Source organism: Meles meles, chromosome 6, assembly GCF_922984935.1.
Source record: "Meles meles chromosome 6, mMelMel3.1 paternal haplotype, whole genome shotgun sequence".
NCBI classification, from domain to species: domain Eukaryota; kingdom Metazoa; phylum Chordata; class Mammalia; order Carnivora; family Mustelidae; genus Meles; species Meles meles.
In genome coordinates this window covers 147,198,984-147,330,471 of record NC_060071.1, presented here as the reverse complement: position 1 = coordinate 147,330,471, position 131,488 = coordinate 147,198,984, and the positions used below count along the sequence as shown (strand labels likewise).

General features: G+C 55.3%; 1 protein-coding gene and 1 long non-coding RNA gene across 7 annotated transcripts; one reads left to right on the top strand and one right to left on the bottom strand.

Annotated features, from left to right (window-relative positions):
* Nucleotides 1-11,417: 11,417 nt before the first annotated feature.
* Nucleotides 11,418-15,414, top strand: RTL1 (retrotransposon Gag like 1). Its single transcript, XM_046007901.1, is given in 2 exon segments — nucleotides 11,418-15,149; nucleotides 15,151-15,414. Coding segments are annotated over 2 exon segments (3,996 nt in total).
* A 16,400-nt stretch (nucleotides 15,415-31,814) lies between these two features.
* On the bottom strand, nucleotides 31,815-65,367 carry LOC123943751. Of its 6 annotated transcripts, none has more exons than XR_006818661.1 (8): nucleotides 65,262-65,367; nucleotides 62,612-62,688; nucleotides 61,604-62,367; nucleotides 59,700-59,813; nucleotides 55,817-55,998; nucleotides 55,483-55,634; nucleotides 46,402-46,478; nucleotides 35,650-46,024 (listed from the first exon to the last, which is right to left on the bottom strand). It is a non-coding gene; the product is annotated as an uncharacterized LOC123943751 (long non-coding RNA). The 6 variants fall into 6 exon arrangements; XR_006818663.1 differs by lacking the exon at nucleotides 55,817-55,998 and having other exon boundaries at nucleotides 61,604-61,645; nucleotides 61,793-62,367; XR_006818664.1 differs by lacking the exons at nucleotides 35,650-46,024; nucleotides 55,817-55,998 and adding an exon at nucleotides 31,815-32,162.
* Nucleotides 65,368-131,488: the final 66,121 nt, after the last annotated feature.

The following is a 131,488-nucleotide window of genomic DNA, read 5'->3' as shown; positions in this document are numbered from 1 at the left end:
CCTCCCCACAGCCCAGACAGGGACCTTCTAGAACTTTCCTCCCCTCTGCCAGGCAGGACTCTATTTTTGACCGTGACTTGGTGCGGAAGAAATGCGAGCGCAGGTTCGCCAGGCCTGCGCAGCACCAGCAGCTCCTAATCGCCTTTCCCCGCGCACGAGGCTCTGCTGTTTGTGACCCAGAATTTTCTTTTGGCCTGGGTTTGGTCCTCGTGAATACTTTAAGGTATTTGTCATGGTTTTTCAGATATGAAATATGGTGGGATAAAGACAAACAAAATACAGTTCCCGGGCTGCCGCAACCTGCCTCCACCTCGGGGGGCCAGGGTAATTCAACATGGAGAGGTTCGCTGCTCGGGAAGGCCTCGTAAATCCAGGCGCCGCCCGTCCGAGCCATACAGCTGACTCAAAACAAGGCTCTCCAGATCCCAACGCTGACCCCCGACTGTCCCTGCTCCCCTCGCCTTCCCTCTGGGTCCCATAAACACGAGAAGGGCTTTCCAACAGGGAGGGGACAGATCCGCCTCAAAAAGTTATTTTTAGCTGTGTTGAATACCTATTGTGTGCCGGACATGTTCCATTTTATTTAAGGCATCAATGTCTAAAGATGACGGTCCCCATCCTCCAGAAGGGGAGGGGGACTCACCGTCATGTGACCAAGGTCACCCAGGGGAGTTTGGGCTCTCTGACACCCCCCCCAGGAGTCCCCTTGGGCCCCCCTTGGAGCCCCCACCAAAGAGGTCTCCCTCTGTACGTGGTCAGAGATTTTAACTCCTCCCGTGATGACATATAACGGAGCGACAGCATTATTCTGGATTTTTAATTATAGTATCATATTAACACGGTGTCAGGTGTCTACCTACCCAAACCTATGTGGTGTAAAGACAAGGCGTACATACCTGGTCCGCTGTGAGGTCAGCCTAGGAGGCCCACGTCCACCCCGCTCTGAGCAGGGCTGCCATCCCGGGGGGCGGCCACGGCCTGGCCTCTGGAAGCCACAGCTCACTGCCCATCCAGGGGGCAGCGAGCCTCCCCTGCAAATTACAGAGGTCAGGTTAGCTCCATCCCGAGCGGGCTACACATTTACAAACGATCCAAACTTACAACTCAGAAAAAATGAATTCCTGTTGCAGACCTTTCTCTTTGATCCTGGCCCAGGCATCTGCTCCCCTCCTGGGGGGGGGGGGGGTGGCGGGGTGGCGGGGAGCGCAGTCTCACCTCCTGCTGCCTGGAAAGGGAGAAAGGAAACCACTCAGAGTTCTACCCACCTCTCAGGTCTCACCTACTGTCTGCAGCCCTACTGTGTGCCAGCAGCAGGCGGGATGAAGGAGTAACACGTGCACCCAGACACCAGGGTTAGGACAGAACAGCACGGGGTCCCCCTGGACAGGCTCCCCCTGGACACGGCCCCGGGTGAGGGAAGATGCTACTTAGAACCAGCCATGAACTTGAAGCTCAGGGAGCTAAGAGATGTACTTGGGGCCACACAAGGGGCCCAGATCCCAGACTCACATAAACTCTGGCCCTTGCTGAGAACAAAATGGGGGCCGGCAAGAACTGGGGTCTTGCTGAGAGCTCAGGAGCCCACAGGGAGAGCTGATGGGATCGGGAGCCCGGCTGTGGACCTCAGGGGGTCGGGCGCTGTCTGAGGCCAGCAGGAGGCGCAGCCTTCGTCAGACCCCGTGGGAGAAGGGGGTCAGGCCTGCTAAAGATTTGAGGTTCGCCCCTGAGCCTTCGATTCCTCTTCTGAAAAATGGGGACAGTAACAATAACAGCTTCAGTATTGTCATAAGGATTCGAAGAATTAGGATGGCGTCTGGCACATAGTAAGTACTCAAAATGGAGGGGCCCCAAAACAGAGGGACCCCCCCAAGGGACTCAAAACGGAGGGACCCTGCAAAGTGACTCAGCCCTGGGACAGGAGCAAGGAAGAAAGTGTGGGGTGTGTCATGGGAGACGGGACCATGTGCACGCATGACCCAAAGCCTGGACTTTTCCCTCATTAGAGAAATAAATGTATCCAATCACTTTGTAGGAAGAAGCGAGGAGTCGAGTTGACAGCGGGACGCAGGGACTGAGCCACTGAACGCTTGCGTCAAAGGTAAGACTTGGGGTGCAGGTCCCATGCTGACCTCCCCCGGGGGAGGCTGGACGGGCTGGACGGGCTGGCCGGCGCGCAGGAACAAAGGTGAAAGGCTTAGTTTGTCTGCAGGAAAAACCATGACATGGGGGACACGGTACCTCGTTCGAACACTTGAGCGGCTATAATTAGCAGGGCCAGGGCCAGCTGTCCTGTCCCTCTGCTGACAACCAAATTAGCCAAAATGAGCTGGCAATGACCACATGAGCTTTTCAGGGAGACGGAGGCACACACTGAGGCCCCCGTTCCTAGGGAGGACCTGGCCTCCCGTCGGGTCACGGGGCTGAGCACACGGATGCCACGGAACAAAAGTGGCCGACAGTTCCTCGGGGCCCCCAAATGGCTGCTGTCTGCCCCCGCCAGGGCACCCGTTCCCCGCTCTGCAAGCACTGGCGGAAGGAAGCAGGAAAATCTGGCTTTCCACACTGCTTCTTCCTTCCTGACCTGGGTTCTCTCAGCGCCGCGAAATGGGGAACGTCGTTGGGAGCAAAGTCAGGGTCTGGAGGTCAAGCTGCGGGGGTCGTGCCTGACACAGAGCAGACGCCGGGGAAATGTCAGTTTCAATAAATAAATTCTAATTACCCCTGTCTGGACGGCACTCGCCTCTGCGTGTCCGCAGCCCGCCCCTCGCTAGCTTCGGTCCCCAGCAGCCTGCTGCCGAGAGACAGGGGCGCCCGGTGGTCTCAGCCCCCTTGCCACAGCCACTGCTCATCAGAGCTCCCAGGGAAGCCGCGACAGCCCTGGGTCCTGGTGCGCTCACTTGCAAGGCGGAACGCCGTTGCCTCATGGGATGAGTGGGGACGTTAAAGTTGACCCAGGCGTGAAAGTGCTGAGGGCTGACCGTCCAATTACAGCAGGTGTTCCAAAACTAAAAGTCACCAGAGTCTTCGTGATCATCACAGGCCCTTCCTTGTCCGGACCCCTTCCAGCTGACAAAGGGCTCCCCCTCCCCTGGGAAGGAAGTCTGTCTGCCTCCCACGCTGGCCCAACATCCACCCGCACCAAGGCCAAGCCCCCCTTGTTTGCCTCAAAGCCCTCACCCCTCTCCTAGGTCTACAGCTCCTGGCCCGTCTACAGAGCCAGAGGAACACCCTGCCCAAAGGAGGCCCAGAGGGACCCCACCAGGGACAGAGTCCACTGAGACCCTCCCAGTCCCAGTGCCGCACGGGACAGACCCCAGGAAGAACCAGCCGGCCTGAGTTCCCAACCATGACTTACGTGTGGGGAGCTCTCTGTAAATGAAACAGTGAGAGGACCCCCAATTCCTAGTACCATTTTTACATAGTACAAGGATCCCCAGCGTCTGGAATTAAGGCAGGGTTGGGAGGGGTCCCTGAGCGCCACCCGCACAGCCAACCCCCTCCCTTCACCGCTGCTCCCCAAGTCACCCCCAAGCCCCTCCCAGGACCCCAGAGCTACAGGAATGAAATGAGAGGACCACCCCCACCCGCCGCCCAAGCCCGCCTTGCAGTGCTGGGGAAACTGAGGGCCCAGGAGGAGAAGGTCACGCTGAAAGTCAGCATGGGTCCCCGGCGAGCAGCTGGCCAGCTCCTTCCCTGCCCGCTTGCCTTGAAAGGCAAGAGCAGCCCAGGGAGCAGCTGATTGGCCTGACCTACTTGGGCAGCCCAAAGGAGAAGGCCGCTCTCCGACGTGACCCCTCTCCCAATCCCTCCCAGGGTTATTCTGGGCAGAGTGATCCAGCTGCCCCCGGAGCTCCCAGTCAAGCAGGGAGGGGGGCGGGGGGTGCAGGGACCGGGCCACAGGAATATTGCAACGTCAGGGACGCTGCCCTCAGACAGCTTCAGGAGGCGAGGGGCCGAGGGACCTTTTCCAGAAGGTGCCCCCTCCAGCTGCTTTGAGGTTGAAGGAGAAGCCCTGGGGGCCCAGCCCCAACTCTGGGGCAATTCCATGTCTGCCCTGAGTCAGGCAACCCCCCTTCCAGACACTGTTTTTGCAGTGAAACTGTTTTCCAAGGCCCCAGGCCCCGGACCCCCGGGGGCGAGCAGCGGGAAGCCACTGAGGCTGGCTGCTGAGGGTCGAGTGTGAAGGCCCAGATGGTCGTCCTCCACAAGGCAGGGGGCAAGCAGGTGAGGAGGAGCCCATGGGAGTCCACAGAACCCACCCAAGCTGCTCCTGGGCGCTCAGGGAAATCCCAACTGGCAAGCGGAGGGGGAGAGTGACCGCACACTGGTCCACACCGGGAAACCAAGGAGCCCAACCGTAGCCCAACAAAGGGAACATCTTGACCTTGACACTAGTTTAATAAAACAGCAAACAGCCACCCGTGTGCCCAGGTGCCCACCCCCACAGCAAAGCTCAGCGGGTCTGAACAGCGCAAGTAGTCCATGGGGACAGTCACCTGGCCCCCCGGACCGTCAGGCTGTGACCTCCAACCCAAGGGGCTCTGAGAATGGCCTGGAGGCAGGCCAAGGCAGACAAGGGTCTGCCCATGACCTCAGCCCCAACGTCCCTTCGGACAGTCCAGGCGGCCGGGGCCACAGGTGTGACCGTTAGTGTCCAAGAGGCCAGGGAAGGCGGGAACGTGACAGAGAAGCCCTCTGTCCTCGGTCCCCTCCGCCCTCCTGCCTCCGCTTTCTTGGCTCTCCACCTTCCTCCTCAGCAACTCCGTCTGTGTGCCCCCCTCCCCTGTCCTCACCTCTCCCCGATCCCCGCCCCAGGCTCGAATCTGATCCTGAATACCCCTCATCTCCTCTTCCAAGCTCTATTTTTAAAATCAGATTTCCTTTACTGTACAAGTGAGCCGACAGGGCGAGGTATTCGCTGAGGGATGGGCCCCCCCCGCCCCCCCTTACCCAACCCTTCATAGACTCACGTTGGCAGCCCTGACCCAATGGGCCACTTGCTCAGCGGCAAGCAGGGAGCTGACCCGGCCAAGAGGGCTCTGGACACTGGAGGTGGTGAGGCCCGGCTGTCTGTCTATGAGTGTTGGCAGTGGGTGGCGGGGGCAGAGGGTCCTACTGAGAAACCTCAAGGGCACTTCTGACCTGGACCAGGATCACTCAATCCTGATTTTGATCTCGAAATTTTTTTCTATTTTTTTGTAAGGTGAGACTTGGCCAATCAAGAAAGAGTTCTTAAAGAAATTGCCTTAAGGCCTGAGACCTGAGCATTTAACCCACTACATCTGTAAGATGGACCATATTACCCGCTGGGGAGCCCAGAGAAGAGGCCGGGCAGCCTCTGGGCTGTACCCACTGCAGCAGGCGGCCATGCGGAGGGTGGGAGTCAGAAGGAGGCCCATAGCCACTGGAAAGAGCCAGACGAGGGAGGCCAGAGACACCTGCACTTTGCAAGGCACAGTCCCAACAATGCCCAGTGTCTTCCCAAAGGGGCAGGCAGCTAACTGCAGCAGAGCCTCGAAGGAGACGCTCACCAGCAGTAGAGGGAGATCCCCTGGTCTTGCCCCCCGGGGCCCTAAACTCACCTCCAGCGCAAAGTTCAGCACGAGGGCGCGGTCCTCATCTCCACTTCCTCTGCAAGGCACGCTGCTTCCCTTTCTTCCCGTCGGGGGTCCACACACCGTGCCTGGCTCAGAAAATAGAATCAGGACACATTGCTGTAATGAATTAATGAAATGTAGGCAGAGGAACCAGCTTAACAACATAAAAAGACCCAGAACTATAAAATTAAAATGAGATGGGGGACAGGAGGTAAGAAACCCCATCTTTGAGGGGGATAAGACTCTGCATCGAGAAATTAGGGAGGATGAAAGATGTCGGTTTCGTGCAAAGGAACTGAGGCTTTATTCCCTAAGTAGTGAGAAGCGATGTAAAGATTTTTCTAATTATAACAAATACCGGGTCCAGTTTTCATCTCGTGCTCAGGTATCGGGATTTTATGCTTTGGACATGAAATCCGTAAGGTTTTACACTGAGAACCCCGTGATCGAAGACGCCGAGATGTTGAGACATGTTGTTAGTGGTGAAAATACAGGAAGAGGTTTTAAGCGGGGTTCTAGGAATAGATTCGGGGTTTAGGGGTAGCTTTATTTTGAGGAGTGACTGGAACAAGTTTTTATATCATGCTAAGGAGTCTGGATTCTTGCCAAAGGGTCTCAAGCAATGTGATGGTGAGATTTTTGCTTGTGGAAGATAAATGTGCAGAAAAACATGCAAAAAATGTATTTTTAAGGCTAACAGCTTTGGACTTTATTATACAGGGAACATTGAAAAACGAGAAAAATGGTAACAACCAGCAATTTAAGTCTCCTGCAAAAAACCTTTCACTTTGTATCTCAAGGGCGGGTGCCAATGTCTGACTTGCAGAGATTCGATGGGTGCCGACACCGAAGTTGGAAACTTCAATCATTAAGAGTTACATGATCAACACTAGGAACGCGCAAAGAAATCTGAAATTTATTTTGAGGCTCTGACATGACTGGAGTTTGTTACATGCCTAGAAATTTGATTTTAGCCAATAAAAAATTCTAAGAGAGTGATACAGTAAGATTTTTCGGAGTGGAAAAAATAATATGCGGTGAAATTACAAAATTCCCATCTTATGCTAAGAATTTGGACGTCGATTCCCTAATTTCACAATGAAAAGACATTGTTAAGGTTTTAAGGCGGAATTACAGGATCAAATTTTATATGCTGTGCTAGGAAGTGTGAACTTTATTTTAAGGGCTGACAAGATCGAATTTTTTTATATCATGCTAATACGTTTGGAATTAAGCCAAAAAGGAGTTTACAAGAATGACGGGATGAGATTCAGGGTGGTTGTTTTTTTTTTTTATAGACCAGTCTGAAGATAAGTTACATGGAACGACGTTGCCTTTTATGTTAAGTACTTGGGACGTTATGTTAGAGGCAATGAAGAAAACTTGGAAAGTTTTAAATTGGGAGTTACATGATCAAACTTATCGCGTTTTGGCGGAACTACAAGAGTGGGTTTTTATGGTAAAGATAATATGATCAGATTTTTATAACATGCCAAGGAGATGTGATTTTATGTGAGAAGTCGAAGGCGTGCGAGCATTTCATTCTGGGGAGGGATGTGATCTCATTTTTGAACCCTCCTGCAGAGGTGTTCGGATTTTAGCCAGTGAAGGGTTTTAAGGAGTGACTGATGAGAGTTTTGTCTCCAGGGAAATTAGCTGGTAAAATATATTCTAGGCTAAGGTGTCTGGATTTGATGAAGCAGATAATGAACGCACAACCAGAGCACAAAGGCGGCGCCCCCCTGGCACGGGTGCTCTCTCTCTGCACTTTATGCTGAACAATTGGACCATTTATTGGACGCATTTACAGTGAGTGATTACAGTGAGCGATAGAAAGGCGGGCAGGTCTTAGGCAGAGGTTATGCGACCGAATTTACATAGTTAAGAAGTTTGGACCCTATTCTGAGGAACGACCGGAGTACATTTTTGTGCAGTACTAAGGAATTTGGATTTCAGCCATGAACAGCGTGTAAGAGAATGACATGGTAAAATTTCTGTGTTTGATAAGAAGAGCGTGCAGAGAAATGATACAGTAGTGTGTGCATTTTGGGCAAAGCGGTTTAGATCTTATCTCATAGGTGATTAAGAGATATTATAAGGCGTTGAGCAAAGTTACAAAACCAAATTTATGTACCCTGCAAGGAAGCGTGACCTTTTGTTTTGAGGAATGACACGGTCAAATTTTTATATAATGCTTAGAGGTTTGGAATTATGCCCATCGAGAATTGAAGAAGTCTCCTGGTAAGATTTGGGGGGTTACGGCCGTCGTTTGCGGATGAATTACACAGTAAAACTGTTTTTATTTTATGCTAAGCGATTGGAACTTTGTATTTTAAACAATGAAAAGAAACTTTTGTGCACTTTGGTTAGAGCAGTTTATGGGACAACTTTCCTGCATCCTGCTAAAAGTGTGAGTTTTCATGCTAAGGAGTGTTAAGATCAGGATTTTGTAACATGCCAAGGATATTAGATTTTAGATTGAAGACAGGACAGGTGGACGATTTCATCATTTACCTCACCGAATTCATAAATATGCTAAGTCACATACGGACTTATATGGAAAGGGGTATAATCTAGTTTTTTTAAATCAACTGGCAAAGGAGTTTAACCAGTAAAGGGTTTCAAGGGTTTTAAGAGCCATACTGAGATTTTCTAGTTTACATTTTAGCCAGTTAAGACATCTAAGTTTTAAAGGCTATATAAATTTTGTATTTAAAATTTTCAATTTAAGCCGGTTTAAATTTTTAAGTTTTAAATTTTAGCCAATAAAGTGCTTTAAAATCTTAAGAAATATACAGGTTCACGTTTATAGTTTAAAATACTAACCAATTTAAAAGTTTTAATTTTTAGCCAATTCTAATTTTTCCATATTAAAATTTAAATTTCAGGGGCATCTGGGTGGCTCAGTCAGCTAAGCGTCGACTTCAACTCTGGGCATGATCTCAGAGTCCTGGGATGGAGCCCTATGTCGGGGCTCCCCTCTCAGTGGGGAGTCTGGTTCTCCCTCTCCCTGGGCTCTCCCCACACCCACGCATGTTCTCTCTCAAACACTCGGCTCTCTCTCTCAAATAAATTTAAGAGAACTTGTGCTCTCTCTGTCTCTCTCTCTCAAATAAAATATTTTAAAATAAAATAAAATAAAATTTAAATTTCAATCTAAATTTTTTAATTTTAAATTTTAGCCAATAAAGTGCTTTAGAATTTAAAGAGATATGCATGTTTCAAGTTACAAATTTCAAATTTTAGCCAATTTAAATATTTTATTATTTCAATTTCAAATTTTAGCCAGTTTAAATTTTTCCATTTTAAAATTTAAATTTCAGGGGCACTCGTGTGGCTCAGTTTGTTAAGCGTCTGACTGACTCAGCTAAGTCATGATCTCAGGGTCCTGGGATGGAGCACCATGTGGGGAGTCTGCTTCTCCCTCTCCTTCTGTCCCTCCCCCTGCTTGTGCTATCTCTTTCTCAAATAAATAAATAAAATCTTTTAAAACAAAATAAAGTTAAATTTCTGCCAATTTAAATTTTTAAGTCTTAAATTTTACCCAATAAAGTGTTTTAAAATTTTAAGAGATAATATAGTTTTCATGCTCAAAATTTAAAATTTTAGCCAATTTAAATATTTCAATCTTTAAATTTCAGTCAATTAAAATTTTTTAATTTTAAATCTTAACCAATAAAGACTTTCACGAGTTTTAAGAGATATACAGATTTCATATTCAAAAATTTAAATTTTAGCCAACTTAAAATTTTCCATTTTTCCATTTTCAATTTTTGCCAACAAAGGGTTTTAACAGTTTTGAGACAGGCACAGATTTTATATTTGAGATCTGAAATTTGAGCCAACTCAAATTTTTCCATTTTAAAATGTAAATTTCAGCCAATTCAAATTTTTCAATTTTCAACTTTAATCAATTAAGTGCTGAAGAGACAGATTTTTATTTCTAATAGAGGAGTCTGCCAAGGAGTTAGTGTCATTTTATGTTTCAATTAGAACTTTATAGTCAATCTTGGAATTGTGCAGCAGTGGTTCACCTGTTACAGGACGTCAGCGAGGACAAAGGAGGTCACTGAGGTGCCCGCCGCACTCTGCGGACGAGCTGGGGCCAGGGGTGGGCGTGATGGGGATTTTAGGCGACAGGGACGTCACGCTTACGTATGTAAGCGTTACCCAGAGGAAGGACGCGAGCAGAATTTTCTCTTATTCTAAGGCCTTTACATTTTAGCCAGAGAACGATTTGGGGGAGTTTCCGTGTCAAGAATTGTTATGTCACAGGTTTGGATTTAATACCGTGAGCAGGGAAGGAACCAGAAAACCTTTTCGCCAGAGGCTCTGCGGGGTGGCATGAACGGTCACGCTAACAGGAGTGAAATAGCAGATCGGAATTGTCTATCTTGTTGGAAAGTTTGGGGTTCAGCCAATGAGGGAATGCCTTCTTTTCAAGAGAGGGGCTTGGTGGCTAGGAGTACTCAGACCTAACAAAAGGTGTTAAGTGTAGAAAAAGGGATGACCAGAGAGTGACTTTTTTGGATAACCAGAACTCAGTTTGCTCTCCCAGCAGAGAAGACCTGTGCAAAATAACCCCACCCAGGCAGCTCTTAAATTCAGCCCTAGCCCACTCAAACCACCCGTGACTCTACTGTGAAAACCCCATTCCAAGGCCATCAGAAGTCAACGATACCTCATGCCCTCCCCCCCAACCCCAAGACACTACCCAGCTCTCCTAGAGACACCCCCAGGTCGGGGAGAAACCAGCCAGTAACGGGGTGGAGTATATGCTAGAGGACAAAACCAGTCACCACCCGACCCCCGCCCGGGGAAGACTTGGGGAGGGACAGGTAAATATGATTGCTTGTACATGTGGAATTGATGCCTAAACCCCCACAAAGAGGGTGATCCTGGGAAAGTGGCGATTTTAGGAGGGGTGCGGAGAAGATCTGATCTGCACATCTCCCCCAGGGCTCAGAGCTGGGGAGATTGGAAACTGACGAATGAGTAAGAGAAATCAGCCAAACTCCTGAGTGAGGGCTAAGTAAGCCACCGCATGCAAGTCTCTGACACACAGTAGGGACCTTATCAACATTTATGGAAAAAAGAAAAGCCAGACCTCTGCATCCGCCCTCCTCCCCCCACACTGGCCCAATTTCTACTGCGAATCTAGGGTAGGAAGTGAGAGCTATTTTAGGCTGCTGATGCAACCGACGGGATGGTGGCCAACTGCCCATTTTCTCCTCTTCCCCTGACCTTGTTAAACAGTAGGCATCTGCTAGAGATTCCCACTTCACAACGGGCGGGGGGGGGGGGCCAGGCCGGCTCCAGGGCACCCTGCCCGCCAGGGACAACTCTGGATGGCACTGGTATATGACCTCTGTGACTTTGGGGTGACCCGCTGACCAGGCACGGGTGCCAGGGGGAGACGAGCTGGCCAGCGCCTCCTGCCAGCTGCCTCTCTGCCACAGCGGCTGCTCTGGGCCTGTGGCTGCACAGAATTTATGGGCTGTGAATTTCTCATAGCCGTGGGGGAAGCAGGCAAGCCGGACGGGCCGAGCGCGCCTGGGAGAACAGGGAGAAGGTCAGAGGTAGAGCGATGTTCTAAGCTGGGCAAGGGAAGCGCTCCCCAGTTCCTCTCCGTTCTGATGAGCCGGGCATCTGATTTGTCCCAGAGAAACTAAACCTTGACCTCCAGACTCCCTAAACAGCTGCCTTTCCTCCCCACCCGTCCTCCCCACCCGCAGGTTCTGATCTCTGCAGTCCTAGTCGCTGACCGGACGCGTCACGACCTTACCAGTCTTCAGAGAACACTCCTTTCCATCCGACGAAATGATAGAACCCTCTGAAGACTCATTTGAGACGATGATGGAGCGTAAGAATCCATCATCAAAACAAATGGAGTCCTCCGAGGGCTCATCCAACACCACCGTGGGAACACCAGGCAGCGGCGCGCAGGAGGCGGCAGGGGCGGCCAGCGGCCCCGCCCAGGAAAGGAAAGAGCTGCCCATTGATCTCCGCCAAGACATGGAGGAGCCATCCAGTGGCCCACATAGGGAAATAAAGGATCCACCCAATGACCTACTCCAAGACCTGGAGGAGTCATGCAACGCCGCACATCAGGAAGCGGGGGGTCCGACCGGTGAGGCACCTGGCGGAATGGAAGAAGCATCAGTCAACCCCTGGGGAGCCCAAGACCAAGAAGTCAATGACACTGACCTGGCCAACACCGAAGAGGAGGAGAGCCCCGAAGAGGATTCCGAGACTTCGGAGATCATGGCCACGGTGAGATCCATCATCTCTCTGTACCTCCGCATGCAAGACCTCAGAGAGCAACAAAGGGTAGCAGAAGAGATCTTGATGGAGGGGATCAGCGCGGGCCGACTCCCCGTCCCATCCAAATTCTCTGGCGACCGCAGAGAATACCACGAGTTCATCGTGCTCTGCCAGCTGATCCTGCAAAGCTACCCACGCATGTTCTACAACGACCGCCTGCGAGTGGGGTACGTCATGTACCACCTCTCGGGCATGGCCTTAGAGTGGGCCAAAGCCCTGGTGGAGGAAGACAGTCCCCTGATGGACGACTTCCCTGCCTTCCTGGAGGCCATGTCAGGTATGTTCGAGTACCGACAGGCACTGCGTGTGGCCGAAGACGCCATGTTCAACATCAGGCAGGGGAGCCGCCCCGCCATCGAGTACATCAACGAGTTCCAGGGCCTGGTACCCACCTTGGGCTGGTCGGACGAGGTCCTCCAGGCCCACCTGTGCCAGGGGCTCAACGAGGAGATCAGGCAGTACCTGTTCCGGGTCCCGCAGCCCGACTCGCTGGACAGCCTGATCGTGCTCGTCCTGCAGATAGAGGAGAAGCTGGCGGAGAGAAGGGCCATGCTCAGGCTGCCCCCGGAGGCCCGCCCACGGAACCTGACCTGGATCGACTCACCTGCCCCGGAGAGATGGACGGTCAGCAGCTGGCTGCCGTGCCAAGCCCGGCCCACCATCAACCGCGACCATCTCTTCCTGCTGCTGCTGGTCAGGGTGAACCCCTACCACAGCGTCGCGGTCCAGGCCCTGGTGGACTCGGGGGCGGGCGGCAGCTTCATGGATGAGAAGTTTGCCCAGGAGCACTACGTGGAGCTCTACGAGAAGCCCCACCCGAAGATGGTCCAAGGCGTGGACGGCTCGCTGATCGGCGACGAACCTGTCTGGCTCTACACCGAGCCCCTGGTGTGCATCCATCAGAACCACCAGGAGTCCATCGAATTCGACATCGTCCCGTCCCCCAACTTCTCCGTCATCCTAGGCATCAACTGGCTCCGGCTCCACACCCCCGAGGTCGACTGGATCCAGGGCCGCTGCACCTTCCACTCTCCCTACTGCCTGCAGAAGTGCTTCCGCCCGCCCCCACCATGCATCGCGCTAGAAAGACATGCCATCAGCCTGCTGCCCGGACTGCCGCCCCTGTACTCCGACCTGGCCGACGTGTTTAACCCGAAGGAAGCAGATGATGAGACTTCCGACCAGCCAAGCTCAGACGGATCCGATGATCTTTCTGAATCAGAGCCCTCTGAGCTTCAGCAGGCTGGAGACAGTGATCACAGCGAGACCTTCTACGAGTGTCCCTCCATCGCGCCGTGGGAACCTGTGGGTGCCGGGATGCAAAACAGCGCCAGGCCGCGGGACGAAAGCTGGAACTCAGACAGCATGCTGACTAACAGACAGGACTACGTACAGGTGATCCCAGAACTATTCGACCAGTTACACGGAGCTACGTGGTTCACAAAGCTGGAGCTGCGGGGGACCATCGTGGAGGAGGGCATGAACATAAACCAAGCAGAGGATGTATGGAAAGCAGCATTCGGGTTCGAGCCCCAAGAGATGAAGAGCTACCGGCCCTTCCCGCTATCCTCAGACCCGACCATCCCTCAGAACGTGCTCCACTTTATCCTAAAGGACATGCTCGGCTACTTCGTGCTCTCCTACGGCCGGGACGTCCTGGTCTACTCCATGAGCCAGGAGGAGCACTTCCAACACGTGCGGCAAGTCCTGGTCCGCTTCCGACACCACCACGTCTACTGCTCGCTGGACAGGAGCCAGTTCCACCGGCACACTGTCGAGTTCCTGGGATTCGTCATAACCCCCAAAGGGGTGAGGCTCAACAAAAGCATCGTGAACACCGTGACGGGCTACCCCACCCCGGGCTCTAAGAAGTCCCTGCGACACCTGATCGAGTTCGTCCTGCCCTACCAGCACTTCGTGGAGCGCTTCCACATCATCATAGAGCCCCTGGCGCGCCTGCTGCTCACCGAGCTCGCCTTCTCCTGGGGAGACGACGAGCAGGCGGCCTTCAACTGCCTGAAGCGGGCCGTCCGCAGGGCGCCCCTCCTGCACCACCCCAAGCCGCAGAACCCCTTCTACTTGGAGACGGGCGTCACCAACACGGCTCTGCACGCGTCCCTGAGCCAGAGAGACGACCAGACCGGCAGGAGGGTGTCCTGCGCCTTCTACTCCCGCAGTATCTCGCCTATCGAAACCGCCTACTCTCAACTGGAGATGAAGATTCTTCCAATAAGGGCTGCCTTCACGGTGTGGTGCCGCTACCTGGAGAACACCGAGGAGCCCATCATGATCCTTCTCAACACAGAGGATCTAGCCTCTCTGAATAATGACAGGCTCACCGTACTTCTCCCCGGGCATTGGGTCTTCTTCTTCTCCCACTTCAACTTCGACGTCATGGAGCGGCCGGCCCAGGACGGCGGTCGCCGCCTGCCGCCCCCGAGAAACCTGGGCCGTGGGGCTTCGCGGCGCCGCGCTGCCGCCCGCACCAGGTCCCCGTTCAGCCCGGGAGGGTCCCCGGGGGCTCGGTCCCTGGACTCCACGGAGGACGACGAGGCGGAGGACGCCCCCGCCCAGGGCCCGCGGAGCAGGCGGAACCTCCAGCAGGAGTTCCTGGCTCGGATCCCCATCGACCAAATCCTGCACAGCGTCCTGGCCCACGTCAGCGTGGCCCAGATCCGAGCGGTGGTCCTGCACTTCTTCCGCGGCCTGCTGTTCTGGAAGGACACCCTGGCCGTGGCCGCGCTCCTCGTGCTGCTCAAGCTCAAGCGGCGCCTGGCGCCGCCCGCGCGCGCCCGCGCCCCGCCCCGACGCTGGCTGCGCCTCGGCCAGGCGACCGCGCTCCGCGTCCCCGGCAGCGGCCTGGCCGCCGCCCTGGCGCAGCTCCTCGCCCCGGTGCCCCCGCCCGCGGGCCCCAGCGCCGTCCCGGCGCACGAGCTGGCCGCGCTGCTCCCGCGCCCCGGCTGCGCGCAGCGACGCGCGCTGCTGCCCCTGAGCCGCCGGGGCCTGCAGCTGAGCCCCGGCTTCTGGCTGCTGCTGTGCGACTTCTTCGGCGTCCGCGTGGGCCACCTGGAAGCGGCCCGCGCCCCCCCGCGGGGAGCCCACCCCCGGGAGCTGCACGTCGTGGCGGATGACGATGTCGTCTTGCGAGAAGCCCTGCAAGACGACCTGCAACGTTACCGTCAGTGTGGCCTGCATGACGGCCTGCAAGACACCTCGCAGGACGAGCGGGGAGAACGACGTGCAGGCGGCCCTGCGGCCCCGCCGGTGCCTCCCCGAGCCCTCTGACGTCCTGGCCTTCCTGAGCCGACACCCGCCCCGCGGCCGCGGCACCGCCGGCAGGGCCGACCCCATCTCCCAGGAGCTGGCCGCCAGGGCCCTGATCGGCTTTCTGACCGCCATCTACGCCCGCGCGCCCCCGGCCCCCGGCCCCGCGGCCGAAGCCAGGCTGCGAGAGCTGCCCCGCGGCGGCAAGGACGAGGCGAGCCCCCAGTGAGGCGCCTCCCGGGCTCTCCTCTGCCCCCCACGACCGACCTCCGCCTCTCCTTCCCGCCTCCCCGTGCCTCGGACCGCTTCGCTCAGACCTCGCTGGCCCCCCTTCCTGCCACTCCTGACCCAAGGGGAACCCACTTGTGAAGGGCAAAAATTTCTTCAACTCATCAACCAGCAACATCATCTGTGCTAACCACGGACTATCCAACCATCAGAGACCCAGAGCCAGCTCAGGGCTACATGACCACAGTCCCGTCTTAACTGCCCAGGTCCCAGGCTTGCAGCTGGGAGTGCGATCGATGAGGGAGAGCGCAGTGGTGAGCGGGAGATGACCCCATGCCCCAAGGCCAGGTGAAGAATCAGGCAGAGCAGACGCAGCCAAGCAAGCAGGTGCCGGGGACCACCCTCCCCGCCCGCCCGGAGTGACGAGTGGCCACCACGTGCCATCCTGGGACTGACCTCGGGTGCTCCACTGACTTCTACCTCCACCACCGGTGCTCCTGCTCCCCCTGGGCTCCCGCCCCCCCCCCCGCCCCCACCCCCCCACCCCGCTCACACCTCGTGGAGCGCTGTGGCACCGCCCTCACCCACCCCCTGCCAAGCAAGCCCACCCCCACCGGCTGGTTCGACTCCCTCGACCCCGACTCTGCCTGGCCCTGAGCTCTGCCCTTACCTGGACAGCGCCTCTCCACGGAGCGTCCGACGTACCAGTACTCACCGGATTCGCGTTCTCCAGAGTCCCCGTGACTCCCCCGGACACTGAGCGGGGCAGCCTCACTTGGCAGGGCTCCCTCTCCCCTCCCAACACTGACAGCACAGGGACCCGGAGGTCCGCGACAGGGGAGGGGGTTCCAAGAGAGACTGAGGAAGGCCCCAGACACCCACCGGACTGTGCGGAGCCACTTCCTACCAAACCACCGCTCTTTGCCACGGGGAGGAGACCCCCCCTACGTTCCCACCCCCTCACCTTCCCTTTCCCCAAAATAAAGCAAAATAAAAGATGATCTGACTCTGTGGTTTGTTCTGAAGGTAGATGGTGGTTGGCAGGAGGGCAGCATGGAGGAGGAGGGCAAGTTGGGGGGGCCGGGCTCGCCCTCCAGCACAAACTGGGATGGGGGGGCAGGAGGACACTGGGAGCTGCCTCCTCCCCAGGGTCAGGTCTCACCTCTGGCCTGGGCCTAACTCCCACTCAAGACTTGCCGGCTGGGCAGGCGGTTCTCTGCCCCCTAACGTGGAGGGTCTGGGCACAGGAGCCCCAGCTTCAAACAATTACCCCTCTACCATCCCCCCGGGAGGCCAATGGCAAAATGGCTACTGAGAAGGGGGTGTACTGCCCTGGAGAGGGGAGGGGGCTCCCTGGGGGAACGCAGGCAAAGGGAGGATGACACTCATTCACTCAGGGCCCCTTCAACCTATGGTCCAGCACCTGCAGCCTGAGGGCCCCCTGCCTGGCTCAGCATCACCCATCCAGCAGCAGCCCACCAGCCTCCACACTGGGACCGCTCCCTGCACGACCGGGACCCTCACCTAGAGGCGGGAGTCTGGGCCCTCACACAACACCCCACACCCCCCTCCGACCAGGTCTACCCTTGACTCTGCCCCCTCCGCCTCTGCCTCCCACTCGGACCCCCACTCAGCCCCCAACTCTGCCCCCAACTCTGCCCCACCTCTGCCCCCGACCGTGGCACCATGAGAACACCAAGCAGATCTCAGGTTCAAAGGTCAGGGGCTCCGCAGGAGCCTGACACCCCACTCAGCTCCCTTACTGGCCCTCCCCTCCTCACACTATCCTAAGGAAAACATGGCCCCCACCGGCCCCCTGAGCTCTGCAGGCTCTGTAGCTGCACAGCGGGCTCATGTGTTGTGCCCTCGCTGGTCCCCGGGGGCGACAGCTCCCCCCCTCCATCTAACTGAGGCCTCTACCCCTGACAGCAGCACCAAGAGACCATGGTCAGGATCCCCAAGTGCAAAGCCAGGGGCTCAGACCCACCCCCACCCGGGCCCCTGCTGGCTGGCTTCATGCCCCACCCCCTGCCTCAGTTTCCTCATCTGTTGCTGGACCCTGCAGGACTCACAAAGGAATTGGTCAGCACAGCGGCACTCAGGGCTCTGGTCCCCCAACCCCGCACCCCAGGGAACCTGCTGGTGGCTGAAGCGTCAGGAACAGAGCCAGGACTGGGGACCCTCCTCAGTGGCCTCTGCTCTGTCACCAGGGGCCATTCCACCCCTGCCACGCCCACCATGCGTGTCTAAGACGGTGCCGGAACCAGGCCCACCAAGGGCCGACAGCTTGGCAGCTCTAGGAGCCAGGACACCACATCCGCCTGCCCACCTAGCACCTGCCCCTGACCGCGGCCCCCAGAGGCCACGAGTGGGTCCTAAGGGTCAAGAACAAAGGCTCAGCTCCCGGACCCCAGTCTCCCTTAGTGGCCCTGACCCTGACTTGTAGGTGGCCCCAGCTAATGGCTGCTCGTCTCAGGCCCATTGCCTATCATCAAATGGGGGACAGGGGAGGAGAAAGGGGTTTGAGGGGCAACGAGACACCACATCCAAGGGCCCTCGGTTCCTAAAATCCCCTTTGCTCCCAGATGGCACTTCTGGGAGCTCTCAAATTCCCCGGTGGTGGACAGCCTTGGGACACAGCCTAGGGTCACAGCAGGGAGTCACTCCCAGCCCTGGCCCCTCACTCAGGTCGCCCCTGGGGGTCCCAGAGGCTGGAACCTTGCAGGCAAACTGCATGCCTGCTGGGTAGGGGCTGCCCCGGGGACCTGGGGTGTGGAGGGGTGACCCTTCATGGGCCTAAGACTCAAGTCCTGCCGAGAACATGGGGCACCAAACTTAGAGCTCGTCACCCATAGGCCCTGCTGTACAGTGGAGGGGCAGATGCCCACCGAGGTACACGTTTACACACACAGACACGCACGCACACACACGCACACACAGGGACTAGCAGGCGAGGCCTCCGCCTCCCGCGCCAGCCGACAGCAGTGACCCTGCCTCACCACGTCCCCAGCCGCAATCCCGAACGGAGAGATTTTATGCCCATTTACAGACAAGAGGGGCAGCCCCAGGGCCTCAGAGAGCTCCTGGCAGAGCAAACCTTTGGGTGTTTTTGAGGTCCCCGCCTCTCTAGAAAGAGTTAAAAAAAAAAAACCAGAATACAAACCGTTTTCCTCCTGGGGAAAAAAACAAAAACGAGAAAACAGAAAAACAAAAAGGAAAAGAAAGTTAATATTAGATGACCCTGGGCTGGGCGGGTTATGATATCCCAGACACTGCAGACAAGGGGAGACGACAGGCATCAGGGTAACTGGACAACGGGTCCCCAGTACTTGGGCACCAGGCCTGCGCCACGTCCTGCCTAAATGTGCCCACATCCCACCACCCCGCATCACCCAGCGAGCTCCGGCAACACTCGGACCGGGGGAGCCCCGGGGTCCACCCCACGGAAGGCAATCAACCCCTCTTGTCCCCTCCCTTCCCTTCCCACCCACCCCACGCCCAAGCGCTCCAGCCATCAGGCCGGGCTCGCGCCGTTTCCCAACCACGCAACCGCGCTACTCACCACTCGCGGCCGGATGCGCGCGCCCCTCCTGCAGGCGGCCACAGGTCCGATGCGGGGCCTCTGATGCGGGTGACGCGAGAGCTCAGCCAGCAGCCCCCACGCTGCTCCCACAGTGAGAAGAGGAAGGCAGCCCAGTCCCGCCCTCCACACCCCACGGGCCCTGCGGCTGGGCAGGCGGGCAGCCCCACCGGGGGGATCTCGGACCCAAACCGGGACCCTTGTCCTGACCTCCATCCAGGGCCTTCTACCAGAACAGAGGATACATTTCAGAAACACCTTCCACCTAGGATTTCTCACAGACCCCTGGGCGGCCGGAAGCCAGGCCGGGGTGAGTTTAGCGTGGCCCAAAGGCAGCAAAAACCAGCCCTGGAACAGAGAGAGGCCACAGGGAGCGTGGCAGAGCTCGGGCCGTGGGCCCCTCTGATCAGTGCAGTCAGCAGCAGGGACGAGAAGGAACACCAGGCGCTGACCACTTCCAAAAGGCCATTTCTCAAAGGGAGGCCTCAGGCCACCCACCAGAGTCACCGAGACGGCTGGTCGAACATGCCAATTCCGGGCCTCAGAGAGCTGGGGCGCAGGGGCGCTGGAGAACTACCTGTCTACCCCGGGAGGCACACTGCCCACGTCTCGGAGCACCCCCGAGAGGCCGAGACCGAGTCCCGCCAGGACGGGGCTTCAGTCTTACGCGTGTCTTGTCTGACTTCAGTGCCTCCCACCCAACAGCGGCACAGAACGCGCTGGACACGGCCGGGCCCGGCTCATCAGGAAGGCCTGCCTGAACGCAGCAAGCCCTCCCAAGGCCCTGAAAGACTGGGGAGAAGGGATGGAAAGGCAGGAGGAGGGGAGAGGAGAGGAGCTGGGGGTTGGGGGAGAGCCGTGGCCTTTCATGACCTGCTCCGGTGGCTTCCTGCTGTGGCCAAGGCCTCTGTCCGCCCCACCACGCCATGGGTCTCCCTCGGCTGGCCGCCGCGCTGGCTGCGGGTTAGTGACCCCAGGAGCACAGCGGCTTGGTGCGGGTCACCCGCTGTCCTGCATGGAACCTGAGTCAGTAGGGGAGGCAAAGACAACAGCCAGGGCCAAGGGGGAAGGGCAGAGAGGTAGGGAAGGGCTCGGTGTGCACCTGAGGGAGGAGGGACTTGGTGTGACACATTGGGAGGGGCTCCATGTGACACGTGAGGGAGGAGGAGGGCCTCTGGGTGACAGGTGAGTGAGAGGTGTCTCAGTGGGACACATGGGGGGACTCTGGGTGACACAAGGTGGGGCAGGCTCAATGTGACAGGTGAGTGAGCAGTGTGACATATGAGGGAAGATGGGCTTAGAATGACAGGTTCGTGAGACATGCCTCGATGTGACACATGAGAGGGGAGGGGCTCAGTGTGACACATGAGAGGGGAGGGGCTCAGTGTCACATATGTGAGAGGAGGGAATCTGTGACAGGTGAGTGAGGAGGGCTCATTCTGCCACATAAGGGAGGAGGGACTGCGTGTGACACATATGAGAGCAGAATGTCAGCGCGACAGGTGAGGAATGGCTCCATGTGACACATGTGGAAAGAGGGTCCCAGTGTGACACATAAGAGGTGGAGGGTTCCATGTGAAGGAGGGGTTTAGTGTGACACGTGAGGGGGCAGGTTCAATGAGACACGTGAGCAAGGAAGGACTCCATGTGACACATAAGGGAGAGGGGCTTAGTGTGACAAGTGAGAAGTGTCTCAATGTGACACATGAGAGGGGAGGAGCCCAGTGTGCCCATGAAGAGGGAGGACTTCCGTGTAACAGGTGAGTGAGAAGTGGCCCCGTGTGACAGGTGAGGGAGGAGGGGCTCAGCATCATACATGAGGGAGGAGGGTGTCAGCGTGACATGTGAGGGACGTGGGGCTCAGCGTGACATGTGAGAGGGTCAGTGTGACCGGTGAGGGAGGAGGGACTCATTGTGACACATGTGGGAGGAGAGTGTCAGTGTGACATGAGGAGTGGCCCAATGTGACGCATGAGGTAGAGGCTCAGGGTGACACAGGAAAGAAGAGGAGCTCAGTGTGACACGTGAGGGAGGAGGAACTCGATGCAACACAGGGGGGAGGAGCTCAGTGTGACAGGGGAGTAAGGAGTGAGTCAGTGTGACCTGTGAAGGACCAGGGGCCCAGTGTGACACGTGAAGGAGGAGGATTTGATGTCACAGGTGACTGAGCATGTCTCTGTAAGACACGTGAGGGAGGAAGGGCTCAGTGTGACACACGGCAGAAGAGGAGCTCAGTGTGACACAGGAGGGACGAGTGACGTAGCGTGACACGTGAGGGCAGAGGGGTGAAGTGTCACACCTGTGGGAAGGCATCCGTGACAGGTGAGGGAGGAGGGGCTCCCCATCACACACGAGGGAGGAGGGCCTCAGAGTGACACATGAGGGAGAAGAAACTCAATGTGACACGTGATGAGGAGGAACTCAGTGTGGCATGTGTGGGAGGAGGGGCTCACTGTGACACGTGAGGCAGGAGGGACTCAGTATGACAGGTGAGAGAGAAGGGGCTCAGTGTCACCACCCAAGAGGGAGGAGAGTGTCAGAGTGACACATGACAAAGGGGGAGCTCAGTGTGACAGGTGAGTGAGGAAGGGCTCAGTGTGACACAAGGAAGGAGGAACTCTGTGACATGTGTGAGAGGAGGGACCCAGTGTGACAGGTAAGTGAATAGGAGCCCAATGTGACACATGAGAGAGGAGGGTGTTAGTGTGACACATGAGGGGGGAGGAGCTCAGTGTGACATGTGAGGGAGGAGGGTGTTCGTGGGACATGTGAGGGAGGAGGGGGTCCAGGTGACATATGACAGACACATGAGGGGAGAGGAGCTCCGTGTGACAGATGTGGGAGGAGGGGCCCAATGTGACACATGACTGAGGTGGGGCTAAGTGTGACACGTGAGGGAGGAGGGACTGAGTATGATACACGAGGGGGGAGGAGCTCAGCGTGACACGTGTGGGAGGAGGAGCTCAGCACTCCGTGTGACATCAGAGTGAGACATGACTCAGGGTGGCACATGATGGGGGAGGAGCTTCCTCACACGTGAGGAAGGAGCGACTCACTCTGACACATGATGGGGGAGGAGCTCAGTGTGACGGGTTGAGTGAGAAGTGGCCCAATGTGACAGGTGAAGGAGGGGCTCAGTGTGACACATGAGGGAGGAAGGGATCGGCGTGACATGTGAGTGAGCTGGGCTCAGCGTGACACGTTAGGGAGGAGGGTGTCATCGTGACACATGAGTGGGGAGGGTCTCAGCATGACACATGAACGGGGAGGAGCTCCGTGTGACGGGAGGGGGAGGGGCTCAGTGTGGCACACGAAGGGGGAGGAGCTTAGCGTGACAGGTGAGAAAGAACTCAATGTGACACGTGAGGGAGGAGGGGCTTAGCATGACAGGTGAGTGAGGAGGGGCCCAGTGTGGCACAGGAGGGATCAGAGGCTCAGTGGGACCAGGAGCGGGGAGGGGCTCCGTGGGACACAGGAGCGAGGGCAGGAACCAGGAGTGGTGTTCACCCCCAGGACCACCCCTCCCTAAAAGGATGGGCGGACCGGGGTGGGGGAGGGAGCCCAGGGCACCAGGTCGGCCCAGGCACTTTGCACACACCACACTCATTGGGTTCAGAAGCCAACCCAAAAGGGCCACCCGACAATCCTAAAATTTAGACAAGATCATGTCCCGAACATAGAGTTCCACGTTGACGCCCCTGCCGTAGCTCCCAAAGCCCCCCCAGACCCTCCACCATGGAGGGCACGCCACGGTTTTGAAGGGGACTCTTAAGACAACTGAGCCACCGCGCCCCCCCCACAAGCCCATGCCCCTTCCACCAAAACATCCACAGGATCTTCATGGACACCTGAAGGTCCAAGATTCTGGCTCTCAGAGACCTAGAAACTTCCAGAACGGGTATGTGGCAACCAACACTTGGCCGAGCACAAGGCATGGACGTCGAGAGACAAAACAATCCCATCCCAGACCACCACTGTTTCAGAGAACACAAGCACACTGTAACACCCCCGACGCACCGAGGGCAGAACTCGGATTTTTACAATGGAATACATCTTGCTTTACAAAAACATGCTCGTCTGCCGTTTTCTGATTTCGCCCCAGAAACATGAACGCTGTGTCACACGTGGAGGCCCCTCCCTTCCCCCCCAACAACTACCCCTCCTCCACGGCCATGTAACCCTGCCTGGAAACCACCCCAGGGCTCAGCCATGAGGAGCAACGGTCCTGCTCCCCTCGCTCATGTCCACTTTGGTGGCAAGAGCCCAGAATCTGGTTCTTAACCCTCTGAGTGCCGACTTCTGATACTCAGGGGAGCGGCCGCTGTCCCCACTGGAAAGGGAATAAGGTGACCAGCAATGGCCGTAGGTAGAACTGGGTGATCCCCAACAAAGGGCACGGCCAGGGTGCTGACCCGGAAAACGGAGTGTCGAGAGCAGGAGCCCTCCCGGGGCCTAGGAGCGAGGACCCCTTGGACAAGTGGCGAGCTCCTGGGTTCCCGGCGCCATTTCCGAGATGTCAGCCACCAGCAGGGAAGAGAGAGAGCCATGTGCCCTCTCCCTCCAGACCCCACTCAACAGGACTTGGCTGAACCCTCCGCCCCCGTCCCCTCTCCCCCCATCCCGCCCCTCAGGTCACGTTCATTCACTCTTCTCTGCCCGCGTCCCCAGGCTGCCCGGGCCCAGGGTCTCTGTCATCCGCCGGCTCTCGTACGTGTCCCCGACGCGTGCACTCCCAAGGGCAATGTCCATTTACTTGATGCCTGGCACAGGGCCTGGCACACAGTAGACCTTCACCGAATGTGCAAACGAATGAATGAAAGCCTACCATGTACAAGGCCCTGGCGGCCAGAGGGAGCCCCGAAGCGTGGATGATGGAGGTGGCGTGGAGGATGGGTGGGTGATGGCCAGGTCCGCGGTGATGGAGGTGAGATGCCGTGCCCAGGATGACAGAGGCCAGGTGGAGATGATACGAGCCCGGGCCTCAGGCCCAGCAGCCGCAGGTGACGGTGAAACAGTGCCATGATGAGGGAGCCCGCGGTGACAGATATGCGTGACATGGAAAACCCCCACCCCCCGAAAGCTTAGAGGGTGAGGGGGAGGAAGCCAGGACCCACCAGGGGGACCTGGAAACTTCTGAAAGCCAAGGTGGAACATGAACCAGAGCCTTTACAACCGCAGCCCAGCCCGGCGTCTGGCCCGACACCCCACCACGCCCACGACACCCCACCATGCCCACGTCATCAAACGCGCGAAGCTTCCAGAACACTTACGAAGGCCGAGAACCTTGCCGGTGAGGAACAGCGGACGCCCGGGAGCAGGGCTCAGTGAACACTGTTGCCTGCATGCCCCATTAGGGAATTTTGAGCCACCAACCTCCTCCCTACCCTCCCCCAGGCCATTTTTGAATCGGCAACAATGCCAAGCTCCAGGTGTTGCAACGACATAACCTCCGCGTGTTCTAGGACACAAACGCGGTGGGCGTGGGGAGCACATGTCCCATCTACAGCGCGGTCAAAAGCTCAGAGCTGTTGAGAAGGCTCCTTTGATTTTTCCACTCTCAGCCTCACCGGCAAACCAATCGGACACACACACCGGTCTAACGTCATTCTTCGCACTTTTTCATCCGAGTCACGACGATCAGACTGTGAATCTCCGGTAGACACAGCACCTGGAGGGTAAAGGGGCGGGGTGCCGCGAGGCACGGCGGGAACTGACCTGGATCCCGCAGCATCGGGGACACGGCTCTGCTCCAGTCCGAGGCTCTGTCAAGGGCCGGGCGCATCCGCCGAGGTCTGGGAAGCCCCATCTGGTCCTGCGGTCCCCGGCCAGCAGCACAGGTGGCAGGTGCCCCCGGCGGCAGGGCAGGCGGCAGAGGCTGGGCAGAGGACCCAGCAGCACCTCGCTCAACCTGTTCCTGTCCCTCCATCCGTGAGATGCCTGAACTACCCTTTGGGCCGCCCTGGAGGCGAGGGTCTAGGGGCTGGTACGGAGGAGCTGGTTAGAGCCCTAGGCCAAGGGCAGAAGCTGGGGGGCTGCGGGAGGGGAGGGGTCCACGCCAGGACACAGAAGGGAGAGACTACTGTGTCCGCTGGCCAGAGCTGGTAAGAGCAGGTGTCGGCAGCTCACAGGGGCAAAATCCCCCCGATCTATGACCAGCCTTGCTAGGGAGAGGCACCTGGGGGCGGGGGGGGGGGGGGACAATGAAGGGGAAGGGCGCGGGAGCCAAGATTGTCACTCTCCTGCCCACTGTGGCAGAAACAGACATGGAGATGGGCTGTGGACAAAGCTTCAGGGGGCACGTGGCAGGGGTGAGAGCGGGGAGTGGGTCTGGGGGAGAAGCAGACGGCGGCCTCTGCACTCAGGGCTTAGGGAGAGATCCAATCTGTCTCTCACTTCTAGTCACCCTCCACCATCTGTCTCTCTCACCCATGCGCGCACGCACACACACAGACACGCACAAGCAGACCCTCGTACGCATGCACGCTCACACATGCGCACGCGCATGCACACAGACACGCCTACCCAGGCACCCACAAGCAGGCACGGGCACATGTCTGCCCCCCAATCAGGCCAGGGACCCTCTGCACACTGAGCCCTCCCAGGGCCAGGACCACACCTGAGCCTAACCTGGGGCAATTCCCCAGCACCGACCCAGTGCCCGCCTGTGCTGGAGGGCTGGTGAGGCCGCTGGGGTAGGTACAGGGGTGCAGACTACTTCCTGGACCTGCAGGAAAAGCTCTAGAGGCAGCATATCGGAGGCGGCGAGAGCAAAGGCTAGGGGTGGGGGGCAGCTAAGGCCTGACCCTTTGGGGTTGGGGTCACCATCAGTTCTAAGTGAAGGCAGGCACCTCCCAGTCTGGGAATCCAATTCCAGAAGGTCAGCTCTGGTGCACACGGGGGGTAGAGGCTGGGGGGCTTCCCTCCCAGCAGTGTGGTCCTCTGAGTGCTGGGCATGGAGGGCCCCGGCCCCGGCATCAGACACACGGCCCCCTCCCGGGAAGGTGAGCCCCCTGACCCCTCTATGGACAGGTGAGTATCCCCGGAATGGCCTCTGACCCTCTCTGAGCCCAGGGCGTCCACCTTGACATGGGGGCGCTGCCAGGAGCACCCAGCCCCGCGACAGGCACACTTCCACTCAACTCCACCACCAGCCAACACCAAGCAAACAAATAAAGTGCTTTGTCAAGTGCAGGTATAGAGGTCACGTTCCACAACACCCTACCAGCCCCCGGCCCACCCCACGCCCGCCCCAGTTCGAGGCCCCTCGGCTGCAGGAAGGCAGCTGCGGGGCTGCGGGCTGTCTGTGAAATGCAGAGACCCCAAAGCAGTCTAATAAACGCCTCTCTGGGGTGTGGGGTCCCCCCTCCTCTGCTGATTGCATAACACGTAGCCTGAATTTGGTCTCTTTGGGCTGGCTGGCTGGCGCCCTGCCCATCTATCCTCCTGACCCCCCCATGGGTGGGGGTCCCAGTCTCCACATGGGGGCTTTTGCTGGGACTGCCTCTCCTAAGCCCCCACGTGACTGCAGGGTGCACAGAGGGGCAGAGCTCTAAGTGTCTCCTGAGAAGTACACGGAGGACACTATTAGGAACACTGTCCCCTCGCTGGCAGGCTGGCTGCAAGCAGAACTTGCGGGAAAGTTTGCCCAGGGCCCACCTGATGCTGCCTTACCCCAGCCCCCCACTCCAGAATGGTAGCTGGTGGTTAAGACTGAGAAGGGGAAAATGATCGTCATCGGGGAGAAAACGGCAGCCCCCTGCCTCCTCTAGGAGCTGAGCTGGGGGGCGCCTGGGGGGCTCAGAGGGTTAAAGTCTCTGCCTTCGGCTCAGGTCATGATCCCAGGGTCCTGGGATAGAGCCCCACATCAGCATCGGGCTCTCTGCTCAGCAGGGAGCTTGCTTCCTCCTCTCTCTCTGCCTGCCTTTCTGCCTACTTGTAATCTCTGTCTGTCAAATAAATAAAAAATCTTTAAAAAAAATTAAAAAAAAAAAAGAGCTGAGCTAGGAGGGTCAGTGAAGTCTGGGGCCCCACTGGGTCCCTCCGGGGAAGGAAGCAGCCCCAGACTCCCCGTCGCTGATCTGTTTGGCCAGCAACAGCCACTCCAACAAGCAAGAGAAGGACAAAGTGGATGATGGGGAAACTGAGGCCCTGAGGAGGGTGTGGGGCAAACTGTGGCTGGGCCTGGCTCCCTAGACTCCTAGTCGGGCTTCCTCCTGGCCCACGCCCCCCACCCCGGAACCCCCAGAGCATCCTCACTCCCTCTGGTCTGCTTTTCTAGCATGGGGCTTGGGGCTGAGCCCCTGGAGCCTGTCACCACCGCAGTCATTCTGCCTGAGGAGGAGGGAGCTCCGGTACCAAGCCTTCCTACTTCTCTCTTGATGCTTGACTGCGGACCACCCACTCAGCCTTTGGGGTTTTTCCTGAATCTCAGTAAAATCAGAGGCAGCCTGTGGTAGGGAACGTTGACCTCCAGAGAGAGGACTGATCTTAACAGACACCAAGGAAGCAACCTTTCTCTGGGCACCATCCGGAAAAGAGGGGAGCTAACTGGGAGACCTCTCAGGGCGATCTACCCTGATGCAAGGAAAGCCCTCTACACTGAGACCACAATGGTAGCATCTGGAAGCCAGCCTCTCATGCTTGGAGGGCAGGGGCTGTGTCAAACTCATCTCCTCCCCGGGTCCAGCACAATGCCCAGCACACTCCAGAAACATCCCCGAGCTGGATGACCTTCCTGGGAGGGGCCGTGCAGGAGTCTCTGAGCGACCCTAAATCAGGGGCTCTGCCTGATGACCTAGAACTTCTACCCATCCATCCCTAACGCCTACTCTGAGCCTCGCTCCCCCAAACAGATGACTTTTTATAGCGGATTCCACATTTCTTCACGAGCACTGCAAGCCTGCCGGCTCACCCGGTTTGCATTTGGCTTTGAATTTGTTGTGGGGACTTCTAGGAAATCAGCAATGAGTGATTCTAATAATTGCTTGTTCTTGGAAACCTCCTAAAATAACTTGGCCAAATGAGGGTGGGGGTAGGGCAGGGCCGTTCTCTAAGATGACATTTCTCCTCCGCTCCGTCCCAAGTCTAGAGTTCCAGTTACTCATAAAAGAAGTTTTTGTGTGCATAGTTCCAAATGCTAATGAATTTCCAGGAAATAGCACCAAAATGATGTTGGCATCGTTAGGGTGTGTTTTTCAAGAACTCTTGCTAGCTGCTCCCTTTTCCGGCAGGCTCCAACTGCATAAAATAAGTCAGTTTCTGGGATGTGTTATTGGAGCGGTGTCTCGACGGCAGGACTGATGATACTGGAGTCTCAGAATCTCCTGGTCTAGAGACTTCAGAGTCCTCACACCGCAGAGACCGCGAATTCTCTCCTCCCAAAGTTGATGCTTTCCATGGCTTCAACTCCATGGAGTTCTCATGGCTTCTGAGAAAGTCAATGTTTTGGACCTGATTGCTTCATTGTCATGTCTCTGCTGCTTAGCAGACAGGCTGGTGTCAGCTGAGTTCCTGAAGGACCACAGCTATCAAGGTCCTTGCGGAAGAGTCCCAGCCCACAAGGCGGCTCCTTCTGGGAAGCTGCCGTCATGTCCCCATGTACTTGGAGGTGCCCCTCACCCTCCCATGCTGTCTTCAAACCCATCGTGATGGCCTGGCCCTGTCTCAGTCCCAACCTCAATGGAGCTTCCGTTGCTAGAAAGAGGCAACCGGATCTGACCAACCCCAAGGTCACAGCTTCCTGCCGGTCTGGCGAGTGGGCGTTTAGCACCTTCCCCTGGGAGAGGAGCTAAGCCGCAGAAACGAGCTTGGGTTACATTCCAGGGTCCGGCCAACTTGGCAGCCCCGTGGGTCAAGGCTGGTGTGCGGCCAGCCATGAATCCAGCCCAGCTACAAGGCATAAGACAGTGCTTTGCTGCACAGACACTCTCTCACGGGCAAGCTTCGTCAGCAGTAGCCACCCACAATCCATGATTTCGGCTGCCATGCTCTTCCTAAACACTGTTTGCTCCTGACAGGAGTCCCCACTCCACATCTTTCCTAAGGCATCTGGAACCCAGCTTCCTATGGGATCCAAATGCTACCTCTGGTGTAGGGAGGAGGGCTGCAGGCCATGGGTGGAGAGCAGAGTCCCCTCTGCTATCTCCAGTCTCAACACACCTAGTCCTGCCCAAGCAAAGTCCTGTCCAAGAAAGCCTTGAGGCTTTCTCACCAGTTCTGCATGTCTGAGCTTCATCGGAGGCAGGAGCTGAGGTTTCAACTCTGAAACATCAAGGGGACCCTTCATCGTGGGCATCTGAGCTTCATCAGAGGCTGAAGCTGGGGTCTTGGCTCTGGAACATCAAGGGACTCCCCTCACGCTGGATGTCCCAAGTTTCATCAAAGGCTGGAATGGGGATCTCAGCTCTGGAACATCAAGGGGACCCTCCTTCGGTTGCACAAGCCACACTGGAGTCTGGAGCTGAGGTCTTGGCTCTAGAACATCAAGGGGGCCACTGATCATGGACATCTGAGCTTCAACAGAGGCGAGGGCTGGAGTCTCAGCTCTGGAACATCAAGGGGACCCCTCATTCTGGACGCCCGAATGTCATCAAAGTCTGGAACTGGGGTCTTGGCTCTGGAACATCAAGGGGACCCTCATTCTGGATATTCAAGTTTCACCAAAGGCTGGAACTGGGGTTTCAGGTCTGGAACATCAAGGAGACCCTCCCTCTGGCTGCAGGAGATTGATTGAAGTCTGGAGCTAAGGTCTTGGCTCTAGAACATCAAGGGGCCACTCGTCATGGACATCTGAGATTTATCAAAGGCTGGAAATACAGTCTCAGTTCTGGAATATCAAAAGGACCCTCATTCTGGATGCAAGATCTTCACTGGAGGCTGGAGCTGGGGTCTCAGTTCTAGAACATCAAGGGGCCACTCATCACGGACATCTGACCTTCATCAGAGGCTGGAACTGGGATCTTGGCTCTGGAACATCAAGGAAGCCCTTCATCATGGACATCTGAGCTTCATGGGAGGCTGGAGCTGGGGTCTCAGCTCTGGAACATCAAGGGCCTCCTTCATCATGGACATCTGAGCTTCATCAGAGGCTGGACCTGGGATCTTGGCTCTGGAACATCATGGAGATCCTTCATGATGGACATGTGAGCTTCTTCAGAGGCTGGAGCTGGGGTCTCAGCTCTCGAACATCAAGGGGCCCTTCATCGTGGACATCTGAGCTTCACTGGAAGCTGGAGCAACGGTCTTGGTTCAGGAACATCAAGGGGGCTCTTTCTTCACGGACATCTGAGCATCACTGGAGGCTAGAGCTGGGGGTCTCAGCTCCGGAACATCAAAGGGACCCTTCTTCACAGACATCTGAGCTTCATCAGAGGCTGAAGTGGCAGTCTTGGCTCTGACACATCAAGGAGGCCCTCCGTCACGGACATCTAAGCTTCACAGGAGGCTGGAGCGGTGGTCTTGGCTCTGGAACATCAAGGGGGCCCTCCGTCGTGGACATCTAAGCTTCATCGGAGGCTGGAGCGGCGGTCTTGGCTCTGGAACATCAAGGGGGCCCTCCATCATGGACATCTGAACATCACCAGAACCTGGGGGTCTGTCCACCATGGGCAGGACTCTCCAGGCCCCTTGGCCCCATCTTGGCTGGGATGGACTCATCTCAGCGGGACACACTCTGGAAGCCTTCTTCTCTTTGTCTCCATGCTGCCTGGCCCATACTCTGCGCTGTGGGTGTCTTCATCTCCATCAGGGACTGGAGTCAAGTCTCCTTGGCTTGAAACATGGCCATGGGCACCAAGGTGGTTCTTTCTTTCTGCAAAGGGGCCATGGTCAGCCCCTTGCACTCATGGTACGACTCTCCTGTGGTTCTCTTAGGGCACCTCCCTGTGTGGGGGTGGGGAGGGGAGGAGAGGAGGGGAGGAAGAAGAGAAGAAAGAGGAAGAGGAGGAGGAAGGAGGAAGAGAAGGGAGGAAGGTGGTGATGAAGGAGGAAGGAGGAGGAGGAAGAGGGAGGAAGAAGGTAAAGGAGGGAGGAGGAGGTGAGGGAGGAGGCAGTAGAGATGTGTTTGATGTTGATGGTGGCCGAGGCAGAGGTCAGCCTCTCCTTTCCCACTGGTTGCGTGTCCAGATCACCTGTTCCTTGGCAAAGCCTGGTGTGCCGACCCCCAGGACTCGGTGGGGGCTTGGGTCCACGGCTCCCTTGCCCTTGTGCCTCTCAGTCACCATTCGGCCAACAGCCTGACTTTCCTGAGCTGGGTCTCGGGGGCACCGGGCTCAGTGCCCGTGCTGGTGGGGACAGCAGCTGCTTCTGGGGGTCCGCCCCTGCAGCCTCCTTGGGTCCCGCTGAGCTCAGTAACCATCCTGTGCGGTGAGCGTCGGCCCCAGGTCACCTCCCGGCTGGCCGCACGCACACCGTCTGCTCGAGCAGGAGCACAGCTCTGCCTGGCCCCGGCAGGACCCTGGGAGGAGCGCCGGTGGAGGGGAGGAAGAGCTGCAGCCCGGGGCAGCCCCTCTGGGGCTCTAGAAACCCCAAAACTGCGCTCAGCTCCGACTTCCTCCACTCCCCGGCTACATTCCTTTCTGGAAAGGAAACTGGCATCCCATACACCATTAGAAGGAGGGGGACCCGCCCGAATTAGTTCACCCCAACACGCATCAGCCACAGGAGGTCAGCGTGGGCTCCCCCGCCCTCCCCGCCCGCCACACACCCCGGGGGCAGGGGGCAGCCCCAGCCAGACAGGACACCCAACAGTCACCCGACAGTCACCCGACAGTCGCGCTCCTCATATTAGTAGCACACCCATCACCGCTGTTGTTAAGGCAAGAAACACATTTATTGAGAGCACAATAGGGTGTGCCAAGCCCCAGGTCAGGCGCTTTCAAACCACATCACTCGCTCCTCACAACAACCCTGTGAGGTAGGTGTCCTCAGGTGTGGGCCAGTGAACGCTCCGAGGTTCCCCCAAGTCTCAGGGCTCCTGAGGGGTGGGCAGGGGTCCAGCCCACGAGTCTGAGCCTCAGATCAGTGCAGTCCATCAGTCAGAGGACGGGTGGCTACGCAAGGAGAGGCCAGGAGGGCTTGCCCCTCCTCGCAGGGGGCGGCCCTGGTCCAGAGTCTTTGGGTCCGGCCTGTCCCGCGGGGACGTGTGCAGGGTGTCCCTGTGGCTGCGGAGGCTGAGAGACACACAGGTGCAGATGAAGGGGCCCGCTCCCCGTCTCACTGGCTGACAAGAGTTCTCATGCAGACAGGCAGGCCGGGGGGGCGAGCAGAGGGAACAGCCCCCGGGACTGGACACCACCGGACAACACAGGGAGAAGGCCCCGGCTCCCCGCAGCTGTGGGGGGGCCAGGGGAGCACCAGGCACCTGCTCCAGCCCCGTCTAGCTAGTGCCCCTCCATCTCTGGGCTCCCCCACCCGCAGAGACTTCCAGAAGCGTAGCCTTAGGACCTGACACCTTCCTGCACCATGACCTCTGCAGGTCCTTACCTTACCACCCCCAGATTCCAGAACACTTGCCCTTTCTGAACACCACCCAGCTCTCCTGTCCAAACCACTGCCAACTAAACTTGGATATTCTTTAAAATACCAGCCTCTCCCTCCTCTGGGGGTTCCTGAAAGTTCTCCTTGATCCCACCTCCCCCACCCACCCCACCCCTGATACCTTTGACCTCAACTCCCCTCCCCACCCTCTCCTTGTTAAATCTCTGTATTTAAAAGCCAACCCTTCCCTCCCTCCCTCCTGGCCTCCCAGAGCCGGCCGGGTGCTTCCCTGACGTCCTCCACGCCACACACCAGCCACTCAGGTCGCCACAGTTCTGGGGGGCACAGGGCTTCGGGAACCAGTGCCCACAGGCCACAGGGCACTGTGGTCAGACCCAGGGCCCATCGGAGAACAAGGGGTGAGGCCACCGGTGTGCCAGGTAACAAAGCATTTATTTTCACAGAAACAATGTCATTGAATCCCACAGTAACCGTGCCAGGGAAATGTGACTATTTCCGGGGTACAAGGGAGCAAAAAACAGCCACGCCCAAGAGTGGCCTCGAACCCAGACCTTGATTCTCTGAACCAGCATACAGGGTGCAGTAAGGCACACGGCCTGCACTTGGGGCTCACCGGCGTCCTCGAAGCGGATTCTATTGTTCCATACCCATTCTACAGGTGGGAAAACCAAGACACGGGGTACCAGTGACCTGCGCAAGGCCACCACACTGGCAAACGGTGGCGCCAGGACAAGAATTCAAAAGAGTGAGACCTAGAGAGTCCTGTCCCTCAACCTGTGCCCAGGTACCGTGCTTTAGGGGGTGAGAGCGGATGAAAGGAACCAAGGTCTGGAGTCCAATCCCCTCCTTGTTTTGGGGGTGCCTACAGCTGCATCTCAGACTTGGCCCATGTCTTACAGATTAATTGTCACCCACGGTGGGAACAGAGACATCTCAGGGGGAGACGTCCACAGCCTCAGGGAGAGTGTGGGCATAACCAGGGCCAACCCTCCAGCCTGGGCATTCCCAGTGCCCTGTTACAGGAATCACTTGGGCCACAACACAAACAAGGACCCTTGAGCCTAAATGAAGTTTTATTCTAGACATAAATACTTCCAAAAACGTGCAGAAGACAGACATTTCTATCCGGAGGAACCCTCCTCTGGGCTGCACCTTCCCCGGGAGGGAGGAGACCCCCACCACACATGGAGACCCTCGGGATTTTCCCTGCAGAGTCTTTGCCAAGAAAACACACTTCCCCCCCAAAGAAACAAAGTGGACTCGACTCGCCTATCAGCTGACCATCAATTCCGTTCTTCCCGTCCTGCCTCGTCAGGCCGTGGGCATCTATTAGGCGCCTACTAGTGCCTTGAAGGGTCAGAGAAGCGTAGCTCTCACCTGCCCTCAGGAAACGCGGACCCAGCCCTGCCCATTTCTAGGAGTGGTTGGGATACCAACGATGGGTCACACAAAGGCCTAAGCTTCCAGGAGCCTGAGGCCCATCGGGGAGCAGACATCTGAACACAGACTCAGAGTCCCTGGGAGGAGGGCCCTATCAACCTGTCCCTCCCATGGGGTCCCTCAGGAGCCGGGAGGCCAGGCTCCCCGCCCTGCTCAGACATGTTCTCAAGGATGTGGGATGTCCACGGGCCAGAAGGCAAGAACGACACAGCGCAAGCCCCCACAGCGAAGCCCAAGGGAGGGGAGGATGGGGGAGCGGGTGCTGGTGCCCCTGGCAGCAGGTGCAGGTCTGGCATGAGGCCCAGACCTCACAATCAAAGGCTAACACCAGGGGAGCCTGAGTGGCTCAGTGGGTTAAAGCCTCTGCTTTCGGCTCAGGTCATAACCCTGGGATCAAGACCCGCATCAGGCTCTCTGCTCAGCAAGGAGCTCTCTCTGCCTGCCTCTCTGCCTACTTGTGATCTCTGTCTGTCAAATAAATAAATAAAATCTTAAAAAAAAAAAATGCTAACAGAAGTGGCCAGGTGGCCAGCTGCGAGGGCCATAGAGTGGTCAGGTCCTGCCCACCAAGGCTGTGCAAGCAGGAGGGAGGCCAGTGAGGCTTCTGCTGGGGGAGGGCAGGGCAGGAGAGAGGCTGGGGAACTCCAACCCACCCGGGGCCTCAGAACGCTGCTCCCCTCACGCATGAGACAAGGGCCAGGCGAGAAACTCAGGAGTCTCCTGAGATAACCCCCCCACCCCAAAATGACTCCTAATGCCTCATCTAATGCGGCCAAGCTTCCAAGTCCCACTTGGAGCCAACCGAGCTCTGGAACATAACTGACCCCCTGCCAGGGGTCAAGCACACGCGGGCCAGCAGAGGCCGGCCTCAGTCACTGGGAGAGCTTGGCCGGCAGGGTCAAAGGGCACGGTTCAGCCTGGCTCTGATCCCCGCTGTCTCTGACCCTAGCTCCCTCATCGAGAAACTGGGCCCGCACCCCAGTCAAGCAGGAAGCTTGTGGGGTAGAGCGGCTCACAGCCCTGCCCCCAGACCAGACTGCAGACTGACTTCTCCACCTTCCAGCCAGAAAAAGAGGGAAGAGGGGGTGTGAGGAAATGAGGAACGCAAGCCTCTCCCCTGCAGGGCAGAAGACAACGTCCCCTCGTCCTGCCTGGCAGACTCGACCTTGGGCACACACAGACGTCTGCAGAAGCCGCCCCAGACACGGAGTCGACAGGTACAGCAAAGCCCCAAGCAGTCCTCCCCAGCCAGCAGCAACCTCCATGTGAGAAGCAGCAGCCAGGATGGAAAGTGGGACGAGGGGGGAGGCTCCAAGGAAGGAAAAAAGCCATCACTCATTAATCAAACCAGTATTCACCCTGGGCCAGCTCGCTAAGTGCTTGCAGACCGCTCAGCCTCTGTCTTACACGTTCCATTGACTGCTGAAACACGACCAGCGAAGGTTTGAACTTTCCAGACAACCCTCAGCATTCGACCATTCCCAATGAGAGCCAGAGTTTGATCAGCTCTGTTGTAATGGACCTAGCCCCTGGCCTCACAACCACCCAGTGGAAGGAGCTTTCTGGTGACCCAGCAGAGAAAAGGAGACTGAGGGTCAGAGAGGAGAAGGGACTCGCTCAACACCGCCCAGTTCGCTAGATGCCCCCCCCCCAGGGGGTCTGCCAGGTTCTAACTTCTAACACAGAACACCGACGGCTGAAGTTTCATCACACGACACCCCAAATGAGAATCCTGGTTTTCCGACAACACACGTCATACAGAAGTCCGTAAGATACAATACAACAATTGTTAACAGGTTAATCAGGAGTGAAATATAAGCTCTTAGGAAGGGTTTTAACATCTGCCGCTGGCGTTTGGTTACAGTTTGTGGTTTGGCCATTCACCCACGCGTCCAGTCAACAAAAATGGAAGGTGACCCCTACCACTGGCTTGGTACTGTGTTAGGCACCCGGGCTGCTGGCATTTGAGCCCCAATGTTGGTAACTGAGAGAGGGGACGGTGCAGATTCTTTGATGGCTGGTACCTAATATTTCGGTGGGTGGGGGCGGGGCGGGGTGGGGAGGGGGGCACTGCTAAGGAGAGGTCTCTTACGGAGGGAGGGATGTGTGTTAAGTGCCGCCCACAGGCCAGACACAGCGGTAGGCAAGACCCAGTGGGTGCTTCCAAACTGTTACAGAGGTGAGCGTGAACACGTACCCCAGGGGGGCAAGGGTGTTGCCCAAAGAGGCCCCCATCCCCCTGGCATAAAGGTCCCTGCCAGAAAGACTTCTATCTAACCCACGACGTCATGCCCACGTAGCACCCCATCCCACGATGCCTGCTGCCCGTCTGGCAAAGCGATTTCCCGCTAACCTGCTGAGTCAGGCTGTCCCCCCCTCACCTGCCATCCACCCCCAGCAGCCCCCCGGGGGCACGCACACCGCCTGGTCAGAAACCCAGTTCAAAGCCTTGGTTACAACAATCCTCACAACAGCCCTGCGAGGTGGGTGCCATTGTCCCCCCAGAAGACAGACTCAAGCTGTCACGATCAGTTTAAACCACACACGTTTGTCCAGCTCCGGGGTCCTGGCTTTGCCCACTAGGCCCTCTCTCCAATGCAATGAATAAACCGCAGAATTCTAAGCAGGAGCCCCAAGACTTATGCCTTGTTCCATACGGGCAGCAGTGAGCTAAAGGGTGCGGGGGTCTCCCCAGCCTGGGACCCGCGTCGACACTCGGGGCCATGTCCAGGTTCTCGAAGCACCACGTGCATTCGATGCCTGGGTCTGCCAACAGATCATTCCGAGCAGACCCCCGCACGGGGCATGAACCCAGTCACCTCCGTGTGCAATCATCTCTCCCAATTTTCTCTAAATAGAACCCACCATTAACTAATTTCGAAAGGGACAGGAATGGCTCTAGGATCACCACCAGGCAAGACCAGGGTTCCTAATGACTTAAAAGCCAGCTCACGGCCAGAAGCAGCCGTCCATCTCCGACCCCCCGGGCCGTCACTCTGGCCTCTTAAGGACACAGGTTATGATTTCTGGACACCTGGGGACACACTTTGCTGATTACCAATCAACCTAGTTTTGTAAGGAACAAAGTCAGGGAGGGCAATCAAGCTTCCCATGGAACTTGGGTCTTGAAGTTGGGGGAGCCGAGCCAAGGGTCAAGCCTTCTGCTGACACAAAGACGCGGCCCCTTGCAGATGGGCTCGTCTTTTCTTCCAGAAGGAGATAATCGGGATGAGTCCCTGGGAACCAGCTCCAGTACAGCACCGGCCAACTTGAAAAAATGAGGTGCGGACTGTGAAGGAATGAAGGGGTGAAGGAATGAAGGGGTGAGTTACAACCACTGCCATCCAGTGGAGAAGCAGGGAGGCTGAAGGCAAAGCTCATGGCAGGGACCATGCACCAGGCAAGGCGGCCTGGGGAGGACTCCTCCGCTCTCGGGCGGGGGGCCCTCTCGGACCCCGGCCCCGGATCCGCCGCGGTGGGGGATGCCTGGGAAAGCGCCATGGGGACAGAAAGCCGTGTGGGTGACGGTGGCAGATGAGTCCAGCTGGGACGTGCTCAGAGCAGTGACCCCGGAGGAGAAAGCTCTAATAAGGGTGTTCGCTTCATGACCACAGCCCATGGTGCTACACAGACCGCCCAAGATGAAAAGGCTTGCTTTCAGGGAAGGGAGAGGCCAAAGCACCAGGTCAAGAAATGGAGGCCAAGTGCGCAGATGAATGGACGGATGGGTTAAACCAAGGCTGGCAGTCACCGCTGGCCTCCCAAGCCTCGGTGCTGGGCCGGACAGGTGCATGACTCATTCTGACGCAGGCAAACAGCGCTCAGTGCTGTAGTAGAGGGCTCGGCGGGAAGCAGCAGGGGGTGTTCTGGAAGGGAGGGCAAGCCCTCCGCGGGTGACACACCCTCCCCAAATGGTCTCGATGGCCTTTGAGCCCAGGTTAGTTTGTGGTGGGGCACGAGGGGAAACCCAAGAAGACCATGGGGTCCAATCTGCTCCTTGGATCACAGAATTGAATCGCCCCATTGAAGAAAACCTGAAGGGTTCTCCACCAATCCCGATCCAGTATGTCCCATCCGTCTAAGGACTCAGGGACATTTGCTGACACATCACAGGACACTAGGAATGCTAAGGACAGCAGATGGCCTCTCCTGATTCCCTACGAGGTGGTAAATGACGGTCCAGGGGGCTGACTCCCTCAAAAGGGAACAGGGCTGGGTGTCAGGGCTGGTGGGAAGTCACCAGCTAATGGCCCGAGATGCTAGGCACGGTTCTCTGGACCTCAGAGGGTCAAAGAGCTATTCCTGTCCCACGAGAGTTCCAGAGAGTGAGGTGTAGTTTATAAGTCATAAATGCATGAACCCACCCAGGGAATGCGATCTTAAACGTTGTCAGGCTACCAAATGGGAAATGTCCCCACCCCCCATCTCCAGGAAGAAGCAAATCCTTGTCAAATAGATCTCCAAGACCATCTAGACCCACCCCACACCTGCTATGTGAATCCCCTTTAAACTACCCCCATCAAGGGTCTGCCCAGCCTGCCCCTTGAATGCCTCCAGTGACAGAGGACTCACTACATCCCCTCCCATTCCATCCTTGACCAGTCTCACCAGAAAGCCATGACCCAATGGACTTGGACAAACAGTTCACAGAAGAGAAAATACAATTGGTTAACAAGGATAGGTGAAAATGCTTGACCTTCATTAGCAATCAAAGCAATGCAAGTTAAAATGACAGAAAAGCACTGTTTAACAGAGAAAAACTAGCAATATCTTAACAAAATGCTAATACATCGCTGGACATTGTAAAATGCTCTAGGCCCTCAGAAATCAGTCAACATCCACACAGACTCCCTGGCCTTTCGCTCAAGCAGCTCGACCCCAGGAAAACCAGTCACATTCAGCACTCACGCTCTCACCCATCCGTCCACCACGCGGCATCCACACCATGGCGGGCACTGGGGGTACAAAGACCAATCTGGAAAGCTCCTCGCCCTTCAGGGGCTCACAGTCTAGCAGGAGAAACTGGCATGCCATGAAGCAATGGTCATTTCAGGGTGAAGGAAAGCAATTCGTTAAGAATGAGAAAGAGTGGATGTGCGCAAAGCCATTCGCCGTGGTGGGATTCAGAGCGTTAGGGGAAGAAACAAAAAGATGAGTTATACATCACAGTAGCAAGTAGGCATTGCAAATGATGACCTATAACCGCTCAATGGGACGCAACACAGCCAGTGAGGCGATGATTTTTTTTTCATGGAATTAAAAAAAAAAAAAACGCTGATGACAAAAATATTGCATGGAAAATGCAGGATATATGTGGTGAAGAAGGCAAGGTTTAAAGGTTTCAAAACTGAATGCTTGTTTGAAAAAAAAAAAAAAGGTGTCCATTTAAAAAAAAAAAAAAAAGTATGCCCACAGACAAGAATGCGAAGGGGAAAGAGACAGCGAAGGGGAAAGAGACAGCGGCGTGACACGGCAGGGTGATGGGTGACCTCCTGCTCTAGGTCATGAGCCATCCACACCGTTTACATCAGGAACACGAGGGGGGCCTTGGCCTGTCTGCCCCTGAGGCCTGGTCTCCAGCCTCCAGCCTCTGGGAGGTGAGCCCTGGGGCTGAGCTTCCAGAGGAGGGAGTTGGGAGTCACAGAGGAGTCTAAGAGCTCCTGGTGTCACCAGGGGAAGGATTTGTGCACAGAGTGCATGCAAAAGTCCAAGTCCAAGAGAGAAAATTGGCTCTTGTTTTAGTAAGTTAAAAGAAAGAAAAACACACTGAAGATGTGCCCTGATCAGAGGGGAGCACTGAGATCCCAACTTGGAGCTCATGGGTGGGTCAGGAACGATAGGGGCCCCACGGGAACCCCCACTCTGCCTCCTGCAGTCATTGGTGGGGCGGGAGGGGCACCGGGGGGGGAGCCCTGTCCTGAATCTCAGCATCCCAGAAGTGTAGACCCTTAGAACACCAGATTTAAAACTCTGAAGGGCCAAAGACTCTGAGGGTCCTGACCTGACACCCCTCACGCCCTCTGCATTCCTGAGGACAGACAATCGCCTGGATCCCAAACCACACATCCGTCAGAGCACCCGCAGGTCTCCCTGGAGCTTCTCCCACTGGCCCATTTCCAGCCCCTGGGACCCCTCCGCAGCCCCTCTGACACGGGGAGAAGACTCCCCCAGAGGTCTGTTCCTCTTCCTCCGCTTCCTCCAGGCGTTTAGCTGTGGCCCCCTCCTCCTCCTCCTCCTCCTCCTCCTCGTCCTCGTCCTCCTCGTCCTCCTCCCCCTGCCCCCCTCCTCCTCCCTGCACACCCAACATTTTAAAGCCTTCCTGCACCTCAACTGACTTCAAATAACCACAGAAAGGTTCCCCTGCCCTGCCCCCACCCTAGAGAACATGGTGACATGTGGGTTGGTCAGGGAAGCTCTTTGGGGGGATCCCTGGGTTAGCAGGTGCCTCAGGCTTCCTGAGCGCCTGTCCCCAGGCTTCCAGCCAATTGAGGCAGAGCCCAGAGCCCCTGGATTCCTACGGAGGAGAAGGGCAGAGCCCTGCAGCCCCAGCACACAGACCCACGTGGCCCTGCTCCCATGGCCCAGGCATGTGGTCCTGGAGGCACAGGTGGCTCCGGACGAATGAATGCCATGGACCATTCCGGACCACAGGAGAGGCGTGGAAGTCACCCCAGTCCCCTCACTCGCTCCTCACGTCCCATCTCGAACTCTACAGTATGAATCGTGCGCCCCCTTCACTGCCCTGAGGGAACACCTTCAGCGTGGCCGCCCCCTCCCCCCAGCAGTACCCCCCACCCCTGCGCCTGCTCCCACCCAGGGTCCAGAGCCACTGCAGGCGTTAGCCCCGCCCCGGCCCCGCCCCGGCCCCGCCCCTCTGGGATCCGCGTGCTCCCCGCCCCGCACCTAGGCGGCACCTCCTGCTCAGGGCACTTGTCACAAATCCAATTTTGGTTTCCCGTCCCGAAGGGACACTGAGAGGTCAACAGGGCCTTGGGTTGTAGTTTTCGCAGACAAACAGGCACGTAACACACAACTGCACAAATCCTGTCCACTACAGAGAGAGGAGACCGGACAGACCCCGGAGGCCCCGGGGTCAGAGATGTCAGTACACACGACCTTCCCGACCTGCCGGGGCCCCCGGGGGCAGGTCAGGAGAGAGGACAACTCCAACGCACACCCCAACGCAATCGCTGCCCAATACAGAAGACATCAGAGAACAGGCGAGAAGACAGGGAGGCCTTGAAACGGGCTCTGGGGATGCCATGTCAAGGGGGCCCGGATCCCGGGACCACATCTGCACCCGGGCCGAGGTGCGCCTGCCCCGCACTGAGAAAGGCAAGCGGCCACCGCTAGGCCAGGCTAGAGGGCGCATGGGCACCTTCCAGAAGGTTTCATGAACAAGGTTTCTGGTGACCCGCCCCTGGGCGCCTGGGTCACGGGGCTCCTGGCCCGGAGCCCGCCTTTCCCCGCACACCACCCCGCAGCCCTGGGGCGGCCCGGGGCCTCCTGCTCCCTGCCCTCTGCTGCCCCCTGGCGGGAAGAGCCTCCCTCACAGGTGACCCAGCCCAGGGAGGGGCCGAGACCCCCACCTGGCCCCGCACCCCTTGTTCACGCAGCCTTCTGCAAGGCCCCGGCCAGAGCCTGCCGCCTCCCCAGGGCTATGGACAGGGCACCGCCAACACGCGGATGGGCGTCTGCCCCCACCATCCATCCGAGCGGGAAGCTGAGGCCCTTCCAAGGTGACGGATGGGGAAACTGAGGATCGGAGGAATGAGGTGAACGGGCCCGCGCGGCCAGGACACGCCCCAGCAGTCCGGCCCCTCCCTGCCAGGCCGAGTGCCCGCGCCAAGCACGCAACATGCCAAGAGCCATCCCTCTTCCTCTCCTCTCGCTCAGCCGGCTGGACTCAGGGCCCAAGAAATCCCTGTCTTTCTCCCTTCCCTCTCCCCTTCCTCCTTCTGTGTTCCTCCCTTCCTTCCTTCCTCCTCCCTTGTTCCTTCCCCACCCCCCTTCCAGCTCCCCCTCTCTATAGTCCTCCGCAGACAGAGCCTTGGGTGTGCAGAGCCCCCTTCACAACCCTTAGCTATGTGCCCACCTCGCATTTTTTTCCCAATTCCTTTCTTATTTCTTCCCAAATCTCACCTTCCTGACTTTCTATGACTCCTCCCCACAGGAAGATGAGTCCAGTTCCCCCATCTGGGGCCCTCCTTTCCCTTCCTGGTCCCCTGTGAAAGAGCCCACTGGGTGAGCCCCCCTCCCCAGTGCACGCCAAGCACCAAGCCCGGTGCCCATCCGCAAACTCTCTTTCTGGCCCTGAGCCAACCACTATACGTAGGTATTTATTCTTTCCTTTACCGGGCGCCATTGCATCTGTTTCATTAAAGTGTGAGAAGGCACAGCCTCGTGATGGGGCGAGCTGTTTCCTTTATTTTTTCATTTATGCTCTGAGAGGAGTAATGCATTAATCTATTTAAGGAGAGTGTCTATAAACTAATTCTAATCCCTCGTCACACAAGCTCTCCCAACTCTCCATTTGTCACTGTGGTTGTTTTCATGTTTATTATCTTCCATTTTTGGTCTTTTGCTTCTTTTTCCACTCCCTCCACTTCCCTTGTTCTAGAACCAGGAACTGATCAATCTCATGGACCTTTAGGACCGAGGAGCTCACGGCTAATCCTAACAGAGCCTGCGCCTTCCGACACACCGGCCGTGACCTCCTCTGGTGTCCTCCCCTCTGCCTCGGTTCTCCTCCTCTCTCTCCCCCTCTGTGGCTCGGTCCCTGTGTCTTTTTGCTCTTGTTGGGGGGGGGGGGGGAGGCTCAGGTGCCCAGAGTCAGATGAGTGACAGTCCCAAGGGCAGTGCTCTCCTGGCAGTCCTGGGCATCTCCATTCTAATTCAGTCATCCCTGGGTCCATTCATTCTTTCTGTCACCTTTTTATTTCAATATTTATTCTTTATTTATGGACCTCAGGTGCACAGAATTGGATTAGCCGTAATCTGTGACTCCCAGAGCCTTCGCAGCGCCCGTGGACGTGAGGCTTCCCTTTGTTCATTCATTCCTCGCACTGGCGATTCGGGTCAGGATTTATTTCCCCATCTCCAGAGCCCAGTTTTGAATCAGTCGTAACTCCGGGCTCCCGCCGCCTGCTCATGTTCTTGCTCTGCTGTGGGCCCTCTCTCTCTCTCGTGGGTCGCGGGTCGGTCTCTTTATTTACGGTCATGTTTTTGTCATTCATAAACCCGGGGGCCCCAGATCTGAATGAATGTGGACGATCAGTGCTAAGCCAGTTCCCTCTCCTACAAGTCACTGTTTGACCTATCAATTCATTATTTTTTATAGTTTTTTTTTTAACTTTTTCCCCTTCTTCATTGTTTCGTTTTGTTTTCCTCCCACTCTTTCCATCATTCTCACTGCCTTTCACTCTGCTGGAAATCAGACACCTTCCTCACCGGGTAACATAAACCTTTTTTCTCTCCTACTCCTTCCCTGGAGCACTCACGTATTCATCCAGGCCTTCTCCCTAGTTAAGTAATTACTCTTTTGCCCCTAGAGTTAGGTGTGTCTACACATAACTGCGGGCCCGCTCATCTATTGCCCCCGCCCCCGTCCACTCCCAGCCCCCAGCCCGTTCTCATGCTTCTCTCTGCCTCTCTCCTTTCTTGCGTCTTTTGATCTGACACCCAGTCGCCGCAGACCCCTGAATCCTAATGCCTCCTGCAAATGGCCGTCCCTGACCTCTGTGGCTCCGTGGTTCCTTCCTTCCTTCCAACCGTTCTCCCTTCCTGTTTTCTTTTTCTTTATCAGCTACTTGTTCCACTAATAATGGATATGAGCGCTCAGACTGACCTACGACCATCCATGGTTCGAGCCCAGCCCAGCCCACGGATCTCCGCCCTGGCCCCCATCTCTCCGTCTGGTTGCCAACCACCCTGAGAGCGGTCCTTCCCTCCAATGCCAGCTTTGAGTCTCCCCTCCACCTGCCTGCCTTCCTTCCCCTGGGGCTTCGGGGCCCCGCTGAGATGAATAACAGCCCTGCTGCCCCCGTTCCCGTTCCCCCCTCGGTTTCTCTGGATCCTGATTTACCTGTTGATTTACAGACGTCTTACTCGGTGGACAGCACCCTGGCTCGCGGAACTGGACTCACTCTAACTTCTGCTGCGTGATAGCCCTGCGCCCCGAGCCCCACCGCCATCCGCCCGCACCAGTGTTCACCCGTTCCCGGATTTCTGCACCTGCTCCTTTTCCCTCCATGCTTCTTGACTTTTATCTGGATATTTTCCTTTATTCTCCCTTGTATCCTTTCACGGGACAGACTCAGCTCCCAGGACTGGGGGACACCACAAGCCCCTGCCACCATGCTCCCATCCGGGTCTAGGAGTTTCCATCACTCACTCTCTCTTCTTGGCTTTCTTTCATTTCGGTATTTATCTATTCATTTACGTGTGCCTGGAGTTAGAAAACTTCTGGTAAAAGTGAACTCACTTCTTTGGTGTCCTGGGTCCTCTCTCTCTCTCTCTCTTTTTTAACCTGTTCTTCAAACTCTTGGCTGCTGATTTATTTGTCTATGCCAGGAGGCCGCCTGCGGACTCGTTGTAACGCCTGGTCTGCGATCGCCTCGTGTATTCCTCCTTATATACTTGTGCATGCCCTAATCTAAGAAAATACTAGTTCTTCCTTTCGTTTCCTGTTTACCTTTTGCCGTGTTCTCTCTCCTCCTCCAATCACCTGCTCCCTCACGTCCCCTCTCATACCTGTTCGATTTTCATGGGACTCACCCTCTCGTTCTCACCAGGGCTTGGGCAATCCCTTCAGTGACCTTCTCTTTAGGCTTTTTCATTTTAATTGTGCTTTGACACACAAAAAGCCACGTACAGGGCCCCGATGAGACGGGAGGGAAGCATGCACCATGAACCTGTCATCGCGATCCTTGTCCTAAACCTACCCATCACCTCCAGAAGCTTCCTCCCGCCTGGAAGGATCGTCATCATCGCCATCATTCATGGTCAGAACACTTCACAGAAGATCTAGCCTCCTAGAGGGTGTGTAAACACACGACACGACCCTGTGGCCACTGGCTTCTGCGTTTCCACCCCTGGGTCCTTCGCTCTCTTATTTACATTTTATTCTTTTACTGGTGAACTTCAGGGACTGTCTATTTACATCACACCTATGTCTGGGTCTACAATGACTGGGTGTCAGCTCGTGAGTGGCTCTCTTTACACACTGACCAAATACTTCACTGATTTAGAGATCAACGTCCTTCGCATCGGACGGGATCTCGGTCACGGCACTCTCATCCCGGCTTGCTCCCTTCTTTACCTAGTTATGTGTTCATCCACTCCTTCCTGCTTTCACTCATCCAGCCACGGGCCCTTATTTGGATCAAGTAACAGATACCCATGAAATGACCTCCCAGTAAGAGAAACAGAACACCCACAGTATCTTAGACCCTCCTGCTTGCTCCCACCAAACTGACCACCGAGGCACAAGCCACAGTCCCTAACACATACACATGGCAGATGTAGGCACGGGCAGAGTCAAGGTTAGTGCAGCAGGCTTGCCCCACTCCCCGCCCCCAGGGCTCACGTCCTAGACCAACAGGGACAGATATATAATTAGGGCCGGCTTCCCCAGGCCCCCTCGGCAGGGCAGACGCATCCCTCCCTGGACCCCAGTGAATGGCCATCCCCATGAGAAACCTGTTTCAAGACCCCAGAGTACACAGAGACACACACACACACGTTGAACACAGTCTCCCCAGTGGGAAACGACAGACACGGCGTTCATTTCTAAATAGACGGCTTTGTCTGTAGCAATATGAAAATATTTTGGCCTTTCAAGGCAAATACAAAAGAAACTACCCATTACCATTGCTGAGTGTCTCAGTCCCAAACAATAAAGAACTTGAAGAGGTTTAGCCGGAAACTTTGAAGACAGAAAATCTGCCCATTCTGTTTTCCAGACATTTCGAGGGGGTGAGCGAAGGTCATTGGAGCTGGAAGCCCGTTGAGAGGCTGGTCCCTCGGCCCGCGTTTTTTCCTTGGCCCTTTGAAGGGCCCCCAGCTCACAAGGGCACTTCCATCCTAGTCTGCCCTGGGGCACAAGAGCCAAAGGGACACTCAATAATGAAAGGGCCATTCATGGAGAGATGCTAGAGAGAAGGAATTCTTTGGGGGTCCGGCACTCGAAGCCGCCTATAGAATTCTTTTGCCACAGAGACAACACAAGGAGGCTGGGGGTCCTGCCTTACAACACACCCCCCCCCCCACCCAAGGTCTGCAATCAGTTTGCCTCACTGGGCACCCACCTCCCTGTGCGCAGCTCCTTGGCCGGCGCTCACCAGCCCCGCCCCCCGGCCCCGCCCCCCCAGCCCCGCCCCCCAGGCCTCGCCAGGCCATGTGCTCTGTGCGGCAGCCCCCCACCCTCAGTGACGAGCCCACAGATGTGTCCCCCACACCCCAGCAACTTACGATTTGAACGCCGGAGGGTGCTGGGTGGCGTGTCGAGGTCTCTCCTTCGATGGAGGATTCCGGGGGGGCGTCTTCAACTGGAATGAGAGCGCGCAGGGTCACTGGGTGGAAACTCACCCAACTAAAGCGGGGACTCCCCGACTCCCCAGCAAGCCTGGAATTGGTGAAGTCAAGCATTTCTCTTTTCCGTCCACGTTCGCGCACTCACTCACCTGCCAAGCTCCCCACCCCAGCCTCAGCTGCGGACAGAGCGGATGGACGCAGGCCCAGGGGCAGGGACGCGACTCCCGACCCAAGAACCCTTGGCTTAGTGTGACGCATGGACCTAAGTGCCCAAGACTCAGAGCATGAATGACAGCTGATCTGAACGCCAAAAGGGTGCAGAGCAGACTCCCTGGAAGGGCATCCCACCATGGACGAAGAGCAGCGCTGAGACACAGCGTGTCCTCGGGCAGAAGTCGACAGGGCACGGCGTGAACACGGGTGGGACCAGAGCGGCAGGCTGGGGACCACGGGCTGTGGAGTCTTGAATGGACAGTGTGTCCTAAAACCGTGGCACACAGTCAGGGCACAGAAGACCGCGGTGCCCAGAGAAACGCCTCCTCTTTAATGATTACGTGCACCTTTCTTTTTTTTTAGATTTTATTTATTTATTTGACAGACGGACATCACAAGCAGGCAGAGAGGCAGGCAGAGAGAGAGGAGGAATCAGGCTCCCCGCGGAGCAGAGAGCCCGATGCGGGGCTCGATCCCAGGACCCTGAGATCATGACCTGAGCCGAAGGCAGAAGCTTTAACCCACTGAGCCACCCAGGCGCCCCATGTGCACCTTTCAATCAGCACCGTGACAGGCTGTGTCCAAGCACATCCAACTGTGTGTTTCGAGCATTTACCCTTAAAGTTAAAAAAAAAAAATGAGTTTCAGTAACTACAGATCTGCCAAAACACACCGAAGGTACAAGAGGAAAGAGGGAACCCAAAGAACGGCGTAAGCGCTGGACTTCAGTCCACAGCAACGTATCGACGACTGGCTGACCAGCTAACCATGTACCACACAACACCAGCTGTCAGTGACAGGAAAACTCGGGGACGGGGACAGGTATAGGAATGCTCTGTACCTGGCCATTCACTTTTTCTATAAACCTGAGGCTGCTTAGGAAATTTTTTTTTTTAAATCTATTTGTTAAAACAAAACAAAACCGATTTTTCTAAGCGAGTTCACTTTGAGCACACGTGCCATCGAGCCTAGGGAGGGCGGTCGGCCCCGATGAGGTCTCTACAGCGCTGTGAGGTGGGTGAGGGCGCAGCCAGGGGTCGGGGCCAGAAAGCACGCAGGCAGGGAGCTCCAAGGTAGGGAGGAGGCTCTGTGCAGCTCCCCCTGCCCTGACGTAAGCCCTGGGGGTGTCCTCCACTGTCTACACCTCCCCAAGACTTGGCCGGGACACCATGGGGTACGCCTCTTGCTTCCAAATCCTCCTAAAAAGTCCTTCCCTGGCCTCGAGCTTCCCAAACCCTGTTTTCCCCTAATCGACTGATTTTATAACCAAAAAAACGAAAGTCACTAAAAAAATAAATAAATGTTACTCGAAGAGTCATAAGCTGGTGGACGGCCGAAGACAGACTCTGGTGATACACCAGCCCCGGCCCCCCCATCTGGAGCTGGAGACCACCTTAGCTCGTTTCCAGCCCTCCCTGGGAACCCGTGAGCACCTGGGGTGGCCCTCGCTCGTGATCACAGTCCCAAGGTGACGGTGGGACTCCAGACCCTGAATACACACAGCCAGACCCTCCTCTCCCCCAGCACCGCCACTTCCCGTGGGAACAGGAGGTTGGAGTGGGCGTGGGGGGAGGAGTACTTTGGTGTGTTTAATAGGACCAAGGAAATCAGGTCGCTTGGGGCATCCACAGATTTTTCTCCTGCTTGTCCCCAACCCCCGGAGCTCCTGACAGCCCTGATTAACTTTGAGGCAGACCCAGGCTGCCCGCAAAGACATGGTGCTGGCCAAGTCAGACCTGGTTCAAAGCTGCGTGCAGCCCAGCCCTGGGTCTGCCGCGATCGAAGATAACAGCGCATGGGACTGGAAGGGTAGCAGATGTGGCGGGGAAGCCGCAGGGATGAGTCACTGTCTGGAGCCCAAGGACGACACACGGCTTCCTTACGGGGTCCAGAGACACCAACGCCACCAGCATTTGATCTCATCTCCTAAATGCCTGCCCTGAGCTCCTGATCCAGGAAGCCCTGGTGGACGTCCCAGAAATATTCCTGTGGCTTCCCAGGATTAGCCAAGTCTAGTTCTGGGGGCGTCAGCATCTGCCTTCGGCTCAGGTCATGATCCTGGGGCCCTGGGATCGAGCCCCGCATCGGGCTCCCTGCTCGGCGGGAAGCCTACTTCTCCCTCAGCCCCTCCTCCCCGCTTATGTTTCCTCACTCTCAAATAAATAAATAAAATATTAAAAAAAAAAAAAGAAAAGAAAAATCTAACTCTTCATCTCAAGATTTTAAAAGCGGCCAGCGGCCCTTTTCCAGCAGCCAACAGGACCTAACGGGTCTGGCATGGCATGCCTTTGATATAAAGAACTTATGGATGTTTAGAGCAGGGAGAGACACAAAAGGATTATTTTCAATCAAACGGTGATTTCCAGAACTAGAGCCCGTAGTTTATACAAATAATCAGCCTCGCCTCAGATCGCAGGCTTCCTACCTGTTGAGTGAATACTGCCCTCCCACAACTTCCCTTACAGACGCGGGCTCTTCGCAAAACTAATTTCCTGTACCTTTGTGAAGACCGGGGCCTGGACATTACGGACCCATTTATGAAAATGGGAGCGGTAATTGGGACATCTTTTGAAATCACGTCCCCTCTCTCGCCGGCCCCCGTCAGCCCTCTAATTTCCCTTGGCCGGACGACGGAGGATGTTTACATATCCCTGTTCCTGGAACCCGCTCTCTGCTACATGAGTGGGCAATTAGAGAGAATTAGGGCCTATTTGGTGTATGTTTACGGTTTATGGCTGGAGTGGTGGGGCAGCCTCGGGAAAGGCGGCCGCTGGTCTAATTGAGGCTAGCGATTTCTCGATTCCTCATTTCTGCTCCCAGGTATTATATAGCAACCAAGGTCACAAAACAGAGACCGCAGCCCACCGTGGCAATAACCAGGCGCGGCAGCGGCCCAGGTCTCCGGGGACTTATTTACCAAGCACAGGCGAAGCACAAAGGGCTACCTAGAGGCGGCTTCTAAGTTGGGTCAGGGACGGGCAGCTGGCACAGGTCTGGTTACTGAGTACCATTCCAGAAGTTGTCACCCTGATGGCTTGTTCAGTTCTCAGCTGAGCGGGCAAGGGCACTGGCAAGAGGTGTTGCCCGGCGTCTCGTGACCAAAGGGCACGGGGTGAGCCCCAGGGGCTGGCATGGCCAGCCGCATCCTCCTGGGACTGCCGCCACGGGGCCCGTCTCGCTGCACACTGACCACTCCACAGCCCAGGAAGGTTTTCCAGGCCTGGCCAGCGGCCCACCCGTATGGAAAAAAATGCTCCATAAAATGCCATCCTGGCCCCAGAGGACGCCGGCAAGCCCCTGGGAGCTAGCCTGGGGCGTGAGCGCTGTGGGGATCCTGTCCACGAAAAGCTGAGCATGGGGACTGACCCATGACTATGCTAGTCAAGCTGGTGGCTACCAGCAGTGGGTTTCATACCCAGGGCCTGCTACCCGAGACAGGGCACCAGCCCTCTCTACTCTGTGTCCTCGCTAAAGCAGAGAGGGTGGGACAGCAGAACGCCAGCGATCTCTGATCCCCTGACTTGCAAACCAACCAACCAACCACAGAGGACCAGCGAGGCACCTAGAAGGAACCTAGAGGTTCAGCAGCCTCAGCTGATGGCGATCCTGCATTGCCCCATGTTACAGATGGGAAAACTGAGGCCAGAAAGCAAGAGACAGGATCCAAGGTCACACCCAAAGTTGGGGCTGAGCATGGGCTGGAACCAAGTCACCAAAAGACCGTGTCCAGAACACCCATTCAGAACCTTCTCCACTGAACAAGTCCCGGGTAGTAGGGGTGTGCCCTGTCTCCAGCCAAGGGGCTAGTGGGGGCCCTCTCTGGACACACCTTCCACCCACCGCCCCCTCTGTTGAAACAGGCTCTTGCCATTCCCAGACTGACATCCCATGCTCCTTCTGCCTTAGAGAATACACAGAGCTGACAGGCTACTGCTCCATTCTACAGATGGGGAAACTGAGGCCCAGAAGCCGGCAGCAAGAGGCTCCGGCCAAGACGGAGACGGGGACTTCTTTCCTCTCATGGCCGGGATTTCTGCCCCAGTCACCCCAGAGGGGCCAGAGCCCTCAGGACAGTTGGAGGTCATGCTGGCGCAAACTCTGCCCTCCATCTGGCCAGGTCCCCTTGCTCGATGCTTCCCCTGAGCCTGTGAGCCATGCTGAGCCCCGTCAACCTAAGTGTGGACACTGGCCCCCAACTCATGACTGCCTCCAGCATCAGGTGGGCCCGGGGAAAGGGGAGAAGGCGGGGGGCAGGGAGCAGAGGAGCAAGCAGCCTGACCGGCTGGTATAGACACAATGAGCCTTCGGCCCCTTGGACCCTCCTCCCGGTCCCCTCCTTCCCACCCTGGAGTCCTGTCTGCCCAGCCCCATCTGCCCGTCTGGTGTTCTCTAGGGTATCAGGTCCGGTTTGATCCAGTTCTGGTTTAGGGGCAGAGGCACAAGCAGTCTGCGTCCTGAGACACGTGCAGAGAAGCCCTAGGCCTGCGGAGCAGGAGCATGTCTGGGGTCGCGCTGGCGGGGTGACTGGCTAACCGTGTCATTGTTCGGCCTCTCGTCTGCATGGTGCGGCCCCCAAAACACACACACACACACACACACAAGGAAGGGGCCACCATGGCCCCAGAGGGGGCGCGCAGACACACACACACACACACACACACACACACACACACTCCAGTACAGGGAAGGTGACTGAGCTTTTCTCCTTTTCATCTGAAGAAAAGGCACCTTCTATTGAAAGAATGTATTCACAGGACCTGGGAAAACTCCTGTGCACTCAGCCCTCCCGATTATCCCCAGGTGGCTGTTCTCCACGGGGGGCGCCCCCACATTCCTTTCTGCCTGCGCCTTTGTTCCGCCTCAAACGGCCCTGGGAGCTCCCAGGCTAAGAGTTTCCTCCTTAAGCCCCTGCCAGAGGCTCTATTCACTGCCGGAGAAGGAGGCAAAAGGTGGTGGGCAGCCTTCCTCTCCCCCGACCCCCAGGCTGGGGGGACTTAAGAACTCTCCATCTGGATTGTTTTTAAGCCCAAAGAAATTGGAGAGCAATTAAGAGACCCGGGGCTACACCCCGCCCCGGCCTCCTCTCCCCTGATTAATTCCCGTCTCCCACCCGCATCCCGGGGTTGGGGGGGGGCGACCCCAGCCTCAGCTCCTCTGCACCTGCTCCAGCCCCGGACCCTCGTGAGCCCGGGCCTCGGGGGAGGGGGCAGCTGAGAAGACAGATCTCTCTGCAGACTTTCCCGTCAGTCAGTTCCCAAAACCATGGCTAGAGCCATGGTTCCCACTGTTTTCCACAGTGAAGACTGGGATAGGGGACTACGGGACCAAGCGTCTGAAGAAGGCGCTAGAAATTCCAGAATGTATGAGCTCCTCAAAGATGGCACAGTTGAGGAGTCCACCCCACCCCCATGCCACACCTGCTTCCGCTTGGTCCAACTGAACTTGGGACCTCTCTCGCAGGTGCTGCTCTGTCCTGCTGGGGTGCAGGGCGCCGGGGCCAGGGGGTTGGTGGGGGACACCTCTAGGGACAGATCTCCCAACAGAGTCCCCAAGGGCTCTCTGAACTCTTTCCTAGCTCTGAAACATGGACTCATTTCACATGCCCCTGCAACACCCGGTCCCTCAGACTTCCCTAAAGGGCCCGGCTTCTCAAGCCACTCAGGACACGGGGCTGGTTCCCCTTGGAACCAGGCCCTATAGAGAGAGCTGTCCCTCCTTCCCTGCCCACACTCACGTCCCCCTTTCAAAACGGGAACCCCACACTCAAGATGGCCTCGTTTGGAAAAATACAACTCTTTTCCAGAATTTTCCATCTGCTCACACCCTAGATGGGAGACCAGGCGATGCTTCCTTGTTCTCCCCTTTAGGAGAGAGGACAGGGGTTAAAGCCGTGGAGGGAAGGGGACGGCTCCCTCCCTGGACTCACACTGTGTTAAACACGGGTTTTCTAAAAAGAAGCTGCCCAGGACCGCAGGCCTTTCTCAATTCAGCTGACAATGCTAGTCTCGCCATCACCCACTGCCCTTTAACCCTCTGGAACCTTAATTTGTCTCTCTCCACACCCCCTTCTGTGTAAAGCCGCCTCCTTCTTTTCAAGGAAAAATTCATTAGCAAGCTCATTAAAGATGGGTCGATTTTTTTTCTCTTTCTGGAAGTCAGATTGCTTATAAAAAACACATTGAAGTTACTTCATGTAAACGAATAAGAAACACATGCACCCCGTTGCCCATAAGTCTTGCCAGGTTTTGACATGATTTGGAGAAATGTGCTTGGAAATGCATTTGGGGTTTGAATCACAAGTCAGGAGGCATGAGGTCAGGGGCCCCGAAAGCTGCAGGGAGCCCCTCCAAGTAAGCTGCAGGTGGGCAGACGCAGGCCGAGGGGGCACTCTGTGTCCTTCCACGAGTACAGAGGCTGAGCTCTGCTCTAGGCTCCATTTCCCACCCACTCAGGAGAACACCAGTGGGATGGGACCGCCAGCTTCCAGACAAGACCACCATCTCATCTCCTCCACGCAGCTGTGCCCTCCTGGAAGCATCCACTTAGAGGCAGGACAGAGAGACCCCTCCCGCCGCACTGACAGGGCCCTCTGCCCTCGGTCTAGCCTGTCTGGGACTCCAATCCACACCCGACGGCTCAAGGGTGGACCAATCCCTCGACAAAAAGAACTTTCCCAAAAACGATCATGTCTTTCAACACTTAATAATGCCTGGAATGTTCAGCTGTGAGGCTGATTATTGATGATGTTCTGTTTTAACTCCTTTAATTGAGAAGAATACTCGACCTAGTCTTTATTTTCTGCCTAATGACACGCAAAACGCAAAATAACGTGTCACGCACACAAAAGTATGTATTTGCCTGAGACGGAACGTTCACGAGTGTACCTGAGATACAACCAGGCCCAAAGAGAGGCCATCCCACCCTGCTGGGGACGATGAGGGGCAGGGGCTGGCAAAGGCTGGGGGTGGGCTGGACACCTGCCTTCGCCTTGACTCCGCCCCTCAGCTCAGCCCACCTGAGGGCCTGCTGAGATGTCCCTCCAGAAGAATCCAGAAACCACGGGCACTTGGCTCAGACTAGCTCTGTGGATCTGTCTGGGAAGCTTCAGATACAACACCCAACTCAAACCCCCAGGCCCCCGCCCCCCGACCTGCATCCTGCCCTGTGTAAAGCTTCCCTCCTAGGCCTCTGTCTCTGCCACGTCACCCTGCTTACGAACGGCTCAGCAAATGCCAACTATGGGGTAAATATCACAGGGCAGAGCCTTCCCGGTGCCCCTTCTTGGATTCAGCCCTGGGCACACACTCCCCGCCTCTGGGCAGCCCGACTGGCTCTCCAGAGAACGAAAACAAGCAAAGATGAAGGTCCCTGGGCTCGGAGGCCCCCGCCCCTCGTCGCCTACACTGACCGGGTCTGTGGAAAAGTCATATCCGCAACCCATTTCCCTTTCAGGGGAGAAGGGCAGGGCAGACTTGTCTCTGAAACCTCCGTGGGATGCGAGGGCATTAGGGAACCTGAGTGAGAACCCCTGGGGGTCTGCGGCGCCTGGAGGAGGCCCCCCTCCCCGCTCTGCTCGTTGCCGGCCCTCTTACAGACCCTGGGGACCCCTGGGGACCCAAGGGGACGCTGGCATCTGGCCCAGGGACACTGGGGGACCCACCCGAGGCTCCGTAAATATCTGTGGGCTCGAGATCGCCTCACCAGGCCATTCCCCATCTCCCACCTGGACCACCCCAGGAGTCCGACTGGCCTCATCTAGCAGCCCAGGGGCAACCCCAGGATCAAGAGGTGGGAGATACAGCAGGCACGGATGGAGTCAGCCTCGCCAGCGTGGCCCCCTGCGTTGCTGACTCTGCCAACGGCCCCCACCCCCAGGCCCCTCCGTGAGACTCGGCTCCTGGGATCCGAAAAAGGAAAAGCGCCCTCGGCCTAGCTTCCTCTCTTCCTGCCCATCTTGCTCAGCTACCACGTGGGCCAGGTCGCTGCGCGGGATCTCCCAGGGAACCCTGCTTAGACCCTCTGGTCCCTAAGACAAAGCTGGTCTCGGGCACCCCAGCGGAGCCCTAGTCCTGAGCCCCCATGGCTCCATCCATGCGTCTGGGATCAGGAAAGCCCAGATAAATAAATGACTCGCTCTGGCGTGAACCGTGCGGCTATAATCCTCCGCTTTCTTCTTCCCCACCATTACTGATTTTATTTAAACAGACACAAACATTTCCATCTCGTTGCCGTTTCAGGGGTGAGGAAAACGGGCCAAGAGAAGAACTCACTCAAGAACAACTGTGACGAAAGGACATTATCAGAGCCTGGTGTGTGAGAACTCACGAGGGCTGGCATAGCGTTGGCTTTCAGGGAGAAAAGGTTTTCTACGGACAGAGAACCTTTCCTGTTTCCACGTCTCCACGCTGGGCCTCCGGCCGGGCCTCGGAGACAGGAGAGGGTACCTGTACCGTCCCTCATCTCCTTCCCCTGCTTAGCCACGCTGCACTGGGGACCTACTGTGTGCCTGGCCCGAGCTGGTTCTTGGGGGCCCGTGGTCAGAGTTGTGGACACCTGTCACTTACCGTGCCTGGCCCACAGCATGCCACGGCCCCGGGGTGGGCCCGAGTGCGCCGGCTCCATGTGGCCACGGTCCCGGTGGTTCCAGGCGGCTTGCAGACCCCCGCCAGGCCGCAGGGTCGGTGGAGCAGAAGATTTGCTCTTGGTCGTGGCCCCCTCCCCAGCCTAAACGTGTACCTTCTAGAATGGAGATGTGTGAGCTGAAACCAGTGAAATTTCGGTGTCGCGAGAAAGCAAGACACTCACCCCAACGCGGGTGGACGTGGAGAGGCACGGGACTGGCGACAGGCAGCTCGGCGGGCGTCCTGGTGCAGAGCGGCCGTCCTCTGGGGGCTGCTCCGGCCTCTTCCATCAGGCTCTTCGGCCGGCCCAGCCGGTGTGCCGGGGACAGAGTCGACCTTGCAGGAGAGGCAGATTAGGGTTATGACAAGGCTGGTTACTTCAGAGGAGCTACACACACACACACACACACACACACACACAGACACACAGACACACACACACACAGACACACAGACACACACACACACACACACACACACACACACACACACACACACGGCAGTGAGCCAAGTCTCACCTGCTGCGTGGTTTTTCGGTGGAAGGAGGTGGCTCATGGAGATGAGCAATGGCACGAAGAGGTGAAGAAGCAACAGGCCCAGCTGGTAGCCCCCACACCGGCCGTGAGGCCTGGGGCACAGCAGAGCCCAGGCCTCCCAGGGACAGGCTGTGGCTAACACCCAGTGGGACGAGACGAGGGGCCTGGGAGATGGGGAGGGGAGGACAGAGGTCTGGCTGCAGCCACGGTCACTCCGAACCCCCACACCTCCCCACCCCCAGGGGAGGAGCCATCCGAGGATGGCTGGGGGGAGGTAGCATGGTGGCAGGGGCCTGTCCCATGGGCCCTGGGGACCGGTTCTCTGGCCACACAGGGGAAGGGGCTCCTGAAGCTGGGGAAGGGGCATTTACACCCTAGAAAAGGCCAAGTGGCAAGCAGGCAGGAGACGGACGAGGAAGCAGGCAAGACCAGGTAACCACAGGCGCGGGCTCAGTAAGGAAACCCAACCAGCTAAGCAGAGGGCTGGACAGCGGAGGCCCAAAGGTTAGGGAGCCCAGTGATTCGGGTGCAGAGAAGGGGCAGATGGGTCGGGCCAGGCAACAGACAGACTGTGGCAAGCAGAGCTCCCAGTAGGTCAAGGTGGCCACCAAGACAGAGCAGAGCAGGTAGGCAACCGGGCAGAGGGCAAGCCTGCAGAGCTCCCTGGAGGTTTCCAGCCAATGCCTGGTGCACAGGGGCTGCATCTGGCCCCAGAACAGAGAGGTCCGGGTCACAGACCCCGACTCAAGAGGGAGACCTGGGGGGCCGGAGCCCGAGGGGCACACACACACCCCACAGCAATTCCAGCGTCCCCGCCTCAGTCCTGAGCTGTAGGGCGGGGGGGGGCGAGGGCAGCCGTCAGCACTCAGCTACGGGATGGGGGGTGGGATCTCCGGGAGGCAGAGAGGGCAGCAGTGGGCAGAGCCCTGGAGATGGGGACCTCCAAGTGTCCCCCAGGGCTTAAAGGAAAGGTCGCCGGGGCCAAGTGGCCCAAGGCAGGCCTAACCCTCCGCGCCCCTCTGCCGGCCTTCTCCACAGAGCCAGAAGCTGCTGCTCCGGCGCCTGAGGCAGCACGAGGCCGCCCTCAGCAGAAGCAACCCCCCGGCCAGCCCTCCCGGGGAGGCAGAGGCCATCAAGGGACACGCTAAGGGAGGCTGGGGCTGAGCCGGGGCCGGGCCATGGGCTCGTTCAGTAAGGATCAACTGTTGGCTGACGGGATGGACGCCTGAGTGAGTGAAGGGGCAGGACCAGCAAAGCCCAGCTCAAATGGGGCTTGGGGGCAGGGCGGTGCCCACGCTCCCCCTCAGAGAAACGAATTCCAGCCTCCTCCCGTTTGCCTGCAGCTCCTGGGTTCCCAACGACTCCTGGCTAGCGGCACGAGTACGGCGGTTCCTTCACTGACTCACCTGTCCAAACAGACATCCCACATACTCTTACTGAACCCCACTTAAGTGCCAAGCTGAGGCTGGGGCACCCAGAGGAAGCAATGGGCTGGCCTAGGGCACCCCCGGAGGACCGAATCAGGAAATGGGTGATGGAAGGAGGAAGAAGGCGGTGAACAGAGGTGGGCAGGAGGAGAAAAACAGGAACTCAGGATGGGGGGGTGGAAAGCGTCTCCTGGCCTCAGACATTCTCTGCTTTCCCACCTGGGGAAGCCACCTCTTCCTAGAAGTCCAGAACCTCCGGGATTGACTTAATGAGGGATGTTGAGACCAGTGGATTTGGGTAGGACCCCTATTTTCAGAGGCGCTCGGCCTCACCCCGTCCCCTCACCCAGGCAACCTGTGAGTCACTAGGACAGCCTCGGACGTGGTTCAGGTGCTCGACAAGTTGCGTTCGAGGATTTGAAAAAAGAGTAAACTAATTCTAGGCCGTGATGCCAGAGAACCTTCAGCCAACAGAAAACTGTGAGCCTCGCTCCCATCACCTCCCTTCTTTAGTTCTCCATCTGGCTGAAGGTCTGGCTCGAGTCTGATGCTTAACTGGGAGTGATCTGATCTTGATCGGCCTTGGGGTGAGAAAAGCCCAGAAGTTCGGACACAGAGGGACAGTTTTCAGACTTGGGGGGTAGGGATACCTGCTCTAGAGATATCGATGGGCTCTGGGGAGTTCAAAGATCAGAAGCTTGGTGGGGGCCCTTCAACTGGGGCACAGGACAAATGGAGGGAGGTATGAAGCGGGTAAAAGCAGGGCCTGTGGGATCTGCTGCCAGATCTGAGTTGTAATGTCCCCTCTGTGCGCTTGACTGAGTGACCCTGACAAATCTGGGGCCTCTGAAGCTCACGTGCAGCAGTATGTGGGAGGCGAAGGTGAACCGCGAACCTCACTATTCCAAGGGCAGGGGCTGGGGAGTGGGAGGGGCACCAACATCCATCTATTTCTTGATGAGGACCGGGCTTTCCAGGTCAGTGTCAACCTTGGGACGACTCCCTGGGTCCTACAGGTAGATTATGAAGTTTTTAATGATCCGTGAGCCCTGAAACGAGTCAGGGGCCGCGCTCTAGCAGGAAACACGCACCCCCCTCCATTCCCGGGCTTCTCGGAGAATGAATCCACGAGGCGCGGAGGGCCGGGACCCCGGCGACATGTGTGTGTAGTAAGGGTCGAACAAAGGAACTTTCTGCAAAGCAGTCCTATCTGCGGCGGGCTCCCCAAAGCGGCCTTCAACTTTCGACCCCGCTCAATGGACCCCTGACTGGGACAGAGGCAAAGCCTTAAATGAGGAGCCCATGAAACCCGGGCTGCAGCACCAGAATTAGAAGTGTGGTCTCAGCCCTGGTCGGCCCTGCCTGCGGCCGCCGGCTCATTATGATAACCAGTGTGTTTTTCCTCCCCAGACAAAGAAGGGCTCCTTATGAGACGAATATTGGAATCCAGCAGCTACCTCATTAACGTCCACGGCCTCTTCCTTGACAAGGCCCGAGATTAGCCCCGCGTTCATTAAGGGGAAAGGGCGGAAAGCGGAATAAAACAGAAAACCACCGCTGGGGGGGGGACGGGGAGGGCGCTTTCTGTGGGCCATTCATCCCTGAAAGGCGTCCTGTACCTTCGGGACTTAATCACCAGCGAGGGCGGGGCTCGGGGAGGGCTTAGCCAGGATGCAGGACCTAAAGAGGTTAAACTTGATAGAAGGAGTTAAAAACCCAAAATGGGGCAATTTGATTTGAAAGCTTCCTGGGATTTGTCACTGGGATAATCAATTTAAAGCCTTTTTCCTGTTTACTTTCTTTGAGCCAGACCCGACCCGGGAGGAAACCTTTCACTGGATGGGTTTTTGGTAGAGTTCAATATTTTTTCTAAGGCTCCCTTTCCCACTTTTGGGGGCCTCTAGTGTGTTTTCTTCTTTTTTTTTCCTCTGCTACTCTTCCCCACCTCACCCCCGCCCCCCACGTCGTTGGTTCTCCCCATGGGAACTTAACCTGTCAGAAAAGCGGACGGGGCTCCAATTTTCTCACGAACATCTTATTGACCTTATTTCAAGTCCCTCAACTAGTGTCTGGCTCTTACCTGCGACACATGCACCTGACCTGCCAGGTCAAGAGTCGTAACTCTATTCCAGAACTGAGAAAAAAGTGGTTTGGATGAACTGACTAACCCTAGGCCTCAACACCAGGCGGTTCAGCCAGGCCTCGAACCCTGCAAGACGGGAAGAGGCAGCCTCCCAGACAGGAGAGCTGTGGATACCCCAGGTCCTAGGAGAAGCTAAGAATGAGGGAGGCCAGGAGCAGGTGATTCTGTGAGGAGTACAGGCCAACAGGAGGGAACCAGAGCCGAAAGCCACATGAAGGCCAAGAAATGAAAATGTGTCCATGTGTGTCCGTGAGCTGGAAACGTGTCCAGAGTCAAGTGACAGAAAAGTCATTACCTGAGGTAGGGTCGTTCGACGGAGCAGAACAAGTCAGGAAGCAGTGGGTTGAAGAGGAAATTGGAGGTGAGGAAGGAAGACAGCAAGTGTAGACAGGCCTTTCGAGAAGCTTGGCTGCGAAAAGGAAAGAGACAGGCTGTAGTGGCTGGAAAGGGGGGACAGTGAGGGGCCTGGGAGGCTCCCGGCTGTGGAGAGAGCCAAGTTAGGAACTGAGAGGGAAGAACTCGTGGCAGGAGGGACAGGTAGGCCTGAGACAGGAGAGACCAACGCCGTAGACGCCGTAGACGCCTCTCTTCCTTCACTACCCAAGAGGTGACGGGGTGCAAATGTGCCTTAGGACCCCAACCTAGAAGAACACCTTGATGACCTCTGTTCCCCTTGGAGGTGGCAGGCCAGCCCCGGGGTCGGGACAGGGAGTTGTGAGGTTCAAATGAATCGTGGTTATAAAAAGGCCTTTGCGGAGCGCAGAGGGGCCCATAATGTTCGCGCTAATTACTCGCTGGGAGCCGGACGCCCACTTGCAATCGTCAGGCCCACTCAAACCTCACGGGGCCTGGGTTTTCACTGACCATAAATTATGCGTCCTTACATTAAGGATGTAAAAACCAGTGGTAAAAGCTCCCGGCAGCCCCTGGAAGACAAAAGGTTCGCTCCTAATAGCCTGGATTAACTCCCAGCAGCTCTCCGCCCGCTTCATTTGTCCCCTTCCAAGTCACCCTTCCACCTTCCGTTTGCCACATAATCCAATCAGGCCCTTTTAGATGCCCGGGAGCTATTGTCTCCGTGGAGCCGCGCTGCTCCAAAGCGCCCGAGTGGTTTTTGTCTTGTCCGGACAAAACTGGTTGGCTTAAAAGGGGACGAAAGAAAGTGCGGGTCGAAGGAGGACCCCAATTAGCTTCCAGGAGGCTGTTTTCATCATCTTTGGATCACATACCAGGCCTGGTGTGCTGGGCATATTGTCGGCGTTCCAGAAAATGTTTGTTGAATTAATTTTGCTTTTATTTACTCTGGAATTTATTTATTGAGCGCAAACACACGCAGCACCTACTGGGTGCCGTTATTACTGAGGGAGAATGGGGTTGGGCATGTGCACCACGAGGCACTAACGAGGCACTAACTAAAGCTGGGAGTTAAGTATCTAGCAATTTCCACAGCAATTTACAAAGCACTTTCACGGTGGTTACATCATTTGGTCTTCAAAAGCGCCCTGTGGGGTAGATAAATGCGGGTGCTTTTTTTTTTTTTTTTTTTTTTTTCCCTTAAATCCCCATTTAGCCCATGAAAGGGACTGGGGCTTGGAGAAGTTAAGTGACTTGTTTAAGGTCACACCAGTCATTGAGAGGTGGAACCAGCACCCGGCAGCAGCACAGGGCCACCCAGACGCCCTCCACCCCCCACCCTCCCCAGACCATGCCTGACAGCTGGGATTTCAAAGAGGCTATCCCACTGTCAAATGCCTGATTGGAAATCAAAAGGCTCTTAGTACAACTCTGGGCCCGGGGCTGGGGGGGGGGGGGGTAAGGGGCGGCCACAAGGGCACCCAGGGTCCAACTCTGACCCCTTCTCTTGCCAACAATGTGACAAAACACTTATACTCCTCCAGCCTCAGTGTCCCCGCTGTGAATGCGAGCGTGTCCTGTGCTGTGGGGGAGGGGGGCGCTTGCTTCTCCTAAGTCCTCTTCTTCCCCCCACCCCGCCCCCAACCTCCCACCCCGACCCTTTTAAAATCCCTCCAATCAATGTCAAACCCATTCTCATCTGTAAATGTGGCTGCTTCACTCATGTGTGTGTACGACATGGAAATAAGACACTCATAGAACATAGAAAGTGCTCTGGAAGTGACCACATGTGAGGTTCATGTTCCTACTCAGGTCCGCCCAACGTCCCTCTCGGTGGACCCCTACCTGCTTCAAAGAGTGCCCCGCGGGCAGGGGCTGCCTGGAGCGCTGTGGGAGAATAAACGAGAAGCATGAGACGAGAGTGACAGGGGTGGGAAGGGACCGACCTACCAAACTTTTTTCAACAGACATTTGCTGACCACCTCCTCTATGCCCAGCCCTGCCTGAGGTGATTTTCTATCATTCAATACTCACAACAACCCTGGGAGGCTGCTCTTCTTGTCCCCATTCCCCAGAAAGAACAGGGAGATCTGAGAAGAGGTGGGGAGAGGTGGGAGGCCCTTGGCAGTTCGGTAGCCAGGCGTCAGGGCACATGCTCATTCCAGAAGCCCACCCCGGGCCTTGGAATTGCCAGTGAGATGCTGGTCGAGCCCCTGGCCCAGGTCCCCCTCCTGAGAAGTTCCCAAAGGGATCCTTCCGTTCAGGACATCATACAGGCAACAAGGAGGTTGTCATCGGAGAAAGACTGACAACTCCTTGGGGAGAGAAACACTCCAGGTCGCTGGCACGTGAACACAAGTAGAGACTTATAGGAAAGTATTCATAGCACCAAGGCAGAAGCATAGCAACGTCAGGGGTTAATGACCAATGCCCCCTCACTAGGGCATTGGTTTAAACATTCAGCCAAGAGGGAAGAGCTGGCTGGTCGGTTCTGGTCCTCTTCATCCTCAGTCATCCTCGTCCTGGTGGTGTGGGCGTGGGGGGGTGGTCTCTGCCAGTGGCTGCTTTGTACGCTGGTGCCATCCAGGGGTTGGAGCTCCTAGTGGCCTCTGCAATTGATCAAAGGTTAGAGGCCCCACTTAAAAGCCCAAGTCCAGGGAGTAATTAAATTTAAATGAATTAATTATAAATAAAACTAATCAGTTAAAATTTTAAATGGTCTTTTAATTGCTAATGGGTCTGGGGGTGGTGCAGGGAGGGTGGCAGGGGCGGGGATTCTGCCGGGCAGGTTGAGTTATACACTTTCCCAAAGAGGGGCCAAGGTACCATCAGCGGGTGGTGATCAGCAAGCACCTTGGCAGCAGCGTGGCATCGGGAGGTGGTCCTTGAAGACAAGGAGGTGAACAGGTGATGTCATCCCTGAAGAGACCCTATGGCACGGGAAGGGGGCCGGATTAGAAACCATCTTGATGACCTCTAACGGTCAGCACAGGAACAGCAGAGAGAGGGAGGGGGCAGTCAGAGGGAAGGGGAGGGAGCAGTGGGAAAGAGGGGGCAGGAGGAGGGAGGAGTTAGGAGGGAAGAGGGAGGGGAATGGAAGGAAGAGGAAAGGGAGGGGGGAGGGGGGAGGGGGAGGAGGGAGGAGGGAGGAGAGAGGAGGGAAGGAGAGACAGGAAGGGGAGGGGAAAAGAGGGAGGAGGAAAAGCAGAGGGGAGGGGGAAGAGGAGAAATGGGAGGGATAGAAAGGAAAGAACTGAAAAGGGGAGGAGGGAGAGAAGTGGGAGGGGGTAAGGAAGACTTGATTGACAGAGCGCAAGTGTTAGCAGTGTGCGCATGCGCAACCCGGAGCCAGGTCTAGCGGGCCGCGAGCCATTTGCAGGCACAGACCGCTAGGGGGCGCGCGGCCAGCACCCAGAACTCAGGAGCGCAGCCACCTGCGGCGCGCGCGCGCACCAGAGCCTCCCGCGCCCCCGCAGCGCCTGGCCCACAGCTGCCAGGGGCACAGCTGGCATGGAAGGGGGGGCGCCCAACAGGTCTGGGGCTGGGGTGGGGGAGGCCACAGCCCACACCAGCACATCGCGCAGGGCCACTGTGTCCTCGAAACACTACACCCGCCATCGCATGCCAGAATCCACCTGTGGACATCGATCAGCGCCCCCCCCAACACATGTCCAGGGGCCCTTTGGCACCCCCAACTGTGAGGGGGGTCACCCTGCATCAGAGACACGTAAGGCTACCGAGCAGGCACTCGCCACAGGATCTTTCCAGAACACGATTCCACTTTTATTAAGTGAAAACACAGAAATCTTGGCTCTGACCTTCGGTAAGCCCAATTAAACATAAATTAATTAAAATTATAAAGACCCAGTTCTCGATACACCGTTTTCACTCATTCGCGGGGCTTCTGGACACATGATACAAAATACTATCGCTAAAAAATAATACGCAGGCAGCCAAACCCACCTAAAATCGTCCAGAGCACCACCGACCCCCACCCCCCCCCCGCAATCTCAGCTCGCCACAGCAAGAACCTCAAGACCCGCGCGACACCTACTCCACAACCTGACGACCCCTCCGTCTTGCTCAAATGCGCCACAACCTCTTGTTAAGACCCCCAAAACCAAAGCCCGCTAAGATCAACTAATCTGCGTCCACGCTCTTCCACGACCCAAGTCACAAGCCAGCGCGAATCACGCCATCTCCGCCCGGCGCCAACGCTCCAGCGGCTGCCCAGGGAACCCCGGGATCTTAAAACATTTCCCCCTCAGGTAAACGAATCCAGAATTCTCCGGTAAATCCCGCGCCCGACCCCCTCCAGCAGAAGAACAAAGGCCACCTCCCCTCGCCACCCCGCCCCCCAAAATTCCGCAGTGCCACCAGCGCCCTCTGGCGGCCAGCAAGAGAACCTTCCAGAAACCTGCCACGTAGCAACCCGCTCGCACCCCCCCCCCGCCCGAGCCCGCCGGCCCAGAGTGGGGAGGGGGCGGCGTGGGGGGGCTTGACAGGGACAAAGGAAACGGCAAAAGACGACTTTATCAAAACTCAAAATCCCGCAACATGTCAGAACCTTGTAACGATCATCATGCAATGCTAAAAAGACCCCCGGCCCCCAATTCCCAACTCCCAGCGCCTGGACAACCCCAACACGCCCCCTTTTCTGTATTTCTCGCTTCCCTCTAGATTAGCCTCCCCCAGCCCCAAGGACACGGCCTTCTCTGCACCCCATCCCACCCCCCTGCTATTCTGCCAGTGCCCCCAATGACTTGACCTTCCCCCTAGCCGCCCTTCTCTACGGAACTGGTCCTAGGGGGCTTCTGATGGGTTTGCACTTGGGCGCCATATCTTTCCACTAATAAAGTGACTGATGGGGGAACCAGATGATTAACAGTTAGCAATTTTACTCTAAATTTTGACTGGGGTCTGCTCTGCACGAAACCTGGGTATTTGGATTCGCAACCCCTTGCGGACGGGAACCTGCACCCCTCGCGCCTACGGGCCACCAAGAACCTGGCCAAAAATTGGGGGGGGGCATCTACCTGGGAGATTCTTCTTTTTAGGTGCTCTCCCCCCCCCCCCCACTCGGGGGCATGCATAATGCACCCGCCGCCATATCTCCCACCAACAGGGATTCTAAAGGTGCCTTCGAGCACGGAAAATCGGGGTTTTGGACCCCGGTGACTGCGGTACACTGGATTCTAACAGGGATCTGATCTGATTCCTCCCCCTGGGCTTCATCTAAACCCCTACCACCCAGCCGACCCTCAAATTGAGGGTCTGGACGAGAAAAGGGCCCTGATTTTCCCCCCCAGGAAAATGTGCCTCGAGATCTTTCTGCCTGACAGAATTTTCATCGCCGACACTCGGAGACCAGGCGAGGTGGCCGCCTTAGAGAGAAGGTCCCCGGCGTCTGTCATCGGCATGTCCAGGAGGACAGAGCCCAACCTCGAAGGGGTGTTGTCTTCGATTTGCACATCCTTCCAGGCAAGGATGGCCAACCACTCACCAGGTGGGGAGATTCTCGTGTGGGCGCCCGGGTTCTCCCGAGGAGCTGCAGCCGAGGCCAGCGGGCCAAGGCGCGCTCCATCTCCGCTCTCCGCCGTCTGCGCTAGGGGCTGGCTGGGTGGGGTTTATATGAAGGCGCAGAAGGGGTGGTCTCTGACGTCAGCGCATTCTGCTGCAATGCGCTCATTTCTCCAAAAGTGATTGGCCGGAAAAATGAGCCCCCCAGATTCTATGACAAATTGCTCTAGCCGCACCCAGATTGCAGCAAAGAAGGGAGGAAAAAAAATCTGCCGCAGTGCCCCTCGCCGCCATGACCAACACCCTGTGTTCGCTGGTGCTTTTGCCCTCCCCGAGCCCCGCTCGCCGAGCATGGCGATCTGGCTGCACAATTCGCTGGGAGAACGGGACAAGGGATGGTTTTCCTCAGGCGGGCCGAGGGTAAAGCTGGGGCGCCGGGGGCGGCACATCACACACCTGACTATTTCGGAACCTCTACCAGAGGATGCGGCTTAGGGAAAGGAAAATGATGCTTTCTGCTTATTGTCCCGGAAAATAAAACGCCCCGAGCAGGAGAACCAGTACCCACATGTAAGTGGCGGCTGTCACCCCCTTTTAGCCCACCCGTCCATTTCTGATTGGTTATCTTTGACATGGAAGACTCGGCACAGCCTTGCATCTCCGAGTCAGGGGAAAAAAAAAAAAAAGAAAGAAAGAAAACGGGTTTTGAGTCCCGGGCTTTGCCGCTTACAACCTGTGCACGAGAACCTGGCAATGTCCCTTCCTCTGCCAGAGGGTCCGTTTCCTACATGTTAACAAGGGGGTACCCCCCAAACCGGGGTCGTAATAATAATTCAGACGTGAGCCGTGTCCCTCTAGGGAAAGTACTTTTTCGAGGAAGATCGCGTCCCACGTGGAGACGCATGGGGTACCCCCCAAAATCGAGGTGATTTCCCCCGCACGGACACTCTGAAAAGCCAGACCCCCTCCCTGTGCTGCCCCGGGGAAACAGGCAGCGACACATGTTGCGGCCGAGCATAGCTGCACGGCCTCGTGCTCCGGGACTTGGCACATGAGATTTAATCCGTAACAGGTGGTGCCTTCAGCAACTCTGCCGGGCACCGAGTGGCAAAGTGGGCAGGGCCGTCAATCAAATGTCCTCTCGAAAAGGTCAAAATGCTGTTGAAAGGGACTGGGGATCTATCTTAGGGTGACAGGTGGGTGGCAGCCGGGAGGGCAAGGATGAAGCGCCTAGTGACAGAAGAGGGGTGAGAATGAGCGATGGGTCCCGAAGGGGAAGGGCAGAGGGGCCCTGCGGGGACTATCAAGTTAGAACAGCTCCGTCCCGCTCTACTTGGCGGGGGGCGGGGGGGTCTCAGAGCAGCTTCAGAGCGACCCCCTCCGCCCCGCACCGTGCCCAGCGATCCTGCGCGGGGGCTTTCACACACACGGGAGACTCCGGGGCTGAAAAGAAGGGACGGAGCTATCCGTAAGGGAGGTGGAAGTGGACCACCAGGTCACGAAAGACCCTGAGCCTTGGGCGGGGGGCTCGTTTGTAGGTGAGCGGTTGTGCCCTGGGGAGACGAAGACAGAGCGGGCTTTAGGGACATCGCGGGGGTGCCAACCCTAAAGTGTCAGATAATGTTGGGGTGGGGGCGAGAACACCCAATTTACAGCCTGCGGAGCACGCCAGGAGTCCCAGAGACTAGCGTCTCCCATCAAAACTCGCGAGACAGAAAGGCCTGCACCAGCCGCAGACGTCAAGAAAGCTTCAAAAAATCATGGCTCCGAGCATCCTTGTCAACAGGAGAACGTTTATTAGCCTCAGTATTAATAGCTAGGAAACAGCCGGAGCGGCCCGGGACCAATCAGCGTCCAGGAGCCCCTGTCGTCAGGCCTGCGCAGCCAATCAGACGCCGGCAGGCCCGGTTGCTAGCCTCTCGGGGGCAGAGGCGAGGGGTGCGCATTGTCACGGGGGCTCCCGCTTGCCCTCCACGCGTGGGAGGCCTGCGTGGGAGCGCAGGCGGCCACCAGAGAGCGTCAGTAGCCACGCATTCAGGGCCCCTGGAGGCCGCCCTAGAGACAGTGCCTCCTGGCATCAGCCTTGCAGCCCCAAAAGGACAGGAGCTGATGCTCTGGGAGGAGCCCCAGGCCGGGGTTGGGTGCCCCCGGGAGGCCCAGGAAGGAGAAACTCCAGACATCCATGCGCATCTCTTCTCAGGGCCTGGCGCCCAGGAGGAAAGTTGGGCCTCCTAGCTCAATCAGCCTCTCTGGTTTTTTTCTTTTTTTCTTTTCTTTCTTTCTTTCTTTCTTTTTTTTTTTTTTTTTTTTCTGGGCTCCCTGGTTCCAAAGCCCCAAAGCCCCGCGCTCAAGAGTTTAGCAGTAAAGCCCACTCCTCTTTTTCAGGGTCTTACTGACAGTCCAAGGTAAAGGACCCTGGAAATTATGTGTTTCCGACAAAAGCGCGCGCGCGGGGCGGGGGGGGGGGGTTGAATCCCGGCTTTGCTCCCTCCTAACTGGGAGGCTGAGGTCCAGGCCTCTCCCTGGGCCCCTATTTCCTCATCTGGAAAAAGGAAAGAGTTGGACAAGATGGTCCCCAAGGAGCCTTCCAGTCCTGCTTTGCTTGATTTGAATGTATACATCAGGCGAGTCAAATGTCTTCCAGAACATTCTGCATGACAGTAATTAGTATCAGGTGTATCCGGCAGTGCATGTGGCTACTTCATCATTCTGCTTTTCTTTCCATTGTATTTTATTTTAAACAGAACACCATGGCAACATGTTTATCCTCCTGGCTTCCTAAAAGAAAGAAAGAAAGAAAGAAAAAGATAGGGAAAAAAAAAAAAAAAGGCAGAGAGAGAAAGAAAACACTGCTGTAAGCTCATCTCTACTGAGTATGGTTTTAACCACAATAAAAAAAGATATCCATATGTTTAAATGTTTTTGTTGGCTTTTCTGGAGCTCAGAACCTAACTTTTTAAATATTTATTGGTCCAAAGCAATGGAAGGAATAACTTGAAAGAGCCAAATCTATGGTAATATTTGGATCCAAACTGTTTCTCAATCTGAGCGATGTCGTGAATGCTTTCCTTGCTCAAAAAAGGACATTTGAGGGCTCAGATTGATATCAATAGGGCCGAACAGACAAGGAAATCCAGGCTTGAGAAATGACTCGTTTTCTTTCTGTACATGCTGAAACCCAGCTCTCATGGAAGGGCCCTGGCTGAGAGCCAGTGTCCCAGACACATGGTTTAGCCCTGTTGCCTTTTTTTTTTTTTTTTCACATAGATCTAATTCAAAGCACACATTTTTCTTCTTTTTTTAATTCATACTTGGGAGCCCTCAAAAGCTGTGTGAGCAGCCTCCTACCCACATGTACATACTTGTGGGCATGTGTACAAATGTCCTAAGATTTGGCCAGGAAATGGAGACAAGGTCCTCCTGTATCAATCTCCCAGCCGTGGGTAAACGCACTCTTGTCTCAAAAACCACACTGCGAGCTTTTACAAAATAGCGTCCCCTGAGTGGCTACCCTTCTAAGCAGATTTTCCCAGTCTTCTGGGTACCCCTAAAATGGTAGTATTCCCCAGAAATCTCTTGAGGCCCCTTCCACACTTCCCACAAGTGGCTACAGTGAGGCTGGGCGTTCCTAATCACTAGTATACAAAGCCAGCCTCTGGCAATTTCAATGCGCCAAAATCACACGTCGCTGAACTCCGTACCATTCCCCCCCATAGACCTGAGCCAAAGTCAGAGAAGCAGCCCAGAATTCAGAGGGCCTTCCCATGAAGTTATTTTGGCATACAGACACCTGGGCATTGTCAGGAACAACCTCTCTGCCTCCTAGAAGGTGAGAAATTGGACCTCAAGCAGTCAGGATTTGGGCGAAATGATCAAATAATGGTCCCATCTTACGGGGTCTTGCAATTGACAGTGGCTCTTCTAGACTGCACACCAACCCCTTGCTCTGATGCTAACAATCCCTCAGGAAGGTTAAAGTAGGTTCTACACCCAATGTGGGACTTGAACCCACAGCCCTGAGATCGAGAATCACGTGCTCTACTGACTGAGCCAGCCAGGCGCTCCTCTCAGGAACTTGAGTTTGCCCTCAAAATGAAGTCTGACGTCTTTCTCATTTAAGGGCTTGGACTAGGGGCTCACTTTTTATTTATTTATTATCCAAACACAATTCATACCCACACTCCCTGTGATTTGGTTGCTTGGGGGTCTCTGCCGGATGTCGCGATTCTGGGGTTGGGAAATGGGGAGCCGTACACCAGGGGTGCCCGTGTACTTCTGGGCCTCTCCCACCCAGGGCGCCAATATCAGGAACGCCCCGCTTCCCGGAAACCTGAGTTTCTGGGTGCAGCCTCAACCTTTGCATAGAAGAGTTTGTCAAATTGTAGATATTAAAAGACAAATAAAAGTCAGCGCCTTTTGCAAAAGGCCAAGGATAAAGCTTACTTCCCGGTAGGCTGCTGGGCTTCAAGGCAGTGCGTGTATGTGTTTGGCTCTGGGGGTTTGTGGTATGCGGGAGAGACGGTAGACACTGTTCCTTACCAATAATTTCCATGATTAGAGCCAATGAAAAAGAACCGGAAGGTAATAGCCCAAAATTACCCTCAAAAGCCCCCTCAAGAAAACCATCAGTTGTTCTGGGTGAATAGACTTTGGGAGATTTTTCTTCTGCTTTTATGCATGTCTCTATGGCCTGTATTGCTTTTCTAATTGCATTTTTGTGTTGTTTTTTTTTTTTTTAAATGCAGCCATGCAAAATGACTGGCCATTTGAGCATCCCCCTTCGGGACCTCAACTATGAAATTTCTTTCTGAACTAAACACAAACCAAGAGCCTCAGGGCTCCCCTCCTGAGTAGTTCAGGCACAGTCCCTGGACGGAGCTGTCAAGAATAGGGGGTGTGAGGGGGGTGCTGCCCGCAAGGGCTGGGGCAGCCCCACGGCCACACCCAACTTCTGGAAGGGCTTTCTCGAACCTGCACCAGAGGAGAGCGAATTCTGAGCTGGTCGCCACAAAACCAAGTGAACCTCACTGGTTTCATTCCTACAGGAGGGGCCTAAAGAGATCCATTTAGCGGGGGATGAGGCAGGCCGAGAGCAGAACCCCGCCATTGCTTGGATATTAGCAGTCACATCCCGACTCAAGGAAAAGGTGGCCACGTCGACCCGACCCGCCCCCACCCAGCTCCCCTGGCTTTGGGCGTGGGCCAGCCCCCGGATTCAAGCAAGGGGTTTTCTTGGCCCAACGCCATGGAAATATTTCCTTCGGTGGAGCAAAGAACTGCTTCATTCAGCTGCCCGCGGCTAGGGAGGGGGCTGGCTTTACCGTATTGGCAGAACCACCGAGGCCTGGGGGAGGGGCCCCCGAGAAGAAAATGTATTCCAGGTAGAACAGGACTGGAAAGTTTGCTTTCTTTCTTTCTTTTTTTTTTAAACTAAAAGATCGCTGACAGTTGAAAAACTGCCACCCCACCCAAGAGGCTCCAAGAGAAGACATTTGTACTCGATTTCAGTGATGACTATAGCAAGACCTGTCTTAACGGCAAAGGGAAGGGGGCCAATTCTGGGCAGGCTTTCAATTTAAACATTCAAGGTCTCGATCCTTCCAGAGAGCACAGTCGGCCTCTCTGGGCCAGGCCTGGTGATATCTGTGTCTCAGCCTCACCCAGAAGCCACCGCCTCCTTGGTGGAAAGTCAAGGGCGTCCAGGAGACATGGCAATTGGGGGCCGTCTGCACAAGAGGCAGGGGTCCCAGGGGGTACACAGTCCTCCCTTGTGGCCTTCTTTCGCAGCCTCTGGTGGCCCAGTCTTGCCTGGTGGTTGAGGGTTTGGGGCCTGAGAGCAGACCTCGGGTGCAAGTCTGTTTGCTTCCCATGTGGCTTTGGCTTAATCATTCAGGCTCCTGGGCCTCATTCTCATGGTCTGTAGAATGGGGATAAAATGCCTCCTTTTGGTACTTAGATTAAATGGGGAGAAAAAAGTGAGTGCCGTATTCACCGTGTGTCCCCAGCTACAGGACACAAAGAGTGCCCAAAGAGATCTTGTTTTTTGTCGTTTGCCTTTATTTTATAGGAAGCATCAATTTATTTTGTAATTTTTAAAAAGTAAAGACAGACAGTCTCTCCCTTGCTATCCTGCCTGCCTCTCCTTTGTGTGTGTTCAATAAACTTCCACCTCCTTTAAAAATAATAATAATAAAATTTAATTTCATTTTTTTAAAAAGTGAATTCAGTAAAATTACTAGGTCAGTGAGTGAAAGATCTGTGCTCTGTGCGGCCTGCGGGCCTGCCACGGACATGAAGGTGCCCCTTTCACGTGTGTAGAACAGCCTTGAACACTGTTCTCTCCAAAATGCCCGGGAGCACGGCTGCTGAACCCCCCAGTTTGGAGACAAGGCTTCTCCGATCCTCACGATCCGCCAGAAAGAAAAGAGAAACCAGCCTCCCCATTTGCAGCCTCTTTGCTGGGCCCCGCGGGCTGTCCGTGGCCCCGGCCGGCCACCCTCCATCTCCAGCACCACCAAGGAACCGCGCTGTCTTCTTCGGTGCGACCTCCCCTCTCCACATCTGGAATCTGAGATGCAGTCTGCCAGCTCAGGAGGAAAAGAGATCTTTCCAATAAAAAATATCCCCAGGACACGTGGCCCTTCTCCCCCTCCTCCGCGCTGTCCTCTTAGACCTGGGAGGACACGCCACGGGGATATTTGGAAGGCAGCTATGCTCACCACTATACCACCAACGCTCCACGTGGATATTTGGCAAGGAAGGGTGAGACCGGGTGGGCAAGAACGCAGACTCTGACCTCAAACCCGGGTTCAAACTGTTACTGCTGCTCACTGGCTGCTCGGCTCTGAGGGCGCTCCGGAGTCTCTGTGTCTCAGTTTCTTCATCTGTCAAATGGGGATAATAATGGCATCTGCCTTTCAGCCAGCATCTTGTTAAGAAGGTTGAATGAGGCCCGACATGGGAAGCCCTGGGTGCATGGAGGGCTTGGGGAGATGCTCAGTCCCCGGGGTGCCATCTTTCCACCCCCTGCACACAGCCGCACCGGCACGGCCCCCGGGGGAGCGGATCTAGCAAGACGGCCCTCTACGAGGAGCATGGGGTCTTGGCCACGGCCTCGCCCCTAGTTGAGGCTGAACAGCTCCGGGCCTGGCAGAGGACAGTCATGAGCCCCTCGGTCCTGGCAACCCCAGCAGAGGGGCAGGGGCAATAATTCCGTGGACGAGGAGACGCCGTCCATGCCGGTCGCCGCAGCATATTCTCTTTCTAGAGCCGGAATGCACACACATCTTGAAACCGCAGCCCACCGAAAAGCTTTGACCCCCCCCCACTCTTGGGGTAACTGCATCGCCAAGGGGGCCGGGGGGGACAGCCAGGCCCTGAAGGTCACTTCAGAACTCTGCAGGTCACGGCGGGCGTCGGAGTCTCGGCCCCATCCACCAACTTGCTCTGGCTTACGCTCTGCAAACGCTTTGCCCTCCGAGACAGGGCTCAAATGTTCAACATACCCTTTAGGTGTTTGCAGAAAGGATGAGCTTAAAGGCGCTTGCCTTTAGGTAAACGGAACTGCCCTTGCACTTTTGATGATAAAGAAAAGCAAACAAAGGCCGCCTTTCAAAGGCCTGCGTGCTCCCACCAGCTCCCAACCTAAAGACACCTCTCCCTTTGTGAACCGGTGGGGGTGGAGGGCTTCGGGAAGTCTCCGGACCCCTTGGCCCGCTGGAGGAGGGTCCTGCCCGCCTCACCCCATGGAGCCTCAGCAAAAATATGAAAGACTCAGGCCACAGTTTTGCTCTGAACACAAAAAGCCTTCCACATTCTCTGGAGGGACCCTGGGGGGTCAAAGTCCCCAGCTGGGGCCGGCGGAGGCCCTGGGGAGCCAGTCACCTAGTAGGTGACAGCGCGGGCGCAGGGCCAGGCCGGCACTCTCAAAGCGGGCTGCCCCCCCCCACGCCCCCAAAGAGGCCGGCTGAAGTTTTGACCTCTTTCGCTGAGTTTTTATCCACTTTGAAGGGCAATTCCAGATATCTGCACATGCCTTCATTCCGTTCAGGGAAACTCTAGGTTCCTGGGCCTGGCACTGTCTTAGCTGCGGGGGATAAAATGACAAGCGATGGGACAAACCCCCCCGGCCAGAGCAGCTGAAGCTCGGGGCGCTGGGCTGCGCTCCTACTATGTGCCAGGCCCGCCTCCTGCTGCCCCTGCCTCTGTGTCTCAGGGAGACAGTGTGCTCAGCTCAGGCCCAAGAAGGAGCCACTCTGCCCTCCCTGGGAAGAGGATTCGGCAAATAGAGAACCGTCACTTAACTCGAGGACAGAGCCCGGCGGGGGCTGGGATGACGGTGAAAAGCTGGTACGTCTCGCCCCGGGGCTGAGGCTCAGGAATTCTGGGCCCTCGTCTTTCCCAACAGTCTGGCCTTATGTACATTTCCCAGAAATTCTTACTGTTTACTCTGAGGGGCCTCTCCACAGCAGAAGCCGTTCAAACCCTGCTTTCAGCCGTAAGTCACTTTTCTGGCTGGCTCCGGGCACAGACATCGCGGAGCGTTGAACGTATGGCCACGTGGCCACCCAGAGATCCAAGCAAAACTGTCTGGCTGCCCAGCCCGAGCTGTCCCTGAAAGGCTTCAGTGTACGGCCAGGCCCCCGCTCAGGGGCCCTCACACACGCCCTGAACAGCCCATGCAGACCCGGGCCCGCACTCAGGGCTGGTTTCTGCCGCCCAACAAGGGCCCTCATTTGGAGAAACCTGAGTGGAGCTGGGCCGGTGGGGGTCAGGAAGCGGGGCTTTCTGGGGTGCAGGGGTGCGGGAGGGACTGTGTATAAGCTGTCCTCTCCCACCAGGCTGGAAAGGAAACAGCCAAGGGTGGGGGTAAGAGGTGGAGAAGGGCAGACAAGGGGAGGGGGCAGAGGGCTCAAGGCCACCAGCCGCTCACTCAGTGGCAAGCCCACCCCCAAACCCCCTCTCTCTGGGCGAGGTTTCTGTGGAGGAAGACTGTATCCACATGGAACCTGAAGGCTGCTCTCTTGCCAGTCCCAGGATTTTGTCTGGAGGACAGAATAATAGTCACACACTCTGGGGCGCCTGGGTGGCTCAGTGGGTTAAGCCTCTGTCTTGGGCTCAGGTCGTGATCCTGGGGTCCTGGGATCGAGTCCCATGTTGGGCTTTCTGTTTGGCGGTGAGCCTACTTCCCCTTTTCTCTCTGCCTGCCTCTCTGCCTACTTGTGATCTCTCTCTCTGTCTTTAAAAAAAAGGAGTCACACGCCCTAAAAAGGAGGCTGTCTAAGCACCAAGGAAAAGAGGTGACAGGTGACAGAGCTTGGTCACTCCAGGCCTCCCTGGGACCCTTGCGCATTCTGTGAATTAAGAGCAGGATTTGAGGGTCTCCAGGAAGGTGGACCCAAAGAGTGGGGACTGCTGTGCCCCTCCTGCCCAAGCAACATGCGGATCTGTGGTGGAGCAGAGGACGGGAGGCAGCTCCCATGAGGGCGGGTCAGGGACACCCCAGCCCCCAGCCTCACTGCGGGGTCCGGGGGAAGGGGGGCTGGGCGCTTGGCAGAAGTCATCATCACGTTTCCGGACGTTAAAGGCGACACTGTGCCTGCCTTTCCAACGTTAGTGGAAGGCAACGTGAGGCAAAAGCAAGATGCGAAGGACTTTAACATCTGCTAGGGGGGCCCCTGAATCGAATCAAGATGGCCTCATCCGCAAAGGCTGCACTCCTGGCAGGCTGGGGCAGGATCTCTGAGCCCGGGATCCAGGATTGAGCCTCCTGGCAGCTCTAGGAATCTGTGCTGAGCAGAGCACAGAGGCAGAGCTGTGTGCCCCTAGACTGGGGCCCCTGAACCCATGTTCCCTCTAAATAAAGTTAAAAAAAAAAAAAAAAAAAAGCCCGTCTCGTCCCTCCCAACTCTGTGCCAAGATTCACTCGCACAGTGAGACTCTGCGCGGAGCCTGGCTTTGCTGTATTTCCTTGCTTGGCCAAGTTCAGCTTGTGACTCTCTGGCATCCCTCACCCCAACCTGCAGCCAGGGGTGGTGGCCCGGGAGGCTCCGGGTCTGTAGAAAGCACAAAAGGGTAACGTTTGATTAGGACCTGTCAAAATGTGCCTGCAGGATTTTGTTTTGTTTGTTTAAAATTTCCACTCTTGGGGCGCCTGGGTGGCTCAGTGGGTTAAAGCCTCTGCCTTCGGCTCAGGTCATGATCTCAGGGTCCTGGGATCGAGCCCCGCATCGGGCTCTCTGCTCAGCGGGGAGCCTGCTTCCTCCTCTCTCTCTGCCTGCCTCTCTGCCTGCTTGTGATCTCTGTCTGTCAAATAAATAAAATATTAAAAAAAAAAAAATTTCCACTCTTGCATTCAACTTTTGAGAGACTTAGCATGAGAATGCCATGACTGGGGTGCCGGGTTGGCTCAAGTTGGTGAAGCGTCTGCCTTTGGTTAGGATCGTGATCCCAGGCTCCTAGGATCGAGCCCTGCTTCGGGCTCCCTGCTCAGCGGGGGAGTCTGCTTCTCCCTCCCTCTGCTCCTCACCCACGCTCATGCTCTCTCTCAAATAAATAAATAAAATCTTTTTTTTTTTAATGCCACGGTCACCCCGCCCCCAACAGCTCCCCTCACCAGTTCTAAACGGTGTCCGCGGTGGAAACGGGCACGACGTCTCTGTTGGGCATTCTGGCCGCGCAGACCAGACGCTTGGTGGCACGTGAGCCCCAGCCGGGCCTCTTCCTTTACATGCGGTCCCCGCACAAAGGACTGGGCAAGTGTGTGAAGGTGTGTGAAGGTGCAGAGAGCGGCGGTGTCTGGCGGGCAAACCGACCACTTCACTCCCCAGCTTTTCCTCTGTGCCTCGTAATAGCTCATTTCATTTTCACCGGAGAGCCAACGGCTCTCGGGCGCCTGATTGCAGAAAAGGAAACTGAGGCACAGAACTACAGCCAGTGAGTAGCAGATGGGGGGGGTATGCCAGGAAGCACTTCCTCCCCCTGTGGTGTTGCATTCACGTTTCTCCCGACCCCTATGCCCACTCCCCCAGCGCGTGGAACATGCAAAAGGTGAGGACGGTGAATTGAGCTCTTCGGCCACGCGGGGGACGGGATGGAGAACCTCTAGGCTGGAGGCTTATATGGGCGCAGCTTTGCAGTCTGGGAGTTACTGATCTCTTCCCCTGCAGATGAGAGAAGGCCCGTACGCCCCCCCACACTTGACCTGGGAGGGGGACACTGCGGGGCCAGAAACGTCTCCCCCAAAAGGATTCGGAAATCCTTTTGACCTGACCTTCCGCGGAAGAGCTGGGTTTTCCTGCCCGGAGACTAATGCCTGCAGCCGCTCCCACCCAGCTCTGCGGCAACTACTAGGAGGGGCGGGATGTTCCTGCGTCCTTGACCGGGGCCGCTGGGAGGTGCAGGCTCGCCACAGGCCGGAGCACACAAAACACCAGCCCCGCTATTCCAGTGCTCCCCAGCACCGTGGCTCTGAGCAAGCCCTGCACTTGGACCCAAAGGCCCCATGGCGAAGGCAGCAGGGGCCCAGGCCCCGGGGCGGGGTGGGGGGTGATGTGAGTCCGGCAAGCCATGGCACAACTACGCGAGGCAGGTGGTTTTGCAAACCACGGCGCGGCAGCCAAGTGAGTGACCTGGCTCCTCACAGGCCCACCGATGGTTCCCGCTTGCTGGTTTGGAACTTACAGCATTCACACTATCCTATTTTCAAGGCCACCACGCAGCCCCGTTGCACATTTGCATGTCCCAACGTTCCCCATCCATATGCTAGGGGGAGGAGCGTGGCCAGCAAGAAGTGCCAAGAGGCTTCAGCGTCCGCTCTCGGGATGAAGCCCCAAGTGCCTAGCCTTCTCCGAGACTCCCAGACCCTCCTAGAGTCCATTTCTCTGTCCTCGGGGCTGAGCAGCAGTGGGGGGATGGGCAGCCTTCAACCTCACCCCTCCCCCATGCAGACAGAGTTATTTGCAAACTAGCAGGACCAGCATCGGGGCCTGAAAACTGCAGGGCTGGAGTTCCTTCCTTTCTTAAAGGGACAGCACAACCCCAACTGGGAGTAGCCCGGGGACCAAAGACCACTTCCCCTGCGGGAATACCTTCCCGTCCACTTCCTGGGCTCAGAGGCACCAGCCATGACCCTGGTTGGGAGAAGGAGCCTTTGGAGCCTACTAGAGCTTGGGAAGGGCCTGGCACCTGACCCAACACCTGGAAGGGGCTGTGAGGGTTCTTTGGGGGTTCCTGGGGAAGGAGCTCAGACTTCCCCCTCACAATTTATCAGGACTTCGAGGACCACAAGACGGTGTTGTATTCTCGCTTTTCTCCCCAAAGCGCACCCATCAAAGCTTCCGATCTTGCGTTTTACAGATCCCTCAGCCGAGATTCCCAGAAGCCCAGGGACTTGCCCATATTCCCCAACTCTGGTCTGGCAGGCCCCAAGATAAGGACCAGTTTGTGAAAGCCGGATCTTTCTCCTCACTGCCTCAGCCAACTCCTAGCTTGAGGAGGTGTTGGAGGACAAGGAGCCCAGTGCCTGGGGCCCGGGAATTGCATAGGATGCTGGGGGCCACTGGGCTGGATCCCACAGAATACTGTCTCCTGGTTTCACTAGCAACAGGTCAATGTCAATGGTGAAAGGTCAAAAGGAAAAGGGACTGGGGCACTTCCTACACCTTACAGCAGGTGAGTCTGAGAAAGCAGAGAGCCCCAGGGCGTGGGGAAGGTCAGGGACAGAGATTCTTCAAGGGGTGACCCAGTTCTCACGAAAACCCCGTCCGATGAGATGGGCACATCGGGGGCACAGATACTCTTCCCGGTGAGCACCGGTCTTCTCCCTTGCCAGCCTCTTCTGTCTCCTGATGGCTATTGCCTTCCCTTCTGGAAAAGCAGAACCCAGGCTCTGCTTTAAGAATTGCTCCTCCTGTAGGAACACAAGGCTTGAGTCCCTGCACATTTGGGTCTAGGAAATGGTGAAAGTCCATCTCCGGAGATGGAGGGGGACCAAACAGAAGCTTGTGTGTGCACACACGTGTACGTGTGTGGACACACACATGTATACGCATGCTCGTGTGTGTTCGGGTGAGCGTGAACTGGTTACAGCCCACGACACGGTTCCGGCCGCGCCTGTGAGCGCGATTCCCAGTTTGGCACCATATTTAAGCTGGGGCAGGGTCCCTAGGACTCCACCACCTCTGCTCAGACTGCCCAAGGGGCTGAAACCTGCGGGGGGAGAAAGAAGAAAGATTGCGCCCCTATCCGGCTCCACCATCCCCCACTGAGGGCTAATAATTCACCGGTAACCAAGAGCCTGGGGGGAGGGTCAGCTAAGAGTCAAGTATCAATTCCTCTTGAGATGCAGAGTTTCAGATGGGGGAGGTGACAAACAAGGGCCTGGAGCTATCTTGCTGCACCCTTTCGGCCACTACCACAAACCTTGCACAAAGTTGCCCGAGGGCCGTAGATAACCCGCGGAACCGAGAATCGTGGAGATCCGTGAAATCGCAAACCGTGGCGAATCGTGGTGAATCACAGTTGAACTGTGCTGCAGAGAAATGCTTCGAGGCAAGGAAGGGCCAGGAAGTGGGGGGTCGAGGCAGACTTCTGTGGCCTGTTTTGGCGCTGCAGGATTATGGTGTGGCGGCAGACTGCGGGCAGCTGGGAAACCACCGGCAACTGGGGAACCGCGGGCAACTGGCGGACTGCGGGCGACTGGCGGACTGCGGGCGACTGGAGGACCCCATCCTGGCAAGTGCAGTCTCCTCTTACAAGCCCACAAAGTCTTGGCAATTTCTGATTTGAGTCTGGGACATGACTGTCCCGTGGGCTCCCATGCTGCCCAGAAACCCACCTTCAGCGCGGGAGGGCTGTGCTCTGTTTGCTCAAAAGGCAGGGTTTGCTACAGGTGCCAAACAGACTCCGATCCCTAAACTCAGTAACTCAGATCCCCAGCCTCCAAGGTAAGGGTGACACACATCTCATTCTTGGGGCGAATCCAGCCAGCCCCCAATGGCTCTGGCTCCTGCTGGGGGAGAGTCATTTGCAAAACTATGGGGCGGCAGTGGGGGGTGGGGTGGGCAGCTCCACTCCTGGAGTTTGGGCGGTGAGTTGCTCTGTTCAATTCTAGACTGTCTTTTTCTTCTGGAAGGAATGGGGTGACCCAGGCAGGTGGTAAGGAATGACCCCAAGGAGAAAAATTTACGGAGTCCGTCTTGATGTGGACCCGGCAGTCGAGAACCGCAGAGCAGACACGAGACGTTCAGAAGCTGCGCAGGCAAAGCCATTCTGGTTACGCTAACCTCCGCAGACGTGGGGAGAATGAGTGTGGCCACCCGCGCCCCACCTCTGGGTCAAGGATTTTGTGGCTCCCAGTGGGGTTGATGCTGCCACACTCACAGTTCATAGTGTTTTCAGTAACTGTCCCCTGTCACTCATTTCATTTACTCATTACCACAATGTTGGGAAATCGGTCCTCTGCCGTCCGGTTTTGGAGAGTCCCGAACTGGCCTCTCAGGAACCGGGCTAGTGCCAGGACCACGCAAACCATAAGGGAAGAGAATCGGGGTTTCAGATAGGCTCTCAGCAGGAGAACACGATCTGAACAGTTTTCATAAGTTAGGATGAAGGTCAGGAGCAATCGCCACTGCAGAATTTCACGGGTCCTCGAGAAGGTGCACAGAATTGTCCACGGGCTGCTGAGATGGGCATGATGACGTGCAGATACCTCACCGGGAGATGCTGCACACCTGAGAAATGGCAGAGACCCATAAAGTCACAAGCCAGAGTGAATGGTGGTGAATCCCGGTGAACTGTGCTACAGAGAACCACCTCCAAGCAAGGAAGGGAGGGGAGGGGGCGTCAGAGCAGATCTGGTGTGGCAGTTAATGGTGCCGCGGGATGACGGCACAGAGGACCACGGGCAACTGACGGGCCACGGGCAATAGCAGACTGCAGACAACTGGGGGACCAGGGACTACTGGTGGACCACAGGCTACTGCGGTCTGCAGGCAATGGGGGACTGCGGGCAACTGAGACCATGGGCAACAAGGGGACCACAGGCTACTGGGGACCGCGGGCAACTGGTAGATCACGGGCTATTGGCTTACCATGCGGGCAGCTGGGGGACCGCAGGCAGTGAGGGACCGTGGGCAACTAGGGAACTGCAGGCTACTGGCGGACCATGCGGGCAACTGGGGGACCGCGGGCATCTGGGGACCATGGGCAACTAGGGAACCATGGGCTACTGGCAGACCATGTGGGCAACTAGGGAACCGCGGGCTATTCGCGGACCATGCGGGCAACTGGGGAACCACGGGCATCTGGGGACTGCAGGCATTGCGGGAACACGGGATACTGGCGGACCATGCAGGCAACTGGGGAACCGCGGGCATCTGGAGACCACAGGCATTACAGGAATGCGGGCTACTGGTGGACTGTGCGGGCACCTGGGGGACCGCGGGCATCTGGGGACCGTGGGCAAGTAGGGAACTGCAGGCTACTGGTGGACCATGCGGGCAACTGGGGGACTGCGGGCATCTGGGGATCGCGGGCAACTAGGGAACCACGGGCTACTGGTGGACCATGCGGGCAACTGGGGGACCGCGGGCTACTGGCGGACCATGCGGGCAACTGGGGGACCGCGGGCTACTGGCGGACCATGCGGGCAACTGGGGAACTGCGGGCTACTGGCGGACCATGCGGGCAACCGGGGAACTGCGGGCATCTGGGGACCACAGGCATTGCGGGAATGCGGGCTACTGGTGGACCGTGCGGGCATCTGGGGACCATGGGCAAGTAGGGAACTGCAGGCTACTGGCGGACCATGCGGGCAACTGGGGGACTGCGGGCATCTGGGGATCGCGGACAACTAGGGAACCACGGGCTACTGGCGGACCATGCGGGCAACTGGGGGACCGCGGGCTACTGGCGGACCATGCGGGCAACTGGGGGGCCGCGGGCAACTAGGGACCGCGGGCTACTGGCGGACCATGTGGGCAACTGGGGAACTGCGGGCATCTGGGGACCACAGGCATTGCGGGAATGCGGGCTACTGGTGGACCGTGCGGGCATCTGGGGACCGTGGGCAAGTAGGGAACTGCAGGCTACTGACGGACCATGCGGGCAACTGGGGGACTGCAGGCATCAGGGGACCGCGGGCAACTAGGGAACCACGGGCTACTGGCAGACCATGCGGGCAACTGGGGGACCGCGGGCTACTGGCGGACCATGCGGGCAACTGGGGGGCCGCGGGCAACTAGGGACTGCGGGCTACTGGCGGACCATGTGGGCAACTGGGGAACCGCAGGCTCCTGGCGGACCATGCGGGCAACTGGGGGACCGCGGGCAAGTAGGGAACCGCAGGCTACTGGCGGACCATGCAGGCAACTGGGGGACCGCGGGCAACTAGGGAACTGCGGGCTACTGACGGACCATGTGGGCAACTGGGGAACCGCGAGCATCTGGGGACCGCAGGCACTGCGGGACTACGGGCAACTAGGGAACTGCGGGCTACTGGCGGACCATGCGGGTAACTGGGGGACCACTGGCAATGGGGGATCATGGGCAATGAGGGGACCACGGGCAACCAGCAGACCATGCAGGCAACTGGGGGACCATAGGCAACTGACGGACCATGGACTACAAGGTGAAGTTCAGGCAGCTCGGGGACCTTGGGTAACTGGGACCACGGGAAACCAACGGGCTACGGGTCACATGCGGACCGCGGGCAACTGGTGCACCATGGGTAAACGGCGGACCGCGGGCAACCGGCTGACCCCGACCGGAGCGGATCGTGCTCCCTTTGCCCGCGGGGGTAGATGATAGTCTGGGGAAGATGCTTCAGGTGCAAAGTCTCCCCCAGAGCCCCCACACACAATTCTTTGGACCCCAGGACTCCGAGAGGAGAGGGCTGTAGGGCCCATTTTCAGGGCAGACTTGCCTCAGGCAGAGAAAGTCATTTGCAAAACAGTAAGGGGAGTGTGGAGCTGCCTCCGGAATTCAGTTGGCTTTTGCAATTCCTTTAATTAAAGGAACAGGGCATTTAGGGAGCTGCCTCGAGGATGAAATTTACCAAAGTCGCCCGGAGAGGCTTTGCGGCTGCCATTATTCTCACTCGCTCTCTCCAGGTGGGAGCAGCTGGAGACCAGTCCCCCGGACCTGGGCAATGGTCACACGCCACTCCAAGTATCAAGATTTGAGCAAACACCAGTGAAACTTGGCAAATCGTGGTGAATTGTGGCACAAACCACAGTCTGGTAGAGGTGGGGGAGGGAGACCAGAGGAACTGCGGTGGACCTCAGCATTTGTGCAGGGTTACGGTGCTGGCTGCTGCTGGACCGTGGGCCGCTGGGGAGCCACAGCCCAGGGGAAGTTGCCTCTCATAGGCCAACAAACTGCAGTCGCTGTTCAGGACCCAGGGCATGAAAGATCTCTTCACTTCTAGCCACCCCGCAGCCTGCCCTGCACTGGGATCAGCGGTCTTGGAGGTCTTGGGGGAATGCTGCAGGTCCCAAACCTTGTCAGGACTTCCGAAGCTCAATTTTACAGTAACCAGGGCTGAAAGAAGGAGAATTGTGCTCTGTTGGACCCAGAGGTGGTTCTATTCTCTTTCTTCCGGAGCGCTTTGCTATTCCAGTACTCTTGCCTCCAGCGGACAGAGCCATTTACAAAGCAGTGGGAGGGCGGCAGGAATATGGTATTTCTTTCGGCGGGTCTTTTCCAACTTGGTGGGCCCTCTCTTCTTAAAGGAGCCGGGTCTCTCCAGATGGCCTTAAAGGGGGCACTTTAAGATTGGAATTTACCGAGTGTGGCCTGGCGGGGGGCACATGTATTCATCCTATGCTCTCCCTGTTGGGGGTCCAGAGTGGGGCCCGCAGATTTTTGGAGTAACATGGGCTAAGTCATTCTGGCTAAAGTGTCCTTTCCTCATGTCCGAGGGGGGTGTAGCATGGTATCCCTCCCTACACCCCACTCTATCAGAGATGTGGGGAGGTTCCTAGAGGGGTGGGTTCCTGCACACCCTTACAATGTATGGTGCTTTCCTGAACTATAGCATTTACTTAACACAACAAATCTAGGAATGGATATGCTAGTCTCCAGCTTTGTAGAACCCCGAACTGGTCCATCTCAGGCACCCGGGGCCCCCTGATCACAGGGGACAGTTTTCAGGGCAAAGACCTGCAACAATTTCTGTGCCCCCCCCCTTCTCTCCCTCCAGCCTTGCGGCAAATACACTTTTGGACGTGGGAATCCCACGCCCCGAAGTGCGGCACACAGGGGTTCAAGGTCCCAGAGCCCCCGGCAGACCTCGAGCATATGGTGAATCCGAGCAGCCTGGGAGTGCAGCACCAGACACGATGGCAGGACGACCCATGCCAGAAGGTGAGCTGGGCAGCTGCCACCGGTGACCAGGGAAGCCAGCACATCGTGGCACCAGGACCCGGCACATCTCGGCACTGCTGGCTTGCCGCTCTCTGCGATGTCCCAGTGACCGAAGTCACCGCATGCAGGCCTGGGGCCTTCCGTGACCCTAATCCCCAGGGTCAGCTAGCAGCCCCACCGCACATATGACCATCAAGACCTGATCTCTCTGCTCCAGGGGTAAGTGCGGTGGGCAAAAAGCAGCCAAGGGGCGAGGGCCAGCCTTGAGGCGGCCCCTGCCAGCACCTAAGGGCCAATACTCCAGTCTTCAGTCCCCTGAGGTCCCCAGGCCTCCCTTCCCCACCCTCCCAGCCCCCATCCTCTGGTGTCTCTAACCAGCGTAGAGGCAAGGAAAACCCACCTTCTGTTTGTGGGAAGCTATGAGCGCAGGAGACCACTTCCCCCTCTTAAAGGAGGAGCCCTGAGCCCCAAGCACCTTCTTCCCCTGGGGGCGTTTTGCTTCCTCCCACCTCCTGGCTGAGCTACGCCCCTCGCCCTGGGCAGGGAGAGGGGCCTGCGGAACCCTTTCCGCTCTCCTTCTGGGGACCCAGGCGTCTGGTCGTTGCCAACTCCTCAATTTCCTGGGATGGCAGGGGTCTTTACTTGGCGTTTATCTCACTGAATTCTCCCGACAGTCCCTTGGATGTGTTTTCTGTTCTCCAACATTGCGATGGCCCAAACAAGAAAAGGGATGACCCTGGGCCTCCCTCACCAGCAGCACGAGGGTTGGGTCCCAGGCTTGTGATGGCCCCAGGCCCCGGGTGCGGGCAAGCAGGCTGACTCGGGGGGGGGGGGGGGGGGGGGGGGCATGGGCCACCTAGCACAGGACCCCGGACACACAGACTGGGGCGGACAGCAGTGAGGAGCCCTCACCCACTGACATCAAGGCCACGGGTTAGGGGCGCAGGGCCCAGTTGGGGAAGGGAGCTGGGGATGGGAGCACGGCAGGGTGAGAGCCATGGGCTCTTCCAGCCAGGGTGGCACCCCCCCCAAGTCATTTATGACTGCAGATGGCACTCAAAGACGGAAGTGTGCCATTAGGATGCGAGGCCTCCCTGGAGAACCCGGAAGGGAATCTGTCGGGTAGAAGATGCCAGGAGCCAGGACGGATGAATGACAAGCTTCGGGACCAAACAGCTCCCCACGGGCCACTGAGGCAAAGGAGCCTGGCAGGCGGCAGAAGGGCTGTCCTTCCTCCTGCATGGTCTGAAAGCTCCCGAGAGCCGTCCTGACGTTCCCTGGAGTATCATCACTTAATTCTCCCAATGGCCCAATCAGGGAACTGTCATAATATTTTAACATTTAAGACAATTACAGGAATAATTCTTGTTTCTTGGTTGGGGGAAAAAAGAAGAAGCCCACACAACACAGAGCCAAAGGACGCACGGGGTGTGACCGTACAGAGTGTGACCCTCCCTCCCCTTCGGAACCACGGCCGCCAGCCTGCTCCCCAGGAGGGGGGCCTGGGCCAGTGGGGTCTCCAGGTGCATAGAAGGTGGTCTTGGAGGGAGGTGCTGCTTCTCCCTAGAGCACCCCAACACCACCGGGGGGTAGGGGCATGCTCGATTTGGGGGGGAAGGGGAGTTCCCCGTGACCAGAGAGGATGCTGGCCAACAGAGAACCCGTCTGTGTTTTGTGGAGGTTGTTCTCCCCCCTCCCTCCCTGCCTACTCCCAAGAGTACTTGATGGGCCCTCCTAGGTCTGGGACCAAAGGAGATGGTCCCACCCAGTGCACTGGCGACGTCCAGGGGACTGCTTTGCAGATCCCCTTTTAACGGGAGGAAACGAGAGGCAGCTTTCAGCACAAACCACTGTGCTAAGCAGAGATATGGGGCCTGGGGGGCTGACTTCCGGCTCTGTTCCTTTCTCCTTGGCCAGGTGTCCGCCCCCAACCCAGGGAGGAGGTTCGTCAGGATCTGAGGACATTTTTCATTTCCCTGCCAGGGTGTCCACAGGAGCCAAAGTGACTGCTGCCTCAGGTGGGATTTTGGGGGATGTGGGGGGCAGGATGCGGTGGGCAGTGCGGGCTGTGCCAAATGCCCAGATCTCATCACCTCCCTCCACAGTGATCCCCAGTGGTCCAGGAGAACAGCAACCCCCCAGAAGGGGCTTGAGAATGAGGAGGCCCTGGGGAAACTGCCCCGAACAGAAACGCTTTGCCGGGACCCAGAACCACCCTGTGATCCTAGGAACCTCTTTCTGACCTTCTTCTTCAGACACAGAGGTCTAGACATGTCCGCTTCTCGAAGGGAACCTTAGGTCGGGTCAGCGCCCAGGAGTCAGGGTTGGCCCGGGCAGCAGGGACTGGGCCCTGGAATGCAATCCCTGTTGCCACTCAGAGACATGACCCACAGACGTCATTGGCCCAGCATCTCCCGAGAGTAAAAGGAGACAAGGGAGGCAGCGCTCACTGGGGGATTTTCGAGGTGCGGGGTGGCCGCAGTTTCAAGGCACAGTTGACAACGGTCACTCATCCTGTCTCCATGAAAATGGTGGACAGTGAGAGGTTTTTATTTTTTTTAAGATTTTATTTATTTATTTGAGAGAGAGAGCATGAGAGGGGAGAAGGTCAGCGGGAGAAGCGGACTCCCCATGGAGCTGGGAGCCCGACGCGGGACATGATCCTGGGACTCCGGGGTCATGACCTGAGCTGAAGGCAGTCGCCCAACCGACTGAGCCACCCAGGCGCCCCAGTGGAGAGATTTGTGAGAAAAAAGTGCAAAGAGCTGGAAAGTAGACGACTCCAGCTCTAAGTACCCATGGGGACGGATATTGATTGGTCTGGACCTGGGGGAGAAAGGAAGAGAGTTCTGGAAACAGCATACTCCCTCTGTTTCCATTTGTCACAGGCTCCGGGGAACAGAATTACAGCTGATCCAGAAGTCTCCCGTTCCCACAGAGACCGCCTTTGCTGGCTGCGTTCTCTGGGGACGGGAGCCCTGGAAACCCTACAGAGTGTTTTCAAGCAAAGTGAAATGTAAGAGCGATGTGGATGGAAGGTGTGTGCAGGTCGTTAGCTGTTCGTGTTTGGGGGAACTTCTGTGTCCTGTAACACAGGCACCGGCCTCAGCCTGAGCCTCTCTTGGTCACGCAAGAGCCCCCCCACCCTGAGATACTGCCGCAGAGGAGATACTTAGGGCCCTCACCCTGCCATCCTCTGAACCCACACTTAGCCAGCCAAGTTCCCTCCGGGCAAGGCCCAGCACATGGAAGCGACCAGAGTTCCCAGTCCTGCCATCTAATGAACAATAGCAAGGAAGGTCCTTTGGGTCTATCTTTCCAGAAGTTTCTTTCTCACTAAAAGCCCGTTCAATTTAAATAAAATCTTAAAACAAAACAAAACGAACACTTTTTCACATTGTATGGTTTAAATGTCAGGTATAGGGGGCACCTGGGTGGCTCAGAGGATTAAGCCTCTGCCTTCAGCTCAGGTCATGATCTCGGGGTCCTAGGATTGAGCCCCGCGTCGGGCTTTCTGCTCAGCAGGGAGCCTGTTTCCCCCTCTCTCTCTGCCTGCCTCTCTGCCTACTTGTGATCTCTCTCTGTCAAATAAACAAAATCTTAAAAAAAAAAAACAAACTAGGGTTCAAACCTACAACCCCGAGATCGAGTCCTATGCTTCACCAACTCAGCCAGCCATGTGCCCCAAGACCATCCTTTCTTCCCTGACTTGCCTTTGGGCTTTTGTCAAAAATCAGGACTCCATATACATGTGCTATGTCTCTGGATTCTCTGTCTGTTCCCTTGATCTATTTTGTTTCTCTTTTTACCACGCCACACCGTTTCACTCACTAGAGCTTTATGATGAGCCTTGAACCCAGGAAGTGCTAGTTTTGTTTTCCAGAGTTGCTTTGGCTATTTTTTTTTTTTTAAGATTTTATTTATTTGTTTGACAGACCGAGATGACAAGTAGGCAGAGAGAGAAAGAGAGGAAAGCAGGCTCCCCGCGGAGCAGAGAGGCCGATGCAGAGCACTGCATCGATCCCAGGATGCTGGGATCATGACCTGAGCCGAAGGCAGAGGCTTAACCCACTGAGCCACCCAGGCACCCCTGCTTTGGCTATTCTAACTCTTTTCAATTACCTTATGAATTTTCAATCCCATTTATTTTTTATTAATTTTTTTAAACATTTTATTTATTTATTTGATGAAGAGAAGACACAGCGAGAGGGAACACAAGCAGGGGGAGTGGGAGAGGGAGAAGCAGGCTTCCCACGGAGCAGGGAGCCCGATGCGGGGCTCAATCCCCGGACCCTGGGAACATGACCCGAGCCGAAGGCAGACACTTAACAACTGAGCCAACCAGGTGCCCCTAATTTTTATTAACTTTTTAAAAGATTTTATTTATGCAAGTAATATCTACACCCAACGTGGGGCTCGAACCCACAACCCCGAGGTCAAGAGTTTCACGCTCCACCCACGGAGTCAGCCAGGTGCCCCTTGGAATTTGTTAGAATGACTTTATCCATTACTGTTTTTAAAAAAACCCTGCTGAGATTTTGACCGAGATTGTGTTGATATATTGATTAATTTGGGAAGAAACGACATCTTACAACACGGAGCCTTCCAAGCTGGGACAAGGCGTAGCTCTCCGTTTATTTATATCTCTAATTTCTCTCAACGGTTTTGTAGTTTTCCTTTTGGAGACCTTTCACATGTTTTGTCAGATTTAGCTGTAAGAATGTGTTCTGATGTTATTGTAAGTGGCATTTTCATTTCAATTTATGATTATCTGTTGTTAGTGTATAGGAAAACAATTTCTTATATTGATCTCTTAATCTGCAGTCTTGCTAAACTAACCTATTAATTCTGGGGGCTTTATGGTACTGGATTCCATGAGATTCCCAATAAAGATGATCCTGCCATCCACAAATAGAGTTTTACTTCTTTCTTTCCAATCTGAATGCCTTTTATTTTTTATTTACTAATTTATATTTTGAAATAGAGAAGCAGGCTGAGATTAGGACCTCCAGCGCAGTGTGGAATATAAATGCTGAGAACAGACATCCTTGTCTTGTTACGGTTCTCAGGGGGAAACATTCAGTCTTTCACCATTAAGTACAATATTAACTGTAGGGTTTTTATTGATGCTCTTTGTCACGTTGGGGAAGTGACGACTCCTCGTTTGCTGAGAGTTTTTATCACAAATGGATGTTGAGCTTTAATTAAATGCTTTTTCTGAGTTCATTAAAATGTTCTTACGGTTTTTCCTTTTTTAGTGCATTAATATGGTGAGTTGCATTGATTGATTTTCAAATGTTAACCCTATCCTGCATTAACGGAAAGAATTCCATTTGCTCATGAATATTTTCCTTTTTATACATTTGTTTGATTCAGTGTGCTAAAATTTTGCATAAGGGTTTTTGCATCTGTGGGAATGAGGGAGATTAGCCTGTGGTTTTTCTTTTTTGTAATATGTTTATCTGCTTTTCTTTTTTTTTTAAGATTTTTATTTTATTTATTTGACAGAGAGAGAGATCACAAGTAGGCAGAGAGGCAGGCAGAGAGAGAGGAGGAAGCAGGCTCCCTGCGGAGCAGAGAGCCCGACGCGGGACTCGATCTCAGGACCCTGAGATCATGACCTGAGCCGAAGGCAGCGGCTTAGTCCACTGAGCCACCCAGGCACCCCTGTTTATCTGCTTTTCGTATCAGGTTAATGCTGACCTCATAGAGTAAGCTGGGATGTATTCCTTCCCCTTGAATTCTCTGAAGAACTTCTGTAGTATTGGTATTATTTCTTCCTTAAATGTTTGCTGGAATTCTCTGGTGAGTCCTCTGGGCCTGGAACTGCCTCTGTGGGGAAAGTTTTTAGCTACAGATTAAATTTCCTGAATGCATATTCAGCTATTTAGGGTATCTGGGTTTTGGTTTTGTTTTTGTTTTCGAGTGAGCTTTCGTAGTTTGCTTCTCGCAGAGATTTTTTCCACATCACACAAATCGCAGAATTGATGGCATAGAGTTGTTCACAATATTGCCTTATTATCCTATTAATAGCGATCGCCGTGCGGTGTGGTCTCCTCTTGCGTGGCTCATATCGATTTTCCCAATTTTCTCTCTTTTTTCCCTAGTCAGCCCAGCTAGAGGTTTATCAGTTTTATGGATCTTCCAAAGAATCAAGCTTTTGGTTTCATTGATTTGCTCTATCATTTTTCTGTTTTATAGCTCGCCAATTTCTGTTTTGATCTTAATTATTTCCTTTCTTCTGTTTACTGGGAGTTTAATTGGCTGTTCCTTTTCTAGTTTATTAATTTGGAAGTGGAGGTCATCGATCTCAGATCGTTCCTCCTTTTAACCCCCGGGACATCTGATGCTATAAATTTCTGCCTTACTCCAGCTTGAGAGACAACCGCTTGATTCTGATATGCTGTATTTTCATTTGCACTCAATTCAAAGCATTTATTACTCTCCTTTTTAATTTCTCTTTGAATCATGAGTTATTTAGAAGCGTCTTATTTGGTTTCCAAGGGCTTGAGAATCCCCCCCTCCACCCCCCGACCTCTTTCTGTTATTGATTCCTAATTTAATTCCTCTGTGGTCAGAGAATGTACTTTGTATGACTTGAATCCTTTTAAATATACGGACACTTGTTTGACCGGCCAGGGTATGATCTATCTTTGTAACTGTTCCACGCACACTTGAAAGGAACGTGGATTCTACGGTTGCTGGGTGGAGTGTTCTATAAATGTCAGTCATGTCAAGTTGGCCGCCCGCGCCCTTCGCGTCGGCTGTATCTGTGCTGATTTTCTGCCCACTTGTTCTATCCACTACTGGGAGGGGGCTCTCCAAACACCCAGCGATAATCACAGATACAGCTATGTCTCCTTTGGGGCTCTCTTCTCAGTCTTAGTCTTTGTTTTATGTATTCCGAAGCTCTGTTATTAGAAGACTGTGTTCAGGATTGTTAGGTCCGCTTGATTAATGACTCTTGTTATCGTTATAAAACGAACTTGTTTTCAGCCCTCATGGTATTCCTCACTCTGAACCCTGCTTGTCTGACTCTGATGGAGCCCCCCCCCCCACCTTTCTTCTGATGAGCATGAGCACAGGATAGCTTTTTCTACTGTTTTTGCTTTTCCCCAGGGTGTGTCTTTGTACTTCAGCGTGTCAAGAGGAACATCAGTTCCCACTCATCTGTTAAGTTTAAACCACTGATATTTACTAAGATTATCAATTTTGCTTAAGTTTAAGCCTCTTGTATTACTACTTGCCCTCTATTTGATCCCCCCAACTCTTTGTTCTGTTCTTCTGCATTCTTTTTTTTTTTAAGATTTTATTTATTTATTTGACAGAGAGAGATCACAAGGAGGCAGAGAGGCAGGCAGAGAGAGAGGAGGAAGCAGGCTCCCCGCGGAGCAGAGAGCCCGATGCGGGGCTCGATTCCAGGACACTGAGATCATGACCTGAGCCGAAGACAGAGGCTTAGCCCCCTGAGCCACCCAGGCGCCCCTTCTTCTGCCTTCTTGCAACTAATTGTTATTTTTAGTATTCCAGTTTACCTCCTCTGTAGACTTAACAGCTCTTACTCTAAGCTGTGTTATTTTAGTCATTTTTTTTTTTTAGATTTTATTTATTTATTTGATAGAGAGAGAGCACAAGCAGAGAGAACACAGCACAAGAGGGAGAAGCAGATCCCCACCCCCCCCCCCCGCCCGCCCGCAAGCAGAGAGCCCGATGCGGGGCTCGACCCCAGGATCCCGGGATCATGACCTGAGCCGAAGGCAGAGGCTTAACCCACGGAGCCACCACGCGCCCCTGTTTTAGGCATTTGCAGATTTATCCTGTTCCCCATTAATTTATCACAGTTTGCCTTCTAGTAGTGCCACTTAGTACAAGAACCTCATAAACTCAACTTCCATTTCCCCCACTCCTACCTCCTTACTGTTGCCATAAATTCTTTTACATATATTACAGAACCTACAGTAATTGTTCGTCTTTTAACTGTCAATTCTCTCTTAAAGAAATTGAAAGAACACAATACAATCTTGACTATTTCCTTACAGAGTTACCATTTTTGGTGTTCTTTCGTTGACATAGATTGTATTTCTGTCTAATACCATTTTCTTTATTCCTGAAGGACTCCTCTGACATTTCTTGAGGTGTAGACCTGCTGGGGATGAACTCTTGAAGCTTTTGTGTATCTCAGGAAGGCTTTATTCCACTTTTGTTCTTGCAAGATATTTTCACCAATTATATCAGTGAGAATATTCAAAATGCATAGTTTTTCCCCATTTCCGTATCTTAAAAATTGTTGATCTGTGTTTCCTTGTTTGCATTGTCTCTAGTAAGAACTATGCAGTCATTGTTATTTTTATTTTTATTTATTTATTTGACAGAGATCACAAGCAGGCAGAGAGGCAGGCAGAGAGAGAGGGGGAAGCAGCCTCCCCACTGAGCAGAGAGCCCGATGTGGGACTCGATCCCAGGACGCTGGGATCATGACCGGAGCCGAAGACAGAGGCTTTAACTCACTGAGCCACCCAGGAGCCCCTCATTGTTATTTTTAATTCCTCTCTACTATATGTCTTTTGCCCCCTCTCTGACTGTATTTAAGATTTTTTTTTTATTTTGGGTCATCTAGTTGGCTCAGTCCATAAAGCTTGCCACTCTTGATCTCAGGGTTTTGAGTTCAAGCCCCATGTTAGGGGTAGATATGACTTAAAGATAAAATCTTAAAAAAAAAACAGATTTTTTTCTTTACTACTGACTTTGAGCTATTTGATTATGATGTGTTTTGGTGTAGCTTTCTTCTGGTGCTTATGCTTTGGGTTCATGGAATTCCTTGGATCTGAGGGTTTACATCCAATTCAGAGAAATTTTGACCATTATGACTTCAGATATTTTTTCTGCTTTCCCCAACCCCATTTTACAGTCTTCAGTTACCTCTGCATTTAGGCTGCTTGAAATTGTCCCACACCCATTGATCCTATTTTAATTTGGGGGATTGTTTTCTCTGTGTGTTTTCTCTCAGACAGTTTCTTTTTTTTTTAATCTTTTTTTTTAAGTCTATTTATTTATTTGAGAGAGAGAGTAAGAGAGAGCATGAGAGGGGAGAAGTTCAGAGGGAGAAGCAGACGCCCCATGGAGCTGGGAGCCCGATTTGGGACTTGATCCCAGAGCTCTGGGATCATGACCTGAGCTGAAGGCAGTTGCTCAACCAACTGAGCCACCCAGGCGCCCTCTCGGACAGTTTCTGTGACTAAATCTTCGCCCTCATTTGTCTTTTTCCTTTGACCAATGTTTCATCGGCCAGTATTCCCACCCAGTGTCAGTTTCATCACCTACATTGTCATTTTCGTCTTTAAGAAGTTCAGTTCTGGGGGGTCCCTGGGTGGCTCAGTGGATTAAGTCGCTGCCTTCGGCTCAGGTCTCAGTTTTATGAAGTGATCTGCTGGGCAGGTCGGAGGTGGCCTGAGTCCCGGCCCAAGCGTTTGCCACTGCTGCGTCAATGGTACCCACTACCCTGAGAACAGGAGTTTTTCCGGTCTGGCTGTGGAAACAGACACTCTCCCCAGCCCTTTGTGAGCGCTGGGATTTTTCCCTCTAGTCTTTTTGGATGGTTTGAGACTGTTTTATTCCTGGATTTGAACAAATTGGCTTTCCCGGGCTGAGATGGCTTTTTTTTTTTTCCAGGCAGGTGTTCCTCAGTCCCCTGCTAGACACTCAAGGTGAACTTTGCAGCCCTCAGGGCTCTCTCTCCCCTCAGAGCACGGCTCTGAGAACTCCAGAGTTCCAGCTCTCAGCAACTCCTAGCCTGAGGGATCCCCGGGGGCTGCATGGTCTACCCTGCCCCCAGCACCGGGGGACATTTCTGAGACGGCTGCTAACCACCCCAGTGTCCACCCTGCCCCATAGGCCCTCGGCTTTCGTTCTGGATAGATTCTGTTCAGCCTGAGCAATGGAGGAAACCTGCCTGTGTTTGGCCAAACTCCCATTGTCTGGCCATGAAAACAGGCTCCTTACTTAGTCCAGAAAACCAAGAAACTGTCCAGGCATCTGGGGCTGATTGGGGGTTGGGGGTGAACTCACAAACACGCAAACCCCAGCTCCGTAGAACTGCCAAGAAGGCAGCAAAGAGGAATCGCGTTTGTGCCCCAGGTGGAAGGAGGGTGGAAATTCTAAAAGCCCTGGGGCAATGGTGGTTGTGGTTTCGGGAGGGTCAGAGCAGGCCTGAGCGAGGCTTTGCACAGCATAGGAGAGAGCAGCTCTGTGGGGACGGGGCCCTTGAGGGGGACAAGGACGGCAGCGCATGGTTTGTGTTTCTGCCTACCAGCCTGACTGTTTGCACCAACCACTCATTTTCCTCCGGCCAGGACCGGGGATCAAGTCTGGAAGAGGGGCCAGAGTGGGCCAGGCTCCACTGGCCAGGTTTGTTCCCCAACATCCCTCTTGCTGCTGAGTCACAGGGAGGCCTGGAAGCCCCCACCCTCGCCGGGTAGGAGCCTGTCAGGACAGAAGGGCCAGCCCAGGGCCGAGGCAGGGCGGGCTGGGGCCTCACGCGGCCTGGAGACTGCGCTGCCCGAGTCGGGGAGCTGCCAAGGTATCAGTTAATCCCCACAAGAGGCCGGTAAGGGTGGGTTCTTGGCCCCATTTTACAGATTAAGAGCCAGAGTTCCCGAGTTACTCAGCTGATACGTGAGGCCAGCTGAAGGGCCGGCCTGAAGCCTTCCTGTGTTCCAGCCACAAGTGTCCTCCTCTCTGCCCTTGAGGGCTCAAAACCTCTGCCCCCAAGTTCCCTGTCTGAGTGGCATCTGGGAGGGTAGGTGGTCAGGGACCCCAGGCCCCAGCTCCTGGCCCGCTGCCGTGTGCCTTCACGGAGCAGGGACACTCAAGACCTTCCCGTGTTCCTCCAGTCCTTGTAAGTCCAACAAAGCCACAGTTGCCTCCTGGCATCAGAGACGGCCAACGAAAGATTGAGGGACGTTGGCCTGGGACTGGGGCAAGGGTCTATCCTAAATAGGTCATGTTCAGTCCCCAGCAGGATACTCTGTGCCCGGGAGCTAGAGACGTGTGGGTCTAAAATTGGAAGGCGTGGAGGTGGCCTTGACTTTTTCCGGCCTTGGATCATCTAGCCCCCGCCCTCAGCTGGGAAGGATCTGACAGGTGGTCCCGGCCCCTGGACCTATGTGCCTGGATTCCTGTGCTCTCAGCAGAGGCCCTAAAATAGCCCGGGACAGGACACACGGCGCCCGCGGCGCCCTGCCTCCCCGAGAGGGGCCTTGGGGTTTCCGCGCAGACTCCAAGAGGCTAACTCCTCGGGTCCCCCAGCCTGCGGGGGGTAAGGGGCGCGCAGCAGGCCTGCCCTGTTCTCCTCAGCTGCCCGTAACCTGGGTGTTTGGGGCAAACCACCTAAGTCCTCTGAGCTTCATGCTCTCGGTTCATTTTCTCTGCCCTTCCGTCTGCGGGGCCTGGAGACTCGCCCTTCTCCCTAGTGCCGCAACTTGCCATCTTTCTCGTTCCCCAAGTCCCACAGACATCACTTAATTTCCTCCATCCACCCAGAACACCCAGCATTCTGCTGCGTCCAGATTCGCCCTGTGCTCTGAAGCCTGCAATTTACTTCTGCCTAAAGCCTCTGTCCTCTGTTGGATTCCTAATGTCCCCGCTGACAAAGGCGGAACAGAGCCGAGGCCGCCTGCTTCTTCTCCTGGAGCTCAGGACTCGTGATTCACCACTCCTCGTCTTCGACAGGCTCGGGGGGTCCGGCCTCCCTCTGGGCATGGGGCAGGGGAGGGCCCAGCTCTTACTAATGGCGAAGTACGCACACCCGTGGTGCCCCGTTCTTCCAAGAACCAGGCCAGACAGCTCACTGTCCCCTCCCAGCTGAGGACACTGAGTCACAGAGCTGAGAAACAGCTCGCTCAAGTCCACACAGCCCACAATGATCACATATGACCCTTGTACTCAGTTCCATCTCTGTCCAAAAAGCCTGCTCTTTCCTTCTAGGGCCACAGAGACAGCTAATAATGATTTCTTATTCCTAGCCTGAAGCCACCAGCTGCCGAGATGTTGAACGAGAGCTTCCTGGCGCCGTGTCCCATGTCCCAGGCTATTTTAGGTGTCAGGAATCTGTGCACATTGAGCATGTGGCCAGGACCACTGGACGCTCTCTCCCCGCCCTGCCAGCGCTCCTCAGCCCACCCCAAGACCCTCGTCCACGCTCTGGTGGCCCGGGGCAGGAGGGTGAGGGTCTTGCCCTGAAAACCCCCTGCCCCTGGAGAAAGTCAGGCAGCTCAAAGCTCAGGACCTGAGGACATCCGCTGACCTTCTGCTCATGGCCTGTAACCTCTGGACGGCGCCAGAAGGTTTCTCTAAAGTGGTGGCCTCCTTGAGACCATAGAAGCCGGCCAAATAGTTGGTCCTGCCTCTGGGAAGCCTGGTGGCTCCAGTTCTGTCCTAGTGTGACTCTTTGGGCACAGTGACAGTCCACAGTCTCTGAGCAGGCCTCATTTGTGTTCATATTCTGGCCAGGGGGTGCCGGGTAGGTAGGGGCCGCATGGCGGAGAGCCTGGGCCCGTGGGACCCCACACTGTCCGTGAGCGGTGATGTGTCATCTCAAACACGCTGTCCCTCACGCCCTTGCCAACTCCACAAGGAAGGTCTCCTGTCCCCACGCCACACAAGAGGGTGCCAGGAATGCGACTATGCCCGCAGTCTCAGAGTCCAGGCCTGTGTCTGTCTAAAATCCACAGCTCCTGTCTTTTGGGGTTCAACATTGCCCACCTTTCCAATTCCACACCAAAGCCACCTCCTAGCAGGCGCCCAGGGCAGCACCGACGTGGCCTGTCGTGTCCCAGGCTATTTTCAGGCCCTGCTTGGGTTACAAGCATCCGAGGTCTTTCGACAGGTGGCGGGACCACCCGAATGTCCCCCGCCTCCAGAGGAGCAGGCGCCGAGGGGAGTGGATGCGGCGGGAATGTGGAATGTGGACGTGCCCGGAGTCTGGTTTCAGCGCCGCCTGCCCTCGCTAGGCCCACGGGACCGCCTGGTGCAGAACCGGCCCTCGCCCGCGGCCTGCGGAGGCTCGGCTCCCTGCCACTTTCTCTGGGTTCTCTCCCGGGGGGCTGTAGGGGGCGCAAGCCTGGAGGGAGCCTGTGGGGGGATCTTCTAGTCCCAGAGGCCCCTGGAAGCCCTCCCATCACGTGGGAAGCCCAGGAAAGCATCGGGGCTCTCCTGGAGGCCAACAGGGTTCAGAATCGAAGGGTTTCAGAGATTTGAGGCCCGGGTGGAAGGGAAGGCCACCCAGTCCTTGCCCCTCCCGGGCTCACAGCCCCTGCTCCTTTGGGGGGCGAGGGACAAGAGTCCGCCCTGGGCTGAGAGGTCCCCGGGGACCCAGCTCTCTGACCTTGGGCTCCTCTTCCCTGCGGGACTCTCTCTGTTCAACCCAGCCCAACCCTGGCTATGGACCCCACCCCTGATGTAAGGGAGTCAGGGGTCATCAACCCCGGGCACCCCTCACAGTTCCCGCTGCCCCCCTCCGTATCCCAGCCGATGGCAGGACCATGGGACATCGTGACTACTCGGGAAGGAACAGCAGCTCCAAGTCAAGGGGCTCCATCCCAAAAAGGGGGCAGGTTCCCGGTACAGGAGGCCCCGGTGCCGACCTGCTGTGCCCTGTTGGCGGGGCTGAGGGCTGTGCCCGCTTCCAGTGGCCACACTGGCTCGGAGCCGGGGCAGGGGCGTCTCCCAGAAACCTTCCCTGGTCGGCCACCGCTCTCAGAGCCCCGGGCCTGGGGGCCATCTTTGTGCACACATACACCCAGATAGGCTTTACAGAGAATTTCGATTTATCTTCCGATGAAGAGAACTTGGCATTGCTTCTCCCAGGGTGGGAGAGCCTGGTGTGGGACAGAGGCCTTGGGGCGCCCAGGAGAGGGGGGTTACCAAGGACAGCAGGATGCGTGCTGGGGGGACCCCCCCCACCGGTGCCCCCGCTCCCCAGGCAGGCTGGGGCAGCCACCAGGGTGATTGGCCGAGGCCTTCAGGCCATATGGAGGCCCCACCTCCAGACGTGCCTGGCTTGGGTTTCCCGGCCTTTGGCACCAGAAGGCCACACAAAGATGGTATTCATGCTGAGGCCTTAAATTCTCTCCGGAATGAGGCAGGGTTTAAATAAATACATAAGAAAGTTGGATCCTGGGGCCGGACTGGGCTTGCCCAGGGGGTGGGTGCTGTTCAGGCGGAGAGACAAGGTGCCCCTCCCCACTCAACTCACAACTTCGTGCTGAATTAGTAAAAATGCTTCTTCCGTGTCTACGGGGGGCGGGGGGCTCCCACGCTCCTGCGTTCAGCAATGGTCAGAGAAGGACTTGTGTCTGATAATGGCCCTAGTGACCAGGACAGCCACTGTCCCATGTTAGAGGAGGAATTGGACTCAGGTTGGTCTGGGGCTGATCTCTTCATCCCCTTAGAAAGGAGGACAGAAGGAGGTGTTGGGTCTCCGAGACACACAAAGTCCATGCCCAGGTCAGGGCGACGACCAATTAGAAGACCAGATACAGAGCCTTCTGCTCCAGAGCCCGGCCTCCAGCCACTCACGTGGATAAGGGACACGGGCACCATGGGCTCTGTTCTCTAGGCCAGGAAAGGGAAGCAGGGACTGTAAGGCACTCGTGGCAGAAGGGTGGAAATGAGGAACTTCCAGAGGAAGATGACCCTGGGGTCATGCGTGTGCTTGACCTCCAGCAGCCGGCGTCTGTACTTGGGGAGGCCTCTGGCCCCAGCCGGCCCAGACTAGCAGCAAAGTTGTCTGAATGACCTTTGACTTCTGAACAGAGCTGTCCGGAGGAGGGTTCCTGGTGACCCTTGGATTGAAGCCCAGTGCCTCCTTTTATAGCTCTGGAGGGGATGGCCAAAGGGCAAGGAAGTTGCCCCGTATGGCCAGGCTCAGGGCCCACGGTGCCTCATCACCCCACATGTCCTGGGAGTGCCTCTGTCTCCCCAGGCAGGGGCCCAATTCGGTCGTAGGGTTTGCCAACTAGAGAACACAGAAGCGGCTTCCTTCTGTGTCTAGGTCTGAGGCCCTACGGAAGGAGAGATTTGGAAAGAGACAGGACATCCCCATTCTGCCACATGGAGCCCCCCAAGACAGGCCTCCTAATGAGGACAGCAGAGGGGAGGAAGCGTGGGGCGACGTTCTGGTCTCCTTTCTCAGCAGAGTTAACAGAATTCCCTTGGAAATGGAGTTTGGTTAAAGAGGCTCTGTCTCCCGAGACCTCAGGCATGTTACCTGGCTTGAAAGGGGTCTTTTAAGAAATGCCTTCGGCCTCCCAGGAGGGTCCACACTGCCCGCAGTCGACAAACAAGAAGGCAGATGGGTGGAAGGACCCCCTGACAGGAGCAGGGGGGTGGTCATCAGACCACGGAGGGTCACAACCACCCCTCTTTCCCCAAGATATCAGACCATGGACCCCGGAGCAGGGCACAGCTTGGAAGGGAACCTCCAGGGGAGAAGGCAGCCTTCCCCGGCTGATACTAAGTTTAAAAATTTTATGTCAATTTCGCTTCCTATCCCATTCGGTAGCCTCGATAGTTTTAATCTTATTTTTTAAAATCACACACCATTATCGAGTGTGGATCCGTGTAACCTTTCCAGAAGCCCATTTCAAATGCTCTTTCTCGTGGGGCTCTGCTGAGATAGATGTGGTGTTTGGGGCTTTTTTTTTCCCCCCGGCACTATTTGTAATTATAAAAAATTGCAGCGTCCTCTTTGTCCATCGTTAGAAAAATGGCTGGATGAACCGTGGTGACGTCCATTTAAGGAATACCACGTGTGCTCGGTTGATAGACGGAGTGAAACAGAGCGACGTGTACGGGCCTGGGGAAGCACTGAGCGGCTTGTCAAGAGCAAAGACAAGTTGAAGAATTGTATGGGTTGGATGATCCCATCTGTTTAAAAAATGCGCATATGTACATATTGAGTTAAATGACTGTATATGCCTAAAAATATTTGGAAGGAGCCACAGCAACTAGCTGATGACTTTTGAGGAGCGTACATTCTTCTGTATTTGAATCTGTTCCGACAAGCCGGTACCATGTCTGTACCATGGAGATTAGAAACACATCGCTTACCTTTGGGGACGATCGGGGCTCCGGGAAAGCGCCCCCTACCTCCCCTGCGGGTTCTGGCCACAAGCCCACAGCCAGCACATCTGCAAGGCCAGCTGGGGAAGCGTGCCCCCCCCACGCATGGCCTGGCCACCGGGCAGCTCAGAGGGTCCCCAGCATGCCCACCGGGCCGGACACAGGCCTCTGCCTGCCAGCCTGGCCAGGCACCAGGGACATCGTCCAGTGATGGCTTCTGTTTAGGTTGGCTGAGTCCTTCCCTTCTTTCTGGAAGTGGGTGGATGGCCAGGCAGATGTCTCTGAAAGTGCCCCCAGAGGAAGATAATGGACCCCATTGTCTGCGGGTAAGAGGATGCCGGTCCTTGCCCCCAGCTCTCATTCAGCAATCCAAAGGGGCCCCCAATGATGACAAAGACACACAGTTCCTACAACTCACTCGTCTCTTCCCTCTGTCTTGAGAAATTCACAAGCAGCCACCTTTGGTTTTTGCCAAAAAAGACAGGGCAATTGTCCGATCTGCTCCCCAGGCTGGGCTGGAGGTAGAGGAGGGGTTTGTAGGATCGCTGGGACCAGATGCGTGTGCGCGACCGGTACTGCAGGTACCAGCACGGTGCCTGAAAAGGAACACGGCTTCGGGTACCGGGGCTCGGCGGTGCGCCTGCTTCAGTTTCTGGGACCCACCCGGGGCTGGGGAATGTGCCGGAAGCCAAGGCAAGGGGGAAGCTCTCAGCGATGGCATGTCGGGAGGGCTTCACTGTGCCCAAGGGAGGGCTGAAGACACTGCCGTCCACACACTTGAGACATTCCCGTGTTTCAGAGGGAAAGGAACATGATTATGACAAAGAACAGGCAGGAAACAAAGTCAGCTGGTTGTGGTTGACTGGGCTGGGCCGGCTACTTGGCGAGAGTGGAAGGCCAAGGACCGAAGCCCAGACAATTGCGACAGTAAAGGGCAGGAGGAGAGGCTGAGGCAGGAGGCCAGGGATGCGTCGTAGCAGGACAGCAAGGAGACTGGGAACAGGGGGCTTGCAAGGAGGCCAGGGGATGACAGTGTCCCAGGTGTCAGATGGGACGAGAGTGTTCCCTGGATGGGTCACGGGGCATAAGAATAGAGTCCGGCCTTCGGGGAAGTACGTGTGGTATGAAGTAGAATAGAGACAAAGCAGCTATGTGTGCACGAGGAGGCTGAGAAGGACAGGCCAGAGGCAGTGTTTACACCAAAGCGGGTCCCATCTCCAGTGTGCTTGCAGGCCAAGAAGAAGCTGCTGCAAGAGAGAAAGGGATTGGGGAGAGTGGAAACAGGCCTGGGGACATGAAAAAAAAGTGGAGGGCCCAGGAAACAGGGTTCTCCACCCAGACCAGCAAGTGTGCTGGGAGCCAGCAGGGCAGAAGGTGGGATGTGGAGTTTGTGATTTCTGCATCACAGTTCCACGTTGGGGTGAGGCTCTGGGAACGGGGCTGAAGGGGCATGGAGACAGAGGTAATTGAACTTGAGAAGACCAGGAATCAGTAAGGATACAGACAGAGAGAACACAGGCCAGTGTTGCCCCAGTATGCAATTACATATTGCACCCCCCCACACACACACATGCTCACACACGAGGCAAAGTCTGAATTGTGCAGTGCACAACCTGTCCAACCCTACATGCTGCCCTTTGCAGGAGCCAGATGTGCCAATGGGCAGTGAATTTCTGAGAACAGGAATGTGAACCAGGACCCCAAATGGTCAGCTACTGCTGAGGACACAGGAAGATGGCACGGGACAGCTAAGGAGGCAGTAATGTCCATGAGTAGAAACTCGAAGAAGTGGTTTTTAATAGAAAGTAAACAAGGAGCCACAGGCCTTGTGGGCAGGGCTGGGAATGCCGGCTACTCTGGGTGCAGCCAGGCAGGGGAAGTGAGAGCAACAGCAAGATCCCCAGGGTCCCAGCGATCCAGGGATGGAAGAAGCATGCGCTCAAAGTTGCGTGTGGCTCTGGGCACGACAGCCGTGGTCTTGGTCTATGTGACGAAGTGCTCGCCCAGGGGGCAGACCGAGGATTCGGACCCAGGCGCAGAACAGAAGGTGGCTGGTGGTCAGAGCCCCAGGGCCAACATCTTCCTAGACCTCAGGCAGCTCACTGTGTTCACGTCCAGGGCTCAGCTCACATGCAGCCCCTGCCCGTGGGATGGGGCCTGCCCGAGATCGCCAGCAAGAATAGAGAAATCAAGGCTGTCTTAATTAAGCCGCACACAGGGACCGGGGGTCCAGAGGGGCCGTGCCACCTGCCCGCAGCCCTCATTGTGCACGGCTAATCCCGTCCAGGTGTCTGCTGGCAGCCCCTGATCAATTAGTCACTGCGATTGAAGCGGAGTGTAATTAATTATTCAATTTTGAGCTGTTCCAGCTTAATGCATCTGAAATGACATCATGCAGCCTGGGCGTTCTGCAGGCGGGGACAAAAGGCAAACAGGTCTGAACAAAGCCCCCATGCACCTGACCCACTCTGAGTCAGCACTAATCCCCTGCCCCCCAGAGCGAGCCCGCTCACCTCCACGCCGCTGTCTCAGCCCACTCTGAGCAGGTGCACAGCCCCACACGCGGGGGCTGCTGTCCCGCCCCCCTCCGGGATCCCCGACCTCCAGGTCCTGGACCCCCAGCTTCATAAGTGTTCTGTCATCGCCCGGGCTGCCCAACCCACCCAGGGCCTCGCTATGTCACTCCCTCTTCTCGGGCTGAAATCAGGGCTCCTGCTGGACTCAGAGCGACCCTACGGGGCTTTCTGCTGTCACCGCTCCTCTGTCCTGGGCACAGAAGGAAGGCTAGGGCTCCTCGGGAGGTGGACAAGCCCTGTAGGGAGGCCAGAGCCAGCTTCCTATCAGAAGTCTCTCTTCTGCCCTTAGAGAGGGCAGTAAGGGTCTGCAAGCAGCTGGCGGGGCCATCCTGGTTGACTCTTTCCCGGGGAGGTGGTGGGACCACCCTGATCTGCAGCCCAGAGAGTTTCCAAGGCATTCGCCTGCCTTGCCTCCCTCTGCTCTCCTGCCCCACAGTGGGACAGCCCATCCACGAAGCCTCACTAACTCGACCCCAGTTCAGGCACCTGCCCAAAGTGACAATGCTTTTGCTTGGAACAGTCCCGGGCTCCCTGTTGGTTTGGCCAAGTGCGAGCCCTCAGCCTGGCTGCAAGTCCCCAGGACCTCCACCCTGTCTCCTTCCTTACATTCCCTCTCTCTTGCTTCACACACGCCCTCTGTTGCCACCCTGCCCGTCCCTGGTCTTCCGGGCTTCGAGACGCCTTCCCGGGCCTCCATGACCCCACCTCTGCCTGCTCAGTAAACCCCTAGACTTCTCTTCCCCTTTTTTTGGAAACGTGTATCTCCCACTTCTCGAGGCACGCAGGCTGTCTTCCAACGGGCCTCTTATCTTAATGCATCCTAAGCGTCTGTTTACACGGCAGCTCCAGCTGGGGTGGGGGGCAGCAATCGTCCCCCTCGGCTGTGTTTGTGGCGTCCAGCGCAGCGTTTAGCACATAATGGACCCTCCAGAAATGTTTGTTGAATTCATGAAGGAAGAAATTATTAAATCGGCCAAATTGAACTCATTATCTCCCCCCTTCCTCCCTGCCCACAAGGGAGGCCTCGCAGCCTGCATCTGGGATAATGGTGTCATTACCAACCACTCAGCCCACCCAGCTGCAATCGGGCCGTTTCCCTCTCCCCCCTCGTGCTGCCCACAGCCAGTGTATTATCCGGACGACTCAGAGAAAGACCCCAGATCCCGATCCCCACACCCTCCCCGCCGGCCCAGGCCTCATTGTCTCTGGCCCTTGCTTCTGCCCAGCCTCCACCCAGGAGGCACGGCCTCCAACATCTTCCATCCTCCCCGTCAGCCCGGAGGGGGTTTGGGAAGTGCAACACTGGGCATGAGCTTCTGTGTGTTTAAATGCAATTCCATGTCTGGGTATAGCCCCGAAGGCACTGGACGTGGGGAGGCAAACATGTTTGCAAACCCATGCTCCCAGCAGCACCATTCAGGATGGTCAAAAGGTGGAAGGCACCCCCGGGTCCATCGGTGGCTGAGTGGGTAGAGAAAATGGGACAGGTGCATACAACGCAGTATTATTGTCTGTAAGAGAAATGAAACGGACACGTGCTGAAGCACGAATGAACTTGGCAGACGCTATGCTAAGGGAAAGAAGCAGACACAAAAGGTCCGATCCTGCCTGATTCCACTTACACAGGGTCCCGAGAGGACTCAGAGTCACAGAGACAGAAAGTAGGGGGGGGGTGGGTGTTGAAGGGGCGCAGAGTTTCTGTATGGGGAGGTGAAAAGTTCTAGAGATGGATGGTGGATGTGCTTGACGCCCCTGAACTGGGCACTTAAACACGGGTAGAACGGTGAATTTCCTGTTATGGATACTTACTACAATTTGCTACAAATTACCTGTTGCACCGGGCACCAGTCCCCCACCAAGCTCTCTGCCTCTGCTCCGGTGGCCCTCTGTTCCCCAAAAACCTGCCCACTGCACCCGTGCGCTGGCTGGGCACCTTCCAAGGGCTGGAACCTGTTCTGGCTCTTTCTGAGTTCCCCACAGGGCCAGCAACGCCTGGAACCACACACAGCAGCACAGCACCAAGTGAACGATTGAAGGAGGTTGTGAATGTTGGGGTGTCTACTGGCCCCCCAACTTCCGGGAGGTCTTCCCCGGCTTTATTACTTCCAGCTCCCCAGAACTCGGAGCCCCATTCTGCCAAGCCTCTCAGGGATGGGGGGGTAGGTGCAAATCAGGGAAGCAGAGAGGGAAGTCAGACCCCCGTCCAGCCCCTCCGAGGAGCTCCCCCAGGCCGTGTGCTCTGGGCAGTGGGACAGCGGCCTTGAAGTTAGCTGGTCAGGCCCAGGGGGCCGGACCTCCAGCCCTGGGCCACACCCCAACCCGCATTTCCCTCACTTTCAGGGTCCCAGAACGAGACTTTCGCACAGGGCTGGAGCTGCCCCGAGTTCCTGACTTTCTACTTGTTCGTTCAGAGTGAGAGCCACTTTGGGGTCAGCTGGACGGGGCCTCAGTTTCCCCTTTTGTAAAATACCCATTGTGACGGGAGAGGACGGTGACCATAGGGTGGCTAAAGTTTGCCAGGCTCTGTCCCCAGCAAGCCCTGTGGGAGCACTGGGCCCAGGCAGGGAAACCCTTGGAGCTCAAAGTCCAGTGTAGAGACAGTGACAGGATGAATTCTTTCTTTTTTTTAAGATTTTATTTTATTTTTAAAGATTTTATTCATTTATTTGACAGAGAGAGACACAGCGAGAGAGGGAACACAAGCTGGGGGAGTGGAGAGGGGGAAGCAGGCTTCCTGCAGAGCAGAGAGCCCGACGTGGGGCTCGATCCCAGGACCCTGGAGTCATGACCTGAGCCGAAGGCAGACGCTTAACCGACTGAGCCACCCAGGCGCCCCAACCAGGATAAATTCTTGAGAAAAGACAAAACAAAACACCAGTTGAGAGTCCCCCGAGAGCCCTTTGGGTGGACAGTGGGACACAACCACTTAACAACGTGTATTGGGAGGTTCGGACAAGAAGGGTCCCCGCGGCCAGCCCAGCATGGTTCTGTGGCCTGGTGGGTCCCCCGGAGGAGGTGGCCCCATGTGGCATATGCCCCCAAGCGTCAGGGAAGAGCCTCCACATGTGCCCCAGCTTGCGGACGGGAGAGCACAGGGCACAGCTCGTGCAGAGACAGAGCACGTGCAAACCGAAGCAAGCTGAGTTTACCCGTCAGACGCGGGACCGGGGGTCACCCCTGGGGGCGGACATTCGTCCGTGGAAGGGAGGGCTCCGGAGGTAGGGCGTGCTCTGGGCCCAGGCTCCATTTCACAAGTATGTTGGTTTTGTGAAAATGCATTTCTATGGTGTGCCCTTTTGAGTGTGTACTTTATACTTGAATAAAAAGAAGAAAAAGAAGGGAAGGGGGGAGGGGGGAGGGGGGAGGGGAGAAAGAATCCATTCGAACAAGCTGGCGCGTCTGGGGTTCTGGATGAGGCTGAGGTGGGGGATGGGGTGGGGCATTCTTGGGAGGAAAGGACTTCTGAATCCTGAGGAAGGGCAGGGAGAAGCGGGTGAGGTCCCAGGAGGGTCCAGCTCCCCGGAAATTGTTCCCGTGGCCTTCTATGGTGTGGTCTTCTTGCTGGAAACATGTCTGGTAAAGCAGAAGCTTGCCATGGCCCCGAGTCTCTGTCTCCCGGAGAGAAGCCGGGAGGGCACCCAGCTGGGGGAGCTACGGGGCTGAACCCCCACTCCCTTTGGGGGACAGGGTGCTGCAGAGACGGTGGCCATGGTTCAGAGCATGCCTTTAGCCCCAGAGCAGGCCTTGGGAAGGCCCTGCAAAGGGGGGTGCTTGCCACGCCGAGGGGAAAGTTCGGAGAGAAAGAAGGCCAAGGTGGCCGCCGAAACAGCTCCTCAGCGTCCCCGCCGCAGGTTCCGATCCCCTGCCCGAAGCTCCGGGTTCCTGGGGAGGACACATTTCGACCTCGTGGAGCCTCATCCCTCCATCGGTGGCACAGCGAGGATGGGGCTCCGTGCCAGGGACCCCCGTGCTGGGAAGCAGGGGGGACAGATCTGTCCCCTGGGCACACATTCCACGACTCGGCGCAGTCCGAGCACGCTCGGGAGTGCCTGGTGCCCAGGGAGCCTGCTCGGACGGCCCACGGGGACACTGGGCTGGCACGGCTCCCCACGCGGTCATGTCTAATTGCCGCTGCGGCCTAGCTGATTAGCACAGTAACCACCAGCCTCAGGAAGGAGGTGGACTTCAGAGCGCCAGGAATTAAGCCGAGACTTTGCAAGTTCGTGCCTTTGCCTGCCCCGGCGAGCAACATGGATACCCGTGGGCAGAACCGGGCCTTATCCAAACTTGGCTCTGGCGCTCTCATCTGTTGAGTTAAAATGGGGTCACTTAAAGGCGAGCCACCCCCTCGGCTTGGTTCCTGCTCCGGCCATCCCGGCGGGGACTCCGGGACCCCCATTCCCCCCCGGAGCAGCTTGGAAGGCGGTGGCGCCGCCGCCGTGCTGGGCGGGGCTGCCCCCCTCGCATCAGGGGAACACCAAGCCGGTGGCTTTCTAAGAAAGGATTTTGGCCAACGCCTGTGGCAACAGCGTGACCACATGGCTTGGCCACAACCGAGTCTGTCTGTGTGGGATTCTCCAGGAATCGTTTGTCTCAGAGGATGTGGTCAGAGATGGAGGGAAGAGGCAGAAGGCCTGACTCCCGGGGTTTCAGGGCCTCGGGCTGCGGTCGACAAGCCCGAGGGAAGGAAGCGTGGATGTTCACGCAAGTAGAGAGAAGACAGGGCCCAGTTTGGGGTTTTGTTTTTCTTCCCTTTTTATGATGACAAGTGGCCAACGGGCACAGGGGTAGAGAGAAGGAGCGAGCCTTCAGACATCTTTGATCCAGATTCGATGGTGTGGAAGCGTGCCCCGTGGGAGGCCATGCTGAAACCTCTGGTCAGGGCCAAGGGCATCCCCTCCCCTCACAGTGTGGGACCAACGGAGCAAAAGTATGTGCCACCCTGGTGGGCTCTCTTCTAGATGTTTTCTCTGCACCCCGGGCTCATGCCCTTGGAAAGTCCTCTGTTCACACAAGAACCCCCCCCCCCCCCCCCCACGCAGGCGCTCGGTGCTCTCTGGAAAGAACCTCCAAGTCTTTGAGGTGGCCCCGGAACAGGTGCGTGAAAGACAGCAAGAGCCACTCCGGGCACCGAGAGATGGCCATGTACCACCTGACAGGTCAGAGCCCCAGCACCGTGATGAATGCGCTCAGCTCCGAAATAGGCTTCAAAGCAAGTGCTACAGGCCGCTCCAGACCCAGGCTCCGGGGGCTATAGGGTTTCACGGTCGTCCTGCTGCCGTGGCTAGCGTGGACCTTCTCACCCCTTAATTATAGTTCTGGCATCTGAAAAACACACCAACAGCTCTCCCTCCCTTGGTGCCCTGGCCTCATTCCTGCCCGGTTCCAAATGCTCCGAGAGCCAGAGATAATCCCCGGGCCGTTTATGACTGTCCCTGTCCCCGTCCTCCGTGATCCGAGCGCACGCTCGTTGGCCTGCGCATCTCAGCTGCCTTACAAGGTAATACTGTCCGCAGAGATGCCACTTTGGGAAGAGTCAACAGGACAGAGAATGTCAGGATCTTTTTTTACGTGCTGAGCCAAGCCGTTCCAGGGGCCTCAAGAACAGGCGGTGTTCTGTGTCTGCCTTGAGCACACGCTCCCTTCCAGGGGGGCGGGAGGTGGAAAAAGTAAGCCCATGGCCTCTTTGGCTTGCGTCGGATGGAGCAAATTAAAACATTGAGGAATTTTCCCCTTCCAACTGCAGATCTGTTTGAGGTCTGATGTCTGTCAACCAAATTAAAATAGATGAAAGCCAGCCTCAACTCTGTCTCTGGGTGGGGAAGGGAGGCACAGCCTTCGTGATGGGGACTGGTGACCTCGTTCTGGGCTGCTTCCCCAAGTGATTGCATCTCCAGGGTGGAAAATAGACTGGGCGGCCAACGCTCCCGTTCCTCCCTGCGCCCCTGCCCACACAGGGGACACGGTAGGAAAGCCAAAGGGAAGCTTCTGGGTGATCAAAAGTCTTCCGGAGGCCAAGAAAAAGATTGAGGGGGCTGGAGAGGGGGTGGGTGGTGGAGATCGAGCCCACGAGAACAGGGTGGGGTCGCACGGAGTCCTGGTACTTTGTGGGAGAGTGAGTTTAGTCTGGGTCCGAGCGGGCTGTGTGCCTCCCGCCTGCCGCTCCCCCTCTGGGCTGGGAGAATAGGGTGACCTCTCCATAGTACAGGAGGGGACAGACCTACACAACCTCAGCCCGGTCTCACCCCCTGCCCGACCCTGAGTTGGGAGAGGACAATGAGCGCTTCGGCATGCTCATGTTGCAGAATGGGAAGGACCCAGGGGCCAGAGAGGAGAGTCCAGGCATCCGGAGCTGCCCGTCTGACAGAGACTCTGCTGGGCAGCTGGGCGCTGGGCGTGGTGCACAGACACCAGGGCCCCGGTCATCGCTGGAACCCCATAGACCCCAGTGTAAAGTGGCAACGAATTCCTAATGCTGCCTCACCCTCTAGCCCTCCCTACAGAGTCTGCAGGAAACCAGAAATCAGGCTGGGAGGGAGGGTGGGCAGGGGCAGGGAGAAGGAGCCCCGGGGACGGGTGGCACAGCTCCAAGGAGCACACGCCAGAGCCAGAACCCCTGGAGGGGCCGTTGGCATGTCCCACGCAAACATTCTCACGAGATCTTCTCACAGAGCCCACCAGAGGGTTGATGTGGTCCTGCTTTGTCCACCAAGCTTCAGAGAGGCAGGTACCAAGGCCTGGGCAGGAAGCAAGGTGTGTGCACCAAGCAACCTGGCCCTTGGAATGCGTGAAAGAGAGATCGTATCACCCGCTTCCCCCCAGGTCTAAGCCCCCAGGGGCTGCTGTGGGTATGGGAGGTACACTTAGCTCCAGGGAAAACCGCAGAACATCCAAAGGACTCAGCTGTCCCCCTACCCATTGCCACCCTGCTCCCTCCCTCCATCCCTGTCCTGAGCCTGCGGAGGCCTTTGTGTGGAAGTCAAGCCCTCTGCAACTCTTCCCATTAGATCACTGGACAGAAATGTGGCATTTGCTGTCCCCGCGCATGGCTGTAACCAGATCGGCAAAGAGCCCCTTGCCCTCCTCCTTCTGGGCCCCACTGGCACCCGAAAATAGCCTTGATGTATGTACGGCATCTTCTGGAACAGGACGGACCCGATCATTTAAACATTCCTGGCGTCTGGTGTATGCTTGGTACTTATCAATACGGCAGGTGCTGCTTACAGGGCTCATTCCTGCGGGGGGCCCCGGATCAACAGACCACATGGCTGCCGTGGCTGGGGGCTGATGTCAGTGCTCGTGTTGGCCCCGCTCTGATGAATTGCCTCCGCGCGGGCTGACATCGATAATTATAGGCTGGACATCAGGACGGGCAGGAGTCCAGCTCCGGGGCCTTGACCCCAGCCGCCTGTTTTTACAGAGAGGGAAACTGAGCTCAGAGAGGTTGTAGGAGCTGCACAGGGACTGGGGACCCAGGGGTCTGCACGCCTCATCCACCAGCCCTGCCCCAGGGTCCACAAAAGGACTGTCAGGGAATGGGACCCCTCCGTGGAAGGCCTACTTTGGGAAGGAAGCCTGTGTCCCATTTGGTGGCATGGGGACACGCCCTTGGTTCTTGAGAATGTGTCCTGAAGAGAAACGGAGCTTGGAGCGCAGGACTGACCCTTGCTCTGAGGACCATCAGCATGGCCCCGGAAGACCCCGGATGCCCCTCTCTGAACCCCACTTTCTAGACCCAGATAGCAGCGTTTCCCAACCTCATGACCGCTCACACTGGGGGGCCGGCTCAGTCGGAGCTGCAGAGGCTGCCCCGAGGGAGAGGGGATGTTAGGTGCCACCCTGGGCCGGCCTCAGGCCATCACACACCAGTGGCATTGTGCTGTGGCAGTCAAAAATGTCCGTAGAGGGGCACCTGGGTGGCTCAGTGGGTTAAAGCCTCTGCCTTCGGCTCAGGTCATGATCCCAGGTCTTGGGATCGAGCCCCGCATCGGGGTCTCTGCCCCGTGGGGAGCCTGCTTCCCACTCTCTCTGTGTCTGCCTTTCTGCCTACTTGAGATCTCTGTCTGCCAAATACCTAAAATCTTTTTAGAAAAAAAAAGCCAGTAGACTTGCCCAGTGTCCCCTGGGGCAAAATTGCCCCCGATTAAGAGCCACCTGCTGTGGAGGGATGAGACAGCCTTGTGACCGCCCTGTCCACCCCGCCGCTGCCAGGGGCCCCTGTCTGTCCTGGGAAAGGAGCTTGCAGCGGCCGGGACCTCCCTCTTTGCTGCTGTCCCCGCACCAGCAGGCTCTGAGGTCAAGTCACCACCTCCCCGTCCTGGGGGCCGTGCTGGCTAACCAGCTCTGCAGAAGGTTCTCACCTTGGCGCGGCGCCCACACGGTGCGGACATGCGCACAGGGAGGAGAGGAGCTGACAGCAAATACCTAAAGGCAGAAAAACGAAGCCGTCATTCGTCCCAGGAGCCAGCACCGGCTGCCCAAGCTGCTGGGGAGCAAGGGGGCGGAAGGGAGCGGGAGAAGCAGGGCAGGGCAAGACAGCGACACCCTCTAGGAGGGCCCCCCCGGAAGCCCGGCCTGGTTGGGTTTCACCTTCCAAGTGGGGATCTCCTTCCCATCGGCCCTGCAGGGGGATCCATCCTTTCCTCCCGCACAGATGGAGGCTCTCCCCTGTACAACAAATAGCCCTTCTCGGGGAAATGTCCATTAACTGCACAGCACGGCCAGGGCCCAACAGCTGAGTGTGGCCTTGGGAAGGGGTGGTCAGGCCAGCCAGGAGCTGGGAGGCTCTGAGCAGTGTAGGGACGGCTCCAGCTGAGCCTAGGCAAGGTTCCAAAGACCCCCATCCCATGCCCCCTCCACCCCCCTCGTGGGTGCCCTCCCCATGCAGGAGCCACACATGACGGTCCTGGGGATCCCGGGAGGTGCTGGTGGGCCCGGGGGAACCAGGTGAAGGGGGGTGTGATTCGAATCCCAGACGGCCCTGGGAATGATATTTTAGCAGCGGCGGCCACAGAGAGCGGGGAGCGGGGCCAGAGAGCCGAGGGCGGTGCTGGGTCCCGGCCCAGACCAGGCAGCCCAGCGGGCTTCAGTGCGTGCATGCTGCCATCGTGTGGAGGCCCGGTCTGGACGTCCCAGGAGCTGTGGGACACCCCCAGACCCCCACTGGGACCCTCTCCTGGCCAGGACATCTCTGTCCTGGCTGCAGGCCTAACCGGGCCCAGATGGGCTTGGCAGAGGGGCTGGCCAGTCGGCCGCATCCTGGGGGCTCCAGGGTCAGAGCAGGGGTGAGAGGATGGGCGAGGGATTTGAATGGGCAAACCTAATCCCGGGGCCTTTCAAAGAAGGTTGACGGTGGAGGGAATCGGGATGGGCGGCCGGACATAGACCTGGCCTGGCTCGGCCACCTGGGACCCTCCCTGCCCTGTTTCCTCACTCCTCCTGGAAGGGTGTTCTCCTCCATGGACCCTGAGGGCCCCTCACCAGGGCACAGGCTTCTCACCACCTCCCCTCCCCCTCTCCCCTGCCCCGTCCGTCCGGAGTACCCTGCCTCAAAGGGAGAGCAGGTTTCAGAGAAGAGAACCCTCACCTCGGCCCCTGACCCACTTTGCTGTGTGCAGGAACCCTCTTCTCAGGGTCCCCATGCCATGCTCTTGTCCCCTGCCCAGGACCGCCCTCCTCTCCCACAGGGACAGCTGGGATCCTGCAGCCCAAGGTGGTGGCCGGAGCCTCGGGGTCCCGCGGGGATCGGATGCACACTTGAGGAGTCAGTAAGGACAGCGACCGCTCAGGAAGGTGTGCGAAGGGGCAGGAAGGGGCAGCCCCCTCCTCCCTGGGCACGTTCTGGGACGCGGGGTCCACCCAGCTCCCCAGGGCCCCTCAGGGAGGGATGAATGCGTCAGCCTCCTAAGCGCCACACCCCCGGTCACAGAGCAGGAGGAGGAGGGCGGGAGGGAGGCAACCTTCCCGAGTGGGTCCGGAGGCCAGAACGTAAATCAGCGGGGACTCCCGGCACAGCGCAGCCCCTGCCGTCTGTCCCGCCGCGAGACGTGCCTGCCTGCTGATTTACACCCTGGCGGCCGCGGCCGGCAGCGGCTCTTCCTCTCTCCCGGGACAGATCGTGAAAGGGAAGCCGCGGGATTACTGCGGCCGGACCGTCGCCCCCTCCCCTGCTGGCTGGGCTCCTGCCTCCTCTGGCCTAGGTTCCCTGCAGAGGCACAGCCAGGCGGAGAGGCTGGGTGTGTCCTCCTGCTCCTGGCCAGGCAGTGGGCATCTCCCGTCCTTATGCCCTTTTGTGCCTGGGAAGGGGTGTGTGTATTTGTGTGTGTGTGTGTGTGTGTGTTCGCTTCCTGTGGTTGCCCAGCCCTGGGGGCTCAGCCTCTCCACACCACACCTCGTGAACCATTCATTCTCCAATCTGAACCACCCGAGTGGGATCCTGTCTTCTGCAGGACTCTGGGGACCTCTGAAGGCCCCCACTGACCCACATGCCCCATCTATCCCCAGACACTTCATCCTACCTCCCCAGCATGGGGGTCAGCTTCTCGGACCCCTGCGTGGCCGTTTCACATAGCCCCTGCCCGGGGACCGTGCCGCAGCCCCACAGGCGAGCCAGCCGTTAGCCCGCCCCCAAGGACCGTCAGTCAGGGCACATTGGTCTCTGCTTAAAACCCCAGGGACAAAATCTCAAGTCCTGACCGCTGGCGAGACGTGCACGCTCAGCCCCGTCTCCCCTCCGGGGTTCCGTTGTTGGGGTCCCCGGGCCTTTCCCCTTGGTGCGTCCCCGCCAGCCAGCTCAGCCTCCCCCCCGCCGCTCCCGCCTGCCGTCCTCCTCCTGTCCAAGAAGCTGCCACCTCCTCAGAGACACCTGCCCCAACCCCAAGGCCGCTCTGAGAGCCTCCTTCCCGTTGCTTTCATGGGGGAGCTTCTGGAATGCTCTTCCCCTCTTTCTGCTCTCAGCCTGTCCCATTCCCACTCTCCCACAGGGCTGAGGGCAAAGACACACCGTGGGGCCACAGGGTCCTTGAGGGATCTGGACCTCCCGCTGGGGCTGCCTGGCTGCAGCCTGTCCAAAGGCACGGAGGGGAATGGAAATTTCCTCCCCGCTGGAGACTTCCGGAGAAGGTTCTGGGTGAGCTCTTGAAAGTAGCTGATTGAGAATTCAGTGAAGTGTCTGTGATTTCTCCCGGCAAGCCCGGCCGTGGGTGATTAAAATGAAACAACCTAATAAGCCCCCCCAGAAGCCTTTGCACATACGTTCTTACAGGGATGCTGAAGAAAATTAAGGGCTGAAGTGATTTTTTCCCCCAGCAAGAAAGATTGGGCCACTTAATTAAGAGCTATCCTTAATCTTGGACAAACTAGGTCTAATTTCTTCAAATTATCCCACATTCCGCTAATTCCACCCCAAGCCCCTTACTCGAGGGGGTCTGAGCAGGAGTGCCCTGAGCAATTTTGAAGGCTTGGATGTAAAGACGGTCTCATTTTCTCCAGACACGAGCGAAGAAGCTCACCCTTGTTATTTGCAGCAGGGAGGGAAAGTGGCGAGAGGCTCGGAGCACAGGGAACATCACCAGCGCCCGCGGCTGCGGCCGCCTTGTCCAGGGGAGGGACACACGCCTGGCATGACGGACAGAGCCTGAGATGTGACAGATGCGCCAGCCAGAAAGCCCTGGTTGGCGAGTCCCAGGTGAGGGGGCACCCCCAAGGGGCCCACGAAACAAGACAAAACAAAAAACTTGAAGGGAGGGAAGGAGGGACGAACTGTGGCTGAGTGCCACACTGTGACTCTGTGGAACATTCCAGCTGTTGGGTCAGGGGCTTCGCCCCGCTGGAGGGACCTGTGCCCAGAGCTGCTGAGGGACAAGCGGAGAGACTCTGCCACCCAAACCTCAGGAACTTGGAGAGGGGAGGGAACCCCCAAAGGGAAATGGAAGCGCTGCGGGAAGAAGGAGATGGGCATGGTGGTTGAGCGTCCCAGAGACTCTGAGAAGGAAGGCATCTGGTACCCGTGATGAATGCTGCTGGTTCGGCCATTCCTGGCTCACCTGGGCTCCAGGACCAATCCCCCTTCCTCAGAGTCCAGCCATCCGGCGCGGGTTACCTTGCAGAGTAAAGGCGAAAGTCCTCCACATTGCAGACCTCAGAGACAAGACGGCCTGCCCCTCTCCTTGCATGAGGAGCTCAGCTGCCTTGTTTGAGAAGCCGTTCCAGGAGGCACCCGCCGGGAGTGGGTCTGGGAGGGAGGAAGGAAGGGAGCTGACGGGGTGAGCAGGGCTCAGTCCTGCGGGGAGACCCATCCCACCTGCCCCCGTGGTCCCCTGGAGGCACACAGCGGGCATTCATGACCCAGCCCTTCTGGCCTATCCTACAGTCCCCAGCAGCCAGGAAACGCGTCCAACAGAGTGCGGTGGGAGGCCTTCTGGTCAGCGCCCACGGAGGTAGTGAAAGCCAAGGGGATCCGGACAGGACTTCTACCTCCCCATCTTATGGGGGAGCAACGAAGGTGAGGACAGTGGAGGGACAGGCTCACAATGACACGGTGTAGCAGAGGCAGCCCTGGGTCCACCGGGGTCCCCCAGTTGCTGCCCTAGCACGTGGCACCCTCCTCCCTATGTCCACATCTGCCCATTGGGGGACACTGCTGGGCTGCTGGCTGCCCAGGCCAGTGACAGCAACCCCCCTCCAGCCCCCCCTCCCCGCCCCGCTCCCGTCAGCTCGGGTGTTCGGCGTGAGCACCTGTTCTATGCCGTCACCGTGCCAGCCTCTGAGAATTTCCATTCCGGAGAATGGAAAACACCACCCCTGCCTTTGGAGCCGGGGCACAGAATGTGTGTTGCGTGGGTGTCCAGTTCTGCGGGTGACGGCCACGCTGCACTAGCCGTAGCAACGAGATCAGTCTTGTTCAGTTGACAACACGTTTTCCAATCCACCCCATGTTTAAAAATCTCAAGAAACCAGTGTCCTCATCTGTAAGAGACAACTGTCCCATAGTCCCTCCCCACAGGGAGAAGGTGCCCTGTGCCCAGAGCCCTGGGTCCACCGGAGCGTGCGTGCCATGCGTGGGCGGCCGCGGGGGGCCGGCGGCGGCCCCTCACCGGGGACCCCCGGCAGGACCGTTGGGACTGGGAGCCAGAGAAAGACGACTCCCTGGAGGGAACTAGAGGGTGTCGTGCTGAGCGAAACAAGTCAGTCCGGGGAAGATAATCCTCCTTGCTCTCACTGATACGTGGAATTTAAGAAACAGAACAGTGCGTCAAAAGAGAAGACGGGAGAGAAACAAAACAAGAGGAAATCAGAGAGGGAGACAGACCTGGAGACTCTCAAGCATAGGAAACTGCGGCTGCTGGGAGGGCAGGGCGGGGGCGGGGGACGGGGTGGTGGGCGTTAAGGAGGCATGGGACCCGCCGAGCACTGGGTGGTCACTGGGGGTCACTGGGTTGCTCTCCCGAAACCAATAGTGCGTTACATGTTAACCAAATTTAAATAAAAATAAATTTTAAATAAAAAACGTAATTAATGAAAAAATACAATTCAAACGACCTTAAGAAAGAGAATTTAAGAATTTGCAGGGTTGTGAAATCTGGGGCTCAAACACTATTTCTTCTCTCTCTGTCCTTCTCGCCCTCTCTCCCTACTCTTTCCTTCTCATCTCTCTTCTCTGTCAGGTCCCCCCCCCACCCCGCCCCGCCACAGACGTTCCCTCCAGGAACCCTGTGCTCATATATACAAGGTCAACAATTCCAGGGAAACGGGCTCTTTTCTCCCTGCTTCCCTTTATCAACACAAGCTTAGGACGTGCAGCCTAGTGACCGTCCGAGTGAAGGAGAGGAAATCAGTGGTGCGTGGCCCGACCCCGACCTGACGCGCTGCTTCCCCCAAGCAAGGATGTCAGGCTGTGGAAACAAGCCGCTAGGAAGCATGTGTATATATTTTTATATGTATCTTAATATGTATGGGTTTTTTTTAAAGATTTTATTTATTTATTTGACAGACAGAGATCACAAGCAGGCAGAGAGGCAGGCAGAGAGAGAGAGGAGGAAGCGGGCTGTCCGCAGAGCAGAGAGCCCGATGCGGGACTCGATCCCAGGACCCTGGGATCATGACCTGAGCCGAAGGCAGTGGCTTAACCAACTGAGCCACCCAGGCGCCCTGTATGTTTAATATATTTTAAATCATATGCTATATAATTAATATGTTAATATAGAACAAATAATATATATAACAAATAATATAGTTAATACTATATATTACCTATCATATAATAAAATATTTTATTATATATTTATTTCATAATCTATTACTGAATTCTATTATATATTGTATACTTGTATTTTATATATTTTTATGTTATATAACATATATTGGAATATATAAAATATATATTTATTATATATTATATATTATTATATAAAGAATATTAAATGTTTGTATCATATATTAATATTTATTAATAAACATATATCTATATATTGTGTATATTATATAATAATAAATGTATTATATATTAAATAGCAATATAAATATTAGGTTATATTCCTGTATAAATATATATTTATTATTTGTTATATATTATTTATTATATGCTTATTATTAATACATTTATTTTATGAAATAACATATTTTTTTAATTTCTTTTTTTTAAAGATTTTATTTATTCATTTGACAGAGAGAGATCACAAGTAGGCAGAGAGGCAGGCAGAGAGAGAGGAGGAAGCAAGCTCCCGACCAAGCAGAGAGCCCGATGCGGGGCTCGATCCCAGAACCCTGGGATCATGACCTGAGCCGAAGGCAGACGCTTAACCGACTGAGCCACCCAGGTGTCCCTAACATATATTTTAAATAATAAATATATATATTAAGGTTTTATTTATTTATTTATTTTTTAAAAGATTTTATTTATTTATTTGACAGACAGAGATGACAAGTAGGCAGAGAGGCAGGCAGAGTGAGAGAGAGAGAGAGAGAGAGAGAGGAGGAAGCAGGCTCCCCGCTGAGCAGAGAGCCCGATGTGGGGCTCGATCCCAGGACTCTGGGATCATGACCTGAGCCGACGGCAGAGGCTTCAACCCACTGAGCCACGCAGGCGCCCCTAAGGTTTTATCTTTAAGTCGTCTCTACACCCAGCACGGAGCTCCGACTCACGACCCTGGGATGCAGAGTTGCACAGTCTTCGGACTGAGCCGGCCCGAGCCCCCTGGGAAGCAGGTCTTTAACTCAGATGCAGGTGCCTACAGTTGCCAGCTAATAAACAAACGAATGAATATCCAGTTTGATAAACGCAATGTGTACGCTGTTATTTTTAAGAGAACAGCCCTGGGGCCCTGGGTGGCTCAGCAGGTTAAGCGTCTGACCGGATCTCGGGTCGGGGTGGTGAGATCGGGCCCCTCATCGGGCTCCATGCTGGGTGTGGTCGAGCCTCCTTAAGGTTCTCCCTCTGCCTCTCCCTCCGCCCCTCTTTCCCTCTCTCCCTCCCCAAAGAAAAAAAAAAAAAGAATCCTATTTCTTTCTGCCTTAGGTACCCCTGGATACAGGGCTTTGAGAATTTTATTTTCCCCCACATTAAACACAGTGACAGACTTTACCCCTGCAAAGAAAACTTTCAGAGCAAGGCACGTGCAGCCCGTGATGATTGATTACCAAGGCAGTGATCTTACCATTGTTTCTTCTTGCATTTCTGGGGAGTTAACCAAACGCACCTTAGGTCTCTATCCGAGGGTCTGAACTTGGGTGCGAGCCCAGTCTCACCTGCCTAGGGGATGCTCGCCGTTGGTTGGAGCGGCCACACTTACTCTCCACCACCCCAGCCCTGGGGCATTCACCCCCCAGCTGCCCAGTGTGGGGGGTGCACAGTTGCCTCCCGAGTCCTCTCTGGAGGTTACCTTCACCCAAAAAGGCCTGCCTCACCCAAGCTCACACCTCTTCACCAGGCAGGGGCAGCCCCTAAGGAGCGGCCAGTAGGTGTGGGGGTAGAGAGGCTTGGCATCCTTGCTCCGTGTGGGACAACTCTGAGAGCCGTCCCAAGGCCACGGCCGGCTGTGCGATGGACGGAGGCCTTCACCGTGCTTCCCGGCTTGTGCTTTCCGCAGCCCCTCCCGGTGGGTCGGTCCCAAGGACTCCGCCTAATAGACCTCCGGTGTGCACGTCTGCATCTCCGAGCCGGCCCGCCGGGCAAGCCAGCCTGCGGCAGGTGGACCCTGAGTGCTCCAAGAGCCTCTGGAATGGGATTTTTGGATCCGGCTCAGCCAGCAGATGGCTGGCAGTGAGGACTCTATCCTTGGTCGGGGAGCACTGATGGCCACGGCCGGGAGGTAGAGGCGCAATTAAGACCAGCAGGAAGGCACGCCAGGGAGAGTGAGGCACATCGGGTATCTGAGAACCAGGGAAAGAGGCAGCCTCCGGCTCTGGAACCGGACGGCTGTTGCTGGGGGCAACTGGAAGCGTTGCAGGAAGACGAGCCAAGGCTGAGGGCGGTTAATCACCAACTAAAGGCTAATTAAGATAACCAGAGGGTCTCCTTAGCGCCGTGTGAATTAGAGGCCCTGGTCTCCTGCCGAGAAACGGCAGGAAGAGCTACGGATCCGGCTCAGGACTGAATGACACGGTTTGCTGAGCTCCGAAAGTTTGAATTCTCAACCCCCGCAGATCGGGCGCGTCAGTGGCTCGGGGCTCCAAAACCAGCGTCCCAGGAGTGAGCACGTGCCCGGTGGAAGCTGACACAGCCCCGTGTGACTTTTCCGCGGTCTGTCACTTAAAGCAGTGGTGAGGGCAATCCCCCAAAGGACAGAGCTTTAGGTGCTGACCCCGGCATCCATGTCACAGGGAAGGCACGCCGGCTCAAGGTTTGAAGACAAACGGATCCTTGAACCTCGGCAGGTGGTTGGATGGGCGTCTCGGGGACCTGGAGAAGGAAGATTAGGAGACCAGCCAGGAGGAGGTCAGGCTTCAGACAGGGCATGCTGTGGGAAGACTTCCGGGGTGCAGCGGGCACCCCCCGCCCTGGAGCGTCCACCAGAGAAGAAGCAAGGCAAGGCGTGCCCGAGGACACAAGGTGACTAGACCATCTGATGTCAGCCAGCCTCTATTGTCAGCCCTCTGGCAGCGGCTGGGGAGCAGGGCCAGAGTAGCCACAGGCCCAGCAGCATGGCCTCCCACTGACCACGGCTGAAGGTCCAGCCTGCCGGCCATGGAAACCAACACCGAGCCCCTCCTGGTGCAGCAACTCGACTGCGTAGACCCTGGAAAGGCAGTGACTCCTCTTGGTTGGAACTGACACACCTAGCATATCAGCCACCTTTCTGCAGAGAAACAGAACCCATAGAGTGTGTATATATGCAGAAAGAGGTTTATTATATAGGGTGGGCTTGTGTGGTGAAGATGCTGGCAAGCTCCAAGTTGCAGCGTTTGGCAGGCTTGGACCTAGAAGATCTGATGGGGCAGTTCTAGTCCAGGGCCCTGGAGACCCTGGACACAATGCAGCAGAGGGAGGTGGAAGTCAGTCTGCTGGAGGAGCGCCTCTTTCTCCAGGACGCTGAACATTTTGTTCAAGACCAGCCTTCAACTGATGAGATGAGGCCCACCCACCTGACGATCAGTCTCCTTTACTTGAGATTCATCTGTTTCTTTCTTTCTTTCTTTCTTTTTAAAGATTTTATCTATTTACCTGACAGACATAGATCACAAGTAGGCAGAGAGGCAGGCAGAGAGAGAGGAGGAAGCAGGCTCCCCGCTGAGCAGAGAGCCCGATGCAGGACTCGATCCCAGGACCCTGAGATCATGACCCGAGCCAAAGGCAGGGGCTTAACACACTGAGCCACCCAGGCGCCCCGAGATTCACCTGTTTAAATGTTCATTTCAATCAAAACCACCCTCCGAGCCAACCCAGAAAATTAAAACGTCACACCCAAGAAAAGGTTTGCCTTTCCTGGCCACAAAGCCTCAGCCAGGCCCGTCCCTCTTCACCCCGTCTGAAGGTTTATTGGGTATTTGATCTACCGATGCAAGAGCCCACATAAAATCGCAGCAAAGGAGGTATGTAGTGTGGGCACAGCCACAGAGTCCACAGTCCTGCCAGAGACCAGGCTCTCCAAAAGCTGCTGGACGCAGGTGGACTGGTTTGTGGAAGGCACAGCTAAGATTCTAGCTTGAAGGTGGTCTCCTGGAAGGGACGGAGGCTGTCCTCCAGGTCAGAAATGACCTCAGTGCAGGACTGTTGTATGGTGTCCTGCCCCCAGTAGGGAAAATATATGGACCCAGGAACCAAGCACGGAAGTACGAACGCCCTGCTTACAATCACTCCCGGTGGCCCCCTTTGGGGAACGGACCCATTCCTGCAACTCTGTGTGCTGTGATCACTGATGTCCTGGTCCTCCAAGGTGGAGCCTTCTGCCAGGGATGCAGAAAGAGTCCCAAGAAATTGGATCATCACAGCTTCGTCGCGCATTACGAGTCGCCATCTTCAGCGTGCGAGGCGACGATCTTTGGTAAGTTTGCCCATCGACGTCAGGTCTCACGAGATCTGCCTTTTCTGGGCATGTCACAGGAATGAGATCGTACGATGTGGTGTCTTCTGTGTCTGGCCTCCTTTGCCCGACGCGCTGTCGAGTTTCCTCCACTTTGCAGCGTGCCCTTGCTCGCCGATCCCTCTGCTCCATGAGCGCCGCTCTGTTGCCGGGATCGAGCGTGTTTGGTTCGGCCATTCACGGGGTCTGTGAGCTCAGTTAACGGACACTGGGCTGTTCGCACTTTTTGGCTAATTAGACATTAAGTGTGAACATCACAACGGTGCCAGCTTTGTGTGGCCTCGTCTCTTTGTTTCCTCCATACCTAGGTGTGCAGTTGCTGGGTCATTTAGTAAGTTTATGTCTAACTTTTTCAGAAAATGATGCCCCACTTTCAAAATAGCTGCACCATTTTGCCTTTCTACAGCCGTGTACGAGGGGCCCATTTCTGCTCGTTGCAACTGACATTTGTTACTGTCTATCTTTTTAATTATAGCCGTTCTAGTGTGTGTGAAGTGCGATCTTATTGTGCTTTTAATTTGCATTTCCCTAATGACTAATGATGTTGAGCATCTTTTCAAGTGCTTATTAGCCATTTGTTTATTTCCTCTGGTGAAACGTCTATTCAAATCTTCTGCCCGTTTTTTAATTGGATGTTTGTCTTCTCGTTGCGTTCTCTCTATATTCTGGATACAAGTCCTTTTATTGGGTCTATGATTTGCAAATATTTTCTCCCACTCCATGGCTTGTCTTTTCATTTTCCTAATGATGTTTTCTGAAGTGTACACGTTTTTTATTTTGATGAGGCTCAATGTATCAATTGTTTCTTTTATAGATTGCGCCTGTGATGCTGCATCTAGGTTATCAAGATTTTCTACGATGTGTTCCTCTGAAGCTTTTAGAGCTTTGAGGTTTTTTTTTTTTTTTTTTTTTTTAGGTCATCTCTACACCCAGCATGGGGCTCGAACTCATGACCCTGATATCAAGAGTCCCACGTTCTTCTTTTTTTTTTTTTTTTAATTTTTATTTCTTTATTTTCAGCATAACAGTGTTCATTGTTTTGGCACCACACCCAGTGCTCCATGCAGTACGTGCCCTCCCTATTACCCACCACCTGGTTCCTCAACCTCCCACCCCCCCCCCGCCCCTTCAAAACCCTCTGGTTGTTTTTCAGAGTCCATAGTCTCCCATGGTTCATCTCCCCTTCCAGTTTCCCTCAACTCCCTTCTCCTCTCCATCTCCCCATGTCCTCCACGTTCTTTGTTATGCTCCACAAATAAGTGAGACCATATGATACTTGACTCTCTCTGCTTGACTTATTTCGCTCAGCATAATTTCTTCCAGTCCCGTCCATGTTGCTACAAAAGTTGGGTATTCGTCCTTTCTGAGGGAGGCATAATACTCCATCGTGTATATGGACCACATCTTCCTTATCCATTCGTCCGTTGAAGGGCATCTTGGTTCTTTCCACAGTTTGGCGACCGTAGCCATTGCTGCTATAAACATTGGGGTACAGATGGCTCTTCTTTTCACTATGTCTGTATCTTTGGGGTAAATACCCAGCAGTGCAATTGCAGGGTCATAGTGAAGCTCTATTTTTAATTTCTTAAGGAATCTCCATACTGTTTTTCAAAGTGGCTGCACCAACTTGCATTCCCACCAACAGTGTAAGAGGGTTCCCCTTTCTCCACATCCTCTTCAACCCACGTTGTTTCCTGTCTAGCCAAGCAGGCACCCCAGGTTTTTATAGCTTTAGGTCTGTAGTCGATCTTGAGTTAGTTTTTGTATGTGGTGTGAAGATCTGGGTCCAACTTTTCGCGTGTGGCTCTCCGATGATCCAGAACCCTCACTTGAAAGCCTGCCCTTCCCGCATTGAATGGACTTGGCGTCTTTTTGTTGTTGTTGTTAAGATTTTATTTATTTATTTGACAGAGAAAGAGAGATCACAAGTAGGGATAGAGGCAGGCGGGGGGTGGGGTAGGCTTCCCGCTGAGCAGAGAGCCCGATGCGGGGCTTGATCCCAGGACCCTGGGATCGTGACCTGAGCCGAAGGCAGAGGCTTTAACCCACTGAGCCACCCAGGCGCGCCTGAATGGACTTGGCATCTTTACCAAAAATCAATCAACTGTAAATGAGAGGACTGGTCGTGGGCTCTTGGTTCTGTTCCATTGGTCCCCCTGTCCTTAAACTGGTTTAACACTGTTTCCATCTCCAAAGCTTTCTTGTAAGTTTCAGAATTAGGAAGTGAAAGTCCTCCTATGGCATTCTTTTTTTTTCCCCCAAAACTGGTTTTGCTTTTCTGTTCTTCTTTTTTTTTTTTTTAAATCCCCTTATAAATTTTGAGATCAGCTTGTCAATTTCTGTGAAAAAACCTCCTGCGATTTTGATAAAGATGGTGCGGACGCTACAGATCACTTTGCGGGAGAATTACCACCTGAGCGATACGGATCTTCTAATCCGCGAACACAAAATGTCTCCATTTACTCAGGAATCCTTTAATTTCCCTCAGCAATGTTCTGCCGTTTTCAGTGTACAGACCTTGCACTTCTTATATGAAATTTATTCCCAAGTATTTTATTCTTCTTGATGCTACCGAGCAGAATTGTTTTTCTTAATTTCATTTTTAGGTTGTTCACCGCTGGTATAGAGAAACACAATTGATTTTCGTATGTTGATCTTGTATCCTATATCCTTGCTGAATGTTTTTATTAATTATAATAGAATTTTATTAATTATAATAGACGCAGCCTTCGCTGCCGACAGCCGGAAGGACATGTCGTCTGGAATAAAGACAATTTTATTGCCTCTGCTCCAACCTGGATGTCTTCGGTTTCTTTGTTATCTCTGGTCGCACCGTCCAAGACTTCGGGCGCACATGCTGAGTAGAAGCAACAGGAGTGAGAACCTCTGCCTTGTCGCTGATCTTAGGGAGAACGTGTGAACTTGGGTATAAGATTTGGGTTGATCCCCTTATCAGGCTGATAGGTTCCATCTACTTGGTTGGTTTGTTTATCATGAACGCATGTTGAATTTTGCTAAATGCTTTTTCTCTCTCTTACTGAGATGGTCGTGTGGGTGTTGTTCCTTATTCTATTAACCTGGCACATTACATTAATTGAGTTTTGGATGCTAATCCTGCCTTTCGTTCCTGGGATAAATCTCACTTGGTTGCAGTCTGTAATCCTTTTTATATGTTGCTGAATTCACTTCCCTAATATTTTGCTGAGGATGTGTGCACCTATACTCATGAGGGATTTGGGTCTGTAATTTTATTTTCTGGTAATGTCTCTGTCTGGCTTTGGTACCAAGATAATACAGACCTCAAAAAATGTGTTGAGAAGTGTTCCTTCCTCCTCTATTTTCTGGAAGAGTTCAGGGAATATTGATGTTATTTCTTCTTTTTTTTTTAAAGATTTTATTTTTAAGTAATCATGTGGCACTCGAAACTCATGAGCTCTAGACCCTAGATCAAAAGTCGTACACTCCTCCAACTGAGCCAGCCAGACACCCCTGACACTATTTCTTCTTTAAACATTTGGTAGAGGGGCGCCTGGGTGACTCAGTGGGTTAAAGCCTCTGCCTTCAGCTCGGGTCATGATCTCAGGGTCCTGGGATCAAGCCCCACATCGGGCTCTCTGCTCAGCGGGGAGCCTGCTTCCTCCTCTCTCTCTGCCTGCCTCTCTGCCTCTCTCTGTCAAATAAATGAATAAAATCTTTTAAAAAAATTTTGGTAGAGGGGCACCTGGGTGGCTCAGTTGGTTGAACGTCTGTCTTCCGCTCAGACGATGATTCCGCTCAGATGATTCCGGGGTCCTGGGATCAAGCCCCACATTGGGCTCCCAGCTCAGCAGGGAGTCTGCTTCTCTCTCTCCCTCTAACCCTCCTTCCTGCTTGTGCTCTCTCTCTCTCAAATAAATAAGTAAAATGTTTTAAAAAATATAAACATTTGGTAGAGGGGCCCATGGGTGGCTCATTCGTTTGAGTGTCCTACTCTTGGTTTCAGATCAGATCATGATCTCTGGGTCGTGAGATCAAGCTCCCCCGTCAGGCTCTGCGCTCAGCGGGGAGTCGGCCACAGATTCTCTCGCTCCCTCTGCCCCTTCCCAGGTCACTCTCATGCTCTCTCTCCCTCTAGCAAATAAATAAATAAAATATTTAAAAGAAAACAAGCCTTTGGTGGAATTCACCAGTGAGCCTAACTGGCCCTGGGATTTTCTTTGTGGGAAGACTTTAAATTACTAATCAATTTCTTTTCTTATTATAGGCATAGTCAGATCTCCTGTTTTTTCTCCAGTGATCTTTGGTGATTTGTGGGTTTGGTTTTATTTTATTTCGTTTTAGGAATGCACCCATTGCCTCAGTTGCCTTACCACTTGGCAGAGAGCTGTTGGTAATATCCCTTGTAATCGCTGGGCACTCTGGGGGGTCAGACTCCCTGTCCTTCTGCCAGCCATGATTTTAATGATCCGTGCATTTGCTCACATTTTCTGGACCAAGAGAGCCAGACTTTCTCTTTTGTTGGTCTTTTTGTAGAATGAACTTCTGTCTTCATAGATTTTCTCTACTGTTTATCTCTTTTCTGCAGTTTTTATGCCTATTCTGATCTTCACTCTTTCTTTCTTTCTGCTCACCTTGGATTTGGGTCATGCTTCTTGTTCCAGCTTCTTCTTTAGTTTTTGTTTCGTTTTGTTTTAAGATTTTATTTATTTGAGAGGGAGCGTGCGCGTGCACCAGCACGGGGGAAGAGGCAAAGGGAGAGGGAGAAACAGACTCCCCACTGAGCAGGGAGCCTGACGTGGGGCTGGATCCCAGGACCTGAGCCAAAGGCAGCGGCTTAACCGACTGAGCCAACCAGGCGTGCCCTGTTCCAGCTTCTTGGGGGCAGGAGATCAGATCAGTGATCTGCCAAGATCTTTCTTTTTTCCTCACGTGGGCATTTCAAAGCTGTCTCCTTCAAGGGCCTCCAGTAGATTCGGGTAGGTTGTGATTTTGTTCTCATTCAGTTCAAAATTCTTTATATTTCCCGAAGTTCCTTCTGTTGTTTTCTAATTTAATTTTGTTGTAATTGGAGAACATATTTTGTATGATGTCAGTTTTTAAAAATTCACTGTGACACGTGCTGTGGCCTAGAAGATGGTTTGAGAGACTATGCCTGGTGCACTTGAGAAGGGCGTGGGCCCCTCCCCACCCCCGTCTATGTCCTCGCTGACCTGCTTCTCCCCTGGATTATTGGAAGGGATGCTGAAGCCTCCCACTGCAAGGGGGCCTCACCCCTTTCCTCTGCCTCTACCTTGGCTTGCATTTTGTGTGTTTTAAAACTCTCTTCAGAAGCACATAAAAGACTAGGATTGTTCTGTCCTCTTGAATCATTGATACTTTCGTCATTCTAGAATGTCCCTTCTTTGTTTGTAGTAACTTTCCTTGTCTTAAAAGTCAATTTTCCTGATATTAATATAGCCACCCCCCAAAATAAAATAAGACGAAATCAGAGAAGGAGACAAACCTAGCAGACCGTTAATCACAGGAAACAAACTGAGGGTTGCCGGAGGGGAGGGCGGCCCGGGACCGGGGTAGCTGGGTGATGGGCGTTAAGGAGGATACACGGACGGAATGAGCACTGGGTGTTTTCCAAGACCGATGAATCATGAACTCTACCTCTATACTCTCTACTGTACGTTAATTGAATTTAAATAAAATAAAATAAAATTTAAAAAATAAATATAGCCACCCCGATTTTCTTAGAGTTTTCTTGGTGTAATTTTTCTATATTTTTACCTTCAACCTTTTGTATCTTTGAAGCTAAAGTTGTCTACCTACTGTTGAAAACATGAAAGTGGATCCTGGTTTTGTTTTTGTTTTCATTTTTATCGCCTGACAATATCTGCGTTTTGTGTGTTTATTTATGTGGAATGTGCTTACTGGTATGGTTCTGCCATTCTGCTGTTTTCTGTAGGTCCATTTTGTTCTTCTGTTACCTCATTCTTTTACGTTAAATACATAACTCCTGGCCTACTATTATCATCCCTTTCTTTTAACTATATTTTAATTAATTAATTAATTTGTTTGTTTTTTAGGATTTTATTTATTCATTTGATGGAGATCACAAGTAGGCAGAGAGGCAGGCGGTGGGGGAGGGAAGCAGACTCCCCGCTGAGCAGAGAGCCGCACGAGGGGCTCGATCCCAGGACCCCAAGATCATGACCTGAGCCAAAGGCAGAGGCTCAACCCACTCACTGAGCCACCCAGGTGCTCCTAAGTATATTTTATTTTATTAAGATTTTACTTATTTATTCAAAAGCGAGAGAAACAGAGCAAAAGCAGGAGGAGTGGAAGAGGGAGAAGCAGGCTCCCCGCTGAGCAGGGAGCCCAATGCGGGGCTCAATCCCAGGACCCTGAGATCATGACCTGAACTGAAGGCAGTCGCTTACCCACCTCAGCCACCAAAGTGCCCCTTATTTTTTTTTTGAAAGATTTTATTCTTTTTTTTTAAATATTTTATTTATTCATTTGACAGACAGAGATCACAAGTAGGCAGAGAAGTAGGCAGAGAGAGAGAGGAGGAAGCAGGCTCTCCATGGAGCAGAGAGCCCGATGCGGGGCTTGATCCCAGAACCCTGGGATCATGATGGGATCATGACCTGAGCCGAAGGCAGAAGCTTTAACCTATTGAACCACCCAGGCGCCCCTGAGAGATTTTTTCTTAAGCAATCTCTACACCCAAAGTTGGGCTGGAACTCATGACTCTGGGATCAAGAGTTGTACACTTTACCAACTGAGCCAGCCAGGTGCCCCTCTTTTAACTGTATTTTAAAAACCATTTTCCTAGTGGTTCTTCTGGGATTACAATGTACATCTTTTTTTTTTTTTTTAAGATTTTATTCATTTATTTGAGAGAGAGAGAGAGCATGAGCAGGGGGAGGGGCAGAGGGAGAAGCAGATTCCCCACTGAGCATGGAGCCCAGTGTGGGGCTCAATCCCAGGACCCCGGGACCATGATCAGCTGAAGATAGATGCTGAAGGCAGATGTTCAACCAACCTGGCTGCCCCACAATGCACATCTTAACTTAAAACAATTTATTTAGGATTAATACTAAACCAATTCCCATAAGATACAGAAACTCTGTTCTAATAGATCTCCTTTCCTTCCCTCTACTCTTTGTTAATATTACCCTATAAATTACATCACTATATATTAAAGCCCAACAACACAGTTTTGTAATTATCATTTTATAACTTGTGTTTCATGTCAATTAAGGAACGTGTAAAATATACTCATAATATCTTTTATTTTTTTCTTATATATTTTATTTATTTATTTATTTGACAGGGAGAGAGACAGTGAGAGAGGGAACACAAGCAGGGGGGATGGGAGAGGGAGAAGCAGGCTTCCTGCAAAGCAGGGAGCCCAATATGGGGCTCGATCCCAGGACTCTGGGATCGTGACCTGAACAGAAGGCAGACACTTAACGACTGAGCCACCCAGGTGCCCCTCATAATACCTTTTATATGTATCTACATGATTGTCTTTATAGGTGCTCCTTATTTCTTCATGCAGATTCAAATTACCATCTGGTGTCATGTCTTTTTATCCTAAAGGACTTCCTTTAGTATTTTGTGGGAGGCAGGACTGCTGGCAATAAATTCTTCAATCTTTGATTATCCGGGAATGTCTTTATTTTGCCTTCATGTTTGAAGGATAATTGTGCTGGATATAAAATTCTTGGCTGTTTTTGCTTTTGGTGCCTTGACTGTGTCATCCTACTCCCTTCTGGCCTCCACTGTTTCTTTCTTTCTTTTTTTAAGATTTTGTTTATTTATTTGAGAGAGAGGATAAGTGAGGAGAGGAGCAGAGGGAGAAGCAGGGAGCCTGACTTGGGGCTTGATCCCAGGACTCTGGGATCATGACCCGAGCCAAGGAAGATGATTCACCAACTGAGCCACCCAGGTACCCCTGACCTCCACTGTTTCTGAAGAGAATGTGAGTGTGGTTTTCTTGTATGGGAAGGATAATTTTGTTGCTGTTTGTCTCAAGACTTTGTCTGCGATGATACGCGCCATAGCCCAATTTTTGTGATGTGTGTGCTGTGGACTGTGTGGTTTCTTCTACTGGAGTTTGCTGAGCTTATTGTATGCAATAGACTGATTGGCCTTTAAAATCAAACTGGCAAAAATTTCAGTGATTATTTCTTCAAAAAAAAATTGCCAGGCCTTTCACTGAGGTTCTCATGAGATCCTGAAGTTCTGCTCATTTTACTCATTCATTTTTCTTTCTACTCTTTAGGCCAGATGTCTTTCTGTTGCTTTATCTTCAGATTTGCTGAGCCTTCTTCCAGCTCACACCTGCCACTGAGCCCCTCCCATGAAGTTTTCATTTCAGTTCTTATACATCTCGGCTCTAGAGTTTCTGTTTGGTTTCTGTTATGCTTCGCCCCTCTGTCTTGGTGTTCTCTAACGGATGAGTCAATGTTATTGTACTTATCTTTAATTCTTTAAAAACGATTTCCTGTAGATCTTTGAACATGTTTTGAGTCTCTGTCCACCAAGCCCAGCACCTAGGATTCCTCAGAGACAGTTTCTAGGGACTGCCTCTTTTCTGTGTGAGGTAACGCATTTTTGTTTCATTCTGTGTCATGATTTCTGTCAGAAAGTGGACATTCTGGATAACAGAACAAATCTGGATCCTGGTTTGCCTCCTCCAGGGATTGTTGCTGTATTGATCGGTCTGTTGAGTGACTTCCCTGGACGGATTACTTAGAGTCTATCCCCTCCCCAGGGTATAAGACTAACGTCTATGCTTTTTAAAATTCTTGGCTCTGTTGTTATTCCCAGCTCCCTAGAAGCTGACCCTGGATAATGATAGCTTAGGAGTCAGCCAGCAGCTGGTCAAGGTTTTGCTTAAACATCCCAAGCCAGTAAGATTTCACCCTTCGGTGTGGTGAGGCAGAGGTTCAAAGTCCGGCCTTTCACTGCCTGCTTGTGCAGGGCCCCGTGGTCAGCCGGGGGAGGGGTGGCAGACCAGGCCTTCTCCCATCTTCCCTGAGCGCACACATGTACACAGCCTTCCAGATCCCCAGGAATCTGCGAGACTTTCATCAAAGCTATACCCTACAGCTATCCCGCTCCTCAGATCTCTCTTTTAAATTTTTGGTGAGTCTGTCACTTTCCCAAATCAGTATTACAGCCTCAGGCAGCCGTGATATTGGCCTTCCTTGATTATTTGCCGGAGAGATGACAATTGTTTTTGACGGCGCCCCTGGACAAGGGGCTTTTCTCTGGAGCTCCAAATTAGATCAATGCTCTCCGGCAGGCTGGTCGGCAGGCTTCCACGTCCATGTGGGCAAAAGGAGACGGGAGCAGCTTCATGCTGAAATGGCACAAATTCCATCATTGTCAACAAGTTTCGTACCTTTTCTTGAAGAAATGTCTTTCGATTTGTTATGTGCCTTTGGTTAATTTCCAGAATTCTGAGATGGTCAGTTTTGACGATATTGTCCAATGTTACCACTGCTTTGTGACGGGAGCTTTGCTGAGGCCCTCCACTCACCACTTCCCCTGTTCAGCTGGCCGGTCATTTCAGGCCCTTCGTGCAGAGACCAGTAGACAAGGAAGAGTAACCATTCTGGCAGGAGGAGATGGGGTTTCAATTAAATGATGGGAACAGGAAGAAACATACGGGGCACCTGCGTTACTCCTGGGCGCTGCGTTGTCCAGTGCACTGGTAAATGGACAGGTGCAGCAGGCATGGCCTGAGCAGGACGAGGCGAGCAAGGTGAGGGTCCAGTCTCTCCACCTGTAAGCCACCTAGACCATCGATGACGATGAGAGAAACCTCGGGTCCGTCGGAGAAGTGGTAGACAATGAGTATCCGTGGCAGCCTCAAGGTCAGCTGTAACTACAGGGCGGTCGGTTCATTTCACTGTTTCTCTTGGGAGGTTTCCCAGGAAAAGAGGCTCTTAGAGTCCTGAAGGAGTTACTCTCAGAAACTGTTATGTGAAGCAAGTGGACTCAAGTGGCCCTGGAGCTCTACTGTATTGGACACAATTTGGGACCGAAATGTCCATTTCCCCCACTGCTGGGTATGTAGATAGCTGAGAGCTCTCCGCGGAGTCCCTGTCCCTCACTTCTCCCAGTGCACTTGACTGAAGAGAACCTCCTTGCCCAAGGTCAAAACCCCCTTCCTCGGGCAATCCACATCCAACGACTGGTTAATACAGATGTACAAATGTCTAGCCCCCTTCCCCCGAGGCAGGACAGCTCTGAAAGGTGCCAAAGGTCCACACACCATTGCCTGAGGACTTTGCAACTGCAGGACAACTCGGCCTAGCCCACTGTCCGCTCCTGGTTCCTTGCCCACCCCCCACGGAGTTGTTGATCTTGAGGACATTTCTCAACAAATCTCTGGTACGCACATCTCCACTTGGAGCACATGTCCGGGGTGCCTGAGCTCCAACAGCTGACACGGCACCATCTTGAGTCAATCATACTGAATAAGCACAGCATTTATGAACCGAGTCCCTCCTCAATCCTCCCGGCCGCGGGGAGGGAGAGGACGGTGGCCAAAACACCAAAACCAAATGAAAGCCCGAAGGACAGCTGTAAAAAATGAGGGCAACTGTTCTATGAATGGGTTGTTAAACTGTTTAGGACACTCC